This window comes from Misgurnus anguillicaudatus, chromosome 4 (genome assembly GCF_027580225.2).
Source record: "Misgurnus anguillicaudatus chromosome 4, ASM2758022v2, whole genome shotgun sequence".
In the NCBI taxonomy this organism is placed as follows: domain Eukaryota; kingdom Metazoa; phylum Chordata; class Actinopteri; order Cypriniformes; family Cobitidae; genus Misgurnus; species Misgurnus anguillicaudatus.
The window spans coordinates 15,348,424-15,492,602 of NC_073340.2; the positions used below are offsets into that span (position 1 = coordinate 15,348,424).

Here is a 144,179-nt window from a genome sequence, read left to right on the forward strand (position 1 = left end):
CCATTGCATATGCGTCTCGTTCTCTGACCACAGCAGAACAAAATTACTCCCAAATCGAAAAGGAGTTGCTGGCCATCTGTTTTGCAACTGAAAAGTTTAACCAGTACGTGTATGGCAGACCGGTGACAGTACAGTCCGACCACCGCCCGCTTGAGATGATCACAAAAAAACCACTGCACAAAGCTTCTCCAAGGCTCCAGCAAATGTTGTTACGTCTGTTAAAATTCAACATAGATGTGAAGTACCACCCGGGAAAACATATGTACATTGCGGATACTTTAAGCCGAGCGTATCAGACCTGCAATACTCCATCTGACAACAAGGAGGACGCACAACAGCTACGGGTACACAGCGTCACTGAAGTACTTCCAATGAGTAGTCAAAGACTTGAGAAGATTCAACAAGCAACAGCCACTGACCCGACTCGACAGGCTGTAAGATTAGTGAATCAGAGTGGCTGGCCATCTCACAAGGCAAGCGTAACTTCCCTAGCACATCAGTTTTGGCAGGTGAGAGATGAAGTATATAGTGAGCATGGACTTGTCTTTGTAGGAGACAAAGTAGTAATACCAGAATCTTTGCGACAGGAAATCATTTCTGCCTTACATGACACTCATATAGGCATTGAGAAGTGTAAAAACAGAGCCAGAGCTATTATGTATTGGCCAGGGATGTCTAGGGACATTCAAGATGCAATTGCGCGTTGCAGTGTATGTGCAAAATTTCAAAGAAACAACACCCAGGAGCCTATGTTGCCACATGAAGTGCCAGACCGTCCATGGGCTAAGCTGGGCTCTGACATATTTACCTTTAATGGAATTGATCACCTACTTGTTGTTGATTATTTCTCTAAGTTCCCTGAAGTGGTGAGTCTGAAAACCAAAACAGCACAAGAAATCATCAACAAGCTGAAGTCTCTTTTTGCCAGGCATGGAGTGCCGGACACGCTGGTGAGTGACAATATGCCGTATGCCAGTCATGTTTTTCGTCAGTTTGCTGCAGATTGGAATTTCAACCTGGTGACGTCGAGTCCCACATACCCGCAGTCCAATGGACAAAGCGAGAGGTTTGTTCAAACAATAAAACAACTGATGAGAAAAGCAGCTGAGGATGGCAAGGACATTTACAAATGCCTGCTTGATTTCCGAGACAGCCCTATCAGCGGACTCCAAGTTACGCCAGCACAATTGCTTATGGGTCGCCGTCTCAAGTCTATCTTGCCTGTAACCTCACGTAAACTGATGCCCCAACCTCCAGTGCAGGGTAGAGATGAGTTGGTGGCTCGACAACAGCAAACAGCACGCTACTATAACCGGGGGAAAAGAGAACTGCCTTCCCTCCAACCTGGTGAAAGCTGCCGCATTAGACAAGGCCGCGTATGGAACCGAGCAGTTGTGGTACAACCTCATACCACCCCTCGATCATACACAGTCATGACAGAAAATGGAACCACTTACCGCCGTAACAGATTTCATCTGTCTCTGGATCCTGACAAATCAGCATTACAAGTGACACCGGACATTGCTGACCCAGACTGTACACCTACAGAACAGAAAGAGACAATAAAGTCCCCTACAAATAGTGGGTTCCCCAAGGCATCATCACAGCCGCCAGTATCAGTCTGTGAGCGCCCAGCTAGGGCAAGATGTGTGCCAAAGAGATTTGATGACTATGTTATGTACAAGTGAAGTTTAAATGTTGTACATATGTTAGTAGTTATATGTTCGAATCTTAATACTGTGATTAATACTAAAATAGTGACTTAAGACCAGTAAGCTACCTCTATACCTAACTGTTGTCTAAAAGGTATTATATATTCACATAAGATCTGAGATTAGTATTATGTGAAGTGATAATTTGATTTATTATGTTTGTTGAACAAGTTTCATGGATATTATGCACTACACGTTTACTTTAAGTGTAATAAGAACGCAATAGTGGAAAACATATGCAAGTTAGTAATGTTAACAAATAATACTTGCTTGGGTAATATATTGAAAAGTTATTAGTTGTGTTATATCTTTAAGAAGGGAGATGTCACATGCTGTTCTAAATAATACTGTTGCTATGCATACTCGACCTGTAGTGGTGAACCGGAAATAAAAGATTGAGTTCCTCCCCAGTGGCGTGTTGGTTGTGTATATGACACTTTTAAAGTTTAAACTTTATATATCTCACTTACTTGGCTGCACGCAATTTTATGCGTAATGCAATATGTTCTGTGGCGTCTATGAAGGTAATATAATATCACATTAATCTTATGGAGCAATTCTGGTGCGTAGTTTGCAGTCATTTTCATGCAGTGTAACGTTATCTTAACACAAGAGCAACGAATGACGTGACAGACAACTGGTTGTCCAGTGCGATTCCGTTCACACGGCACAGTTTCTCTGTAAATACGGTTGTGAAACCCGTAAAGTTACGGGTGTGAAGTCGGTTATAGAATGCGGTTGTCAAACCCATAAATAACCGAACTGCGTGTGAACGGAACCGTCTTAAGGACTCAAATACGGGTTTGACAACCGTATTATGGTACCGTGTGAACGCAGCCTATGTGTCTTACCAATTATCTTATTTCCCTCATTCACAATCTTGGACAGCTCAGGTTACCATACCATGATGTCATATTAAAAAACAAATTACTTTCCACAAAATTTGTATAAACCATTTCAAGTATAATCTTGCTCACATGTAAGTAATTCAACTTCCTAATTAAATAGAACCTTTGCTGAGCTTTTTTACAAATGCTGTCAGTATTCTCTAAAAAAAATAAGTTGAGCATCAATATTGGCCTCCAAAATTACAAACAAATTCTATTGGATTCCAATTAAGCACTACAGGTTTCAACTCCAGAGTGTTCCACCAGATCCTGCCTTCAGAAGATCCATGTGCCAAATCATCGGCATATTTAAAGAGACTAAACATCTCATTCTTTATTTTAAACTCATTAATATACAAGGGGAAATATATGGGGGATGAAATTGCTCCCTGTGGGGCTCATGTGTTTAAAATAATAGTTCCAGACAAACTCGTGGGCGTTTTGAAAGAAAATCTTTTATCCACCAAATGAGTCCTACATTTAACACCTAATCAATCAGTCGCTGAATAAGGATATGAATCTTCATTGTGTTCAAACGTAGTCGATGTAAAGTCTAAAAACTAAATTCTAGCATAGTTTAAGGTAAGTTGTACATGCTCAGCAACTGAATTATATACAGTACCTCTTGCTTTTTTGTATGCAAATTGCAACAGATTTAAAACATCACTCACAGAATTCACTTAATGCTGCATAATTACCATTTCCATGCATTTCCCCAATATGCGTAGATGTGAGTGCTTTAGGTATAAAATCATTTAATTTATTTGCTCCTGTTATTTTACGTATGGGGACAACTGTAGATATACTTTCCAAAAGTTTGGTACAGTTTATGTATTTAAAAAGCTGGAACAACTGTAAAAACCCCAGTTAATTGATAAACACAATCGTTTAGTACACGTCCACGACAGTTTTGGGCAAAAATAATCAAAATGAATAAGAAATTTTCTTTATACAGAGGAAAAGCTGTATTTTTAAAGTGTACATGTAAAAATGTAAATTACTGCCCACAGAAGAAAGTATGTGCAACCTGAAAACATTTAAGATAGCAAAAAGCATGTTGTAAAATAACAGTTGTTTCAATGTGGAACAGCCAGTGCCGATCCTTCCTGTATACGCAAATTACGCAAGTTGCATGCAGCTCCCACACCACTTGGGGCACCATTGATCTCAAAATAATTTAAATAACATTATGCCAAATCAAAATTATTATTATGTTCAATATAAACAAGACGCTATAATTATAATACTTTGCAGATTTATGCTGTTTTTAAAAATACTTATAGATTTTTTTACTGATATGTACTCGGACAACATGCAGTGACATGACGCAAGAGAGTGATGTGCTAAGGATGCCCACCATGGCTTCTGAATGGAGCTATCCAACTGGAGCAGAAAAAAAGGCAAGAATGGGAAGCAATGTGTTTGTAATATTAAAATCTTGTTATTATTGCCAAACAAAGCAGTGTAATATTTTCAAAATAATACTCCAATACAGATTTCAAAATTCTAATTTTCAAATAGTTTAATTTGAGTCATTTTCAGTAATAAAGTAGCAGAGAGCAGGGGCAAAAATACTTCTTTTTTTTTCAGAAAAACTTAATTGTAAAAGACAATGTTTTAGACATTCCAGGTGGAATTTTGAACAAATGTAAAACGACTTCAGTATAATTTTACTTTGAATATAAGTAAAGAATTGTTACTTGACAGCAGGACGAAAGTAACACACAGGTAGGACAAAAGTACAGAATAAGATAGATTTTTGTGTTGCACTTGTTTTTAGTAAATATACATTACTATGACCTTGTAAATATGTAACTGCAAACATATTTTGTCATTTATCTTTGCAAAAAATAATGAAATTACATTTTCATTTTCAGAGGAATAACTAAGATGAGCAAGCAGACATAAAGGAGTAAAAAAAAACTCTTTACCGAGATCAGCCAAATGGGTTAAAATTGTATGTAGAAGTATGAAATAAACCAGCTGAATATTGAGTTGCTGAGATCTTTCCATCCAAGCACACATCCATTATTCACATTAACATTATTGATTTGTTTTACTAGATATTTTTCAAACATGCTCGTACACAAGATGGGCTACCACAGACTTGACTGAACCCATGTTGAACACACAAACATCAGCGATCAGACTAATCGATGGCTGGTAATTGGGCTGTATGGAGCTTTGGACACACACAAACACATCTAGTGGTCTGCTGATTCCCAGCAGTGTGAAATGAAACAAGTGAGGGGTCAGAGGGAAACAGTTGACCTTTAGAGATCAGGGGTCAGTGCTTCTGTGAGGTACCAGCTCTCTCTCTCATCCACCCTCTTCGTGGAAATGCTTTGTAGTTTGCTGTTGGTACAACTCCCAAGACGACCAGATGTTTAGTGCAGAAATGAATGACAGAAGAGAGGAAGAGCTTTTTTTACACCTGAAATGAATAATCCAGAGAGATTCTTAACTCTGGGAAAATATAATCTGTTAATTTTTGTCTCATGCTTTTCATAAGGAAATCCTCTGTTTGCATATTTATGACATGTATGTCTGTTTTACCCATAAAGCACATCTATTTTAAATAAAAGTTTATTTTAATTAGCCTACTACAGTAGTCCACTAAATTTAAAGACCCCATATGCAAAATTCACTTTAACAAGGTGTTTGGACATAAATGTTTGTTGGCGGTGTGTGAAAACATCCTACAATCCCCCAACTCCTTTTTTATTCCCATTAAACCAGAGCAGTCTCGTTAGACATGACATGTTTTGATATCCTTGTTAATGTGATGTCACACTAACAATGCCCCATCCACATCCGATGACTGACTGGTTAAGCTTTTCTGAATGTGCTTGTTAGCACGCTGTAACACTAATGCGGCTAAAGATACTACTGTACAAGAGTTCATTCACAGGAATCAGATCTATTTTTATCAGAAAACAGTAGCTCATTTGCATTTAACCTTGTAAAGCCCTCGATTGTTATAATACAACATCAGTTCTAATAAAATATATCTGTACATATTTTTTTCTGTTTAAAACCACATTCACACAACTAAAAAGTCCTATAAACCTACAATGTTTTTGAATGGTAGACTTTGTAAATAGGTTTGTTTTCCTGGCCGTGAATTTACAAAACCTGCAAACCTGCCTTGAAGAACATAATCTTTTTTACTGGACTAAATAAATCAACAATCATGTAAGTAAAATGCCTAAAATATTTTTTTCTTTGATTAGTTATGTGTCTAGATCATGCAGATTTACCTGTGCACCTTGCACATTACATGAATTAGCTATACTTCTAAACTGTTAAAAATTGACTTTTTTATCTTTTTTGTAGTAACAAAAATTATATTGATTTTAAATGTGTTTGATACTGTATCTGTATCTTGTTGTTTATAAATTTACTTAGCTGGTCCTGTTTTCTTGTCTGGGCTTTGTTTGCTCAAATATCTGTTTGCTGCATGAGGGCCAGGTGATAATGTTCTGGAATGTAGGGTGGGGGTATAGGTGGTATTAGCGTTATAAATAGAGGACAATAAGCTTGCCAGACAGTATTGTGTGAATTCTGTGGATTGGACGAATACTTTACATATATACGTGTAATTGAAATTGACTTGCATTAAGATTAATAAGCATGGAAATAATCTGTGTGTTTTTAATTTCAGAATGCTACCAGACAGGACTCTACAATGCATATGATGTCATTTATATCATCCAAATTTGGGGAAAGTGACTTTGAGATGGGACTCTGATATGACTGATGAGGAGGAATGTGTCGATGCCTCTGAACTGAAAAAGATAAATAAAAAAATCTATGTCTGCCCATATGATGATTATGTGCGGACATGATGCCAACAAAACCAAGCCATTCAAGAATACGGACCTTGCCACATGACGGGCATTACTGTCTGAAAAAGGATTTTATCAGTCTCAATACTGATATATCACTAATGATGCAATATCCTTAGTGTGATCCATAATATTAATAGTGTAATATTACAACATTTCCATAAAAACTTACAAAAAAATGTCAAAAAATTAAAAACCTATTTATTTCTGCATTAGAGGACTCCTACAACAACATATAAAAGGTTTATCAAAGCTTTTCTATATTTGGGTCTTACAGGGTTAAAGGAATACACATGACAACAAAACTTTTTTTGCTCCCACCTAAATAGGGGCATTTTGAACAAATGATCTGTGGGATATTTTGAGCTGAAACTTCCCAGACACATTCTAGGCACATCTGAGACTTTTGTATTTGACATGTGAGAAATTATGTATTTATAAGTATCTGCGAGGTAGTATAATGTATTTCTCCCACAAAAGTAAAAGGTTGCTGGAGGTCATTAATGTGTGAGAATATTAGCACCATTTTCAATTTCACTACTATCTCTGTATGTGAATCTGCCATAGCAATAAGATGGATGTGCAGTGGTTTTGTGTCGATTGCCTTACTTTTAATATTGTAATATAGTGGTCGTGATTTATGAAGACTATTATTAAAACATTTGCTATCCTGGTTAAACATTTTTCTCCGTATAAAATGTTTAATAAAGCCCTGGGGTAATTTATGATTGGTCAAACAGATGGTCGTTACACTAACATTGGATCATTTTACACCCAGTATACCTTTTTCACTGTGGTGTAGGGAAGAAAGTTTTATTACCCAAGGTTAAAAGCGCTCCTAATCCTCTTTTGAAGACACAAATGTTGCACTGGTTAATACAGGGTTTAAAAGAAAAACAGGGTTATGAATCCTTAAAAAGAAATGTGCCCCATGAAAGAAAATATGTTAAAATATAAAACACAAAAGACATACAGAACGGCAGCGAGAGAGTAAAAATATTTTTAATATATGGTCACAAAAATGCCACTGAGGGAAGCAAAAATACCTTCAGATAGTTAAAGTGAGGGTGGTTAATATTCCGATTTTAATATTTATTTAAAATTTCTTATAAATAAATATGATGTAAATTTGTTAATAGTTTATCATGAACAAACCATGACTATGACCTTTTTACTGGGTTACTATTAGTTAAAGGAAAACACCACCATTTTTCCAATATTTTTCTATGTTCCTACCTCTTTTTTCAATGCGTGCACTTAATCTTTATACAGTGCGTCATGAATGTAGCATTTAGCCTAGCCCCATTCATTCCTTAGGATCCAAACAGGGATGAATTTAGAAGCCACCAAACACTTCCATGTTTTCCCTATTTAAAGACCGTTGCATGAGTAGTTTCACGAGTAAGTATGGTGGCACAAAATAAAACTTTTGTTTGGAGCAATGAATGGGGCTAGGCTAAATGCTAACACATTCAAGAAACCCTGTACAGATTAAAAGATTAAAAGTGCACGCATTGAAAAAAGATAGGCAGTGTTGTGCCTGAACGAGTTCATTGAACGAAAGTTCATGAACTCATTCATATTTTGGGCGAACGTGAACTGAAAGAACTGTATTACTGCCTGATGAACGTTACTGTAAACTCGTTCATTCTGGTGTTTGTATACGGCACGCTCTCTTAGTTTAATGTCGTTCAATAGGGTGTCAGATTTCTTCTTCAAGGGTGTCAGAGTCTTCAAGGCGAAAACCCGCCACAACGCGCCACTCACATAGTTTAACATTAAATAACATCACATTTGTCCCAAATTGTTAACGATTAACATTGGCTGCTAACGCATATTTTGGATCTTGAAATAGACTCTGGCTGCGTCCGAAACTGCATACTGTATAGTAGGTACTGAATAAGATGAAGTACCTACTCACTTGCCGTTAAAACAGTAGGCACTGTATAGTATGAATCCTGGTGGTATGAATGAGATTCGGACGTACTACATCCGCTATGTTGCTACATCACGTGACATACGTCGTCATCACGTCATGTCATTTCAGCGCGAAAACGAAACAGCCGCATGCCTCTTCTTCGTTGGATAACTCCTCTCCCGGGGCATCGTGGGATAGTGAAGTGTCCATCATATGCACAGAGCAAGAAGTAGTAGGTCATCCGGGTACTTTTCGCATACTGTTTTTCGAATACTATGTATTCGGACATACTAGTCGCCTCCTTACTGCTTTTCGCGTACTATATAGTATGAAGTAGGCGGTTTCGGACGCAGCATCACACTGTAAAAAGTGTTTCTGTGCCTTAGTCGATTTAACAAAGATAAGACGAGTAAACTGTATTAAAAAATTTTAATTCTTGTTTTTTTTAATCAAAATTTGAGTTAAAATAACATAAAAAGATTAATAATTTGAGTAATTCTAAATGAACACTTTATTGAGTAAATTCAGCTTCATTTTATCATGTATAATCCACTTAAATTTGTAAGAAGGAAATTAACTTAATAAATTTGTGTTGAAACTACATGAATGATTTTACTAAACATAGCTAACTAAGCAGTAGACTCGTAGTTCCCAGCATGCTTTGCATGGGACTCCATTTGGACAGTGAAATTTAAACTGTGTTTTATGTGTTTTTAACTAAAAGAAAGACTTTGTAGTGTTTAATGTTTATTTATCTTCGAGATTTAGAAGAGTTTTTGTTTCATCTTTGATATTGTACTTACCATTGTTCAGAAGACTGGTGCTTGTGCATAGACTGCATACTGAAGTATGTTGCGCTTTACAGCTGCCCGAAAACTAAACTGGGTGGGCGCGTTGATTGAATAAATAATTTGTGGCCTCATCTCACAGAAAAATAATGTTTATGGAAACAACAACAAACCATAAAAAAGTTACCTGTACCAAGAAAAGTGAATTAAACTGAGTAATACTAGATCTATTATCTCAACTTAATTTTGTTGCGTTTGTATTAAGTAATATTACAGTGTTTATTATACTTTAAAAAGACTACAAGTTGACTCGTCTTAAAACCTCATATGCAGCCACTTGCCTCAATTTTTATAAGTTAGATTTAGGTATTACTTTTTACAGTGCAGACTAAGCTCACGCTCTTTAACGCGCAGCGCTTCTCGCCTGGTGTGCGACCCCCTTGAAGCACCCGGCTAGCCTTTCAAGGTATGTGCAAGCAAATACAAAATTTTAAAGACAGTCAATGCTAATGTAAACCCTGGTTGGATAAGGATTTAAAATTGGATATGAAGATAAAAATCTACGCATTTAACTTCAGTGTTAAAACTGATAAAATAATTGCTGTCTGTGGTTCTATATGGGCTACAATGGCAATAATTTAAAAAAATTATATGGGAAAAAAGAACTATAAATTAGTTCATTTTTGGAACTGTGAACTAGTTCAAAATTTTGAAATATGAACTATGAACTGAACTTTGAACTAGTTGTAGAAAGTGAACTTTCCCAACACTGAAGATAGGTATGAATAGTAAAGTTGAGGTAAAGAAAATAGTAAAATATTGAAAACGGTTATGTTTTCCTTTAAGTAATGCCAATTTAAAATCAATTTTCAATCAACTTATTACATTATGCATAGGACAAAAACAGAGATCTGTGCACAATAGTGTATTTCTGGCATAAACATCTAGCTCATCTCAGGGTATACGCTCAGATTTAATGAATTGTGACAAGTGTCTCTTGCAGCAACGTGGCCAGCTCGGGGTTTTGGCTCGTGGATCCTGCGAAATGTGGCTTCATTGGCACCACGTGAAAAGAAGCTGCTAACGTCGATTCATCCTGTGTCACTAATCCCCTCAATAAAAATTTGCTTTCATTTGGGCCTGGTTTCGCTCTGACAGGCGTGAATCCACCCCAATTTACCATCTACATGGGGTTCCACCAAATGGACCCTCCCCACGTCGGTTTGATCTCGGGCCTGCGCCCTCGCCTCAATGAGGCGCTTCATTAGGTTTAATATGTGAAGTGTGCCAAGACCTGGCCAGCCGCAACACGGCCAGCGCATGAATATATAACCCCCCCTCCGGGAGCTAAGTGAATCTTCTTTTGTTGCTCTTGAATATTGCAGTATGTGAAGTGTGTTGTGTGTGTGTGTTCTCCGCATAATTGGATTAGACTGAATGCTGCGGATGTCAATTAAACCTTTATGAACTGCACATTATTGCCTGAGAATATTTCATATACGGATTATATGAATAGACTGAATTACAGTTTATTGGTTGCTTGAACATCATATATAATACGGATTGTAAATATTCATATTGCTAGTGTAACACTACTGTGATTTTCTTTCTAATGCCATGCCTGATAACATATTTTCACTGTTATTCAAAAATGTAAAACTGTCATAAGTGTGTCCAAATTTTAGATAACAGTTGCAAAAAACACAAATAGTTGTTTACACCAGAGTGTCAGGATGCCCAGTGACTGATCATTCACACATGTCTAATCCACTTTTGATGAACTGAGTTAATAGACTCCCTGTGGTCACTATCAAAGACACTCACTTCTATTCAATTGTCAGCGCACACGACCCTCACACACCCCTTATTACACTTGGGTATAAATATAACCCTTCAGTCCTCTGAAGTTTAAGTCTATTCACCAAAAAGTAGTTAACCATGCAACATGCGGACGCCTCCCGCACTCGGTTCATCTGGAGAGAGACCCTGAAAGATCAGCACGCACAGGATGGGGTGAGCTGTGACCCGTGCGCCTTCATCCAGCTCAGGCTCTCGGGACTCGCATACCCCGATGAGGACCAGAGCGCTATCACCCGAGCCCGAAGACGTCGCAGACTGGCCGCTAACGCCCGTGAGAGGAGGAGGATGCTGGGGTTGAACGTGGCCTTCGATCGCCTGAGGAGCGTCATCCCTAATGTGGAGAGCGACAGGAAGTTGTCCAAGTCCGAGACGCTTCAGATGGCACAGATCTACATCAGTACTCTGAGCGAGCTGCTGGAGGAGAGAGACTGCGACCCGGATTTTAGTTACCCAATGAGGGGTGCGGATGATCAGGGTATCAACTCAAAAGAGACTTCGGCTGGAGACAAGACCAAACCAGAGCAGATAAATGCATGTTCCTGTAAGATCAAATCTTTTAGTGGGAGTTTCAGGGGTCCTGAGTGCTGTGACCCCATATCAACAGAAGACGCAGACATGAACTTACTGGAAAGGAGCAATGGAGGGAGATAATTCAGATGAGACACTGGGGTTATGTATTTGTATTAAACTGGATGGTTTTTTTGAAAACAGCTAAAATATTTTGTTACATAATAAATATTATTTTGGAATCAATTAGATTTTGAGTATGATGCTACAAATAAATATTTTCAGAGAACAGTTTGCCTCTGTCTCATAAATTTGCATTTCGTAATTTAAATAAGATTACTCTGGTGTTATTGTCTGCAAAGGTGAAAAGCTTTAGAAAAACAAAAAACATAATTAAAATCATTTATATGTGTGACCCTGAACTACTCATAAATGCAATATTTTTTAAATTGAGATCTGAATAAATAAGCTTTTTAAATTGATGTATGGTTTGTTAGGATAGGACAATATTTGGCCAATTTACAAAATATTGAGAAAATTGCTTTTAAATACATTTATTTATATATTTATATATATATATATGTATATATATATATTTTTACGGTAGGAAATTTACAAAATATCTTCACGGAACATGATCTTAACTTATTACAGACTGATCTCACGGAAAGTCGTGTTATAGTTACGCAAAATTTGATCAATTTATTTGTGAAATTCAGATTTTTGTCGTGCCTTGGGCATGAATGTCTTTATCATGACACACGAATTTCTATAAATAGTTTTTCGTGTCCATGGCACGACATTCTTTTTTGTCATTTTATGTATTGTGTTCTCATTATTTTTTTCCTATTTTCTTACTATTGTTGCTTGGAGTTGGGTTTAGAATCACTTTGTTACATTTTTAGACATCCTAACCCAAATCTAACCCCAACCGACAATGATTTAAAAATAGGGGGAAAAGAAAAAGAAAGTCAAGCCACAGACACGATAACTATAGAAATTTGTGCGAGTGTCACGAAAAATATATTCATGCTCAAGCCACTTAAAAAAGCAGAACTTCGTGCCATGGACATGAATAAATTGATAAAATTTTGCGTGCCTACGTCACGACTTTCCGCGAGATCATGTTGACTTATTATCTGAATGATTTTAGCATAAAAGAATAATTGATCATTTTGACCAATACAATGCATTTTTTGCTTTTGCTACAAATATACCCGTGCTACTTAAGGGGGTGTGCACACCAAAGCTTTTAAAAGCGTCTGAAAATGCCCAGCGGACACCAGTTGCCAGTTTTTTTTCTGCCGACTACCTTTCTTTTTTTAAGGTGAGAGCTTTGGTTGCTGTGATAGGGGGCGTGCACACCAAAACTTTTAAACGGGGCTGAAAACGCCAGGACGCCGCCAAACGCCAGCTGTTTTTCAGCTGAGCGCTTTGGTAGCTTTGATACTTCAGCTGTGAGCCGGTTGGTTGCTGTGGTAATGTCCCGCCCCTCCTCCAATGTGATTGGACGGCCGTGTGAGGACTGACATTGATGAGCGGAGCTTTTCACCCAAAGTTGAATATTTGTCAACTCTCTGCACGGAAAAAACAACGAGCACGGAAATACCGCAGAGCGTCAGTTTTCAGCCCGGAAGAAAACCGCTACACTGCAAAAATTACTTAGTATTTTTGTCTTGTTTTCAATAGAAATATCTAAAAATTCTTAAATTAAGGTGTTTTTTCTTGATGAGCAAAACGGCCTAAGTAAATAAGTCTAGTTTTAAGACAAATAATATACAATTTAAGTGAAATTGTCCTTAAAACAAGCAAAATTATCTGCCAATGGGGTGAGAAAAATAATTGTGAAATAAGATTTATTTTTTCTTAAACACTTAATTCAAGTAAAATTTACTCACCCCATTGGCAGATATTTTTGCTTGTTTTAAGCATAAATTCACTTAAATTGTATATTTTTTGTCTAAAAACTAGTATTATTTTCTTAGGTCATTTTGCTCATCAAGAAAATACATCTTGATTTAAGAATTTTTAGATATTTCTACTGAAAACAAGAAAAAAATACTAAGTAAGAAAGTCATTTTTTGCAGTGTAGCTGCTGGCTTATTTAAAAAATGCAGAGCTTCCATTGGAAACAATTGAAAACATGCGCCGACCACGGGCGTAAAATCTTTGGTGTGCACGCCCCATACTTCTGCTTTGTTTGTCGTTGTACTATGTGCCGGTGGGTTGTTGTGATATTTGTCCCGCCCCTCCTCCACTGTGATTGGATGGCCGTGTGAGATCTGACATTGACAAGCGGAGCTTTTCACCCAAAGTTGAATATTTTTCAACTCACGCCGCTTAACGCGGAAAAAACACCAGCTGTCATCTTTTTTGAGAAACGCAGCGCTTTCATTGGAAACAATTGAAAACATGCCGCCGTTAAAGCTTCGGTGTGCACGCCCCCTAAGACAGAGCAGTCAGTAATACATGTAAACACAATATTAATGATGCTTGCTTTGTTAAACTCCAGTCAGCTGTGAATTACACAAAATGACAACAAAAAAGAAGTACTGAAAGTAGCAATTTTTATTAGACTTAAAATTATATACATGTAACCAAAGACATTATGTTTGAAATTGGTACAAATTTCATGTTCCTGCAGTTGGCTTTTCAATAACTCTTACCTCGAAAACACAACTGAGAAAAATGCGGTATAAAATAAAAAGACTGGATTCAGAAAAAGTAGTCGATCTAGTTCTCCGACAGCCAATATTTACACGAGTATATACAGTTCATGTGGCTTCATTCATGTCCAGCTGTGTGAATTCAATCACAGTGCTGTCTGGAGCTCTCACACACACGGCATGACCGGGCCCGGATCGGCTCGTGACCCGACAGAGCCTTTAAAACACTGCCACTGCAGTGAAAACAAAATCAAATCCCTTGACACACAACAGAAAATGTTTTATAATGAACGTGACGGTCATGCACTCAGCCTGAATTACCATAACGAGGTTTGTGCATTGAATAAAACTTGTGTTCATTTCAGTCTGTGCTTTTTGAACAACTGACAACGGCAGCGAGATGCCTGAACGTCTGGCACCGAATGATACTCTGTCGAGCTTATCTCAAGGGCGATTAACGTCGGACGTAAACAAACAGTAGAACACTCGGGAAGACACTGACGAACTTGAAAAGACAAAAACGGTTTTGGTTGAAACTTGTAACATACTGGCCTCGTCACAAAGCTTAAGACATCAAGTGCTAAAATAAATCAGGTACTATAGGACTTCTACTTTGTTTATGACACTTCAGAATCTAGAGAAGTGTGTACAGAGCAACAGTTCTGCATCTAAACCCAAAGTGGTGTTTAGGAAGTAACCCTCATTCTTTAAACCACTCACGAGTTTCATATTCATATATAGTTTATATATATACTGATATGACGCCCTAAAGCATTGTTCACAATAACAGAAGCTCAATAGCAGCACACATTCGGGCGAGTTGGGTTACCATTTATCCACAACCTCAATCCTAAAACGAGATTTCTTTCATTTTAATTAACTTTTAATTCAAATACATGGTCCAGATGTCAGTACTGACTAGAAATACTCATTTCTCTCATGCAGAATAATTTTAAGATTGCGCACTTCTACCATCTGCTTACTGCATGATGTTAATGTAAAGCAGTAAGCCTTTTTATTTTTTATTTTATTTTTTTGAGTAACGTAAGGTTTGGGATTCAGGGTACTTAACTTTATCTGCACAATTACAGTTGGCATTACGGAATCAGCACCATGCGTTTAATCCATTGAGACAAAGATAAAACGTTTGGGCGTTTTGCCTTTTTCCTGCTCTAACGAAACGAAAAAAGACACGATTAATTCATTCACCGACCTTTGACACGGCGCTATCAGTTCAGATAGAGTTTCTGCAACACAAAGCGAGTATATACTGCAGTGAAAAGAATGGATTTAAGTCGTCTTCCCGGCATTTCAAAGAGGGCAAGAAACTTGAATGCTATTCGCCCTCCGATAGAGTTAGGGTCAGCGCTGAGCATTTGAAATTTACAGACTCAAAAGTGGAGTAAAAAACAGCGGGACATCCAACTCTCACCACCACTTTTATGAAGTTCTGCAACTTAGAAAGTGAAATTACAAGGCAACAATATGGACTTTACAAGAAAGGGACAGATTAACGGTTTATCGCTCAATGTTGTGATGAGGAACGTCTGAAGAAATGGATGAATAAACGGCTCTTTTAATAGAGTTCGGTGTATGGTGTGCTTGAAACTTTCTTCTGTAGTCTTTCTGAACGAGTGATGATGAGTTTGTTCTCCAGGTGTATCAGGCAGGTCAGGTGTGTGTGCTGAGGTCTGTGTGGAGCTCCACTAACACATTAACAGTGCTCCAGATAATCAATGACTCTGGAGATCGACTTCTGCCCCGTGGTGCCAACATCACACTAAAGGGGACAAAAACACACAATTCATCAGTATATACACACAACTTGGTTTTGTTTTTTATAAGATGATCATGCAGAATATTGCAGAGCATTTTGGGTGCACATTAATGTTTATTATTAAAGACAAAAATGTCAAATGCTAGCAATACAAGTCTTTTCTAGAGTCACTTCAGTATACTAATTGTGTAAATGCGCGCTTTAAATAAACAAAATATCTGATGCTTATCTAAAAGCCTCTGGGCATCTTAAAACATTTGTAACTTACACAATCTTTCTGTTTTCTTGTAATGTGTTTGATGTTTATTTCAGACTGTATGCGACGGGAAGCAGCTTTTATCATTCTATCGCCATCTATAGTTGAAATGAAAGTCACTTGGGTACTTATGCCGGTTGTCTTTCAAACTGACATCTTACCCAACAGCTCAAATTACAAATCTGTATAATAAGTTTACCGTTTTGAATGCGGGTAAGTTAAGGAGACACTTTTAAACACAGATTTTTTGCAACTAATTTTTGCTCATTTAAAATAAATATATATAAATGCAGTATTGTGCAAAAGTCTTAGGCCACCATGCTACCGTTAGATTTGGTGTTTTTGCAATAGTATAGTTATTATATATAATTATTTATTGGTTTCTTTATTACAGGGTTCTCACACCTTAGTTAACTTCAAATTCAAGGACCTTAAGGACTTTCCAGGTCCAATACCCTCAAATTCAAGGTGACATCGTATTAGCTTTTAAGATACATTGTTACAGTTCCCTTTCGAGGGAACTCGCACTGCGTCACTGCAGTGACACTTTGGGGTCGCCTCAAGGGGTAAGTGCGTCTGAATGTGAATATCAAATTCAACCAATGTGAGGCTTAACAACAAAGACAGAGTGACGCGGGAGCCAGGAAGTATATCGCGATCTGAAATATTGCCAAAGACGGCTTTACAGGGAAGTATGGCAAGGGAGACGCAGTGTCTCGTTCCCTTCTCAGTGAAAAACAGTTACAGTTTTTATGATATTATCATACACTACATCGGGAATAATATTGATTTTTTCCAGAAAACTTCTTGCATAAAACAGATTCAAGCACTTTCAATGACCTGTATCTATGTATGTATATTTTTAAAAACTTCCCAGGGCCTTGAATTTTCCCCCCAGATTCACAAACTTTCAAGGATTTCAAGGACCTGTGGGAACCCTGTTATTAGAATACAACCAGAAAATACAGGAAATGTGTATGTAGTATTAAAAACAGTACAAAAGTATAAGCTGAAGTGTCAAGTATTTAGGGAAAACTCCCCTTTTACTTGAGCAATAGCAGGCAGCTGCAGGATCTCTTAAACATAAATAAAATTAAATTCTAATTTCTAATTCTAATCGAATGACTTCAAGCCTTCAGTCTTCTCAAAAAAGCTCAAGATGTGTTTCGTGCCAAGAGAGGTCACACTAAATACTGACTGATGCCTGAAGAAGACATTTAGTTCTGTAAATTGTTTTGTTTTTAATTTTGTGTACATACATAAACAACAAAGCTGGTGATGGTGGCCTTTTGCACAGTAATGTATATACATTTACAAAATAGAGAAATACATGCCATTGTTTCAATTTGTAAATATATATATATATTAATATTTACCTTCTAAAACCAAAACATTATCCATAATATATTATTTTAGCTGTTACTGAAACTGGTATTTGGAAGCAGGCATTAGCCCCTTTCACACATTCGGTCTTAAGTGGCAAATTAATGGTAAATTCCAGTTAACAGTTCATGTGTGAACAAAACCTTTCTGGTAAATTAGTGCTGACATTTTATCAGTAAGTGAGAATGTAAGATAGCACATTACTGTGTAAAAGAGGCTATTGATTGCTGAAGATTTGATCATGTGATATTATTTGAACCTATACCTTGGATACGCTATCCATTAAATGAAGAATTTGACAGTCAGCTGTTCCTTTTTGGTGTTTTGTTTTAGCATTTACACATTTAACCTACTTTGTAAGTGTTATTTATTCACGGTTATGTGGTTTTATTAATTTTTTGTTAAATTATAATTTTTTTAATTGTTCTTTTTTTCCCAGTAGACTTTCGCATTTAGTTTTGTATGTTTTCATTATATTTTTGCTTGTCACTTTGGTACTTGATAAAATTTACTTTGATTTCTTGTTACATTATGTCACGTGATCTTCAAGTGATCACCTGGAGGTACAAAGGTGTGGGTTGATGAGCATACTTTAAGGAAGAGCTTATGTGCTCGAAACCTTTTGCAAGTCTAAGATTACATTTTTTTATACTTTTGGAGCTTTGGTGTGCCAACCTTGTAGGGCTGTAACAATTAATTGCGTGTCCCATTAAAGATGCCTCTGAAATTGATTCAGAATCGATTTTGAATCGATTCTGTGTTTCATGCACAGCTTGTGCGTGTACTACGGCATTTGGTCAGTAGGAAGTCCTTATCAATCTAAAATCATTACGAGTCGTTTATAACTTGCATTTAAAAAAGCAACGCACGTTAAACAAAATCATTCAAAATATTATTTTTATTCAAGAAAATACCTGAAACAATTTGAAGAACAGGTATATAAATATTCCAATACACATTTCCTGGAATTGCGTTTGTAATGCTACTACTTCTGTGGCACAAATGGAGTTTCTGCACAAGACCGCCCCCTGGCATTAGGATGTGTCAGAATTTCACCGTAAATCATTAAAATGCATTCATTGAGAAAAAGCACATTTGCACAATTAATCGTTACAGCCCTACGACCTTGGTTTATATTCTTTCGATATGACTTTTTTGATCGCACACCCATTTTAAATTAATGTGTGCACTCTTATTTGCTTTTGATAATGTAATATTTCAGCCATTGGCCATCCTGTCCTCCAGATACTGGTTTCAGACACTGAAAACCAAAATTGATTTCTTGTGCACTTACTGTGAGGTTCATGAAATTCAAGAACTTCTTAAGCATCTCTGTCATGACCGAAAAATCCCCTTTTGGCAGGTTTTCCCTCACAGTAGTCACATTCATCTGAAAGAAAAACATTATTAGAGGCTTATTCCTCCCTTAAGATGTTAAATACGCAAGCAGACTGTCTTGAAAAGCAACATCAGTGCATCTCTGACCATCACATTTCACTGCTCACAAAGTCTCACGATGCTCAATATTCAAAAACAAAGATTTTTCAATTCCCCTCATTCCAATCGGTCTGATGTCGATAAAATGAATCAAAGCCACCAAAAGGACAACGTCCATCATGCGTCCTTGAAATTCAATTCAATTTGTTAGAAGTCAAATTGTTTTGTTCACTTTAAATGTCAGCAGATTATATTTTTTCCTGTTGTCCTTGTTTTCTGTTTTATAAATCAAAGACATCCTTCATGTTTTATGAAAAGCGAGTGAGTGTATAAATGTCCATCTCTCTGTCTGTTTGTATCCAAGCCACGTTTATTAGTCAGACAGATAATCACCGTGTACGTCCGTCAAACAGCAACAAAGCTTTGTGAAAGTCCATTACTGATTATTCTACTGCACACCTAATAACAATTTACAACTGCAATTTAGACAAACAATGACAAAGGAAGGTCTACAATAAAATCTCAAACACACTGCACTGGTAATCGCTCTGCTCTTATCCTGGATTTTGTCTGGACCTGGATCAGCAAGCACCATAATGTGGACTAAACGTGGGAAAATGGTCAGGGTTATTTGTATGTAAATGTTACTTACAGGGCTTCCCTGGCACAGACAACCCAAAAGCAGTGCAGTGTATGATGCCACAATACTGTCCTCCATGTGTTTGCCAGCATGCTGGAGAGCTGCAGACACACAGGAAAACACTTAAAACTTCACAACAGACTTGTGGTTAATGCCTCCATAAAGTAAAACTGCATTGAATTTTAAAGTATGTTTTATCAATACTTATGCAAGTGTTGTACATTTTTATTGCAAATTTTACATTTTACACCACTTATTCGGTGTCTGTATGTTTTCTGGTACAGTCAGTAAACATCAGACATCTTTGTGAAAGTGTACGTGTGTGCACCTTTGTTAAGATCAAGCTCTTCTTCCTCCTCTCCTTCTTTCTTTTTATCATCTGTGGTGTTGTTTTCTGAAGCCACCCACTGGATCTCCTCATTGGTCTCCTTCCACTCTCCGCTCTGGTCCAGCTGGGGCTTGGGTGCGTCGTTGATGAAATCATCAGTCTCCGCCTCTGCCAACATGGCTGCATGCTCTCGCTGGAGGAAAAGCTATTTGCACACAAAAAAGACAGCAGAATACCCAACTGTATTATTATTATACTTACAGATTATATAAAGCTAATCGATTCTAATGTTACATGGCATGACTTCTCATTTATAAGCAAGCAATCACTTAAACGTGTATATATCCATTACTGATTGCCTTCAGCATATTCTTGTAGCATCCAAGTTGACATCGCTACTTATTTTTGCAGTTTATTCTTAATAACAATATGGTGGGCTGGAGAGTGTTTGCCAACCTTTTTATAGCATAGATGCGTTCATCGAACGCATTCAGGGTTATGCGCCTGAACCGAAGTGAACATCCAGTCTGTATTGATTTATCGGTCTAGCTAGTGGCTAAACTAATCTCTGAAACAAATACCTTGTCGAAAATAAATTGTTTTGGTTTGCTAAAGATGAGGGGAAATGACGAGCATGAATCATAGCTGTGTGAAGAGGTTTGGCAGCCAAAAAAAGGAATTAAAGGACCTGTAGCTAACACTGTATTCATTAATTTAACACACTAATGTTAGCTCAGTGTATTAGTTGATACACGTTAGATAGGAAATAAATTACTTTTGTTCATATTTCCCTTGTTATCAGAAAACATTACTGTAAAAGGACTCTGTTATTATTGATTCTATGTGGAAGTTTACCGGATGTTGCATTTGGTCCACAAAAGCCATTTGATTATGTTGTTGCTGCTGATACAGTCTATATTATTAGCTTGAACTAATAAAAAACGTTAAAATGTACTGTTTTGTAGACCTTTGTGCGATTTAGGTGTTACTTTATGGCAACAGGTGTGCTATGAGGGCACACCATGGCAGAGTTACTAAACTACTAAAACTTTACTGAGTGTCAGCTTGCTAAATGGTGACTATTAAATACTCCACTTTCATAAAAGAAATCCTGATCATTTACTTTCCCCTTGTCATCCAAGATGTTTATGTCTTTTCGTTTTTGAGGAAAACATTTCAGGATTTTTCTCCATATAATGGACTTTATTGGACCTCAACAGTTTACAGTTTCAATGCAGCTTCAAAGGACTCTAAATGATCCCAACCGAGGCATAATGGTCTTATCTAGCGAAACAATGGCCATTTTAGCCAAAAAAATAAATAAATGTACTTTTAAACCACAACTTATCTTCTTGCACTAGCCATGTGACGCGCCAGCATCACCTTACGTATTACGTATTCACTTCAAAAGGTCATGTGTTACATATGTGAAACATACACTTGCGGACCATTTAAAACAATAAACTGACGCAAAAACATTAATTAGTATTATTTCTCATTTCTCAATTACACTTCAATTATCTTTTTTATAAAGCTGCTTTGTGTCATTTACTGTAGTTTTTATCACGCTGATGTAAATTCAAGTGTTTTTAAAATAAGTTTGTTTTTAGTTTATTATTTAATGCTATAAAAACGGTGGTGTCACGTCATGATTGACAGCTGTGATATGCACATTCTGCGAGAGCCTTGCTTTCGCGGCTTTACTTCCTGCGCACTACTGCGCAAGACTGGTCCCGATATCGCTACTGTGCAGACTCAAGACCCAAGATGTCAGCGCCGTATCGGAACACTGACGGCTTCACTTTTCACCAATGAAAGAGAGTGAACGGGCGTCGTCCATCTTTTTTTTACAGTCTATGACGTGGACACACATTTTTTGTTGTTTGCATCATAATACTTCATTTTGTGTAACTGGAACCTGTTGTACACAAACGTGGACACTGTTTCATGTTCAAAGAAAAATATTTGGTTATTATATTTATTGGTTCTTCCTAACCCCAAATAGCTGGAAGAAATCTAAAATGCAAGCCAAACCAAAGCTCGAGTCTTAGGAGGTTAAAGCAGTTGTGTCTGACAAGAGTGGTTTTTGTTCTGATAAGTTTGATACCTTCACCAGAGCAGCAATGGCACTGAGAGAGCCTTCAGTCTGCAGTTCATCTTTGTCGGACACGCACATAGATTCCCAGACTTCACTTCCCATCTGTAACTCCACCAGACAGTGTCTGTTCCTCGCGCTGTACTCCACCAGATTAATGAGCAAGCCAAGACCCTACACACAAACACAACACAATACACTTTATTTAGACAAAAAAAAAACACAGTACTAATAACAGATGCAACTTATTTTTTTAAATTAAGAATTTATTAGCATCTCCTAACAGAGCACTTTAAAAAATTCAGCCTGTTTTCACTGAACACTTTAAATATAAATATTTGATCATTTTATTTCATTTTCAATATAGCAACGTAGTATTAACAGCTATATTTGCAGTTTAAAAACACTAAAACTGCCCCACAGGAACATCTGGAAATGAAGGTGCAAATACATTTCTCAATTAATGAGAGTTTAAGGCTGCAACAACTAATGAAATAACTGATAATAATTGATGATGAAATGGTTTTCAATCAATGACATTATCGACTGGTTTGGACTATGATGTCACTTGCCTGCTGCTCCACTAAACAGCTCGCTGTACAACAACATTTTATGTGCAATGTTGTACTACAAACCAAACGCAACACTCAGATGCGTACGTTACAGAATAAATGTGCCATGGGATGATGACATCTATGAATGCTTCTATTTAGAATATCACATTATACTGTTGCGCAGCTATTTTGAAGAGAGATCGGCTGTGCAAAGCATTACGAAACAGTTTGCCGTGATCTCAGTTCACTCTACATTAACACATAGCAAGGCTTCTCCGTAAATGCGGTAAGTGCGGTTGTCACTCCCCAAACTGTGTGTTAACATGACCTGAGGGGTTTACTTACACCACATTATGTTTCAAGGCAAGCAAACCAGCAATTTTACTTGTTGCTTAGTGACGGTTGTGGAGATGTAAGCCAGAAATGCAAAGATGCTGTGCAATTCTACTTTATCTAACATTGATTCATGAGTTGAGTAAGTGCTCTCAATCTGCCAAGATTGCATAAACTTTGGAAGCAAATGAATTGAATATAGATTGTAAATCATACCCCAACAAACTGACTAGTGATCTGACATATAATCGATCATTTGCAACCCTAGAAAGTTTAAGAGTTACAAAAAGAGTCGGATGTCCCATCACCACAAAAACATCTCTCTATATATGAAGAGTTTGGTTCCAAAACGCGATAAACTGCATTTTTTTTTTTTAATTAGTAACAGTCAAAATCAGCATTGTATCAGGTCAGTATTAAAAAGTAAATTCTTAAATGTTATTCTGTCATCTTTTCTCCCTTTTTTCCCAAAATGCGATGAACGGCAGTCTTCTCTGCCGAATGCTATAAATCTGCTCAACAAATCACAGCGCACCATTCCACGCATTGTATACAACAATGGCAGCGCATTGAATACACGCGGAATCCTAGTTCTCCTCATCTACTTTGTACTTCGTGATCAACAAACAAACAAAATAATACTTTGATGGCATTAATAAACCTGTGGTGGTTTTCTGTGACAGGAAAGAAACATAAGCCATCAAAATGTAATAATTTACGTGAGAGGCACTCGGAAGATAAAAAATTTTTGGATGTTGCTTGTTCTTCCGACAGCATTAAGCTTCTGTCATGCTAACACATTGACCCCAGGGGATCTTATGAAAAACTTTCCATTATTTAACAATTTACAATTATTTTATTCAACGAAAATCAAGCAGGACCACAACATTTTACAGCTGATCGCTGTCAAAAAAGTTCAGCAACGTCATCCCAAGGATAACAGCAGCAATGACAGTGTTATTAATATGACAAATTTTGATTAATGCCATTAACTTCTTCCACCCTGAAGCTATTTTGGGGATTTTCGCCTGGATTTGGCCTACCTAATTTCAAAAGCTTCCCATACCCACATGCAGAGGTTTACATACAAATGTTTGGTATCATTTTACAGAAAACCCTTTGAAATTACATAAAACACTGATGAAAGTGCTAAACATGGTTGTATGTGTTGTCAGTCCTCTAATAAACACAAAAATAAATAGGCGCTTTTTGATGTTTTTTTTCTAAAGTTTTTATTTAAAAGTGTATAACTCTGGCCCTGAGTGCCTCAGCTCCCTGCAGACAGTTTTGTTTGATTCCAGCAATTGCCAGCTTACAGAGGAAAAAAGATTTTTTTCTCTATCATAATGTATGCAAAAGTTATTTTACTCCAACTGATGGGAGGAATAATACCCTTTTTGTATACAATTTCTGCCTAAAAACATTTGAAGTGCTCCCATAACCACATACAGTGGAATAAATGCAATTTCTTTATATCATTTTGCAGAAAACCCTTTGAAGTTACACAAAAAGCTGCTGTTTGTGACAAATAGTGTTATTTATGTTGTTTTCCATATGATGAAACACCAAATTTTCTTTTTTTATGTTGTAAATACTGCCTTTGATAGTGTATAACTCTGGTTCTGTGTGCTCTAGCAGACTGCAAACAGTTCTGGTGGTTACCAGCAGCAGACAGTAAACACCCAAAAAAAGAATGATCTCTTTAGCATGTCGCATTCAAAAGTTATTTTCATTTTACTGAAGTGTCCGAAAATACATTTTTCATATAAATATTAATTTTTTGTTTTGGACATACAATAAATAACAAGGGATTATTCATGCACACAACCTAAGAAAATGCTGTGAATGGACTCATTTTTTAGAGTAGGACCTAAGAGAAAAGATGGTGTATCATTTGTGGCTATCTGTGCTATCTGAGGCAGTCCACACTCAAGTTTCCCATATGTTTACAAAAGACGATTTTTTACATCATTATTTATTCAACTATTGTTGGATATGTGTTAATAATAGAACAAAAATAACGCTGTAGCCTTATTCCTGAGAATGAGAGCTTTCATTTGATATAAGACTTGCCCATGTTTGTCATACTTGAAAAATATGAAATATGTGAATATTAAATCATATACAAAATTATGGGGGGGGGGGGGTGATAGTGTAAATTAAGTGTAAATAACTTTCTTACAGTAAAAGATTTCTCAAAGTGATGCATATCTGGAGAAAGTAGAGAGTCTAAGCTTTCAAACAGTATCTCATATGTGTTACTGGGGTCCATGATGGACCATTAAAGATTAAAAGAATATTTTATTTGAGTCAAAATACGAAATTTTGTCCCCGGGACTGGGTCCTTAGGGTTTAAGAGGTTAATGTTTTTTTTTTTTATGAGTGTATTTGTTAGGCACGAGGTGAAGCGGAGTGCCTAAAACCCCTTAGCTGTTATAAAATGGACTGTAACACCACTGCTTCTCGGGGCTTATTGCTTTTATAAAACGGTTACGTCATATGCATAGCAGGATTTCATAAAATAAAAAACAAATAAGTTGTAATTATATTAGTACAAATTAGGGATGGGACGATTACCAGTTTCGCGATTAACCATGATAAAATGTCCTGACGGTTAGTATTATCGTTTAAAATGTAATTATCATTACAACCGCGTTTGATTACCGTGATTTTGAAAACTCGCTGTAAATCCTGTCCACCCAGAATCAGCTTGACGCAGGCGCGCGCATGCAACATTGGTTTTTGCACGAGAAGGCGTTGCAAAAGGCAGTAACAGGTGCACTGTGTTTTAATGCGTTGCTTATGTGTGCATTTGATGTTCTTATTTAAAGTACTGTTCATTAAAACGGGTTCATACATCTCAGGGCTCCATGTTAATGTTCATTTAATGCAGGGGTGTCCAATACGACCAGTCGATCGCAAATGCAATGCCGGTAGATCGCACATAAGTTATTAACTGTGCATGCTGCTCCACGCCTCCACGAGCTTCGGAAAACAAAGCGCCTGCCCGCTGCAGCGGAGTCGTCTAACTTCCGAAATTTGGATGCACATTCTTGCCTTCATGCAGGAGTTGATCCACACACACACGGTGTATGTGCGTGCAATCAATCGACCGACCGAACAAACGAACGAGAGAGAAATGCTTCTGATAATTTTGTCATTTTCTAGTTTATTTCATCAAAACCGCATCTCCACTATTCCGCTATAAGGAGTACTCGGCATGTACTCAAGGATTTTTTTTTACTTCGTAAAAAGAATGGAGTATTGGTGACAGCCCTAAATTCAATGTAGAGATATTCCTCCTAACACACATTTAAAGTGTTTTTAAAAATTAAACAGTGTTTTGTTAAAAAAAAAATTAATAGCAGGTATACTTGTCGGGCTTTATCATTTTAAAAGTAGATTGCCACACAAAAAAGGCTGGATACCCCTGATTTAATGTTTATGTTTAAAAAAAGAGCATATAGCTGCTAATTGTATTTGTTGTTTGCTGATTTTCAAAAATAAAACTTGTTAAAATGTTTTCAGTGTGTGTATCAGCTCTTTTTGAACATTTTCATCTCAATTCAAGAAAACCATGATAATATTGATAACCTTGATAACTTTGGTCACTATAATCATGATATAAAATTTTCTAACCGTCCCATCCCTAGTACAAATATTACTCTTCCGCTAAACAAAGTAGTTCCTCAGAATCAAGTGCGGCTACAACAGAGAACAGTTCTCAAGCAACACAGACGCAGCAAAGACACAATGAAAATATGATTAAAGACTGTGGTGTTTATTTATATAAATTAACATTCATCTAATTTATACATTTATATTGTGCAACTGTTGAAGTGATGATTAAATATGCTTGAAAGCATGCTTAACTCTTTCCCTGTCAGAGTTTTTTTTTTTTTTTTTTTTTTTTAGTTGTCACCCAGTTTTAGTTTAATGCTTTACAGAAAAATTTTCTTCTTTAAATAAACATAAAATATCAAATGAAAGAACAGACTGCCCGCTTTCAAACAACAAAAAAGCCTGTTTCATCCTACCTTCATTTGTTCTCTTATCACCTCTTAATTTTCAACTAAAAGCGGAGATAATTCCATTTTTGTGAATAACTTTAAGAGATCAGATTCAGAGTCTGATCAAAACTTACAAGGTGTTTTTAGTGTTGAGTGAATGCGTCAGTGTTTAAGTTGGGTAACATCGCCACCCAGTGGATAATAGCGGAAATATAAATTTGAGGTAGAAACTCCTCAGGGTTTTCTCTTAATTGATGAGATGACTCAACAATATTTTTTGCCATTTATCTAGATATTGCCATTAATTGTGCAATTGTGGACAAAATAAAAATATGATTAAAGACTGTGGAGTTTATTTTCATAAATCAGTATGCAGCAACAGTGGCGAAGTGATACTTATGTAATGCGATCTGAACCATGGGGTTACCAGGGTATTTTATCATGGCTTAGAACGCGTTTCAAACAATCAGAATGAAGAACCAGAATGGGTAGTTTTATAAAACATGTTTTTACAAAAAAAATTATTGCGTTTTGGAAGCAAACTCTTCGTAAATATATAAAAAGGTATCTTTTCCTGTAACATTTCAACTTAAAAGCCCTTGTGAATTTCTATTCTCTTGATCTTTAGCGAAAACCCATGAGCTTGATCTATTGATTACCTACTAACTCAGTAGAGTGTTATCAGTAGACGTGTGTACTCACCAGGACTCTGATGTCAAACCTCTGCTCCTGTGGCAGATACTGCGGGACCCTGAGCACACAGTTGAGCGCTGTGGTGATGAAATCCTCCTGCTCGCCCGTCTTTGTGCTTCCCCATTCTACAGACAGATGGAAAAAACGCATTCAGTCGACGCATATACGAGTTCAGCGCTAGTAAATCAGGGATTTTCTTTCCCTGCAGAGCTCACATCAAGCTTACGGCTTAGCATATCAACATTACGCTGAAGGGTTTTGGCAGGCATGTTTATAAGCAACACCGCTAACAGAAATCCGTCTTAAAGCGTAAAAACAAAACCCATTGATGAAAGACTAGTCTCTTCTTAACCTTTATATTTTACATGTTCAACAGCTCCCGCCCAACCACCTGACTGTTAATCTAGCACGTTCTAAATTGTTTATTCACATTCAAGCAGATGGTTCGCACTGACCGTTGTCATGTGTAAGATTAAGCAGGACTCCGATGATGGCTCGCATGCAGTCCTCCACAGCTTTTCCTACATTACTGTTACTGCAGTAGGGCAGCGGTGTCCCGGATGAGCACAGATCTCGGTTTATCTCTCGACTGTACCTCTGGATCATTTCTTCACAGTGGCTCAAAGCCCTGAAACATGAACAAGGACAGTCAATCCAATGTCACGTCTTTTGAAAGAGTATCATTAAGCACTTTTTTGACAGAATATAACTACAAATACCTTGCAAACAAAATCATAAATAGCACAGCTAAACCCTACATCTGGTAATATAAGTGCTGTTACCAGGCTGTTTATAACAACACTTAAAACGGAAAAGTAAAAACAACAGCCCTAGTGGGAAGTGCGCACATCCTAATGGATCACATTTACACCACAGCCACGGTCAGCAGACACAGCCTGCATTAGCTTTCTGTGGAAGAAACAATCTCTCTATTAGACCTCAAGAAAGCACACACAAGAGAGAAAAGTACTACAGTATGACCAGCAAAACGCCTCTAATGCGCTTAGCATAATAAGAAGACATTAGTGAGTGTAATGGGAAAGGGTTCATGCGTTCATATTAGTCAAGTCATTATTAATGCAGGCCTGTCGCACTCCTTAATTGTATTAAAGCAAGCTGAACGTGCTCATACTGTTGTGTGTGTATCTGTGAGTACCCTTCTTCGTCTCGAGCGCCCACGTTCAGCTCACGGTGCATGACCCTGTCTATAGAGCGGGTCACAGCTTAAAATTACTTTAACGGTGGAAGAGAGGTCAGACTGGCTGAAATACATCAGAATGAGCTGCATGTACCATAACGCATAACTATTGATGCTCGACTCCCTCTGCAGTTTTATATTGAAACAATGTTAAAGGAACAGTGCACAAAAAAAAACTAAAGGAGTGATGATTGTCTGCGTAAAATTTCTATTTTGTTATAACATTTAAGTAATAATTGATGACAAGTCATTGAATTATTCAATAAAAATGCAAACCTGCAGCACGACGTGTAGCATAGGGGTGTGTATCACCAACAATTTCCCGATTTGATACGTATCCCGATACAAGGTTGCAATGCATATCGCAATACAATACATGACAAATTTGAAGTATAGTCTAACTGCGGGTGTACACCAGATGAGAGTTCAACGATTTGCGCGAGTAGATTACATACAAAGTCAATGCAAAGACCCGATCAGACGCGTCCTCACGTGGGGCGATGCGAATGACCCGGTATAGGCGAGGCGTTTGCCATGAAAAAAAAACGCGCTATTCGCCTCAAACGCGTCTTCGCTAAAGTTAAAAATTTTCAACTTGACCGAAAAATTCACATGACACGAATTTAAATCCCGCGAGTAATCTAAAGCGAGCAACGCAATGCGATTGCACGCTTCGCGTTTGATGTAAACCCACAGTTAGACCTCATGTTGTTTCAAACCGGTTTTACAAAGTTACTTTAACTACTCGCTACTTTAACATCATGATACATGTTTTGCAGCAGTTTAGGTTTTAAGCTATCTGTGCTTTTATACTGAACTCATCGAGAGAGGAAGATAAAGAGAGTATGAAAAATAATGCATATACGTAAAAACATTTCTCAACCAATCAAAATAAAGCATTCAACAGCCCTGTGAAATCTGCTTATTAAGTCTGACCAGGTCTAACCGATCTCAAATGCCATGAAGAAATAACAGAAAAAAATCATGCTAATATACACTTGTATCATAATGCAAAACTACCAAAAACTTCGGATCCTAATTTTTATCTCCATAACAAAATTCGAGATGACCAGACATGGACTCAAGGACGTTTTTTTTTTACAAATTATTAATATATTGCTGTCTGTGATTCTGTGAGTCTGGAGACAAATATAGTGCTTATATGCAGTTGTTTAACTCTTTCCTCGCCATTGACGAGTTATCTCGTCAATTAACTCTTTCGCCACCAGCATTTTTTATGATTTTCACAAAAGTGAAAAAAAGTGTTGTGTATGTTCTGAATCTGATCTCTAACACAAAAATGCAATTATTTCAGCTTTTCCGCTAACAAAAAAATTCTTTTTTAAAGACAAAATCCATATTTAAGAGTTTATAGCAGAGCAAAAAATTTAGATAGGATGAAAAGTTTTTTTGTCCCCGTTCTCTGTTTGAAAGTAGGGCTGCCTAATGATTAGTCGCGACTAATCGTTTGCAAAATAAAAGTTTTTGTTTACATAATACAGTGGGGCTCGAAAGTTTGGGCACCCTTGGTAAATATGAGCAGACAAAGCTATAAAAATTATCTAAATTACGAAATAAATAATTTTCTCTGATACTCACTGGGCACAAATATGGGCACCCCTTTACATGAGCTGTTGTCCTTTCAAATGAAGGTAGCAAAGAGGATTAAATAAAGGGGTGCCCATATTTATGCCCAGTGAGTATTAGAGAAAATTATTTATTTTGTAATGTAATTTCCCCCTCATTTTAATAGTTTTACTTACACGAAACATTATATTTTTGTTATTTTTTTAATAAAGCTTAAAAGAAGAAACATTATAGATTATTTTTTATAGCTTTCTTTGCTCATATCTACCAATTTGGTAAATTGTGCCCAAACTCTCAAGCCCCACTGTATATGTGGGTGTACTGTGTATAATAATTATGTATATATAAATGCACACGCATACATGTATAATTTTAATAAAACAATATATTTATAAAATAAATATTTATATATAAATATAAAAATGTATATACACATATTCTTAAATATATATACACGCGCATGTATATATTTATATACACAATACACCCACACATATTATGCAAACAAAAACCTCCATTCCGCAAAGGATTATTCGTGACCCTATTTGAAAGCAGATGGTCTGATCCTTCATTTGATATATTTGTATGTTTATATAGTTTTAGAAGAAAATTATCCTGCAAGGCATTTTGTGAAACTTTGGTGGAAATTACAAAATATGCTGGTGGGCAACTTAAAAAAAAATGGCTGGTTTGGAAATAGGTTAAATAATAGATAATAATGCTCTAATGAAAGGAGTTGAGGCTAATATCTTACATCATGACTTAACAAGCGGATAAGCTTTAATAATCTTCAGTAAACAAGTATTTCTCTCAGTAGATCTTATTTCTTGAATTTATGTGATGTGCAGACTTTTGTATTATATATCAAAAGAACCCTAGCTGGGCTACAAATATGGATCAGGTCCCTTCTTCAGTATAAGTCTATAGAGATTTTTACCCAAAAAAATTCTCATAGCATGTCATTAAAAATGAACAGCAATGTTCAAAACGACTGCTGTATCATAAAAAATCTAATCTCAGTACGTGTCGAGATGTATCAGCAGCTGTTTCTGGCACAGCAGCTCTGTGCTTGTGGTCCGGTTGATAAGTCTTCCTGTTGTTTTGGAGGTGGTTAAAGAGTCTGGAGTCTGTCGACTGTAATGAAGAAAGCTAGCAGAGCGCGCACAATTGACCTGGACCCTGCTAGACCACAGTGGATCGAGGCTTACTGCCAAATTTTTTCGAGCGTGTTAGAAAACCACTCCAGGTCTACAGCAACATTACTACAAACGGCGAGTCTACAGTGAAACTGCTGAGCAACTGAGTGGGCTTACTTGGCTGAAGACACTATGAGTTGAGAATCCTTGTAGGCAATTAGGTACCCTTGGTTTTCTGGATTGTGAACAGTTACCTGTATTAAAATATATTGAAAAGGTTAAACAGCAGAAATTTTATTTTGCATGCATGCCAAATTTATACATATAAATGTCAAATAAATTTGTGTAAGCATCAGAGGTAAACGTACACTTTCTAATACACGCAGACATCTCTCAGCCCCCCACAACGACGCCACCAGATTCTCCTTATCGTCTTCTCGGCTAAGGTTCTCCACACACTCTTTCACTGTGGAAAACACAGACACACCCGTTACTCTTAAAGGTATTTAAAACACATGCATCTGAAACCCGAGCAAAAGTGATGGCTATTTCCTAATATACTTCTACACTAATCATCTGGCATTTCATAGCAACAGCAAGGGGCCAATCACACAAAACGTGTTTTAAACACCTATAAATTTGCCTTTTTAGGTCACTTTAAACAAGGAGCAGTGCGGTGCGATTTTTTATGTTGCTAGGCAAACACCAAAGCAGCTGTCCTGTCAATCAAAAATTGAAGCGTGGCTGTTAACTATCATATTGGCAGAAACTTTAAAAAGATGGCACTTGTTCTGACCTTGATCGAAGGTGAAAGGTGCACAAACATGCAGAAAACAGTGAGTGAGTGCAGTCTCCGGTTGTTCCAAACAACTGTAAACTTCTGTCACCACAACAAAAGCCCGCCTCTCCCCTCATTCGATTGGACAATGGAAAACGTGCATGACATCGACGCTTTTCCACTAATAACCAGTTCAGATAACGCTCACTGCCCAAAGATAATCGTTCAAAATAGGCGCCTGACACTGCCATAAACGCGTTCTGTGTGATCAGCCCCTAAGGCTGCTCTAATTCCATAGACTCTCTCAACATTTGTACCTTTATCTACAATGTGATCCAGGCCTCCAAGAAGCCTGAGTTCTTCTTTAAACCAATCCCCCGCCCTCTTTGAGGTCAACGATAACAATGTCTCCATGGCTAAATGTCCCGCCTGCAAAAAAGAAAAAAGAAAACGTTACAATGAAACATGTTGCTTAAAGGTGCAGTGTGTAGATTTTAGCAGCATCTAGTGGTAAGGTTGCGAATTGCACCGCTCCCTTTCGAAGCACACAGATGCTACGGTAGCCGTCACAGGATAAACATGTCATCATCTGAGACAACATAGTAATAAATGTGCTCTGTAGAGCAGTTTGTCCGTTTAGGGCAGTAATTCTTAAAGTGTGGTCCGCGGACTGTGGATTCTGTTAGGTGGTCCTCAGAAAAAAATTGGAAGATAAAGTGGTCCTTTGGCTGAAAAAGTTTGAGAAACACTGGTTTAGGGCTACTGTAGAAAATTGATGCTGCAAAATGGCAGCTTCCATGTAAGGGGACCCGCAGTGTATGTGAATAAGATCTTTATACGCCACTGATAATATAGTTATGTAGATTATATTGCATTGCTATCAAAAGATCCTTCTCAAATTTTCCACACTGCACCTTTAATGAATTAAAATCCAGCAAATAACCCTGTTCCATTGGACTGTCATGATTTTTTTGTCTGAAATAATTGTGACAAGTGATGTTATTGCCAATTTAAGAGCATTTTGGTCACTGATTATATGACTGAAAATAAAAAAGCATCATAATGCAAGTACACACGTTCAAAAACGAAAACTTTTATACATAAACAGATTAGACAGACACATTTTAAATAAATAATAAATTCTTAACAAACAGTAATTATAAAACAGTTGCTTCCTAAATATGTAATGTGGGTTTCCAGGAAAAAGCAGTAAGATTTTAATCAATCACAATTTCGAAATGCAAAGAGAAGCTACGGTGGCTGTCACAGGACAAACATGTTATCGTCTGAGACAACGTAGGGAAGTTTAGAACAGTTTGGGGCACAGTTTATATATGAATTATTACTTTTATTTTCATTTGAATCTTTATTAATTATTTATTAATTGTAAATCTTATACATTTGTTAATGCACTATAAACTAACATGAATAACTACTGACATAAACAAGAATTAATAAATGCTGAAAAACTATATTGTTCATTATTTGATAATGCATTTACTAATGTGAACAAATCCAACCTTATTGTAAAGTTTTACAGAAATTGGTATTTCGTATTATTGAGTACACATAAACAAATAATCCAGGGTCTGTTCTGTTCACACAACAGCTTACAGTCACAGTTCTGTCGCAGTCTCCCCTCACCCCTCATTTTCAAAAACTTATCGGATCTAGACTAATCACAAGAAGGACATATTTTTGATCCAAAACAGCGAATTTTGCCGAAAGGTGACAAGTTTGCACCCCTGGTACCCGTGGTGCATGTGGATAAAAACGGCTTATTCATAAAAACAATAAAAGTTCATTATGTGAGGTCTTTACACCACTGATAAAATAGTTATGTATATTATATTGCATTTCTGTCTCTTAAAGTTATACAATGCACCTTTAAAGTCAACTTTCACTGCCATTCAACCATCTTTGTTCATGTAGAAAAACAAAACATTTCTCTCTCTCTCTCTCTGCAATTTTTCATAAAAATATAGACTACAAGACAATATTCATGATGGATTCAATGTTCTCTATGTCCATATCTCCATACACCATACCTAAGCTTTAGCAACAAATTCACTGCAATCAACAATAAATTTCAAGAAAAAGGCAAAACCTTAAATCACCTACTACGATTTATTTGTTTAATGTTGTCAGTTCTTGTGTTAAAGGTCTGGAATTTTATAAATGATTTACACATCTCGAACATTAAAGTGCAGGTTTGACAATAATGAAGTTCTTTTGGCCCGGTGCCTTGGTCAAGTCAGCTGATGAAACTGCCACTTGTGTCAATCAGTACTGAATTGTACTGTACTGCCACAAAAGGTTTGTTGTTAGTTCAAAAATAATGCATCTTGTTTTAATAAGCACGTCACAGAAAAATAACCCATGAAGCTTTGGGACGCTGGGGTCCTTTTTACGCTGGGGTTAGTAACCCCACCTAAGTATCGCCACATTTTTATGTTTGAGTCTAGCAGGCCGTTGTTTGTTGCGTAGTGATGGGTAGTATTGTCAAGATACTGGGATTTCAAACCTCTATACTACACCTTTAAATTAATGGTATTCTGTACAATTTTGCAGATTTATTTTCCACAACTTGTGTCTGATGCTATAACAAAATGAATCACACTATTAATCAAAATACAAATATTTTGGTTTTCTTCAGGCCTTTAAAACTTAAAGAAAGATTGAAAGTTACAGTAATACTTTACAATAAAAGCCCATTTGTTAATATGATTAACAATGAAATACACTTCTAAAGCATTTATTAGTGTATTAGTAAATGTTGGAATTAACATTACATTTACGAATTAAAATGAAACGTTTTATCTTAATATTATCAAACATGAAAAGTTGTGTTTTATTATTTTGCAGCAAAAAAGATGAACAAATACTTTTGCATTGCTATTTTGTATGTATTGGTTTTTGTTCTTTAACAGATTGTAGTGCAAATGTAAAAATGAATATAACTGAAGTGACAAGAGGGTTAATAAATGACCATTTTAAAAATTGTGTGAACTTAAAGCACAACTGTATCTAGGTTAATCTACTTTTGGCCAGTCAAAGTATTTTCTTGTCAGCTAAAACATGCTCTGATAACTTTGAGGGGATTGTATTAACTTTAATTACAAGCAAAAAAGGGACATCTTTGATCATTAAAATCAGTTCTTTCTTCCAAGTACTGTTAAACCAGAGGGAACGAGATAAGTGAGAAGAGCCGGAGCTTTGTTGGCACTGCGTTCACGTGCCGCGTGTGTGTGTGTGCACGTCCACTTATCATTTGAGAGAAAAAAGAGAGAGCGAGTGGGACACGAGTATTGGAATCGGTTTAGATTTTCAGTATGAATAATTTTGACAACACTAGAGACGGGTTTGTTCAAGTAAGCCAGAGGCTTTTTGTGTTTAGATGATTTAAGTATTGGCGCTAAAACTGTGCAAATTTGGTTAACATGACCTTTACAAAGAAATTAACGATTGAACATAATTTATAAAAAGTAACCCGCCAAAGTGGCTAGTGATTTGACAATGTTACCCACCACAGCTGATTTTTACCCGCATTTGGTGCATGTTAATTTCAGACCATGTCTGCATCGATTGTCTGACATAGCTTAATGCACGCCTCTCCAAAAATATAACAGCGCATCAGTTCTTCACGAACCAAAATTCGCTGTGATTGGTCTGCTAGAACTACTCATATCTGGTAAAAAAAAAATCTGTGTCGTATTTCCTCATACCCACTTATGCTTGCAACGGTAAAACAAAGATGGACCAAGTTAAGGGGCAATATTTAACAACTCAAGCTGCAACAAAGGTGCTGTTTTTTACTTCAATCACTACGGTTGCTTCTAGGGATGTTAACAATTAATCGATCTTCGATTAATTGTCGATAAGAATTAAATCAATAAAACGTAACGATTGTTGAAAAAGCAAGCACGTGTGTGCGGCGCCTGCGCAAAGCACATACACAGCTGGTGAAAAAAATTAAACAAGCGTGCAGAAGTTAAACTAGCCATGATCACAAACTATGCTCGATGACAAACACACACCTGGGCTTTTTAACCTCATTTGAGACGAGGCTGGCTGCTAACGCAACAAAATGGCATCCGCAGTGAATCTAAGAGGGTCCGATGCCGAAAATGCAAATACCGTTAGGATACTCAAAGCAAAGACCCTCTTCAGGGAAGCCTGCAAGATTAGCATAGCAACGCTGCTAACGCTGCTTTACACAGGGAAGGAGCCCAGAAGCCATTTTTAATGAACAGATTAAAATGTAATCTTTAATTCTGGGAAGAATCTAAAATGTAAACTGAAACTGACTGTCGTTACAATCTGAACGCCCGCAGCATATATCACTGATCATCATTATTGACTGGCTGAAGCGCTACACGCTATATGTGTTTTCTAATAGAAGGTTGAAATCTCCGTAATATAAGGATCTTTGCTGAAAGTAAAGGTGACAACAGGAAAAGTGCCCTTCGTGTGCTTCTTGGATATAATTGCAACAAGCGGTGTATCAATGACTCGGAAAGGGAGGTGAACAACTAGAAAAATAACACTTGATGATAATTAAACTTTTATTTTGTCATGGACGCACAGACTTTCATCCGACTGTGCGGAGTGCCCGTTATGAGGCGGAGTTATACTGTGTCTATTAGTCATTATATTTCATTAAGAGATTAAATTGATGATTTTTATCAAAACACCAACTACATTGACTCAATTTACAATCCCACTAGCATGTTATTTAGACAAAATAAAATATTTTAATTCGCGTGAGGAAGCTGGCATTTTTACGCACATTTTTATGTCATTGGCTTTATGCCACTGCTGTAAAGGCTTATTGCACTATTACGGTTAACGATTATTCGATTGATTGATCGTTAATTTAAACAATCGTCGACTATGCATCGCATTGCCTACAAGCGATCTGCAGGTGTAATTATACGCAGAAGTATATATGAAAACTGACCTGTAACCTACCGACGCAAAAGTACAAATCACGCTTAAATATTTTAAACCCTGTGGCATAATTTTCTAGCAAACATGTTTAAGGTTTTACAGCTGTCATTGTTATGTTATAGAGCTGTAGAACTTTCATCTTTTAGTGGCAATTAAAAAATTTAGAGGTAATAAACTGCATAGTTAAATTACCCCAAACAGACGTGCTGTCTACAAATACTATTCTTCATTCAAATATTAGATTATTACTAAGAAAACAGTATTTTTTTCTAACACACAAAATTTCCAAATAATAATATTTATAAAGTTTCCTGATGGTGTCATGAAAAATTTTGCTTGGGTGAATACAAATCTACTAGACCAACCGGGTCAGCAGAAACAAACTTTACTAACTTAAGACATGTAAGTGTATCCACTAGAGGCAGCAGAGACAGAATATAAATTTTAAAACAATCTCTTCCCCACATAGTCCATCACAAAGGCAGAATTTGGGACGACTTTCCTTTTTATGCTGGGGTTAGTTTAAAAAAAATGCATGGCAAAACCAAGACAGAAAAAGTTTTAGGAGTAAACAAACCAGTGCACCATACTGGAGAAAGATAAAAGCAGAATAAGAAAGTGTGAAAGGAACACAAGTTTACCGTGATGTTCTCAAGGTCAAGATGCTTATTGTGTACAGTTTCACAAAGTTTCCGAATCTTCTCTTTTACTTTGTTCATTTCCTTTGCCGTCAGCTGTTCGGCTCTGGTTTTGTCCTGGTCTAATTCCAGTAACCTGATCATAAGGTCCAGACTGGCCCGATCCAGATCCATATTTAAGCGATCTCTGCTGAGAATGTACATCAGCGAAGCCGTACACAGAGCAAGATTCTGAGGACAAACCAGAACAAATCATGAAACCTAAAGAGTGGTTTAGAGTTAATATTTCAGTAATGAGCTAATAAAACAATCCGTGGCTTAAAGTAAAAATGTCTTAACTTTCAAAGAAAACTAAACTTACCGGGTGTTGAGAGCAATCACTGAGGGTTTTAAAGACCTGAGCCACTTTCCCATGAGCCCTCAGGTGCATCCTGAAACTGGGCATGGCGCAACGTGTGGCCAAGCTAATAATACTACACAAAGAGATATTCATATAAGATACTGCATGCAATGCAAATATAATCAAGTATGAGCTCACAGGGTAAATATTGGTGAATACAAAAAATATGTTTTGTATACCTAAGGCAGCGTGTGTTAAGGGGCTGTCCGCTCTTCAGACCTGTGGCGAGATATTCAAAGTCATCTGTGAACTCCTGATTCTCACCAAACTCAACCACGTCATTGAAGTGCTTCACATGCTGGACAACGGTGTACAACTGAGCAAAAAGAAACACATTTCTGTGAGAATATGCAATAAAATATGGTGTATTAACAACAAAAAGCATTACTGCGTTATGTTCCCTATTGAAACATTATCTGCATATTCACAGAAGTATATCCACAACATTCCAATTCTGCAAGTGCTGTGGCTTGGATTTTTATGGTTTAATCTGTCATTATTTTATTGGTACATTTTAGTGTTTCTGATGATTTTTTACTTTATTTTTACATTTAGATCGATGTTTGTGGTAATAAAGCTCTCAAAACTGCAAGAAATTGTGGTGATTTTTTTGCCATCATCCAGCAGTAACAAAGAGCAGAAATCCAAGCTTGGCTCAGTCGGCAGTGCGAGATGAAGGCCGAAATGTGCGTGGGTTACACAATGCCATTTTACTATTCTAGGATTTATCTGGCATCACTGCCTTTTGGACACATACTGATCATTGTGTATTACTATATTAAAACAGCTTTCATGCCAAGGTTTTTAGCATGCTGCCATTTTGAGTCATTGAAATTCAAGATTCATTCAAAAACAGCTGCACTACTTTGTCTGCATATTAAGATTAAGCCTTACGCCTTTATCATTGGTTCCATGCCATTGACTTTCAAATTTAATTGGCTCCTGCTCGAGTCTTTGCTAGAAAGTTGCCAAATATTCAAATGTGTAGCGCATAGCAAATATTTAGTCTCAGCAGAAAGCCAGTAGCTTAGATGACTGAAATGGTACGTGCTTTTACATCAAAACATTCAGCTGCTTAAAAGCGACTTAACAGTTTGAAACTCTGATACTACACCCTTCAAACTTAGTGAAGGTGAAGTACTTTATATATTAAATATTTTCTCCCACTATAGTTTATTGTGCAGAGCAAACTATATGTAGGCCATTTGTATATTGACTTCCAATGGTGTGTGTTTGGGATGTACTTTTCAGTTTGTTTGATCAATGACAGATGAAAGGAGTGTTTAAAAAGTCATTTGCATTTACTGATGCATAAACGAAATGCATTTTTGAGTGAAATCCATGCTAGTCTCTGCATTGTGTGACATCAAAAGGGGATGGCTGCTCTCACCTCTTTATGTTCTTTCCTACACTTTAGCGCAGTGACCATGTCCTGGTAGGGCTCTGTGGGGATGGTGACAGATTTGATGACTTTAGGAGGAGGTGCAGGAGCTTTGAACAGACCATCGTCCTTGTGCGGGATTGCCTCCTTGCTGCCTCCTGACGAAGCGGCCTGTGCAAAAAAAAAAATCAACAACTCTGAATTAAAGCAAAGCTGCATGTTTAAATGCTCAGTATCCCTGTGATTTACACACCTGCCAACAACCAACCCACTTCTTCTTATGTAACAATAACTAAAGATAGAGCTAAAGAACATTATAGAGCCCTCCTGGAGCGGACAAGCTGTTAAAATGCCGAATTAATGACCAAACGGCAATGCTGCTAAATAAAACCAGCAAACCCACTTCAAAGATGACCAACCATCACATACTTAAATTAATAATGACCCGTTTCGAAAACTCCAAATCTATAATTTTGATCATAGGAATCAGAGAAATTGAGGTAATGAGCTAACGAGAACGATCACAAACAGTTTAAAGGGGACATTTCATGAAAATCTGATTTTTTTTCATGTTTAAATGCTATAATTGGGTCCTCAGTGCTTCCATCAACCCAGCAAACGTGAAAAAGAACAACCCAGCAACTCAGTTCCGGCAAACCATTCTCTGCAAGCATGTGAAAAAACAGGTCATGGATTTGGCTCCCCTTGTGATGTCAGAAGGGGATAATACTAGGGCTGCACGATTTGGGTAATTTTTCCCATTGCGGTTATTGATGCTAATATTGTGATGTGCGATTATACTAAATGGTATCATGAGTCAACTTGATGGGTTTTAAGGAAAATCCACACACAGTTATAATGCTAAAATGTGTGTTTTTGTAAAACTAGAAATGTTTTCGTATTGCCACGTGATGTAGCAACTGCTCAGTGTCAGTAATCCTAAATCCAAAATACCGCCATACAACAGACGTAGAGTTTTTTTTTTAGCTACCAGATCACTGTCAACCTCCTCTGCATCCATCTTCGCTCTGGTATAAGTGACGACGCACACCACACACGTGCATGCCACACGTGCACTGCCTTTTTTGTTCGTTTTTCTTTCTTTTTTTAAACAGCAAGGAAAATCATCAAACTGTTATCAGAAAGTTTGTGTGAACAAGTCCACACATTTATTTAATATAATTGCAACATTTTGCTGTCATATAATCGCACAAGCTGACATCGCGATTGCGATGCGACTAATTGTGCAGCACTAGATAATACCGCCCCTTAAAGGCTCTCTAAGCGAATCTGCGAGACGTTAGTTATTGTTGACGTTTGAAAGTGTTTTCAAACAGACGGAGCGTAGCTAACTCCTCCCCCTCCCTTCCGGGCTTTCATGAACGCGCCCCACCCCCCAATCCTTTTTGTCGTTTATTGGCTGGAATACTTTGTTTTGTTATGTGATGCTAGGTTTGGCCACTTGTTGATATTGCCGTTTGTGAAGCCTGGGCTGTCTACAGAGATCGCGTTTTTTTACAGTTTGATCAGCGGACAGGCAGCAAGCAGATAGTGAGGAGATGTTTCCGGTATGTAACAAAAAATGTTTTATGGTCTAAAACGCTTCAATTCGCTTAGAGCGCCTTTAATCTGCACTATCCAACCACGGCACTGCCCTTTAGTGCAGAGATCAGCTCATTTGCATTTTAAAAGACACACCCAAAAACAACAAATTTTTGCTCACACCTACACCTGAGGTGTAGTGTATCTGTTTACATGTATAATGCTGCCTTTAAATTGCACTTGACAAATAATGGTCATTAAACTGAAAGTCATTCATTTCCTATGAAAAGTCTCACAATGGCTGCGTACAGTTGCGATCACCTGCATATGTGACATTTTCAGATTCAATACGAACTTTAAATGTGCAAAAAAAATTACTTCAGCGACTGTGCTGCATGCAACGGGACAAACATGTCTGACATACTTTTTAGCATATTCCAATCCAAAAAACGTGTGAGGTTAAATTATAAATCAATTTTGTTACAAGTAACACTTGAATCCTATAAAAATTATTGCTTGGTGACAAGTAATAAATTACTAGTTTAATATTTTTGTGTTAATATTAGGGCTGCACGATAAATTGCATGCGATATCACGTGCATCTCGTCAGTAATGCCGGTTCATTGATTAGTAGTAAATCGCCATATGCTGCTTTAAGATGGAGCGGCATTTACTACACAGAGCCGTATTTCCCTGACAAGTTGGGCCATATTACATACATATCGCAGGAGATACATACGTGATAATTAATGCGAAATTACCCCGAATGTCAGTGAACTACGGCTCTGTGTAGTAAATGCCGCTCCATCTGAAAACAGCTGATGACGATTTACTACTAATCAAGGAACCGGCATTACTGACAGGATGCGCGTGCACAATCACATGCGATTTATCGTGCAGCCCTAAGTTAGTATTAACATTCCACTTTTTTTTAAAATAAGCTCATTTTTCAGCTCCTCTAGAGTTGAATATTAGTTTTTTACTGTTTTGGAATCCATTTAGCCGATGTTCAGGTCTGGCGGGACCACTTTTAGCATAGCTTAGCATAATCCATTGAATCAGATTGGACCGTTAGCATTGCCCCCCCACCCCAAAAAAATGCAATGATATTATGCAGCACCTGAAATAGTTCCCTTAGTAACTTTCAAATGGCAGGGGACTATTTTTGGGCACTGCGTAATTTCATTGCACCTGCTGCAACCATTGTACAGCAGCAAAATCCTTGATTATTACGCCGTTCCTAGCCATATCAGCCTAGAAAAATTCAACTCTTAATTTTTCGTCAGTCTAAGTACACAATGTAACTACAGAAAAGTCAAGTTTTAAATAGGAAAAATATTTAAACTCTTTGGTCATTTTTGAGCACGATGCTAATGGTCTAATCAGATTCAATGGATTATGCTAAGCTATGCAAAATTGGTACCGCCAGACCCGGAGATCGGCTGAATGGATTCCAAAACCATAAAAATCAAATGTTTAACTCCGGGGGAGCCGGAAAATGAGCCTATTTTCAAAAAAGTGAAGTGTCTCTTTAAAGTTGCCATGAAATGGAAGGCTAATTGCAGCGATCTTCTCCCGGACCCCGCCCACCTGCCATACCATATAACCGGAAGAGAAGAGAGATTACAAAAAATTAACAGTTTTTCATTTTATTTCTATAACGCCTTTAAATATAAAAATGTCATGTTCAAAAGTCATGTGCCATGGAAAGGCGGCTTAACATTACACTAGGCTTAACCAGGGGCAGCAGACGTGGTCCTATTATTTGAGTGAGACTGATTTTTTAGATTGATAAATGTTAAGAGAGAGAAAGTGAGGGTAGGAAGAGAAGCACATAATGGTGCAGTGTTTGCACAAGCGATTTCATTTAACATGAAACCAAAATCGACCTATTTTCTTAATATACGCTCCTGATCTTATTGTGCATGAACAGGGAACATCATTCTACAGATAAAAACTGTTTGCCTTCATAAGCTTTCATTAAAATGTAATAACCTGAACTCCATCCGAAATGACTTTCCTCTGAAATGACTTTCAGCTATAACCAATAGCTATGACCGGGATGGAATCTGTAATCATTTTGTGTATTTTCTACAAACATAATTTAGGCTACAATCTGTGAAACAGATAGATTTTAAAATGTATTGACCGGAATTAAAAGTACAGCAATATTTTTTTACAGCTGAATGCATCGTAAACTTACCCAAAGTGTTTTATAAACACATGGACCAGGGAATGTGTACAACTTTATTAAACAAAATCCAATAGGACCAATAGCTATTAACGCTGCTGTGTACACGCAGCAGATGCCGTGCACCCGATACAACAGTAGGTGGTGGTATGCACCTATGAAGTTGGTTCGCAACCTGCCATAAAATCAAAAGCAGCAGCGCTCTCATTGCCGTTGGACATAATGGTGTACTAGAGGTAAAAAAAAAAAAATATATATATATATATATATATATATATATATATATATATACAGTTTCTCGTACAAACCGATCGTATCGTGTCTTAGGACATCAGTGTGTGGTCACGAGCCCCAGGGTTTAATTTGGATTTGTCTGTGCATGTTTTGTTACTCTTGCAGATTTTGTTACCATTGACATGCATTATATGACTGGCAGACTGAAACGATTGGAGTTAAAAATCAACATTTGTGTTCTCCTGAAGAAAAAGTCACCTATATCTTGGATGCCCTGGGGGTAAAAATTTGATTTTAAGGCGAACTATCGCTTTAACTATTACAGCCTAATGGCTCATTGGTCCCCTGAAAGACATAACTTAGAAGGAAACGAGAGCAAAAATGTGTGAGTCCAAGAGGTAGGAGTTTTCACATATGGGTGAGTATAAACATTGCCGTTCAGTATATGAGTTGGAGTGACCCGTGTTTGTTCTTATGAGTGTAGATGTTGTACTCACTGGAGGGGCCTGAGATCGTGATGGAGGTGGGGGGAGCAGGTCTTCAGCCTCTGGCTGGTTCCAGTGTCTTGCATTATACACAGCTTTAGTAGGTGACTGCAGAAAGCATAAAAACACATTGTTAGACTGAGTCACAGTTTGGTTTGTTTGTTTGGTTTTCAACCACAGAGAGTCTGCTGGTAAATGAGGTGGGACTATTATTTGCATTACATTTATTGCGTAAGGTCAATTAACAGAAGTGCCAGTTCCTTTTGTGTGTGTACAGATACACATACACAATCTCACAAAAGTGAGTACACCCTTCACATTTCAGAAACCATTTTATTACATATCCTCAAGGGACAATACTGTAGAAATACAATTTTGAAATATACCTTTACATTAGGAGGCCTTTAAAAATAATCCTTTAAAAAAAGTTTCAAGCATTTACAAGTAGGGCTGCTCGATTATTGCTAAAATGTAAATCACGTTTTTTTTCTCTCTACATGAGAAATTATATTGCGATTTTTCTAACACGATTCTCATTTTTTCAACAAAAACATTTATTGCACTCAAGTAAAAATGTGCTACACAGGACTTTTAGTTATAATAAAAGAGTCTAAAAAGTCTATTTTCCTTATTATTTCCTTATTGACTTAAAGTGTTAGCTGTTAAACATAAACAATAAAAAATTACATCAAAAAATATAATAATAATTAAAATAAATTGCACCTGTGCTTTTTGTACACTCAAACTGGCCAACGTTAAAACTTAAAAAACACAAAACCTTTAAAACACCAAACGATCAACATTTTGAGGCTTCAGGAAGGAACACAAGCATGTTACAATGCCCCCTCCCATGCTAAAGAGAAGAAAGAGAAACGATCTAGTCTGATTGAATATGAATGAATATGTTTTGAGTTTACACTGTGTGAGCATAGACATTATATACGTAGACGCCTCATAGACTGATGCTGCCTATTGAAGCTGACATATCAACATGACCCCCATCTTGGATGGGTCCCCAAATGCATTTATTTCTACTGAGGAAGGTGTATCCCAAACTACAATAATCATAACTCCCTAAATTTTTACCGGATTTTCACACGGTTTGGTTACGCGTGACGTAAGTAACGTTAATTACGATGACATAATATTATAAAATGGCAAAATAAAACCAAAATTATTTTTCATTCTTACTTGTGATAGGTAATCCCATGCGATCTGGTATCAATAATGCACCGGATTTTGCTACTGTAATCTGCACAAAATACTGGCATAGCTGCTCGCTCTCCATTGACTCTGGTGCTAGCATAGAGTCATAGATATATACACTAAATGTCGCCTTGGGATTCAAAGTATGCGTCAAAACTGCCGCCATCTTGGAACAGGGGTCTTGTCATAGGAAGTAGCTAGGTAATGCTACCATCTCCACCTGTACTTTGAATTCATGGGCTTTTGTGCTGCGTATGGATGTTAGGCCTCCTAGCACTATGCATTATATTTAGAAAAAGGAGATTTTCTTCATATCAAAACTTTACATGAAATGAAAAAAAAAAGTAGAAATTGCATTTATGATGATTTATGGTGATTTTATGGACCTTTGCCTAACAATGATGCTGATGCAGGGCTCCCCTGTTTCAAGATGGCGGCTCCATTTGACGCATTCGTTCCAATGAATGCCCTAGCCAAGGTGACATCTAGTGTACATATCTATGGCATAGAGGGAGGAGACCCAACCAATATGGTGGCGACGCTGGATTACATTCCAAAATGCCATGAGGCGTCTATGTATATAATGTCTACGTGTGTGAGTGTGAGCAACTTTGACTGATACAGCATCTTGAATAGTTGTAATGTAAATACGTAAACATTTGAATGTAGCATGTGAATATAGGAAATACTGTATATGCAAGTGAATCGCTGTCATTTATAAAGAAGATTGCATTTATGTATGATTAAAGATTGTGATTCTTTTTTTGATTAATCGTGCAGCCCTATTTACAAGCATAATCATTCATGTGTGGTCCAGGACATTACACTGCAAAATTTAATGACTGGAGTTAAGGACTTTAACCCAAAGCATCAGCAATAGTGAGTTAAATTTACAGACTACAAAACAAACAACACAATCCATGTTTTGCAATCAGTTACTTAAACATTGGTAAAAAGCTGCCAATAGCACTTGTGATGGGACTCGCGTTAAAGCAAACAGGAGATGGCCCAGAGCCAAGTAATACAATGTGAAGAAACACATTTGGGGGTTGGAATTGATCAAACCAACCCGAGAATAAATCCCTATTATACAAAAACACCAATCGTGAAGATAATTGTCTGTAAATACTATTTAATACCCAACCTTCTGCTACACTTTATGTACAAAGATGCCTTTATTCCCCTCACACTGTAATCAAGTCTGTAATTAAAAGTCATTATGAAGTGCTACATCTCTCGGCTTGTTTGTGTTGGCGGTGTGTGAATCGAAGCGTAGGTCATTTGTCTCAGCAGGAGCGCGTTCAAAGCAGACTGCGGGAACGCTTCGTATATGAACGACTCGCAGAGAATGCCAGATTGAGTCAAACAGCAGGGACTGACGGTGCGCAAACGGCCAAGGGAGGAGGGGCTGATAAAAGTGAACTTGGCAGCCGTATGAGACGCTAAAACAGCACGTTGGACAAGACTGAGGTTGGCTTATTAATAATAATGAAAAGAGAAAAAGGCTGGCTATGAAAGCTCCTCTGCAGGAGACTGGTTTTAATCTTCTGTAATTAAGAAGTGTTCTTCAAGCTAGCGGGGAGTAAAAGTCGGGCTCCACCCCGTACAGAGCTCATCATGCTGGGTTAGAAGCGTCCAGAGGGTCTGTCCCCTAAAGACTTTCTCTAGAGTTGGAAAACAGCTCTGAAGTTTGGATATGGCACTGCCAAATAAGACTTCAGACCTATCTAGTCCTGTTGGCCTTTCTGTCTGTAATCGGCACATTGAGTCACCCTGAGCAACATAGTGTGTCTCTGAAAAAAGCTAAGCCCTGCTCATTCACGATTGTGTTCCTTCTGGTTATTTGTGGGGGCTAAACACTAGCAGCATGTTGACACATGACATTCTGAGTTTACAACATTAAAAAAAGACTTTGTAACTAACGAAGTTGGATGTTTAGAAGCTAGTTCAAAACGACAGCCTACTTTCTTCTTAACTGGGTTTGTACACTTTAGCGACGATCAGTAGGACTCAGAAATAAAGAAAGAAAGTTGATGTAACTCTTATCCTTTGAGGCCAATGCATCCGTTCCAATGATTTCACATTCATGTCAAATTTATATGTTTTGTATTTCTTTTCAAACTTAATTGGGTAATATCAAAAGTTCTGCTTTAATAAAATGTGATGTAATCTAGCTGGCTAACATACTGCAGATGACGTTAGCTAAATGCTGCAATTTTAATATTTCTAGGGTTTTAAAGGTCCCATTTTTTAAACTTTAGTTGTCGTGTAAGGTTGCTGTTAGAGCATAAGTAATGCCTGCAAAATTATAAAACTTCAAGTTCAATGCCAAGCTATATATATATATATATATATATATATATATATATATATATATATATATATATATATATATATATATATATATATATATATATATATATATATATATATATATATATATATATATATATATATATATATATATATATATATATATATATACACACATATATATACACACATATATATTTTTTTTTACAGAATTCGTTTTTTAAAGCCTAAAGTGAACGGCCGGTTTGTACTACAGCCCTTTACTTCCCGGTTGAATGACGTCAATATAAGAGTTTTAGACTAAACTCCGCCCACAGGAATACATCATTCGCCAGCTAAGCTCAAACGGCTCTGCAAAGCTAAGCTGCTGTCGAATCACAACACACTAAACAAGCTACACAATCAGAACTCTTTACGTATTTCTGAAGGAGGGACTTCATAGAACAAGGGAGACATTAACCCATTTTTAGGACAGTGAAAACAGCGCTATAGAGATAAGTAAATTGTGTAAAAATTTTAACACACAAAATATGAACATGTTATATTAGGCACCATAAACACAATCAAGGCTTCAATCTTCGAACGTGACCTTTAAGGATGGGGTAAAGTTCATTTTTTACAGTCATACACACAACATTGAAAAGTATACTTCATCTGACTCATGCACATTTCGACAAGTTGCAAAATCTCACATATCTGTTGCAAAGATATTTCCACCTTATTTTGTAAATTTACGCACCCAGGGCTCAGTTGTCATCTTGTGGATAAACAAATTACCGCAAATAAAAATAAAATAAAATGTGCATGTGCGATGTGCTCATCAGGGCTCCAGACTGCCACCAAATTTGCAACAAAATTTGAGAGTGTGCCACTGAATTTTACATCGTCGCACATGACCTTTTTTTGTGATGTGATACTGAATTTGAAAACAGCACGTTGTACTTTCTGCATCTATCATTAAAGTATTTATTAGTAATACATTGGAAATTAGTAGAAATGTGAATATTTGGTTAGCATGTTGATTTATGGTGTGTGCCCCTAAATTTTCTGGTTGCGCCCCTAAAATTTTTTGTTGGGGGCCACTGTGCTCCTAGTGAAAAAAGTTAGTCTGGAGCCCTGCTTGCGTGGGTACAAAAATCTGGCAATGCGCATACAGTGCTCGTGTACTATTTTGATTATAGAATTTGGGTCACGTGCACTGTACGCTAGTAATTATGAACCCTAAACACTGCCAACAACAGTGTAAAAAATGTCAAAAAATCCTGAAAAAAGCCTTTGTCTAATGACTATGTTGTGTTTAAACAAGTGAAAAGTCCCTGTGTTTGACAGATGGTATTTTACAGGAGACTCAGATGAATGAAGTAACAAAAACTACTGGGTATGTTCAGATACGCTCAGCCCACGCTGGAATAATGAGACAGTTTTGACTTCAGCTTCTGTTTACAAGCCGTCACACTCATTTGGCACAGCTGTGAACAAATGACGATGCTGAAAGATTATAAAAACCCTCCAGCACCTGTGCACTAACAGCCATGCGCTCTAATTAAATTAGCTTTAAATATCATAAACATCGAGTTTTTAAGAGCTCAGAAAACAGAAACAAAAAGGCTCTCCAGATTAAAACGGTAGCTGCAGTCTGGAATAATTTATCCGCAATCAGTTCACTGTTGTAGGCTGCATCACTGTGACACGAAACCAAAAATGCATGGCAAAAAGCCACTGGGCCATCGCAATTAATAAAACTGCGTGGGAAGAATAATCATTGATGCATCACCTTTCCAAAAGAAATAACAAACTTCACGAACAGTTGAATTGTAAAATAAGTAGTAGACTGTAGTAAGCATGGAAACCACATGTAAATTGACATGAACAAAAACAGGGCTTTGAGATACAGGGATGTGGTTCTTTAAATGACACCATGAAACTAAAAATGCACTTTACTGAAGACACATGAAAACTGTGCCAAGCAATAACTAAAAAGGCTGTAACACAGCCATTATTTGGTCAGATAAAAGATACAAAAAACAGAGTAAAACGGGCTTTGTGTCTTGCTTACACACACACACAGGCGTTTTGCATCATTGATGTTTTCTTGTTACGAGGACATCATAAACCAGGCCACAGCACGACAACAAATTAATCTGACTGACACATCTTAATGATGCGAATTTAAGCAGCAATGGCCTTCTCGTACTTGCATAAACTTTAAAATAAAAATAAAAACAATATAATAGGCCACCCTTGGTCACAAAGGCGGGTTTAAATAATTTTATGTTTAAAATTGTGAATCAATCATGACTCCAGAGTGGTTTGTACATATAGAGCAGGCGCTTTATAATGGCTGAGCTGACAGCAGGGGTGAGAGAGATAACAACATTACTGACATTACAGATAAAAGCCAAGCAGATGACAGCAGCCTAATGCTCCTTCCACTATACTCCTGCTAGTATAAATAAACCAAAGGACAACAAATCAAATGTCATTTCTTTGGATGATGGGCCCATTTACTGGTGAAATGAGCAATGCAATTCCTCCGCTCTAAATGAAATGATGCTTGGTGTACACAATCTTCCCGAAACACAATAATAAACATTTCAAAAACAAAATCAGTTGACTAATGGGAAAGAAGAGCAGAATGGAGCACAGGTGTTCGCGCCTCACCTTCTTGGGCCCACTGAAGATCTTCCGACTGCTGTCCTTGACTTTCTCCTGAGGTTTCACCTGAGCTTTCCAGGTTGTCTCGGTCATGGAGGTGGGGTAGACTTCAGGTATCTCCATAGGATCTAAACCGTGTAAAACAGCATTCATTCATCCATTAGCTGTGTGTCTGGGTCTCAATAAGGGCTTCTTAAAAGAGGATCTTTACACTGTGCAGACAGTTCAAACTATGAAACTTTTTTCACACACAGATTACTAAAAATGTCCCCAGAATTTGTTTAATTTTGGCTTATTCACACTGCTAATGGTTTATCTGTGCATGCGTTCACACTAGGATTGTGCCGATAGTATCGTGTATCGGCGATCGTCAGACATATCGCCAATAGCAGGCTTTCATGACTATAGTTGATGATGGTTATTATTTTTATCATTATACTTTCACATAAACGCATTGTGTGCTTTTCCTCGCATGACAGGGTTTTTTTTGGGCATCACTTTGACCGAGAGAGCTTGTAACGCGCGGATTCCTTCTCGCACGCACGGACTAAATTGGGGGTTTCTTAGACTCTTTCTCGGACCTGAATGCGCGCGGCATGGACTCCTTCTAGCACCAGAACTTATAATGCATATGATTCAGACTCTTCCTCGTATACGAGTTTGTAATATGCGTGGCTCTGACATTTCCTTGCACTAGAGAGGTTGGCACGCAGGAAATTTTGATGACGCGTTCGGATTAATGCCATCAGTTTTAAGAAGGTTGCGGTCATGACAGTGTAGCCCTTGCTTCTTTTTGTCCACCAATCAAGTGATGTGTGTCATGGTTGGAAAGTAAAGATTAAGGGGCAGTATTATTATAATAAGATCCCTTTTGACATCACAAAAACAGGGAAAAAGTCAGTTTTTCATTAAATGTCCCCTTTAAATTCTTTATTTTAGGCCATTTAATGATCATTAATCATGGGGGGGGGCAATTTGTCCCCACCAGGGATTAAACAATAATTTATCTGAGGCTGGGATATACACTCACCTAAAGGATTATTAGGAACACCATACTAATACTGTGTTTGACCCCCTTTTGCCTTCAGAACTGCCTTAAAGAAACACTAAAGAGTTTTTTGCTCTTTGCTCGCCCTAGAGGTTAGAAGCGTAATTGTCCATTACCACTGTCGTAAATACTGCAGCATAGCTGGCTCTTATTGGAGTGTAGGTCTGCCGTAAAGCAAGTTTTTGTATTTTTCACTTGAACTACAGGACCGCGACCCGACGTTTGAAAACTTCTTTAGTTCCGTTTTGGCCGATAGATGGCTGCAAAACGAATGTGAAAGTGCTGTTCACCCTCTTTTAAGTGGATGAACGACTGAACCTTTTTTGGAAATGTTATTTTAAGGTAAAAAAAACTCTTTGGTGTTGCTTTAATTCTACATGGCATTGCTTCAACAAGGTGCTGGAAGCATTCTTTAGAAATGTTGGCCCATATTGATAGGATAGCATCTTGCAGTTGATGGAGATTTGTGGGATGCACATCCAGGGCACGAAGCTCCCGTTCCACCACATCCCAAAGATGCTCTATTGGGTTGAGATCTGTGACTGTGGTGACATTTTAGTACAGTGAACTCATTGTCATGTTCAAGAAACCAATTTGAAATGATTTGAGCTTTGTGACATGGTGCATTATCCTGCTGGAAGTAGCCATCAGAGGATGTGTACATGGTGGTCATAAAGGGATAAACATGATCAGAAACAATGCTGAGGTAGGCTGTGGCATTTAAATGACGCCCAATTGGCACTAAAGGACCTAAAGTGTGCCAAGAAAACATCCAGTGGTAACAAGACATGATGGATCCACGTTCCTACTCTGTTTATGCCAAATTCTGACTCTACCATCTGAATGTCTCAACAGAAATTGAGACTCATCAGACCAGGCAACATTTTTACTGTCTTCAACTGTCCAATTTTAGTGAGCTTGTGCAAATTGTAGCCTCTTTTTCCTATTTGTAGTGGAGATGAGTGGTACCCGGTGGGGTCTTCTGCTGTTGTAGCCCATCCGCCTCAAGGTTGTGCGTGTTGTGACTCCACAAATGCTTTGCTGCATACCTCAGTTGTAACGAGTGGTTATTACAGTCAAAGTTGCTCTTCTATCAGCTTGAATCGATCGACCCTCTGACCTCTAACATCAACAAGGCATTTTCGCCCACAGGACTGCCGCATACTGGATGTTTTTTCCCTTTTCACACCATTCTTTGTAAACCCTAGAAATGGTGGTATGTGAAAATCCCAGTAACTGAGCAGATTGTGAAATACTCAGACCGGCCTGTCTGGCAACAACCACTATGTCACGCTCAAAATTGCTTAAATCACTTTTCTTTCCCATTCTGACATTCAGTTTGGAGTTAAGGAGATTGTCTTGACCAGGACCACACCCCTAAATGCATTGAAGCAACTGCCATGTGATTGGTTGATTAGATAATTGCATTAATGAGAAATTGAACAGGTGTTCCTAATAATCCTTTAGGTGAGGTAATAACCAGAGGGTGGATAATCACCCCATCCCTCCAGAAAAATCGCACCATGATGTTGGCGATCAATCTCTTATTTCAGCACGGAAAGTGACGAGCTCTCTGATCTCGATGGCATTTAAAACACCATGTGTCAAAGAGCTGAACCATAACTTTTTGTTGCGATGACATGTGGGTCCTCACAACAACATGCACCTTACGGCATAGTTTCTGACTTTTGTTCGCACAGAAAGCGTTCCGTAAATGATACAGCAACATCACTATTTCCCCTTTATGGGACTGATCCCAGAAACAATTTACATGATGCGTTTGCGTTCATGAAGACGTCACACTAGCATTTAAATGGGAATTAATTTTGCTGAACGATAATGTTTTGATCAATGTAAAATGCAATCAAAATAGCCACCAGCATAGAGGAATGCATGCCTTATATATCCAGCATGTTGGTGGTGTGAAAGCACTTTAAAATGTCAGAGAAAGATGCTTTTTTGCTATATTTTCTTACAATACAATTAAATAAATTGCTTGTGGATTTGCATTCACAAACTTGTGTCGATTATATTTCTGGCATTAAATCAAAATGTTTGCTACCAACGCATGCAATAACAGCAACCATAGCCAAAAGCATAAGTGTGTGTGTGGGTGTATTATATATACTGACCGTCTTTGAGTCTGTGACTCTGACCTGACCCATGACTGCTCTGAGCATTTTGTGTCTCTCTGGGATGAAGACTGTCTACATTCAACTCCATTGAAATCATCGGCCCTGATGTGCTCATCTCATCCTTTCTCTTGGCTGTCTTCCTTTCAAAAGATCCTTCCTCTTCTTCGCTGTCGCTCGGACTCAGGTCATCAAAGCCAAAGTATTTAATCCTGTACTTGGAGCAGCCTGAAGAGTCATCATCACCCTCAGCCAGAGTGTCTTTATCATCAAACCCGAAAAGCTCCAGTTTGCTGCTCTTCACTTTGCTTTGCGTGGGTCCGGGTCGACTAGAAATCAAAACAGTCCAAAGGTCAGAACTGCTCACATGTGCACATCAAATCACATGGGTGAAGTAGAAAGCGAGAAGCGATGAATTATAAACTGAACTAAGTAAATATTTATAGCAGTATAAATAGTAATGTTAAATGCCTTCTAAGAAATACTTTTGACTAATGTCTGGAGCTGTGGTGCAAATGTGGGTGTTCGAGTTTGGCGGTCTCATCTCCCCAAACTACTTGTTTCATTCATTATCTACCTTCTTATCAAAAAATAATTTAAAGCTTAAAAAATAGATTATGTTCAAACAGGTAAAGTTTCCCCTTAAAAATCTTTGTTGTGTTCTTAGAAAAGATTGTACTTTTATGCTATTTTGTTGTCATATATAATCATTGACGTAAAATGGTCTTAAAGGGACACTCCACTTTTTTTGAAAATTTGCTAATTTTCCAGCTCCCCTAGAGTTAAATATTTTATTCTTACCGTTTTGGAATCCATTCAGTTGATCTCCAGGTCTGGCGCTAGCACTTTTAGCATAGCTCAGCACAATTCATTAAATCTGATTAGATCATTAGCATCACGCAAAAAATATCCAAAGAGTTTCAATATTTTTCCTACTTAAAACTTGACTCTTCTGTAGTTACATTGTGTACTAAGACCGACAGAAAATTAAAAGTTGTGATTTTCTAAACAGATATGGTTAGGAACTACACTCTCATTCTGACGTAATAATCAAGGACTTTGCCAAATAGTCCCCTGCCATTGAAAGTAACCAGAGGTGTAAAGTACTCAAGTAAATGTACTTCGTTACTGTACTTAAGTATTTTTTTGGTTACTTTGTACTTGTACTGAGTATCAAAAATATAAGCAACTTTTACTCTCTACTCAATTACATTTTTGATTGGGTATTTGTACTCTTTACTCCACTACATTTGAAATGACACCTAACGTTACTCGCTACATTGTTTATTCGTCAAATAAAAACGAAACGAAAGTGTCAGAGAGTGATGATGGATAGAATCTGTGGTCGCGAGGTTAGACGGACACACACAACTGAGGGACTTCATTGGCGCTACGCAGGGCAATCGTATGAAATGAAATCAAAGTACTGCGAGAGCGAATCAAATGCATATGGGAAGTCTGGTCTCGCGGTATTTTGATGTCAAACACTGAATGGCTTGCGTTGAGCCACCGTAGCGGGACATCTGCGTGCTGCGTATGTCATAAACTGTAGAGAAAAGTTAGCGTCTTATCTGAGAGACGAGATAAAAAGCAAACATATGGATGCATATCACATTTGCTTCTGTCAAGGGACCCTTTGTTAAACATGTGATGCTACAATCAAACAAAAGTGAAGTGCGATTGGGTCATCCCGCAACTCAAAGGCAAGCACAAATGTTTTATATACTCTGATGCTACTTTATTAGCTAACCTAAGCTGGTAAGTTACATAACTTGATATAACTTACTATATAAGCCAAAATAAACCAGCGATGTCCTGTACTGATTGCTCAAGTAACTTAAGTACATTATAAGATTGATAACAAGTGTACAATTTCACTGTCCTCAAATTTAACCAAGTATGCTGTAATGTATTTACTGTAAAGAGGGATGCATGACTAAATGTGCACTTAATGTGAGATAGTGGTGTTACGCACTACATGCGTTTTCAATTAATCATTCGAATGAACAACTTCCTGTTTTTAATATGCATTATCATATTTCTGTTAGTGTAATTTTAGTTTACTGGAATTTTTTAAATATTAAAATTATATCTTTTTATATCTTTAGGCCTATAAGAATATTTGGTAACACTTTACAATAAGGTTCATTAGTTAACAGTAGTTAATGTATTAACTAACTTGAACAAACCATGAGCAATACATTTGTTACATTATTTATTCATCTTTGTTAATGTTAGTTAATAAAAATGTAAGATTTAATTGTTTGTTCATGTTAGATCAGAGTGCATTAACTAATGTTAACAAGATTTTAATGAAGTATAAGTAATTGTTGAAATTAAAATTAACAAAGATTAATAAATGCTAAGTGCAGTTCATTTTTAGTTAATGTTAACTAATGTAGCTAACTAATGTTAACTAATGAACCTTATTGTAAAGTGTTACCATATATTTATATCACAAAGTTAGGCTATATATTTTTCAGCATGGCACATTCAAATACACAATGACACTAGACTAAAATTAAATGGGTTTAAATAAAATGTAATGTTGAATAAAATTAGACTAAAACTAAATCAATTCAGATGACAAAAATATGACTTAAACTAAATTAAATTTTAATCAAAAGACTATGACAATGTTTAATCTGTGTTTGTTCTGCCAGGTCAAAATTTTGAGGTGTTTGATTTCTTTTTTATATTAGGAAATAAAACCTCATAAATAAACTTTCTTAGTTTTCACTGACCTACAATGTCTCTTTGTGTTGATGACTAGTGCATCTTTGAGCCAACATTCAGTACGAGTAAAAATACTTGAGTACTTTTAAATTGGGTTACTTTAATACTTTTACTCAAGTCGTATTTAAATTGGTGACTTGTAACTTGTAGTGGAGTAATTTTTACAGTAAGGAATTTGTACTTTTACTCAAGTAGGGCTTTCAGCTACTCTTTACACCTCTGAAAGTAACCAAGGGGACTATTTTCGGGCAGTGCGTAATATCACTACGCCTGCTGCAGCCATGTTACATCAGCAAAGTCACTGATTATTACGCCAATTTGAGAGTATAGTATATCTGCCTAGAAAATCGCAGCTTTTAAATTTCTGTCCGTCTTAGTAAACAATGTAACTACAGAAGAGTACAGAAGAAGTTTTAAATAGGAAAAATATCAAAATTCTTTGGATATTTTTTAGCGTGATGCTAATGGTCTAATCAGATTCAATTGATTGTGCTAAGCTATGCTAAAAGTGCTAGTGCCAGACCTGGAGATCAACTGAATGGATTTCAAAATGGTAAGAATCAAATGTTTAACTCTAGGGAAGCTGAAAATTAGGATATTTTCAAAAAACAATCGCCATTGTTTCTGGGGCAATTAACCGACTTAGAAGCTATTGTGACAGGTCTATTTGCAATACTGAGATAGTACTGAAATACCGTAATACAAACATTCTTTACCCTTATGAATTTATTCATGATTTAACCGTAGTATTAGGTTCATTTTTAGGTTGTTCGTTTCTTTACGCAATTTCAGCATCCAGGGCTATATTCATGGCAAGAACTGGTTAATCCATACAGAAGTTGGGGAAGGACAATTTGGCATCTCCAATAAACCTAACCTGAATGTTTTTCGACTGTGGGAGGAAACCCACGCTTACACAGGGAGAACATGCATCCTCCACACAGGAAGACCTGCCGACTCAGCTGAAGCAGATTTATTGTTGAATCTACCATTATCTGTAAACACAGTTTGACCATGGTATTTGTAGTTCAACTATGGTAATACAAATGGTAATCAATCAGCCAAAACACATAGTTAGTTTTACTATAGTAAATCCGAGCCTACTTGCAAATATTCCTTTTGTAATGCTACTACAGTAATGCTTGTACACCAAACCTTTACCTCAAAGGTTTGCTTTCAGTCTCTGCTTTCTTTCGCAGTCTTCCAGCATCTCCTGGGTCAGCTGCTTGAGAACTGGCCGACGTGTATTCCTCCATGCCTCGGTCCATTGAGCCCTGAAAGGTGACGTTAAACATGGAAACACAAGATGGGTGCAGCACCGTGTAGTCTCTTGTTCGACCTCTGCTTGCTGTTTTCAAGGCACCCTCAGGCCCGCTGTTCTGTGACACTTCGCCGGGGCTGTGACCAGAGGCGCTTCCACTTCCATCTGCTCCACCTGGCTGCTTGCCCTTATTGGGTCTGCAGTACGTCCTGCAGTTGGACGTCCTGAGCTGAGACTGAGAGTGGTCCTCGCTTTCCGACGGTTCGACGGGAACATAAAAATCTCCCCGACCAAGGTCGCCTAAGCGAGTCTCTGTGGATGTTTTGCTCTGAATGCTGCTGCTGCTACTGTATCTACCGGACTCCCACATAGTAGAAGGAGGGTCTTTAGGGCCGGTAAAGAGCGATGTGGAGCGTGCCCCGAGACCGACCACAACATTCCAGGAATCGTAGGAATCCTTGTCCTCAGATTTGTCTGACTTTAACGTGGTGGTCTGGGCAAGAGGTCTTGTGTAGCTTTCAGAAGGGTTTTTGTACCATGAATAGCTGTGGTGCTCCGTGTTGTCCATGGGCCAACTCGAGGTTTGTCCTACAGAAAAAGACAACAGCAGTATAAATTAGGGATGCACCGAAATGAAAATTGACAATTTTTTTTCATTTTTCTAATTATTTTGCCAATTTTCTAGCCATTGCACAAGTTAAAAAATAATTTCACAATAAATATAGTTCGAAGTGCTGCAAACTAAGTTCTGCAGTTTTCATTTAGTTAACCTCATGTTGTTTGAAATCCATACTTTTTTGCAGTTATAGTTTGTGTAAAGTGATAATAAATGAGTATGTCACTTATTAAAGCCAAATTTCAATTATAAAAACCGCCAAGTAATAAAACAAGTTATCAAAATCTGGAAAAAATAGATACAGATGTGTCTACATTTGTCGCATCATGTCAGAATTGTGTAAATATGTAATTTTGCACTAATAGGACTTAGATAAATGTTATATAACAGTGTTGTTCAGTTATCGCTGAATAAAGTATTTTCTAGGCCACTGAAATGCTGACTAGCCAACACCACAGACAACATCAATTTTCCCTGATCCCATGACTAGTCAAACAAACCACAGAAGACAAGCTAAACATCTTGTTTGCGAAGTTACGATTTTCAAAACAACAATCACATCTTCGCAGTCATAACATCATCTGCACTGTAGTTTGCCAAACAATAGTCGTTTTCTATTATTGTAAGCATCCACATCATTACACCAATGCCCACAATTAAGTCTACTTACAGTTAGGAGAAAAGACAAAACATAACTAGACAAAATGTATCAAGTAACAGGGCTCGAAATTGCGACCATTTTGGTCGCATATGCGACCGAAATTTAATCTGTGCGACCTTAACATATATTTGGGAGCATTTGTGCGACTGCCCATTTTGTTGTGACGCGAGTTGATTGTGATCCTGCGTGCTGGCGATGTCCCAGGTTCAGTGTTCTCTCCAACGATACATAACCAATCAAATTTCACCATTAAGTTCTTGCGTTTAATGAAGACCGCAGATTGGCTAATATGAGCGTCAGTCATTCCTTGTTGCCGTGAAGCGCGGAAATGTGAAAAGACGAACGCGTCGCGAGCATGACGAGAGCGAGACGATTACAGCCAAGGTTATTACTGTTTCTTTGACGACGATCCGGATTCAAATGTAACTCCACCACCGGAAAATACGAGTTGACTAGGGGTGGCACGGTTCACAAAACCCTCGGTTCGGTTCGTATCACGGTTCTATGGTCACGGTTCTCGGTTCAGTACGGTTCTTGTTGTTATTTTTTCTTTTAATTTTGAACACTCCAGAAATGTATTATCTTATTAATGTATTAACTATCCATAATTTAGGATACAGTATTAAAAAAGTTATATCATGTAATCATGCACAAACTGAATTTGACTTTAAGCACATTATTGGGACCATCTCTGAGAAAAGCCAGGCGAGATTTTGATACAGCAAGAGGGAATTGATGATTTCAACATGCTTTTCATTTATTTGGCAAAAAAGAGAATGTGTATTGCCATCTACATGAACTTATGTGCCTTTTTAGCACAAATGCCAACTTCAGTGTAGCTCTAAGATTTATTACTGAGAGGCTGCTTTTTTACTGGAGAGAGTATATGTGGACGAGAGAGAAACATAACGTTTACACCTGTTATATTTAAATCCGTCTCTTTTGTCCACTTTTGACTACTTCTGTACTGATTACTTTAAGGGGCAGTTTAAGAAATAAGATCACGCAACTTTCACACGCTAGCAAAATGAAACTACGCAGAAAACAGCCGCTTTTGTTTTATCAATGAAAGGCTAAAAATAGCGCTGAATACGAAAAGACGTAAAACAGTGTTCATTACCTCAGATTAGATAAATGGTCGGAGAAAAGGCTGTCGCATGTGGCTGTATATATGGTTTTATTTCCTCTGTCATCATAGGTAACATGAAATAAAAAATGTTTCCACACACCAAACTTATACGACGCTGGGGCATCCTCCAACTCCGGGCAGACTTCCTTTTCTCTCCCTCTTGCCATTTCTACACGTAACATGACCGGCAGCACTCACTCTCCACGGCAGTCACCTCTTCGTTCGCGCTATTCGCGAAAGGGAAACAAGCTATCTGGGGTCACATACAGGGCATGAGGCTACATTGCGCATGCCATGAACCGTTGAACCGTACGGCACACACACGCTCCGAACCGAGACAAGCGAACCGAACGGTTCGGATTTTTTTCATGAACCGTGCCACCCCTAGAGTTGACGTTAAACCTTTCAGAGAGAGTGGCTTAAAGATTTCGAGTGTCTATGAAAATGTAACTGTTTACTGTAAATCCTGTAAAACAGCGTTAATGGCGGAATCAAAACATTTTAAGCGCCAGACTTAAAATGGCGAAAAAGTGCCAAAGTGCCAAAAACACAAGACGTGTCGTGACAAATGTGTTTATTATTGATGGAGACACCGACCTGTCTGTCAGTGTGTTTAATGGTGTATGTGCGCATGCGCTGGTGAATGGACATTCGACAAACATCCTTGTGGTCCATGTTGCTGTGGAATACGACAATGCTGATGGTATGTTTTTGTTGTATTTTTTAAAACATTGCCTATTTAGTAGTAAAAGCGTCCTGGTAATGCAGTTATCAATACCAATATATATTAGCCTTCTATATTAGGGTCACTTTTGTAATGTCACAATTAATCAGTGTTTTACGTGTTTGCTAGATTTTCTATGTAATCTTAATCATGTTACCTGTAATTGTTAAATTATTATTGCTGCTATACTATTTCAACAGCATTTGGGTATTAATTTAGGAATTTATGCAGCAAAAAATAAAATAAAATAAAATAGAAGACCAACTTTTAAATGCTGGCCATAGGACGTGTAAAGCCCGGTGGTGGTGTTTTATTTTTAATAAAATAAATCTATTAACATTTACATTGTAGTTGTGGTACTTTTTAATTTTTGGATGGATGCGCCTACATTTTTGCTGGTGCTCCTAACTCTTTAAAGTTGGGAGCACCAGTGCTACCAAATAAAAAAGTTAATTTTGAGCCCTGAGTAATGGCAGCTCTGAAAAAGGCCTGTTCATACAAAACCTTTTGTGGCACATGGCAAAGGAGATCAGCAAAGACACTGTAAAGTTTAAAAATCATGTGTTACACAACAGTACTTACACAATGAGTTATATCACCACTTTGGTCATTCAGAACATTGCCCTATTCATTAGATTCTGAAAAGCTGAGAATGACAAAATAGGCTTATGTCTGTCACAGCAGCCACATATCACATCACAATTTTTACTCAAGCCTATCCAATTGTCTGTTTAATAAGCATCAATGTATCTGTAACAATTTAAATAAGTCGAGCTGCCACTGCGGAGTGTGCAAAGTTACAAAATTTATTAAACAACACTTCGCAAAGACAATGTTTTTGTTTTTTGTTTGCTGTTAAACAGCCATCTGTAGTTATCCGTTTCTTTTTTCACAGAGCACGGCATATAATAAATGTTCTGAAATCTCTGATATCTACACAGAAGGTACCTGGCTTTATTAAGGGCAAACATTATTCAGAGATGGTTTTAAATGTCCATTTACAACCCTAGGATTTGCCCCAGAATGAAATGGTCTGTTATTACCTTATTTGAAAGGGTCATGAAAATAATGTTGAGCTCTGCTCTGATTGGCAGAGGAGCTCCTTCAGTAGCTCTGTGTTAATGTAAACATCAGAAAGAGTAAAGATAACGCCCAGACAACGAAAAGGAAAAAAACATAATTTTCATGAGGAATAGGAGTGTGAGTTTTTTTTTTTTTCAAATGTACTAGGCATGTGTGGATTGGCCATCTGGCAATTCTGGCAAATGCCAGAGGGGCATTGTGGGCCGGTGAGATTTTTTTATATATACCCAATCAGAGTCACAAAACAAACATTAGCACTGAGGATGAGACAGCAGAAACTATCGTCGTTAATCAATATGCTATAAACATCTGTTGCTTCTATTTGCTTGACTGACAGTCACTGCAGCAATAGCGTTACATGGCAAATAATCTAAATTTCATTTTTAAATTAAAATGGCAAAATTCACCTGAAGTTAAGTAGTTTGCATTTCTGGGTTTGCTAATTATATGTATTTTTTATATAAGGACGCATTTTCTGTAAAATAGCTTTGAAACAATATGCATTCATGTGTAAAGCACTATAGAAACACTCAAACACAGTGAACATAAACTTCCGCCTTCTGTCATTTAATTGTTTGGAAGGCTTTTGAGCTCTGTATGTGATTGGCTGGAATTCGCATTTGTCTTAAGAAACACCGACTTCTTAAAACTTAAAATTCTTGCTCGATCGTGTAACTCGATTGGCTGGGAGTCTTTCACCGCGGCTTCTGTGAACAGAAACTTTAACTTTGATTTGTCAACATTTTGACACTGATGTGCACTGTTAGATTGCTGCACTAAGCCAGTGGTTCCCAAACTTTTTCAGCGTGCAGCCCCCCCCCCCCCCCCCCTTGTGTATGTTGCATTCCTTCACGGCCCACCAAAGACAATTTGTGACAAAAAACTGTTCTAAAACTCAACATTTTAATTTAAAGAAACATTAAATTATACAAAAAAGTAGTGCTTTTGGTTAGTAGCCTTATTTTTTTAGGTTTAAATACACAGAATTCATAATAAATTAATGTATTTCATAAAATGTCATAAAACTGGGGCCCCCCTGGCACCATCTCGCGGCCCCCCTTGAAAACCACTGCACTAAGCAACTGTGTGTTTCAAAGGAGGCAGCAATGACAGCAGCAAGTTACAAGTGGGTCCAAATAAAAATTAATCGTTATTTTGCGCTAGCATATAGCATTAGCTAGCATATAACGCTATCTGAGCAGCTACAACTTTGTTTTTAACAGTGTAACAACTTATTATTTTAATATGAAGGCATACATCGTGACTGAAACGTCACAGTCTGTTATGTTGAGAATGAAGGAGGAAACAATAGTGTTCGAGGCTCAGGATACGGCATTACCATGTACAAAATATTATTCACCCATGCCTAGCTAAATACAGTTTTACAATCTACAGCAACTTTAAATTAATCTGCAATCTTAATTGCCAAAACAATCAGAAATGCATACAAATTAAAGGCGGAGTCCATGATGTTTGAAAGCCAATGTTGATATTTGAAATCACCTAAACAAACACGCCCCTACCCCAATAGAATCTGGACCTTCTGTTGATAGACCCGCCCCACACATACGCAACCTGGCATTTGATTTGATTTGATTGGCTGTAAGTGTGTTTTGGTAGTCGGCCCGTCTAATTTTCCAAAGCGTTTTTCAAACATCGTGGACTCCGCCTTTAATTTTCATGTATATTTTACATTAAAGTCTATAGAAGAAGAGAAAAAGCATTTAATGCACAGCAGCCTTGGGGGCCGATCACACCAAACGCGTTAATGGCAGTTGCATTTGCCTTTTTTGAATGATTTTCTATGGGCATGGGCGTTGTTTATGCACATCGAGCGGCTTGCGTTTTTGACACCTTGCGTTTTTTGAAGGAGCGCTGAGAGCAGATAAGCACCCAATGTCATCTGTGTCTTTCCATTGGACAATCGAATGAGGGGAGAGGCGGACCTTCTGTTGTGGTGATGGAAGTTTACAGTTGTTTGGAACGACCGGACTGCTCTCTCCTTTGTGTTTGTGCACCTCTCACCCTCAATCAAGGTCAGAGCAAGCGTCCTCTTTTTAAAGTTTCTACTAATATGACAGTTAACAGCAAAGCAGCGCTCACGCTTCAATATTTTTATTGACAGGACAGCTGCCTCGGTGGCTGCCTAGCAATATAAAAGCTGCGCCACACTGCTCTTTTTAAAGTGTCCAAAAAAGTGCAGTGTGCTTGCGTTTCCAAGCATTTAAAACGCATTTGGTGTGATTGGCCCCTTAACCCTGCATTGGCACTTAAAAAAACATTTGAATAGCATTTTTTCTATTTAAATAATTATTATTCCAGATGCACATCTCCCTACTTCAAGTTCAAGCTACACATTTATTAGTGTCAAATCAAAGCAGGCTTGCATAAGTGAGTAAACGGTCAAGTGAGTTTTAGACTGTTGCCAAGTCTGTAGCCTTTCTGCGGAAAGGTAAATATAAACTGTACGGTCTAAATCTATCAGAAATAGCAGATAGCTTAACCTAAACTGCTGCAAAGGGCGAGTCATTAAGTTAAAGTAGCGTTGCACAAAAAAGACTGCAGGTCGTTTCTTAAGCAATCCATAATAAACCTATTGCGCGCATTTAAAATCAATGAAGCGCATGCTGCTTTATTAGCCGCTTTCTTATAATACAGTAATGCATTTTGGAGAAAAAAAAGAAGACAAAGAGATGCAGTTGAAAAGTGTCTCTTGAAGAGAAATATTGCTACTTTAAACTACAGCTGTGACATTAATAATCTAATTTCTATAGAGAAATAGTATTTACTCTGAATACGTTTATACATACATTCATATATAAAGAAACATGATTTGAAAGAAAAATATACTGCCTAGTAAGGCACTATCTATAAATTCTGAGCAAACTAGCATTCAAAATTGTCCAGTATCGTGGCCTTGTTTCGGGAAATTGTTGAATGCAGGTCACATTTCGAGTATGGGCTATCATACTTGACAACCACATCACTTTCATTTCACTTTTACTAAATGAGATAAGAAAGGGAGACCTGAAGTCCAGACGCTACGCTTCACAAGCGTCTAAATGTTCTCCTCGTATTAACATCGTCAATGACAGGGAGTCAGTGTTTTAAAAGTTTCCTCTAAGTTCACCTCATTGATTACTTAGCCAGCCAAATGATTCACAAAACCCTGGAGGAGTACCGAGCTGAAAAAGCAATTATGGAGAGGAAATGTAAAATAGGGTTTGGGCCAATTAAAGATTTTAATTTCTTGGTCTGCAGAGAGCTTGGGGCTGTTGTAGTAAGAGTCAAACCCAGCATCCATTATGCTGGTATTAAGCAGGGTCTTACACTGATATAAAGCAAGTAATGCTGGTGTCGTGAGCATTAACAGCAGAATAATACTGCGCCAATAATGAGTGATGCTCTCAGTTAAGTTTTCTCACAAAAGCAAACAGACCGAAGGTAGTGCTTAGACCAAAGGCTATGCAATTACTCTGAAATCCAACAACCCCACAGAAATTAGCCAAGTACAATTATCCCATTTTCTGTCACGATGGGTATAAGGGGCATCAGGCAGCAAGGAAGGAAACAAAACTAAGCTTAACAACTTTTGAAAAAGCAATAGATTGATTATACAGTGGTTGTTTAGGCTATTTCATTGCAAATTTTAAAATTACAGCATTACCTTGCAAAGTTTCGCCAAATAAATGAAATATGACCTTTTGCAAGCGTACATACAGTTTGCAAAAATTTAGGTATGTGGAAAAACAACATTTGACTTAGGGAAGCCCTGTATAAATGTGCTGGTTTGGGGTCACGTCGTCAACTAGAATTATGAATTTACAGAATGAATAACAGCTTGACGGAAGCCAATCACTAAAGACAGGGCCCGAGAAATGTATCTTAAAATCAGAGGATCACTTGGCTACCGTCTCTTAAAGTTGAACTACCTTTAGATTGCCAGATCATCTTAGAAACAAAGTGGTCATGGTGCAAAACACAGAGTCAAGACAATAATTGTCTTGAAAGTAAAGAAGGGCGATTTATAGTCGTGCGTAAGTTTAGGCTATCCATAGCCTGTGCATAGCTCTGCGTAGCCTGACGTGCACCTCGCAAAATTTTTTACAGCGCGCCAGTTCTACGCGGACCGAAAGCGCTGTGATTGGTCCACCAGAACCCCTCCTGTCAGGTAAAAAAACTGTGTCATAGGTATTTCCGTTTGCGATGGTGAAAACAAAGATGAGCCAAGTTGAGGAGGGGTTTAACTCAAACTGCAACAAAAGTCGCTGTTTATTTACTGCCATCATTGCTGGTCTTCTCAAATCATACACAAGTCGCTGTTTCTTCTTCATTTGTGGGTTAACTTGCTAAGCTTCTTCTTCTCTGACAGTCACGCTGCTACTGTGGTTACACACGTGGATACTGCCAACCAGCAGTCTGCGCGTGGGTTTGCACGTCGACGCGGAGGACGACGCAAAAGTATAAATGAAAATGGACCTACGCACAACTATAACGAGCCCTTAATGAAATTTAGGGTTGTGAATGTGATGAAAGCAGAATTTGGGTGCACCAAGGAAATGTAAATATGCAACTTCTATGCAACAGTTATTGCGATTCCTGTAGGGCAGGGATCCCCAAATCTTACCCTGGAGGGCCGGAGCACTGCAGAGTTTAGGTCCAACCCTGATCGAACTTACCCACCTGTGATTTTCTAGTGATCATGAAGACTTGGATTAGCTTGCTCATGTGTGTTTGATCAGGGTTGGAGCTAAACTCTGCAGTGCTCCAGCCTTCCAGGGTAAGATTTGTGGAACCCTGCTGTAGGGGCTGTTTGTACCTGGTATTAAGATGCATTTTCGTCAATCAGATCATTCGTCAATCACAAGTCGAGAGAGCACATTCACCGCTTCTGTCCGGATTACTTTCAGAGGGGGTGCAGGGCTCAACGCAAATCATTTTTTATACTGGCCCGTTGGGGCCAGTGGTTCAGTTTTTCAGTTTCCCTTCCAAAATTTTCACTGGCCCCCATAAAACTGTGTCACAAAAAATGTTACATATTTAAAAATAATAATTCAAAAATCAAATATAATTGTATACATATACAACAGACATGTTTCAACAAAAAAAGGCTCCCAACTTTTCTGCTTTACTTGTAAACTGACAGCAAACCTACTGTGAAAAATATTGCATAATTTCTTTTGTCGTATTTTACCTAAGTAAATGTCTGCTTCCAAGATGTTAAATAATATACATTGATGTGACTGAAGCACTGGCCCGATCGGGCAAGTGACAATACTTTTTACTGGCCCCGAACGTCTCTCACCCTTGCCCCGGGCCACTGGGCAGTCCTTTATGTTGAGCCCTGGGGTGGTCTGTGGAGACTGTGGGTGAGTCCCTCTGCTTTCGTTTAAACGTGAGCGTTAGAAATTAAGGGTTTAAATTGACGCAAACTAATATACGTCAGGGTCTGCTGCTTGTGTTGTTAGTAAACATGCAGCACAATGTTTTGTACATGTATATGAGAGCTTTCGCTGATATTTCAAAGCAATCAATGAAATAAGCTTGTGCAACTTTCACATGCTCACAAAATGAAACAAAGATGAAAGAGGCGGAGAGCAGTCTAAAGATCACGATGAACACTATTGGTACGCACTAGAAGTCATGTTCAATGGAAAAACATTGTGCTCGGTACCTCAGATTAGATCAATAGGTGGAGAGTAGGCATTCTCTTGTGGCTGCTCGATCACATTCGACCACATACGCCTCTACACCACAAAAGCAATCCGGTAGAAAGTGATTTCAAATACTTCTGAATGTGGTCGAAAGTGGACGAGCTCAAAACGCTTTATACCCTGTTTACACCGGTCTTTAAAGGGACACTTCACCGATTTGCATTAAGCTTTGCATCGTCATGTTTTTGAATGGTCGTGCATCATTCCGACAGTTTCCCCTGAGACGGGAGAAATACAGATTTCAGTGTTGCACTTCCTTCTTTCTATGATGTAAAAATCGTAATTTTGCGTCATTGAAAGAAGGAACTGCTGTATCTTTGTCGAGGGTGTAAGACTACAAACACTCATTTTTCCAAGGTTGGGGCTATGGGTGGGGTCCACTCACGCTAAAGACCTATTACAGAGCAGTGGGTGGGACTTACAAAAATACACGAACATACCCGAAAAGAAACGATCAGCCGCCATCTTTATGCTAAGCTAAGCTAACAGACGATGTGGAGCGAGCCAGGCTTCATGTTACAAAAATAGTGGAAAGTAATCAATATGATATGGAAGAGGGTGATTTCGCGAGCGTGATGCTCTAATCCGCTGTTCATGGCACCTTTATGAGCCACAATACAGCAAAGAGCTGAGGCAGATGGAGGAACAAAAGCCCGAGAAGTAGGCTGGAGCCTGGGCTTCGGCTGCGTAGAGGAGCCCAGAGAAGACGCCGCAAAACCCTCGGCCTCTGCTGCGTAGAGAAGCCCGGACTGGCTAGAGGTTGGACAGACTAGTAGTGGCTGTACTCTCGCTGTGTGCTTTCTGTATAACATTTACGCATCAAATCAGGATATGGACGTTTGTGTGGTGAATAGTACCGGGCAAGAGAGGTACTTGGCACGTGTTTGGGCGTTGTGATTTCACAGAAATGTGGAGTATACAACTTGAGTATACAGCAGGATGTGACGTTTTCTTCTTTGGGAATATACATGTTTGGCACTCTCAAAAATAAATTAGAAACTGAATGAAGCTTGCTCCTACCCAAGCTTCGTACCGTATATGGACAGCGGCTTCCTGGATACATATTTTAAAATCCTAAACTGGCATTTATGAACACATATCTGAGCGGTGTTCCGATTAATGGGAGTGGCTTGCTATGCTGTGCCTTGTTGGAGTTGGAGTTTTCCATACAAATGTGCCCTAAAATCTAGTTCTGTCTTTTCTTGGTCAAATATGCAAAGAATTTTAAATTTATGTTACATTTCGACTACAAATATGACTCATTTTCACTAAAGATGAATGTTTCTACCAATTAAGTGGCCCTTTAACGTCATTCATTGTGATCCAATCGACCAAAAAGCATCTTAATACCAGATGTAAAAAGACTCATACAAGCACAGCAGACTGTATAGAGACTGCATACAAAAAAATTCTAGATAAAAACAGTCTCAACTAATTTACTACTGTGAAACACCTATAGTAAAACAATGTAGGCAATTTAGATTTTCATTTCAAATTAAATATTAAACTTATTTAATTGTATATCAATAATTTACCAGCAACTCTGCTCTCTAGATCCGACAACCACTATTCTAAAATCTCTATTACTGAGAGGTGGACACAACAAATCTCAACATTCACATCCACCTGTAAAATAGGCCAAACATCTATCAGAAACACCTTATGTACTCAAGTGGTCTTTACTGGTTCTCTTTCACAACCGGCTTAAAGGGATAGTTTACCCAAAAATTGTGTCATCGTTTACTTCCCCCTCTAAAACTGTATGAAGTTCTGTTAAACACAACAGAAGACATTTTAAAAATGATGGTAAGCACATAGTTGACGGTACACACACTGACTCACATAGTATTATTTGTTTTTTCCTTGTATGGAAGTCAATGGCTACAGTCAAACTGTGTGGTTACCATCATTTATCAAAATATCTTCCTTTGTGTTCAACAGAAACATACAAAACTCATACAGGTTTAGATTTACATGAGAGTAAGTAAATAAAGACAACATTTTCATTTTTGAGCAAAAATCCCTTTTAAAAAGCTTCTTACTCTGAGAAAAGTCATAAATCTAAAGACAACAAAAAACAGTTGACAAAAAAAATCTCAAAACCAGAATTTCCAAAGGATTTGGGGGGATTTTTTATGATATATGTTTTTTTATTTTAATTCCTTAAAGAAAATAAAATGCAAGTCTATTTTAGCAACACTGAGAAGCAGTCTTGCTCAGTAAATCAAAAGGTGGCTGTTCAAACACACAGACAAGCAAAAACAAACCCGCAAGTAACCCACAACTAGGCCAGGTGGGTGACGTTAAGTGCATGCATTTTTCAAGTAAAGTAAAACAGGCCATCTAACCATAAAAGCACAAAACAGCAACTGATTACGGGGACACATGTGCCATACTTTAGAAAAGCAAATTTCTGAATATAAAACTGTAAAAAAACACTATTGAGTTGAAATGTGAGATGAAGAGTCATCCAGGAACATAACATACCTGCAGCAGACGTGTTAAAGAATTTTCCAGGGTCTTCTGGCACTTTGTGAGCACTTCTGTCACTACTGAGAGTGAAAGGGGTCCTACTGGGGGCGACGGCCTCCACACTGGCAGGCTGGTTCACCCTGCTGTTAGGCTCCAGAGTTAGACTGGCCGGAGATCCTCCAGCGGATGTCATCTTGGACTTAGACTGGGCTACACTACGAGATGTGACCGGTCTAGACTCGTCATCACTATCAAATCCAAAGGGATCTTCTGAACCATCACCCTCAGTGATCTTGGACCTTTTGTGTTGATCAGGCACATCCGTCTTTAAGCCAGGCCTCTTTGCTCCAACCTTGGCTTTGTAAGTCGTTTCACCCCATTTGGTGCTAATCGTGGCCCTTTTATTGGACAACACTTCGTCAAACTTAGAGGTCCCATCTCCTCCTCTTCGGCTATAGGTTTTTCCGAATCTAGATGTCATTGTAGCATCTGTCTCATATTCCCTGTGGACGATCCAAAACAGTTTCATAAAAACTCAATTACAAGTCTCAATTGTAGAACTTAACTTGTAAACTTAATCTTATTCACATACACACAAACTATTTGCATTGTTGTGCTAAAAAAGGGGGGGAACAGATTTCAATCTAGTTTAAAAGCACAAATAATTTAATAAGGTTATTTTGAGTCTCACCAAGGAAAACAAACCAAAAGCTACACGCTGACATGTGTGTGTGTGTGTGTGTGTGTGTGGGGGGTGATCAATAACAGTAAAGCAGTGGACGTTTAATTATGTGCTCAACAAAGCAAAACACAAGAACAAACACATTTATAACAACACTGACAGAAAGAACCACAAAGAACGAGGTTTTTGTTGTACTCTGGTATTTCTTGAAAGTGCCTGGTAAAGGTTATGGTACATCACACAGTATGGTAATCATTAAGTACCATTACAACTTTCTGTAATTCGGCTACTAAATGAATAATCCCAAAAATAAAAGCATTTTGGCAAAGCCTCTTTTGAAATGACAAAATACAACAGCTATTCTATCTCATCTCCCTTAAGAAACAATAACAAACGTAAAAGAAAAGGCTGAAGGGGCTGAGTGTTAGCTACTAACGTGCTAACTTAATGTTAGTCAGTGGAATAGATTTTATCAAGACACTTTTCTTTTCCTGACGTGCTTGTAACTTTCTTTTCCTTGTCAGGCGAAAGAGATTACTAGCCTAACTTCTTAACATCTATTAAATCTGAGCGACCGAAATAAAACCAGATCTATCGCGGTTGACAAAAACAACATAAAAATGCTAATGGGGCTAGCATGAGGATTAGCATGAACATGCTAACTGGCTAATCACACCATGTTATGAAATACTTGCAAATACATTTGCGTAGAAATTGCAAGATATAGACTAAAATGTACATTTACATTTGGATATAAGTGTATAGATTGACTTGTATAAGTTACGGTGTTGAGCTGATTATTTAAACCCCCACAGAATGACAGAAGAAGGTATAATACTCGCCTGATTAGTGAACAGAGTGAATCCGGGCCTCTGAGCTCTGCAAACAGTAAATAAACAAACGCTCAGTACCGCCGAACGCTGTCTCACACACACACTGTCACCACAGTCGTGAGTGTATTTGAGGTAAGTGTCGCGACTTTGCATAAAATGAATAATCGAAGGCTTTAATTTAGCTTTTATCGTGTATTTCTGCCTCGATTATTTCAGCTCTGAAACACTAACGGCCTCCATTCGGTTCCCCCTCCCTCGAGTGTGGCGTCACGACACTCGCGTTGCGACACAGACGTAGAGAAATCGTCCAATCACACATCGCGGTGGGCGTACGTTGGAGTATTTTCAAACGTGTGATTGGTTGGTTGGTTTAGAAAGCGAGTTGAACTTGAACGCGATGAGCTTGAATCGCATATGTTTGAATTGTGGGAATTGTAGGCAAAATTAAAGTTTTATTTTAAGATGTTATATTCTGATAGAAACATCGTTAACTTTAAAACAAACATGTTTAAATTCCTTTATGTATCATTTTTATTTTCCGGATGGTTTTGATTTTGATCATCAATGTGTTAATGGGTGTAATTTAATACTTAACAGGTCAAGTGACCCTCATGTTTCCTAGCAACAAGGTCTGTAAACAGTAGATATGGGCCCTAAATACTACTGAGACTAATCGTTTCTTATCCATCTTTACGGAATTTGTTTAGTGACTTTCTGTCTTTTAGTTAACATCAGAAACAACGCTATAAATATTCAATAGTCCTTCTTTTAATATTCCTTGAGTGTTTAGGAACATTATTTAGCATGTCAATCCGGAACCCTAAAAGCAGTATTCGGGATTAAAAGGATAACTGGAGTCTTATCTGGCAGCATGCCATCCAGGTCTCATACAAGGTGGGTTAATGTTCCATGTACTGTAGTTTACTTACAGTACTATGCTATTAATATAAATTTAATTATTGTTATATTTATTTTGATTATATTTTCCTAGCAGTTTTAAAAGGAAATACAATATGTCACACTACAGTAATCTATCATGCAATATATTTTATAACAAGCATTAATATGAATCAGAAATGAAATGGCGCAAGCTCATGATAATTTTAAGATAATGTATGACAAAAATAAAATGATAAAAATATTACTTGATCAATAAAACCCATATCCCAGCCAGCAAGCAATTCTGGCTAAAACAAGGCTACATATGAGCTGTCTGTGAAAGTCTAATAGACATCTACCATAGCCCAAGAACTGACGATACATATGCATTTAAAACAAATTACAGCAAACATTTGAACACCTGTTGACTTTGCTTACATGTTGGAATATCATACATTTCCAAGTTATTTTGGGAAAAATGGCATGTAACCAAATTCAAGGTTATTTAGGGTAGAAGTGGGTTACTCATAGCCGGACCAAATTGGGTCTATAGTTAGCCGCCATTTCAATGTCTAGGTTTTTGCTTGCTGGGATTTTTTGTTAACTTTAATCAGTTAATTGGTTTAAATAGGTTATATGTTTAGTATCTTTATTCATTTTAGGTTTATGCATTACACATCCAACATGTCACAGCAAGACTATAAAAGAGCTGTAAGTTAAAACCTTTACAAAATTTGCTTTATGATTTGGATTATGTATTCATGTCCCTTAAAATGTGCAGCACATGCTTATTGCTTATTTTCTATCATTGTAACAGATGCCAGCTCGTTCCCTACGCACACAGACCGGGCACACTAACCGCTGGCAGCTGACAGGTGCTGTGGGCTGTGACCTGTTGGGCCAGGCACAGGTGCAGCGGGCAGAAGAGTTTGCTATTCAGTTATCAGATAGGAAAATCAAATCAGGTGAGAGGTGTTATCACAATACACATACAGACTAATCACATGTCTCTAAAGTCTATAGAGTTTTTGATTATGGAACCTGGATTCCAATGTGTTGCAAATCATGGATGAAATAAATAAAATAAAATAATAATTCCATGTAATAAAAGTCACAACAGAGTAAAAAATAACACCTTGAAAAATATCATTTAGACACATAAAATTTCATTATCATTTAGTCCTTAATAAGAACATTTAAAGGGGCACTAAGCAAATCTGTGCGACTTCGCTTTTTGTTGATGTTCGAACTGTTTTCAAACAAATGGAGCGTAGCTAACTCCTCCCCCTCCCTTCCGTGCTTTCATGAACGCGCCCAACCCCCACGCCCAAATCCTTCCTGTCGTTTATTGGCTGGAACACTTTGTTATGTTTTGTGGTGCTAGGTTTTGCCACTGTGTTTTTATTTCCATTTGTGGAGCCTGGGCTGTCTACAGAGATTTCTTTTTTAAAGTTTTATAAGCGGTCAGGTAGCAAGCAGATAGTGAGGAGATGTTTGCTGTTTGTAAGAAAAAATGTTTTATGGTCTCTACAACACGTGAATTCGCTTAGAGCACCTTTAACAATATACAGTAGCCTACTGTGCAAAAGTCTTAGGCCACCATCACCAGCTTTGTTGTTTTAGCAAAGTTTTAATGTCCATCCATATTTATTTTTCACGCTTTTTCAGATACAAACAGAAAATACAGGAAATATGTACGCAAAATTAAAAACAAAACAATTTTCACAACTAAATGTCTTCTTCAGGCATCAGCCAGTATTTAGTGTGACCTCAACTGAGGTGGTTGTACTGTACATAGTGGATACCCTTCCCCCAGAAGTAAGCCATATTGGGTCGTACTATGCAATAAACAAAAATTATTATAAGAATAAAGGTTCATGAAAGGTACATCCACAGAAATGGTTTTTTAGGAACATTCTTTAGGAAACCAAAAACAGTTCTTCTATGGCACATCACTGAGAAAAAAGAAGCACTCTTCCCTCACAGCAAGAATCTCTCTAGTTTGATAGCTGACAGGGGGTCGTTCTGTGCAGAGGTTATATATTTTTCATACAGTATGTTACTGTGGGGTTCTTTAAGGTACTTATACTTATTTAATGTATTCCTCTATGTGTGTTAGCCCTGTGATGGATGGGCACCTGTCCGGGATGTTTCTCAGCCTTTGGCCCTATAATCTGTGTATTTGAACATCCTAAAACATACACTTATCGTCTTAAAAGTTATATTAATAAATTAAACTAATCTTAACTCACTTTTAAATAATTAAACTAAGCACACAGAACAAGGCATGGAATTTATCCACTAATGACACATTTCATATTGTCTAAAACGTGCGTTCATATTTGAATGCCTTGACCCATAAGCCACAGGGTGTATGCAGTATTTTTGCCAGAATCCTGGGTTGACCAAGTGATACAAATACCACTCTATGTCAATGCCGCCAAACCTGGTGTCACAAACCTGGCAAGATTTTAGAAATGGTACCTAGAGGGGTCTGGCACCAGAGGGGTTTAAGAGCTCTTGGCAGTCATGCACATGAACTCTCTTTACCCGGCAGAAAATAAAAAAGACTATGGCTTTTGATTCCAGTGCCAGATCTCTGTGGGTCATTTTGCATAAGAGTAATCAGAATATCGTGATGAAATGGTGATGCACGTGATGAGAGGCATCTGCTTATAATGAACGCTTGATGGAAATTATGGCTACACAGAAGCTGGAATCATCTTAAATGCTTCTCATAAAGATACTGTATGATTTTAGGAGGTTAAGTGCAATGAACTTAAAATTATCAGTACAGAAGTCACAAGGAATACCCATAAACCTTTGTGCCTAAAAATGTTTTTAATTATTTACGCTTGTTTAAAGAGTAACAACTGATGGGACATATAGACAATTGTTAATAAAATTTCTTTGAGTTTTACATTCTGTAGTATTATTGATACTGTTTCGTTGTAAATTAGTTATTTGTGAAGTCACCGTTCAGGTAATCAGCTTTTACTTTGGTATACATGGAGCCTGTTCAACACATATTTCTTTCCACTAATGAAGATGTGAGAACGATGTTGTGTGTTTTTCTGGAGAACTAAGTTAATTCATTGATTGACACACCATCAGTCCTGAATATATTTAATTTCATCTTGTTATTCAATGTTAATAACAATTTAAGTTCAGTCTTTATGAACATCAAGTGAGCTTAATTGTTTAAGTGCACTGTACAAAATTCAAGTTTGGTGACCTTTTAAGTTCAGTCTATATGACCACTAAGTTCAGTGAACTTAAATATAAAAGTTTTTGGGGGACTCATTACTCAATTGATTTGAGGGAATGAGTTTACTCAATCAAATGAGTTCAGTTATTAGGGTTTTCAGTGATTTCAATTAGTGCATTTTTATTTTAAAAACACCTACATTTTAAATTCTGCTTTATTATTTTTAACCCATTGCTGGGTAAATAATGGACAGAACACTTGTTGGCTGAGTTAACAACAACTGTCACAGTCCTGGTCTTTTATTTTGAAGTCGTGTATTCTGTCATCCATGTTTGTAGTCTTTTGTAGTTCTGTTTCTCGTTGGTCCTTGTCTGATTGTTCCCCAGGTGTTTATCTTATCTTGTTTTGTTTATAAATAAAAGCCCTCCTCTTAGCAACTTACAACTACCCAACATGTTTTCTGTCTATTTCCAACTGTCTTGTATGAGACATCCTGTGTCCCTTTTTTTTTTACTGCTATGCTGATGTAACCAGTAACTTATACAACAGGCTTTTTTGACTTCATGTGGCGCCTTCATTGTTTGGTGAAAACTGCCAAAACACAGTTATGTCTAAACACCTTGTAAAAGTGAATTTTGCATAATGTCCCTACTGAAAAATCCAGCTAAGACTAGCATAAGCTGGTGAGCAGGTTTTAGCTGGTCCCCAGCTTGGTTTTAGCTGGTTTTGCTGGTGTAGGAAGCTGGTCTACACTCTAAAAAATTTGCTGTAATTTTGCAGCTGGTTGCCAGTAACTTACTGTAGAAGATAAAGTAAAAAAATGTTTCATGTTCATTTAACTTTGAACAACATGTTGCCAGTAAATAACATAAATGTAAAATCTACAGTAAGTTACTGGCAGCTAGTTGCCAGTAATACCCATTAATACTGTAATTTCTACAGATATTTTTTTACAGTGTAGGTGTGTTTTGGTCACATTTTAAGCTGGTCTAGCTGGACTTAGCTGGTCATGCTGGAATACCAGCTGGCCCACCAGCATGACCAGCTTTGTCAGGCTGGGAGGACCAGCATAAACCACCTTAAACCAGCTAAAACCAGCTACCAGCTTATGCTGGTTTTAGCTGGATTTTTCAGTAGGGGTGTGTCCTTTAAAGACACTTAAATAGTTTGTAGTGCCATGAACATCGATAGCAGACTGTCTCTGATATAATAAATGAACATTTCAGAAGGTAACTGTGAACTCAGTGAACAACATGCTTTTACATAATATTTCCCAAAGTGTTGGCTTTAGGTCTTAGTTGTGTACTTTTTACTTTTTAATCATCCTAAATCAAGTCTTTGTAGCATTAATGCATTAGCAACCATCTGTCACAAAAGAAAGACATATGTTTGCTCAAAGCTTAAAATATCTGGACGGCTGTTTTTGAACACACACATCCACACAGATTTTCTCTCACCGTGTGTCTCTGTTGCAGCTGACCCCATGGCACTCCGCTGGCACGAGGATACCACTGGCTGCCCACAATCTCCTTTGCCACGACTGGTTCGCCCGCTGTCAGCCAGCCAACGCACCAGTCTCTGGTATGCCGCCAGGGGCAAGTGGACGTCCATGACAACTGTTTAGCATGAAAGTGAAAGGCTGGCAGGGAGAGAGGGAGACGGGTTATCTCACTCTGGGGATAGATCTATGGGATACCTGCCAGGCCACATGCTGTCATTAAGGAGAGGGCGGATAATACATTAGAGAATGACAACGTTCCATTTGGTGGGCCTTTGAACACAAAGACTACAAGGAGAACCACAGGACATTTATCACTGAGGCATTGTGAAATTAAAATGAGGGGACAAAATGTGTATGAATGTTTGTTTGTATGCATCCACAATCGAAAAGATGCAGCAATAATGTCTCTCTTTACCTTTACATATAGCAAAGAAGTCACATGGCCCTCAAAGCTTGGTATTCCAGAGAAAGAGTTTTACAGTCTCTCTCGCAGAGTGGTCTGCAAAGCTAAACCAGGTATTACTGAAACATTGATCACGCCATCTCTTTGTTAACTCAATGAGCCAAGCATTACTCTCATATATAGGATTATTGATTTTAACTGCTTTCTAATCTTATGGTGAGTATTAAACTTTTGTGTAAAACTCATCTTTTATGTTTGTGCTATAGACATTCAATTGTGCAGTTTGTTGATGACAGATGCTATTATGTAAGATATCAGCTTTTAGCTTGCTGCAAGATAAAACCCAATGGATTTATATAAAGACTGGAATATCTTAGAGACTTTGGGAGTGTGCCAGTAAGTACTGTACACACCTCCCCTTCCCACAATAACCTAAGAACTTCCTAGCATCCCCCCATCTAGTGTCATCCGTTTTACTCTCTATCATTTCTTAAGTGCCAGTTGTATAACAATGAAATAACCACTGCCATGCTTTCGAAAAAAAAATATAATAAAATAACTAAATAACATCTGTCTGCTCTGTGGTTGTTCATAGATGCAGTGTTAGAGTGCCTGGGGAGCAGATGGGAGTTACATTGCCCTTTCCTAAACAAATCAGACACATTATTCAAGCTGTATACCAACATCAAGAGGCATAGAGATGTTCAACTACAGGAGAGAGCAGGTATAGTGGCCATCCATATGCTGTATAGATAATATTTTACTAAACATATTTTTAACTATTGAAGGTATCCAGAGTTTTAGAGGTGATAAAGCTGTGTACCCTTAAATAATAATAATACATTTTATTTCTAATGCGCTTTTCTTAAATGCAAAGTGCTACAAGTCAGCACAAAAAACCTCCATAGAAGTTAAGACAAATCCCAGATACTAAAAATACAATACATATGTAGTGATTTCTACACGGGCACCAGTGGTGACAGGACACTAGAAGTGAGTTTCTGCCTAACTTGTAAAACCTGACTAGAGAGATATATATTCGCTACTAAAATGGCCCAAAAAAAAGAAACAACTTGTTTTAGCTTATTTTAATGCTTGTTTTGTCCAATTGTTAATCATTTTAAGTCATCTTGAGGCCCCCTTGGAAATCTTGCGAGGCCTCCATGTGGACCACGACCCCCTGGTTTGGAACCACTGATTTAAGATAACAAACTGTGTACGATCAGTAAGATAAGATTTAAACCACTCTAGCACTGTGCCAGAAATACCAAGCCAAGTCTCCAGTCTCTCAATCAATATAGAGCAACACACCGTATTAAAGGCTGCACTCAAATCTAACAAGACCAAGATATTAAACGCATCTGTGTCAGCAGAGACAAGAAGATCATTCATAACTCTGACCAAGGCAGTCTCTGTACTATGCCCTGACAGAAATCTGAATTGAAAAGGTTTTAATGGCTAGTTCAGGGACAAGTGAGAATGAAGTTCTGACACAAAAACCGTTGCCAAAAAAGAGAGATTAGATACGGACCAATAGTTTTAAAGGTTGGACGCATCACACCCAGGCTTGGTGTGATGGCAGCAACCTTGATGGTTTGGGGCACAAATCCAGTAGTAAGAGGACTTATAGATGACAAAAACTCTTTGAGAACATAAGTTGGAATATTAAAAGACAGCTTATGTGAGAAATACTCATATGTGATTTGTTGTGATTGTAGCGAGTGGTCAGGGCAGCAGATCTGGAAGTTCTCTGTGCAGGTACGACAGGGGTCTGGTTTGCAGTAGAGGAAATCTCTGTGGCCCATTGACTCTCCGGCTGGCTGTCAAAGATACCTCCATCACTAAAGAGGGTAAGCGCTAAAATATATATTTATCATATTGTCACTGGAAATTGTGTCATCCTGTCTTTCCTGTCACCTATCGACTTGCTGTCACATCTGTTTCTAGTATGTGATATTGATTTATAATAGAGCAGAGCATGACAGTTATGAAGCAAATTATTATGTAAGAAAAATTGCTCTCATCCAGCTCTGTCATTTGTCCTGCGGACGCTCTATGACCCCGAGGGACAGCCGGAGGAATGGGGAGAGGGTGTGATCTCTGCCGCAGCCTTACTGGGGATGTCCGATCTCTTCCACAAGTAAGTGTAAACATGTTGTTTGTTTTTTGCTTTATGAATATTAATAAATGATCTCACTGTATTTCCAAAACATGCAAACCTGCTGCAGTTATTGACTGTTTACACTAATTATGGTCATGTAAAGTCCACACCCTGGTCTCTAGGGTGGTTTGCGTTTACAGTCCCAGGCTCATTCATAACCGGAAAGACTGGGTGGAACTTGATGTAACCTTTGGCAGTGCAGCCAGTCACTGAAAAATATTTTTCACATAAGATAAACCATGTTCCACCCAACTGAGTTGCAACTACAACATGCATTGTATCATAGTTCTGCCTTGGTCATGGAAAAAGTTTCAAATTGTAATTCATTTCTAATGTTTTATGTAAAGCAAATTCTCTACATACAGGAACACTGACTTATTTAAATTTACATTTATAAATATATATAGTGATCTATTTGACCCTGTCTGTGAAACCGTGGCTAAATTTTCATAATTGAATGATGAAATTATGACATCAAAGTTTGATTTCACATTGATTTCAATATTTGACATGATCTTATTCTGTCAATATTAAAGATATCAAGGTTATATTTTCACAGACTGTTATTTACATTATGATTTTATGTAGAAAATCGTAAATATTCACAGTTATTACAGGCAGGGTCACACATATATCAAGTATTTAACCTATCTGAGTCTAAAGTAAACAGTATGTGATTAACATATGAATATGATTGACAGGTGTCTTAAAGAGATGACGATGAATATATCATCCTCGACCGTGTGTAGCTTTCATGAGGTGTCCTGTAAGGTAAATGGGAGGGGGGGTACTGAAAATGTAAAATATTTTGTAATGACATATCCTTTTAATGATCAGCAGGGGGAAACCTCAGCTCTTCACTTGGTGTGTGTAACATGTCTGTGATTTTTCAGTTTAAAGAAACAGGCCTGCAGAGATTGTGTGAGCATTGGCTGGAGCTGTTCTTAGTGACCGATCTCTCCTGTCACATTAATCTCAAAGACTTGCCCTTTGACCTCATGCTCAAGACCTTGCATAGTCCAAGGTATCATACTTTTTTATAACTGTCAAGTGTGTCTCATACATTTAAACATGATGATTATAGCACATCATAATCATACAGTAGTAGCATCATAATCTTGTTTGATTACCATGTTATGAACTTGGAGTCATCTTAAAGGTTTTTCACCCCCCCCCCCCCCCCCAAAAAATTATTCTGTCATTATTTCTCGCCCTCATTTTTGTCCTACCTGTATGAGTTTCTGGTAACACTTTACAATAAGGTTCATTAGTTAACATTAGTTAGCTACATTAGTTAACATGAACTAATAATGAACTGCACTTATACAGCATTTATTAATCTTTGTTAATGTTAATTTTAACAATTACTAATACTTTATTAAAATCTTGTTAACATTAGTTAATGCACTCTGAACTAACATGAACAAACAATTAAAGCTTAAATTTTTATTAACTAACATTAACAAAGATTAATAAATAATGTAACAAATGTATTGCTCGTGGTTTGTTCAAGTTAGTTAATACATTAACTAATGTTAACTAATGAACCTTATTGTAAAGTGTTACCGAGTTTCTTTGTTCTATTGAATACAAAGGAAGATATTTTTACCATAAAGTTTTAGAGCACTTGACTTGATTTAAGTAGTAATACAATTTCCTATTATGGAAGTCATTGATGCTCTATTGTACCAAGGAGGATTAGGGCCAAGCTAAAATAAAAAATAAAACCATCTCGAGATTATTGTCATTAAAATGTGAGAATAAAGTCATTATATAATGAGAAAAAAGTCAGAATAAATATAATTTTGAAAATAAAGTCGTTATTTAACGAGAATAAAGTCGTAAAATTTTGAGAATGAAGTCAATATATTCAGTTTAGGCTTATTCTTTACGTTGTTTACTGCATTCAGACAGTGATATAAATACACTAAATTCACTACACACTATAATATATTATTAATAAACATGTACGGTCAAGCAGAAAAGCCCAGAATGTGCTCGTTTTCATTGAAGGAAACAAACGTGCCCTTTAGTGGTTTGTGTTCTTATTCTGGGATCTTCTGCTTGTACACAGAATGTTTTTATTAATAAAATGTTTGCTGAATATAGTGTTTTAATATTACTGTGTAGATGCATTAAGCCACATTCAATGTTGTCTTTTAGGGTTTTATAAGGGTCTGCACTTAACATAAAGCTTGCTTTCATGAGAACACGCCTAAAGTGAAACGTAGCCTACTCGTTGCATTTATCTCAATTGTCAGTTCACAAAGCCGCAGACTCTTTCATTCCTCCCTCGGCCATACGATTAATATCCCCCATCACGTGCCCTTTCATTTAGGTGCACCTTCATGTGCTTTACTCTACCCAATTAACAAAACCCTTTATTCATCACTATATTTTGTTTATTGCATGCTTGTTTTATTAAGGTGTGCACTGAATTTTGTTCATTCACATAATCTCCCCCCATAATGCCTTTTATATGAGGGAGATTCCTTAAAATGCTTTTCTGAGTGCATCTCCCTCATATATATGTATATATATATATATATATATATATATATATATATATATATATTTTATAAGACGTATGTAATTTGGTATCTGCTTTGCAGATCTGCTTGTTCATATCACTCCAAACACATTAATGTAAAAATATGACATTATTATCAAAATATTACAACTTTTATTCAGACTTTTTTCTCGTTAAATAATGACTTTATTCTTGCATTTTAATGACTTTAATCTCAAAATGGTATTATTTTTTTATTTTAGCTTGGCCCTAATCCTCCTTGGTACCATTGCTTGATTACAAACTTTCCTGAAAATATCTTTCTTTTGTGTTTAGCAGGACAAAGAAATGTATAGAGGTTTGAAACTTTGGGGTGAGCAAATGATGACAGAATTTATATATTTGAGGGAACTATGCAATTAGAGGTCTTCACTGGTCCACTTAGATCCGAGGTCCGACCCGAGCATGTTCGAATCTAAATGTTTCACGTGTCGGGTATAACTGTCATTTATGGTGAAATGTGTTGGATACAAATGCAGGTTTATTAAAGGAAGTCCACATACAAGCAAACGTACACAGCAAAGATAATCCAAATCAGTAGTCCATATCATTGCTTACGTGAGTCCTTTTCCAACCCCTCCTTGTTTACCAAAAGCACTTGCGACATTGTGTGGCTGGCGGTAGGTTTATATTTGTTGAGCCAGACCAATTGTCAATCAATTTTGAATGCACATTTTAGGGGTTACCTTGGTGTTGTCATCAGATAACAAATGAAAATGGAGTTTCTTCCTTTCTGACTGATGCGTGCGAGGCTGCAGACTGCACACACGATGGTGCCGTTTACATTCAGGTCCAGTCGGGTTAAAAAAGATTGCCACTGTGTCGGGTCGGACTCGGGTCTAATTTTCTTGGGTTTGTCTCGGGTCGAGTCTTTCTTTTAAAAAAAAGATTTATGCACGTCTGGGCATTTTGGGTCGGGTATGTCTTTGGACATGTTAACCATATCAAAATGAGTTATTACGTTAAAATGCATTCTGCATATGATCGATGTCGTGCATCGACTAAGTTCCCTAAGCACTTTGTTGTACTTGAAATTACCTTCTGCAGCCATAATGACTATTAAAACACATGAAAATGAACAGATGGGTAAATCAACAGGAAACAAGGCAACTTTGTCTTTTTTTGTGTGCAGATTGTTTACACTTAGTGAGTATGATCTCTCGAGGACAGTACTGCATTGGCTGTACCTGCAGTTAAACCCACTCAGACAAACCTTACCTGCACACAGCACCGTCATCAACTTCTTCTCCAGGTAGATATTAACTACATATACACAGTTATAGTGTAAGCATTCAAAATCAACATTTAACCACAGACCCTATGTAGCACAGAGCAGATGGCACATTAGTATATTTTCAAACATAGTGGATTTCAGTACGTGTTGAGGACATTACAGTAATTAAGTTACATGTGCCAAGTCTATTAGAAATAACCTTGATGCTGCTTTGCTGATTTTGTGCACATACTGAATGTAGCGTTATTTACGTCTCTCCGTAATGTGTTCCTCTTGTTCAGGGAAACAGGTGTTTTCTTGGAACAGCCTCATGGACAAAAATACATCACAATCTTTCAAGCTCTTCGACTCCATGGCATAACTGAATGTATGTGATGTTTTCTTCAAGCAATATCTTAAGGCAAACACTACTAACTAATCTAGGAATACTAGAAATACTCCACTTTCATAAAAAAATCCCAATAATTTACTCACCCCCATGTCATCTAAGATGTTTATGTCTTTCTTTATTTAGTCGGAAGAAATAAAATTTTCTTACATTCCAGGATTTTTTCCATATAGTGGACTACAGTGGAACAGTTTACTGTTTAATGCAGTTTAAAATTACAGTTTTAGCAAAACAATCGTCATTTTCGCAAAAAAAGTATTTTTAAACCACAACTTCTTGTCTTGCACTAGTCTTGTGATGTGTGATCATACGTATTACTGGAATGATCCTGAAATGTTTTCCTAAAAGAAACTTTTTTCTCAACTGAAAAAGACAGACATATATTGGATGAAATGGGGGTGACGGTACATTCACAGGGGGGCGTAAGCATTGACGCTTCCTATTCACTTTTTTAATGGGTGACGTCATGCGTTGCTGAACTGAATTGTGGATCCGTCGGCGCCGCGTCACTGCCGTTGCTCACGGCAGAAGTTGAACATTTCTCAACTTTTTAAGCGGCAACGTGTGCGTCACCCAATCAGATTGCCATTGCAAATAACCTAGGCAGAGCCAGCCAATTACATTTATGGAAGACCGGAGCATGTGTTACGGCCACTGTGATTGGCTGTTGGCCACGCTTCAGACAAGCCTTCTGTCAAGCGTTAACGCATTCGCCTCGAATGTACCGCATTTTTGTGTGAATGTACCGTGAGTAAATTATCAGATTTTTTATGAAAGTGGAATATTCATTTAAGCCACCTAATTAATATTCATGAGTCGGTGTTATAAGGTTTATGACATTTTAGATCTTTTTAGATCTCCCTTACATTACTATTAAAACCATTCATCTTAGATTTTCTTAAAATCTCCTCTCTAGTTTGCATGAACCTTTTTGCTTAACTAAAGGCAGATTGTTTTGCAAAATGTTTTTTTTTCCTTTTCACTGTCCTGACATTATAGACTTTCAAAAAATTTGTAAAAAAAATGCTCTATGGGGCTGATCACACCAAAAGCATTTATGGCAGTTGCAGGCGCCTTTTTTGAATGATATTCTATGGGTAGTGAGTGTATGCGCGATGTTTATGCGCGCCACGGACAAAATTCGGGGTGTAAAATCCCAGCAAACAAAGCCAAGGTACACTGATAATTGGTTTACAGGTTTTGAAACACCTGCTATTGTGTAACTTCTCCTGTGACTCAAATAAAAAAAAACATGATTTTTGAATAATATGTTCTTCTGGCATTACAAAAAAATCCTCTGCCTTGTACTGTCTCTGCCAAGCCTCCTCTTATCAGCTACAATTGCAGCCATTTCAAGCACAAAGACATGCTTTTATCTGTGTTAAATATGGGCAAACACCAGTCATATCGTGCAAATCTTAGTAAATTGCATTGCATGAATCTTTTAAATATTCTCCTCCCATAAATTTTGCGTCTGAAAAGGAAACTCCTAGACATGCATATGCAATAAGGTCAGTCGCAAAAATAACTAGATTTTCAGTGCTAATTACACACTGCGCATATTTAGTAAATCCCGACAGTTATTATTTAAAGAGCACCTATTTCATTGCTAGAAAAACAATGCTATTTTGTGTATTTGGTATAATACAATGTGTTTGCGTGGTTTATGTAGCTTCAGAAACACATGGATTTGAAAAGCTCTGTGTCCCTGATTGTCCAGCTAATCTGCACGTTGGGATTAGCCTGAATACCTCTGACGTCAGCAGGAAATGTGACGCCCCTTATCATGTTTGAAAGATTTGGTTGAGTTAACTTACAGGCTGTGAGTCCGAAACGGAAGGAATTATGATAATGTCGGTCTTGTCTAAATCACCAATACCAGGAAGTAAACTGTTGCCTACAATCCGTGTGTTTGTTGTAGTACAAGAGAAGAGATTTACATTGGAGATAACTTGCGTCGGTACTTTGGGGTTTATACCTTTTGCATTGCATATCCTAAACGTGTACTTATACACACTTACACACCAAAGGAAATGTATGAAATCATGAATCGGATATTAGGTGCTTTTTAACGACAAAATGATGGTGAAGCTGTTAGTAAATCTGGCCCAAAGTGTCCCAAGTAGGACCTTTTTAACGGGTACTGCTCCAGTGACAGCTATGTGTATGTGTACTACCTGTAACCTCACCTTATAGCCGAGCTCATAACATTGTCACACTGTGTGTGATTATAACCCACATCTGTGTTGTATTATGGTCCACCTTCACCCAAAAGACAAAGTATCAGCTATTTAGAACAAACATTATGTGTATGTGTATACAACAATAATGTCTAATGATCCATGCTCACTGTCTTTCCTCGTCTTTTGAACCGAAACATATTTATTTTCCACAAGGTATTTGTTCCAGAGGTCATTTTATTGATAGCCAGAATGATACACAAGCGTAAACCTGAAGTTATCTTATGCGGCAACGTGTGTGCGTCTGATGGAACAGTCTATATAAAATAGTTCAACAATCGGAAGAAAACAAGCAGCGTTTACCATCCACTCTTGTTTGTGCATTTGAACAGAGTGTGTATAAAGGAAAGTAAATGTGTATATTAACGTGTTCTGTAGCTGTCCGAGCTGTTGTGCTGATCGTGTGTGTTCATGTCACAGGGCATCATCTACAGGAGCTGCACAACATCAGAGTGTTTCCTGAAGCCTGTTTACTGCATATTATGTCCAATCATTACCACACTGTAAGCATCTCCATAAACACATTTTAGATGTACCTTAGAGACATTCATACTTCATAAGCTGCTTGTGATTAGACTAAATATAAAAAAAAGTGTAATTTGTCCCAGGTTTAATATCAGTTAAAGGAACAGTATGTAGGATTGTGGCCAAAACTGGTATTGCAATCACAAAACTTGTGGCTAAAACTGGTACTGCAATCACACAGCTAGTGGCCAATACACTACATGACAACATAAACATTAGTTGAGGGCTGCAACTCCACTTTTTAAATGACAATATTATGGCCAGACCACTGTTGTGAGTGATATAAGTATTTGAACTGAAAATTATTTCTTAATGTCTAGTGACATATCGGGGCCATTTTATGATTAATTGATATAAATTTATTACATACTGTTCCTTTAAGGAAAATAATGAAAATAATCATTTAAATGTGTACATATTATTATTATTATTTAATTTTTTTGGTAAAGGAATTTGTTCATTATTATAGCTTAATATTACTTTTATTATAGCATAATATATGTGTTATTAACTCTAAAATGCTCTTGTAATTTAGGCAAATTAACTTGCAAGTGGAATTTAACTCAAAGTGAAAAATCTGTGTGATGTTTCTGTAGCTTTACAGCGGGGGTGACATGGCCATAACTGACTTCTCCAAACAAGCAGTCCGGTTTGGAATGTTGGTTGATAAGGTGTGGTATACTTTGTGACACTTTTACACTGATCTTAAAGCTGTTTGTAATGGCTCAGTTCTTCAATAGGTTAAACTCCATGGTGCTTTTCTGTCCCCTTAAAGGGTACCCCCTCCCCATATTTGTATGGCTTAAAAGAGTTACACTAAGATTGGGTATATAGACCTTTTGCGTGTTTGCAAACAGAGATGACTTTTTTTGTGGGCGGAGCCCAACTGGTGGCATAAAGTGACAGCTCTGCAGTAGTGGTGTGAAGTGTTTTAGCATTTAACTGTGATTGTTATGGGTCCGGTGTTCTGTCGAAGTCTGTTTCCTTAAGTGTAATGTTTCTTATAACGTTTTCACTACGTTACGTTTATTTTTAAAATAAATTAAAAGTTTAAATGGCTTGGCTACTGATATATGTGCATGTATGTAATGTATATGTATTGTTCTTTATTGGTAAATCAATTATTTTTACAGTATGAAATTGAATCACTAAAGTACATATAAAAGCAATACTATCATGTATTCTATATAATAACATTTATTAAATATTTCATAATTTTCCTGTTTTCTATTATTTCTTCCTTATATTTATAGCATACATGTTTGTTCTAAAACTATTATAAAACTTTTATGTTTACATACAATTTTTTTGTATAGGACTGTTTATATATTAATAACACTATTAATAATAGCGCTGAGTGCCGACAGTTGAAAAATATTCAACTTTGGGTGAAAAGCTCTGCTCGTCAATGTCAGGTCTCACATGGCCGTCCAATCACAGTGGAGGAGGGGCGGGACATTACCACAGCAACCAACCGGCTCACAGCTGAAGTATCACAGCTACCAAAGAAAGCTGGCTTCAGCATCCTCCTTTAGCCGCGTTTAAAAGTTTTGGTGTGCACAACTAACTCTAGCTAAGTATCGGCACTATGGCTGTTTCTCAATTCCAAGAACGCAAAGAACGGACTTCACTTGCGTTTTTGTGGAGATCGTTTTTGCTAGGGGACGAACTCAAAAGGTCGCGAGAACACAGAAAGCACTTGTGAGAATTGAGATGTGTGTGAACTTCCTGTTGATCACCTGATTTCCCCAGATTCAACATCGCAACATTCATAAAGTGACAAACATACCATTATCTGCATAATATATACATTATTTTATTTTTTTATTATGTCATTTTATGATGGCAAATACGTAAATATTTCAGATACCTTGTCAGGAAGGCGTGCGTTGTGCGTAACACTTCCTTCCTCCACCATTGTTTTGCCGGAATGACTTCTGGGCCGTTAAGCATTCGATGCATCCTCGATATCAAGAACACATCCAGGTATTTTCATGCGTCCTCTGTACTTGTGTTCTTGAGAATTGAAATTGAACTTCGACAGCTAATAATGACGTAGAGCGAGAACACAATGACACAAACAGCCATTATGTTTGAGTCTCAAAGCTATAGCGTGTCATTGTTTGTTGTGTTGTGTAGTGACGGGTGTGTTCATTTAAGCCAGAGATGCACAGATGCATTTAGAGCACGCAGTGTGATCGCAAATCACGCCGGAGTGCGGTTCAAACGTTAATTGCGCGACCATTTACCTTCATCTGCCTTTGGAAAAACCTTCTGATGCACGCAGCAGGGTTACGTGAATGTGTGAGGAGCACACATGACAGGATAACTAACCAATATGATCGGCATGAGAGAGGGCTGTGTGTCATCGCTCACCAAACAACTCAGATAAAAAAAACACACTAATTCTGATGTAAACACGTTGTTTATGTTGGTTATTTTGGTAATGTTATTCACTTTGTACTGCCGAGTTTTCTCACTGGTGAATGAGACATGAGATGTGGACGTCTGATCTGTGCGTGTTCATGTGTTTTGAAAAAGGGGTGACTTTGGATGGCGATTTGAAAAGGAGGGTGGGATCGTGATTTCATTGCTAGTCGGCTATCGTTAGCATTTTTCAAAATGTGATACCCTACCTTTTAACATTACGATGGGCTTCAGTGTTAAGAGAACGCTTCACTTCCTGTTTTCTTCAAAACAATCGCATCCTAATGACAAAAAAGCGCTCGGGCTCAGAACGCTCAAGTACAGTGTGTATGCGTGCTTCTGGGGGAGTAGGGAGGGGGGACAATTGAGGATTATCACGCTGATACGTAGTACTTCCGCTTTCAGCGATCTTTGTGCATCGTAATGCCAGTTCTGCTGGTCCAGACTGAACAGAAAAGTTGTTGAGAAAGGTACATAAAAGAACGATGGTATTGTAGAAATGTAGTAAAGTAAAAATACAGATAATTTGTTGAAAAATGTAAGTCAAAAATATGCACTATAGATTCTGCTTAAGTAAAGTACAAATACCTGGAAAATGTACTAAAATACAGTAACAAAGTATTTGTACATCGCTAACTTACATTGCACCACTGCCTAACAGGATGTTAGCTACCTAACTGCGTCGGAAGTGGACATCCACAAAGTTGACAAGTCCCGCCCACGAAACCCGGAAGCGTGATAATCCCCTGTTGTGTTGGGGCACGGTTTGGTTAGGTTTGCCCTAATGTGAGTGCGCCCTAGTCTAAACCCTGTCTGGGAAATTGCCCCTAAGTGTTAAAAGCAAGCATTGGTGCCCCCTAGTGTTTTTTCTGCTACAACAGCTAATAGACTAACAGAAATATTTTTTTGTTAAAGGTATAGCGGAGGATTTTCTCGAATTTTAGAAAAGAACCACCTTTTCCACTTTTTTAAAAAATGCAATTGCGCAACACTCCTGATTGACAACTAGGAGGACCAATAGTCTTGATGATCCACCCGGAAAAAGAAAATCCTCCGCAATACATTTAATATCAAGATCAAAACAGCTCTTGGTGAGAAATTTTTAGGCTGAAACATATATTTATTTTGTTTGTTTTTATAAAAGAAAATTATAATATTCTTTCATAGCAAAAAAACATAAACTACTAAAATAATTTTTTTTAAGTGAAATCATTTCATAACAATAATCTAAAGCTAAGGATCTTCTTTCAAATGAGATTAACCTATAGGTCTGTATTTCAAAGAATTCATGATTTATAACCATTTTAGTTCTAACAGTGCATTTTCTTTAATAACTGTGCTATCTATTTGAATGTTTTTAAAGCGATGTCTGTGTGTTTATGTGTTTTCCACTGTTACCCTTTAGGAAGAAGAGTGCTGTACTCAAACCATCAGCCTCTACGGCTTTTATTTTCTACTCAAAGCTGTTAACATGAGCAAATCAGATACATACAGCTTCTCCATTGAGGTTAGAGCCTTTAAAGCTTCATTTATTTCCCAATGTCTCCACCAGATACCCGTTGGGTTAGAATAAATGTAAAGGGCTAGTTCACTCATATCTATAACTGTTTCAATTCAAACTCGTGATGTTATTTCCTCTTGGGAGCACAAAAGGTGAATCTTTAAGAATATCCAGGAACATTGTCAGAACAAAATCATCCATGGCTGTCACTGGGGCAGTACCTTTAAAACTAATGTGTACCATTAACAAACAGAGACTAGAAGTTAAATTCCATACAGACCCTTAACCGCACCAAGCGCGTGCTCTGATAAAACCGTTTTATTGCAAAAGTAAAAAACTGACCTGGACAGTGAAAATCTATTGTTGGTCCAATTGAAAAAATATTTTATATTTATGTGTGAGCATTTGAGGTTGATGAAATGTTGACATAATTTTGTGTGAACTGTTCCTTTAAAACATCAGTATGGTAAATTGCACTTTACTTTCTGTCCTTCTATTCTTCTCTTCAAACTCTCTCTTTCTCTCTCTGTTTGTAGAGATTGAGACACTGGGACACCGCTGTGTCACAGTCTTCTATAGCAACTCGTCCATTCTGTATGAGGTCTGATAGATCAGTGTGTTACCAAATCACAGTGCAAACCTACATTCACAGTGAGTTTCAGGAGCACAGCAGTGGAGCTGTCAATCAAGAGTTTGGCTTATTTAAACATCGCTGCAGGAGCAAGGTAATAACATACACATCGATTTCAATGATGAGACAGTCACACTTTATGACAGAATGACTCTTGGTACAAAAGCTACTTTTTAAGTTCTAATTTGTTTGATCCTTTCTTGAACAGCCATTTTACATTGAAGGACTTTCTCCACCTATTCTGGTGACCTTTGCTCTGGCATTTCCATGAAGCCTCAACAGTTAAATAAAACTGACATGAATCCATTATAAGGGTGTGGTGTATTGACTATTGTTAAAATGCTTTTATTGTTATTATGATGAACTAAATATGGGGGACGGTTGACGGCTAGTGTTTTAATAATGCAATTAGGGTCACTGAATTATAGACGGGTAATGCACATGCTTGATACAGTATGTTTGATTAAATGCAGTATGTATGACACAAATGCTTAGGATGCATTATACAGTTGAGTAAACTGCACGATTTGCTGCTGTATAGGTACTGTATATTCTAAATATGCTCAAAATGCTTTTAAAATCATTAACAATATTTCAGTCAGGTGGCCCTGAACTTTTTAAGCAGGGGTATATATTTATGTATAACTTTCCTAAAATTTAGACTTAGAAACAATAAATATTTTCAGTGGACCTGAGTCAAATTTTAAAATAAAGATAAATTTTAGTAAAGATAAATTAGCCAATGAGTTGATGTTTTTCAGTTTCAAGAAAGACACAGTATTAGAATATTGCCTGTTGCTGAGGGTTGTTCCAGAATAAGGAAATAGGCAATGCAGAATTGATAAGTATGACTACTGTATGTTTGGAGTGAAATATTAGAGTAATAGAAACTGCCTACTTTTTATACTATGTGAAAGTACACTCAATATGTAAATTTTATGCTTTAACACATTATGTGTAATTTTAACACATAATGGGCTCTATCATGCACCCGGGGCAATGCGCGACGCAAATGTCTTTTGCTAGTTTCCACGCCTGCGCATTATCAGTTTCACATTTAGCGCCACGTTGTTTAAAAAGCAAATGCATTTGCGCCCATAGGTGTTCTGGTCTGAAAATGATGTGTGTTCGGGCGCATTGTTGGCGCATTGCTATTTTGTTGAGGCAACTAAAATAGACTACGCCATTGACTAACTAAAACCTGGTCTAAAGTCAATGTCGCAATATTGTTTTTGTTATCTAAAGAGTGCGTTAGTATTATGCACCTATAAACGGGACGACAACGCGAGTTTGCTTATCATACACATGGATGCGCAGCAGCACAAAAAGGCTTTTAAATATGAAAAATTAAAGGATTAAAATATGAGCAGTGTTGTGGAAAGTTACTTTTAAAAGTAATGCATTACAATATTAAGTTACTCCCCAAAAAAGTAACTAATTGCGTTATTTAGTTACTTTTCATGGAAAGTAATACTTACGTTACTATTAAGTTACTTTTGCGTTACTTTTTCTTACTTACCTGAGGCTTGACCTCTTTCAGGCCTTGCAGGTGTTTTTTATGAAGTTCTGCATTCAGAAATTGCATATTTCCATCATAAAATGTCAAGCTCTGGCCTGCCATCTTATGAGTCTATTGCATGTTATGCCAAAAACACACCCATTACTCATTAGGAGAATAGGAACAACCCTTTTAGGCTAAACTATTTTTCCCGTCGTTAAATTAGCAAAAGTGGAATCAGACATGCCCGTTTAGACCGTGCGCTGTGTGCTTTAGCCAATGTGCTTAGATCGCTAAAATAGGGCCCAATGTGTCATTTTGTGTTGATTTTGTGTTAAAATAAAACACAAGTTGTGTTAAAAGTAACACAAAATATGTTGTTTCAATAATAATACAGATGTGTGGATTCTGGGAACGCATTTAGTGTGTTGTCCCTAAACTAACAGTGGAGTGTTGTTTTTAACACATCTGTTCTAAGAGTGTATACATAATATGCAATGCAAAAAAAAATTCCAACAGTAAAATTCAATTTAAATGTATTTGTGTAGCACTTTTCACAGTGCATATTTACAGAATTTGATTTACAGAAAATACATTCATGCTGTTTCTGCATTGTGTAACTCTAATAAAGAATTTTCTTCACAGAATGGAGTAGTAGTGGTGTGTTTATTGCTGAACTTACTGTAAACAGCTCTTTCTCTTTCTGAATAGAGACAATAACAGGAATTATTAGACACATTTCACATCAGAAACATCTTGTCTGGTCACACCTGTAAAACGCTGATCACAAAGTGAATTTATGAACAAGTGTCTACTATCACAGCTGTCATTGTGGGCGAATCATCAGATAAAAACAGCTTCATTCTTTGTACCTTTTAGTTTTTTCACAATGTCTCCACCAGATGGCACTTTGAGTTAGAATAAATTCAAAGGGCTAGTTCACCCAAAACATCACTCACCATCACATCCTTGCAGTCCAAACTCATGATGTCTTTCTCCTCTTTGAAGCACAAAAGCTGAATCTTTTAAGAATATCCAGATACACTGTCAGAAAAAGCTGTCACTGGGCAATACCTTTTGAAAGGGTCATTTAGGTATACATAATAGATTTGGTACAAGTAGGTACTTCTAAGAAAGGGTACCACCCCAGTGACAGCTAGGGGCAGGTTTGTGACCATTGTTTCTGACAGTGTAGATGTTTGCCATATAGCTAAAGCGAAAGACTGGGCTTGACAGTAAATAATGTGGTCTTCAAAAATCTTTAAAAAATTTTATCTTTATGTTTAAGAATATAAGGGTGAAGAAATGATGAAATAATTTTCTGTGAACTATTCCTATTAGACATTAGCCGTATGGTAAATATGATCAATATGGTAAATTGCACTTTACTTTCTGTATTTCTATTCTTCCAACATTTCTCATGTTGAGACAGTCACACTTCATGGCAGAAAGCTAAATTTTAAAGGAGCAGTGTGTGCATTTTTGCGGTATCTAGTGGTAAGGTTGAGAATTGTAGCCAACGGCTCAGCCCACTGCTCACCCCTCGAATTTGAAACACATAGAGAACCTACGGTAGCCGCCAGTGGAAAAATATGTCATTGACGGAGACAACTTAAAAAAGTTTGTCTGTTAAGGGCTTCTGTAGAAACATGGCGACATAAAATGGCGACTTCCATGTAAGGGGACCCTCGGTATGTAGATAAAACGTCTCATTCTAAGGTAATAAATATATAACGCTTCGTTATAAAAAGGTCTTTATACACCCCTGACAATGTAGTTTTGTATTATTTTGTATTTCTGTCAAGAGATCCTTTTAAAAATATTACACACTGCACCTTTAAGTTATAATTTGCTCAATCCTTTCTTCGCCATTTCATGTTAAAGGCCTTTCTCCACCTATTTTAGTGACATTTGCTCTGGCATTTACACAAAGTAAAAGTTAAGAAATAAAACTGACATTAAAGGAATAGTCTCCTCATTTTCAATATTAAAATATGTTATTACCTTAACTAAGAATTGTTGATACATCCCTCTATCATCTGTGTGCGTGCACGTAAGCGCTGGAGCGCGCTGCAACGCTTCGATAGCATTTAGCTTAGCCCCATTCATTCAATGCTACCATTTAGAGATAAAGTTAGAAGTGACCAAACACATCAACGTTTTTCCTATTTAAGACGAGTAGTTATACGAGCAAGTTTGGTGGTACAAAATAAAACGTAGCGCTTTTCTAAGCGGATTTAAAAGAGGAGCTACATTTTTATGGCGTAATAGCACTTTTGGGAGTACTTCGACATTTGGAGGGCTCAAAAAATCCAGGTCTGAAAACTCCCTTAAATTTGACTGAAGTCCACTAAACATTTTTATTGTTTCTAGGTCTACATTTTAAGAAAAGTAATAGCACAACATTAATATAAGGTACACTGTAAAAAATATCCGTAGAAATTACAATGTTATTGCAGCTGGGTTGCCGGTAATTTACCGTAGATTTAAATTTATGTTATTTACAGGCAAGAGTTTGTTCAAAGTTAAATAAATGTTAAATATTAACAAGTCTTTATCTTTACAGACTAAAACTATACAATAACAGCCTCATGCAAAGCATTCTGGGAACCAGAAATCATCATCAACCTTTTTCTGTTTTTTGCTTCAGTTTTTCTTTCCCAGAATGTTTAGCTTGATGCTGTTTTTTAGTTTTACTCTGTAAAGACAAAGACTTGTAAATGTTTAATGTTAATTTAACTTTGAACAAAATGTTGCCAGTAAAAACATAAATTTAAATCTACGGTAAATTACCGGCAACCCAGCTTTTTTTACAGTGAAAAAACTAAAAAACAGCATCAAGCTAAACATTCTGGGAAACAAAAACTGAAGCAAAAAACAGAAAAAGGTTGATGATGATTTCTGGTTCCCAGAATGCTTTGCATGAGGCTGTTATTTTATAGTTTTAGTCTGTAAAGATAAAGACTTGTTAATATTTACAATTTATTTAACTTTGAACAAACTCTTGCCAGTAAATAACATAAATGTAAATCTACGGTAAATTACTGGCAACCCAGCTGCAATAACATTGTCATTTCTACTGAGTTTTTTTTTACAGTGTATGTTTGCATTAAGTGATCTCAGACCCCCCTAAAATGACCCAAAAGCAAACCGTACTCAGACCACATCCAGAGGTGTTCTGAGTATGGTTTGCTTTTGGATTATTTTGTGGTTCGATTTCTTTTTGACATGTCAAAGCAATGAGGTCCCGGTCCGCTATGCTGCATAGAAAGCTGTGGTCTGAGTTCTTATGAAGTTGTGATGAGAACAAGAAAGGGTCTGAGATCACTTCAGTTCTGAAGAGGACCAAAAAAAAGATGGGTCCTCTTTTGAGTCCACTATTGTGAACACCAAAAGGACTGAGGTCACATTCTGCTAGTCCTTTTCTGGTTCACTTTAAGTGAACTGGGTTTGGTTCTTTTATAATGAACTATACACTGTAAAAAAAGTCCGTAAAAATTTCAATGTTATTGCAGCTGGGTTGCCGGTAATTTACCGTAGATTTACATTTATGTTATTTACTGGCAAGAGTTTGTTCAAAGTTAAATAAATTTTAAAATATTATCAAGTCTTTATCTTTACAGAACAAAACCATACAACAACAGCCTCATGCAAAGCATTCTGGGAACCAGAAATCATCATCAACCTTTTTCTGTTTTTTGCTTCAGATTTTGTTTCCCAGAATGTTTTGCTTGATGCCGTTCTTTTAGTTTTACTCTGTAAAGACAAAGACTTGTAAATGTTTAATGTTCATTTAACTTTGAACAAACTCTTGCCAGTTAATAACATAAATGTAAATCTACGGTAAATTACCGGCAACCCAGCTGCAGTTTCTACGGAATTTTTTTACAGTGTATGATGGTGTACAGAATACCAGTAAATGGCATTAAAAGCATAGCTGTGTCATTGAAATCGCCTTTCAAACTTTCAAAATTGGTCCACATACCTCAATTTAGGTTGATATAAAATAAATCATAAAATATTTTTAAAAATATGCTTAAAAATGAAGATTTGGTTCAAAAATTCGATTTACATTTTCAAAAAATCTTGTTTTTGATTGTGCATTCCAATTAATATCAATCAAACTGCAATTGGTTTGTTTTGATTTAAGCCTTTACTAAAAAATAATAATAATACAGCTAAGTAGCACAATAAAGCACAATAAAAACATAATAATAAACATGTTTGACAAAAATTTTAAGTTATCTCGTTTTGGAACCAAACTCTTCAAATATAACTAAAGGGAACAGTTTCTTGTTTACCATTTTGTTTATATAAATAATTCCTTGCATGTGTAAATCTGACTCAATAACTGTGGGCTTTCGTCATTTGGCTCATGCAACCTCAAAATAGTTTCCCCGCTCTTGAAATATGCCGCATTGCTATTGTTTTCAGGAGCTCCAAATTGAGGGAAGAGGAAGCGTGTTTTGCGTGGTGATCTCTGTGTTTTCACATGGGCAAACTGCCATTGAGGAAGTAAAGCAATCCCATCACAATACATGCTGGAAAATGGTCGGCCGAGCAGTGCGGATATACAGGAGCCGGCCACAGACTACTGCATGACTTCTTGACCCGCACATGCTCTAAATAAAGTTACCCCTGACGCTTTCACTCACCAACTACTTCCCTGACCTAAATTTCAATCTTGAAGTAAATATGAGAACTAGCAGGACTTATAGGACAAATTTGTAGGACAAATAATTTTATTTATTTAATTTGGATAAAAGGTTCACAATGGAGAAAAAATATTAATAGCTTGCACTTGCTGTCAACAGTGCAGGGCCATATTCATTTTGGCAACCGAGTACTGGGTATGGGGAAAAGGCTCATCTTTAAATATGTTGCACTGGGCTTTAGATTTTAACTAAATTACCCTTTGATAAATAAAAGGCGGGGTGCATGATATTTGAAAAACGCTTTGGGAAAAGGGAGTTGGGCTGGGCACCAAAACACACTTGTAGCCAGTCAGCAGTAAGGGTCTATTAACCGACATCGTTGCCTGGGTTGCGTATGTGTGGGGCGGGTCTATCAAAAAAAGGTCCAGATTCTATTGGGGTAGGGGCGTGTTTGTTAGGTGATTTCAAATATCAACATTGGCTTTCGGAGATCATGCACCTCGCCTTTAAATTCTGGTTGTTTCTCCATTCTGTGAAACGCATTTGGACAACCTTCATAGGCAGCGTAATGGAATTCCGTTTCGAATATAAACAGAAAGCGCTTTTGTGATACTAATCGCATATTTGAAAACTACAATACTCATTTCTCACTAGAAATACAATCAAAAGGTGTAAAAAGTGAAAACAAAACTTTATTTACACTAAATTTGTTTTTCAGCCGCTTTCTTGGCCGCCATTTTATTTTTCGAAATTCAGCCAGGCTCGACCAATCACATTCTCTGCGCATGCCAACGAATAGAATTGTGGGACCAGAAGATGAAGGTATCTCAGGAGACAGAAGCTAAACCAAACATTGGATTCGGACGTGCCTTGATGACTTCTTGCCTTGGAATGCTGCCTCCGCAGGTAGCATTTTAGAGCTTTCGGTCACACCGATAGTGATAAAAAATTCATGTGATGTAATGCAATGTAAAAAGCATCTGCCAAGTGTATAATTGTCAAATATAACAGTTATGCCAGTTATTTGTTTGCGTATACAGTATAGCATTTGTTTTTATGTTAACTTTTCACAATAAATATGTCATATCATCCCTATGTGAGTGCAGGTCACTATAACCTCTAATAACCTATACTCAGATCTTACAAGAACAATGAAGCACCGACTTATTCTCTTGTATTCAGGGGGATTTCCCATAGTTTGCAATACAATACGGCTTCCTTCTTCAGTTCAAAGTCATCTAGGAGCAGTTGAAATGTGAAGATATAGGCACCCTTCCTAACAGGTAAAGTTACAATACCACGTAACATCAATACTTTCACAAAAAAGTTTGTTTATATTATTTTGGAGGTTGTTCAGTTAACATTAGTTGTGTTTCTGGCTCACAGCATTGTGAGACGAGGAAATATCATGGGTTTGTTTCACATAATCTACTGATTCAAATGTACCTTGAATGCACAGTAAGACACTTTGGATAAAAGTCTGCCAAATGCATAAATGTAATGTAATGTTACAATAGCATGGTGTTAATGTACTGTAAATCTTAGTCTTATAAAATAATTACCATATAAAATAAATTCCTGTACTAAAACATTATACGCTACAGTTTAATAAATAAGTGGTGTATTCGTCTTAGCACTCAGTAAAAATATTTTATGTACAACAATTTTCATTATCCTGTGCAATAAATCGTTTGCAATGGAACAAATCTTTGTACAGCAAAATAGACTTTCATGAATATTAATCAATTGACGTAACGCTCACAGCTGATTGGTCGAAAGACAAACGTTGGCATGTGGGCGTTATTCAACTGACGAATTATCAAATCTGAGGAATGGTTGCCTAGCCAACGCTAGAACGACCTAATTAATAATCATGAGCTTGGCCTTATCCATAGTAGGCTTGGTAATTCCGCTCTCCGCGCCCGTCAGCTGCGAGGAAGACAGTCACACAGTCAGACCGTCGGAAGTTTGAGGGAGATGGGCTGAAAGGCCAACACTGACGGACAACACACTGCTAAACACCAGTTTCACAGTTGCTTATGAGTTTGTAAGTTTCTTCTACTTTTATGTTACGCGCAGTATTTATGAATATTAGGGGCGGCGTGTGCTTTGTTTGTTGAAGTAACATAGTTACACATTTACCTGAGATTTTTATTACCTCACGTTATGAAAAAAACGTCGCTCCTGTTTCAAACAGTTCTTTACTTGAAACCTGGAAATATAATAAAACCACTTTGAAGGATAGATTAATCATGTCTGATGTGGGATTGATGCGTTATGCCTGTGTCATGTCTGAACGCTCGTGTAAAAGCTTATAAACTTGACTGCATTTCTGTCCATCCATAATAATCAATAATAGAGAAGACTAAAACGCGTCCGACTGCCGAGTTAAAATTGTTCAGTGCTTAACGTTACACACAATTCAGTGTGAAGCCATAATGCCGAATAAAAGCCAGGTGCTTCCTCTGACCCATCTCAAACTGTACAGTTTTGCATGGTTGCAATAGCCTATAACAGTTTTTTTTGCCATGTCTGATACGTAAATGCCACTTTAGAAGCCAATCTATCCTGCCTTGTGAAAATTTGACATTGGACTGTGGTCTACAATTATAGTATCAGATATCACAGTACTTTGTTATACTCCATACTTTTTTTAATTTTTATAGTATTTACATGGTCATGTAAGTTACTGATGGTACCATGGTATGGTATTAACTAGGGCTGGGTATTGGCAAGGGTCTCCCGATACGATACGTATCACGATACATGGGTCATGATATGATGCGTATCACGATACAATAAAATGCGTTGCGTGTTGCAATACATTGCAATACTTTTTCTTTTTTTATCAAAAATGTAAAAAAATTGAGCTGAACACCTGAAGCTCTTTGAAAGCTGCAGGTGTTTTTAAATTTTCTGCCATTTTCTCACTCCCTCTATCTTCTGAGACATTGGCCGAATGGCCGTAAATGGCAGACATCTGGACAGTGACAACTACAGCAGCGGCAGAGGAGGTCGTTTGACGCACACAGGGGGATTTGATGGTTTGTAAAATATCGATAGTAGAGATCGAAATATCGATACACTATCGATACAGCTAACTATCACGATAGTTAGCTGTATCGATATTTTTGCACAGCCCTAGTATTAACATAAAAATCATGGTAGTACCATAGTACGTTTTGGTACTGCCTGTGTAGGCATGTCAAGCTCACAAGGATACTAATGATATGCATCTTATTTGAGTCTATTAGCTTATTATTGATGTGACAGCTGTCAACCACTGTTTTGAATTGTAGTTTTGGTTTTTATTTCATTTAGGTGTTTTTTGATTGATGTATAGTAGTTATTATATTATTATTACCTTACGATCTCTTTTCTTTTGCTGTACCAGAAATTTACCACAACATTATGTTACATAGTTGTCACAAATCTGCTATTACTAAACAACACAGTGAAGTTTCATGAAAACATGACTCGTATTGGAAACCTTAACATCAGAGTACTGGCTTTGATTTTAAAGTTTTTGGTTTAGGATTGTTAGCATGGAAATTATTCAGTTGAAAACTATGAAATAATTATTATAATTAAGTGGTTTTATTGCGTTTGAAGTTTTGCTCAAGGTATTTTGTCTCAAGATATGTGTGACTTGTCAAGCAAGTATCTCAAGTGTATCAAAGCACAGTTCCTGTAAATTGGCTCTTTTAAAATAAAAATCTTTTGGTGATGGTTAAAAAAATTTACAGCCTTATTTATGGTGTGTTGTGGAGTTAGTGAATAAATTATGATATTGTAATGTCTGACCAGACATTTTTGTACAATAATCAGGTTCAAAAACAGTACACATAATAAGCGTAATACATTATAGTATAGTACCGCAAATGGGATAATAGTAAAGCTGTCAAGTGATATTTAAAAAAATTCAAATTAATTACATGATGTGCTGATAAATTAATCAAATCAACATTGGCATGTAAATGTAGAAATCACCCTTAAATTTAATCAAATAAACAGTGCTTCAGGTTGGTCTGTGGTTTAAGGGACAGAAATTAAGTAATCAAATGTAAAATTATACTGCTTACACTGTAAAACATTATGGGGTGGTTTCTCGGACAGGGATTAGACTATTCCTAGACTCAAATAAATGTAAGAGCTGTCCAAACTGAAAACAACTTGTACTGGCATATCTTAAAATACACCAGTGCCCTTTGTTTTGCGTCAAAATACACTCAATTAATGTTTTTAGTAAGGCATGTTTGTTAAAACTAGTTATATTTTCTAATTAATCTAAGGCCTTGTCCTGACTTAAGTAGGGTTGTAACAATTAATCTGGGAAATGCGCGTTTTCTCAGTGAATGAATTTGAATGAATTACGGGGAAATGCAGCCACATCCAAAAGCCAGAGGGCGCTCTCGCTTAGAAACACCATTTGTGCCACAGAAGAAGTAGCATTACTAACACTATTCCAGGAAATATCTAGAGGCATATTTAAATCGCTGTTCTTCAGATCGTTTCAGGTATTTTCATGATAATAAAGAATATTTTAAATGATTGTGTTTGATGAGTGTTGCTTTTTTAAATGCATGTTATACACGAGTCAAAATTGTAGTGATTTTAGATTCCTACTGATCACGGAGCTGTAGTACATGCTGTGCATGAAACACTGAATCGGAGTCTTACGATTCAGAATCTATTTTAGACGCGTCTTTTTAATGGGAGCGCGATGCATCGATGCACATCCCTAGACTTAAGCTTATCCCTGTCCGGGAAACCACTCTTATGTGATTTGAAGTTATATCAACATATGTTTTTGTTATTTTAAAGACCCACACTGCTGCTACAGAATTATTTCTTCCTTCGTTAAAAAAATCTGGTGAGAGCGAAGGCAAGACTCTCACTTTATTGCCTATAACCTTGAACACTGTCTCTCTCTCTAAATATTAAAATCAAACCAGAAGTGCTGATAAATGCCCAAGGACATGGTTCACGGACATGTAGAAAAGGAGACAGATATCTTAATGTAACTTTAACATACCATTAGCAAATTTTGTTGGTGCGTACGGCCACAAAACAAGTTTGTAAGGATTGTAAGTTAACACTGATATTTAAAGGGGTGGTTTAATGGTATTTCAAGCATTCTGACTTATTAACACAGTTATAGAGTTGTTTCCTCATGCTAAACGTAGGCAAAGTGTCAAAAAAGCAGTTGGGCGTGTTACGGAGTATTTCTGTGCCGAATGCACTTCGCCAGGGTTCTTACAAGTTTCTGAAAGTTATTTTTTTCGATTACGGGTCCAGCTGACGTTTCGAAGGTTTCTATACGTATCACTTCTTTATATGGGCACTTCCCCCCCAGAAAACCCCGCCCACCCGGCAATCAGCGGGAGACGCTAGAACTTGCAAACATCACATCACACGACACAGCCTTGTTTAAATCAAAACTCAACAATGGCACGAAAGAAGAAGTGTGTTTTTGGATGTAAAGAGAAGACAGCCAACATTATGGAAACAATATAGTTTATTATCCAGGGTAGCAGCGAAGTTTTGCGTGTGTGTTTGATGCGCTGGATTTTCACAACCGGGTTATTAGTTGCATGCGGTAAGTAAGACTTCTGTCTTATGTTGGAAATAGGCACGTGCATATTATATAAATGACTCAAACATGTAGTGAATCATAAGTTAAACAGTGTTGTTCCATGACTCGTACTCGCTCCTCCCGCGGTAGTAACTCCTCCATCTTCATTTTTTCGTACGTTATCGGAAAGATTCGGTAAAGCTAATCTTTCTTTTATAAATCTGATTAAAATAAAGACTCTTAGGAGATATAAAAGATGTAATAATACTACTCTATAGGTACTCCAGATTAACATCAGAAATGCTGAAACAGCGTGTGCTATGTGAGCTTTAAATTTTTTCTTTTGCTTTCTAAATGATGGCATGAAACTGGTGTAATGTTTGTATTGAAACACTGAACTTTGTAATTGGAAATGAAAATACAAGTGTCTTTGTCCAGAATAACACTTGTGTTTGTACTATTTCCTAATGAAACATTGGTTATTTAAAGAATTAATTATCAGTGTATAGTGTGAAATCTATGAGGTCTGTTTCGGATTGACAAGAATCTACTGTATCAGCTCAAAGACTTGCTGTTAAGTATAGCAAGTGTGTTATCTGTACATATTTGTACACACTGCACCTGTGATGTGTAAGCCTACCTTTCATTCTCTGTTCCTCTTTTATACCCTGTGGCTTTCAGATGTTCAACTTTCTCACGTACTGTATATTATGATAGAACGGCTATCACTCATTCAAAAGGTTGGTCTGCACAGGGCAACATGACATCAAACACGCCAAATGTAATTACAGATCTCCAAATGGTGCTATAACTACAAAAAACACCCTTCCCATCCCTACTTATCACACACACAGCCAGGTACAAGCTCATCCCGAAGCAGCAATCAGTTTCACAACTGATTTGGACATCTATGTCAGTGAGCCTGACTGAGTCTGAGAGCACTTTATTTAGAGAACTGTTCAAATGAAAGAAGATCCTGTAATTTAATGCAGCTTGTGAAGTGCAATGTTTAATAAAGAAAATTGGTTTTTAGTTTGTAGCTTATATGCTGTTGCTGTCAATTATTATCTCATAGAGAATGAGACGTGGTCTGGGATCCATATGCTCATTTTCTCGTATTTGAGGCGTGTCAGTTTACGAATGCCCAGAGCCATTTATTGGGCGCTACGAATGTCTATCAAATGTGTCTGTACGTAGCTCATAGCCAATCGTTTCAATTATAAAAGATGATGTATGCAGAGCGACATAAATTCAAGCATCAACAACTTTTATCGGTACATGTGCACACAGCTGAAAGCTATGCAATTAGACCGGTAGCTGTATATTGATATTGAAAAGCAACACAACTTAGTGGCACTGTGACAACCACAGTACAGGCATAATGACTCTGGCTGCGTCCGAAAACTCAAGTCAGTGACTCGTTGCCTCGCTGCCTCATGAGGAAATGACTTCGGAGGCTTGAAGGCAGCTCAGAGAAAGACTTTCGGACACACTTCAAAGGCAGCGTGTTTGAAATATAAACAGAGAGCACCTTTGTGATAACTAATCACATATTTGAAAACTAAAATTCTAATTTCCACTAGAAATGCAATTAAAATGTGTAAAAAGTGAAAATCTACCTTTATTTACACTAAATTTGTGCTCCAGTCGCTTCCTTGGCCGCCATTTTATGTTTTCGAACTCGACCATGCTCGACCAATACGCATAGGTATCTCAGGAGACAGGAAGAAAACCTAACACTGAATTCGGACATTCCTTGATGCCTTCCTGCCTTGGAAAGCTGCCTCAGAACGCAGCAATTTAGAGTTTTCGAACGCAGCCAATATGATATTAATAAATACCACTTACCATTTATAAGTTAATTATACTTCGTCGACGACGATGCCTAGCAGGTTGGTCCTATATAACTCTGTGGCTATCATGTCTTGCCATATGCAAAAAGGATGTTTGGATATGAAATTGTTAAATGCCAAAAGTAGCTTTTTTAATAAAATTGCATTCAGAACTACTTGGAACACTATCTAAGGCTGCATCGAAAAGAAACTTCACGTCTGCTGCCGTGTTGGATAAACAAAACTGCTTTAGTGAGTCGCATAGACGTCGCCATCATCTTGTGGCCCCCTCCCCGTTCTCTGATTGGTTCCCTATTTCAGGGGCAAAATTGGTCCATAGTTTCCATGTTAGACTTGCAGCGTGAATAAATGTCCGCGCAAGGCAGCATGGGGAAACCCAGGCTAGTCACTTACCGTATTTTCCGGACTATAAGTCGCACCAGTCAAAAAATGCGTCGTGAAGAGGAAAAACATATATAAGTCGCACTGGACTATAAGTCGCATTTATTTAGAAAATGATTATTCTTTTTAGGGGCATTTTGTTTGTTAAGTCTTTTTCCATCGTCTTTAAGTTAATGTTTCAATTAATTAATTTTTAATTTTTTTTCAGGGGTAGGCTACAGGAGCAACATATAGCGCCCTCTCGTAGCTGTAGATGGTAATGTTTTCTTTTTGTGCATGTTAGTTTTCTTTTGGTGCATGTAAATACATTTTGACATATAAGTCGCACCAGACTATAAGTCGCAGGACCAGCCAAACTATGTAAAAAGTGCGACTTATAGTCCGGAAAATACGGTATAGTTCTTAGAAAGAAAATCTGAATCTGCAAAAATCTGTATCGGCAGATCACACCTACAAAAGTTTTTTTTGTCCACCAATCCAGTGACTTGTCATAAATGAGTAAACTATTCCCCCACCCCCTGATACTATCGTGTATCAGCGGTTTCACAGGCTGATGATAGGTTGATCTATTCTGGGGCAAATCGCGCAACACTATGGCACACACCAAACCGATCTCATGCAATCAGGATTTGTGTTTTGTTTTGGACCAGTGAGATTTTACTGGGGGTGAGGCTTCTTAGTATAGCACAAAATAACTAATAGAAACAAATAGAAACTAAATCACAAAATGTCATAGTCGGTTTGGACAAAAATGAGATTTACAGTGGAAGATTTTTTTTTGTAACATTATTGCGTCATTAATGACTTAATACACATGTCGTTAGGCTGTGCAGGCTGTGATGTATGTATCGATAGTTCTAGTATACTGTACAATACACAATCCCCTTATTGTATGACCTTTGACCTGATTGGCCAATCTGTTAAAGCCAGCATGCTGTTTTGCACTAGAGATACTCTGTTTAGGAAGATATCAACCTTGGATATTCTACCATTGGAAAAACTGTAACAATCAACTTCAATCACGTGCATCACCACAGCCAGTCACAGTGATCAGTGACATCAGTAGCAGGCGGTCAGAGTGTTGTGTCAGTCAGCGTCTGCCATAAGGAGCTGGGCCTCCGCTGCCCTCCACCTGTGAAACCACATGCATTTAGCCACTTTCCGCATGTCTCCTATTAAAAATGAACTAGAGACTCGCGACTGCTGCTTCCCGTCTGAAAGGCCCATTACAGTTTCCTGAATCCTGACACAATTTAAGATTACATTTTAAACGGCTTTACTGGATATACATAGCAGTGATATTAGTTACTAAAATGTAATCCTAACTAAAATTGTTAATGTGGAAGCCATTTAAGTAATAGGCTACATCTTTTAGATTTAATAAAAATATTTACTCATTATAAAGCTTTATTTCATTGTAATCAGACATAAATTATATCATTATCAACAGTCATATTTTAAGTCTTATTTTAATTGGAAAAACTTGAAAGCCAGTGAAAGAAAACATTGATATTTTACATTTCTTTAGACAATAATAATGTTAGACAATGTCTAGCATTAAATGGTAATATTGGTGGCAATGCCATAAGTCCTACCTGTTGTGGCATTTCATACTCTGCCTTTTCCTATAAAATCATTTTAATCACAGTAAAACCTAAATACAGTTTCCAACAAAATTACTGTTTAATATAAAACGTGTTGAAGATTAACGAACAGGCTGGCGATTAATTAAATAATATGCTATTTCTTCAAAAAAGTGGTTTATTCAGCTTACTGAACTAAAGCCTCTTCTCCATTAACATTAAAATAAAACAGCATTACATGTTTTTATGCTAACCTTGAAGGATTCCCTAAAGTGGCTTTGGTTGCACTGTACCTGTACATCAGCACGTACAGTATGCAAAGGTCAAAGGTTACACATTGGATAGACAGAACTGTAAGTAGGTTCCATTCGACCGTAAGTGGACTGCGAAGTGGACTTCACAGGGTATTCCGCCATCTTAAGTGAGATTCTAATCCGAAGGGAGCGAACATGTTCAGTTCGAAGGGCACTGGGCATGGCATAGGGAATCAGGGAACATCGATACATCAGGGAACATCGGTACATCACTTCACAGGAAGTGGAGAGCGATAATCACCCAACTGTCATTGCGTGCATCACGTGATCACCAGTCAGAACGGTCAGACCGCTATGCAATTATATGACAATCGTTTAAAAACACATAGTTAACCAAATAAAAGTTTACTTTCATATTTGCATGACAGTTACAGCAGGTCTTCAATTCTGTTACTAGTCAAGTAATAGCAGCAATAGTCAATTAAGTGTATAATAAACATACGTTTTTCATTACGTAGTACTCAATGTTTTTTTGTTATTGTATAGTGTACATATTTTAAATGTGATAGTAAATAAAAATTAAAATATGAATGTAGTCCTATATATATTTGTTATATCAATCTGTGCGACCCCGTCGTTGACTTTCTTTGATGACGTTTGCAGGCCGTTCCAAATGAGCGGTTATTGTCAGTGAAGTCCTCTTCAACTGATATACCGTGCTCAGGGAGTAGGGAGCAGTGAACACTCTGTAGGGACCCTGTCGAATGGAACGCACCTTGTTACTCCATCACTGAAGGATGAAGTGGTGACATGGGAATAGAGGAAGAGAGAGCTCTTATGGCCCTGCCTGGAGATCATTGGACATCTTAGTTAGATGATGTTGGTAATAGTTAATTCACTTCCAGTTCACATGGGATTGAGAAAGTGCTCAGCGTATGATGTGGTCCAGTAATAGATGTCGGATACAAAGATTGGGTTCATGTGCTTACTAAATCACAGCTAGAGTTTAAGAGAGACTTTTCTAAAACGCCATTATAGACGATATAAGTTTTCAATTTAAAACACAGTGTTAAAACCAAAAACTTAATAATGTAAACCTAGCAAAATAAGAATAAATAAAAAAAATTGCCAGATGATTGCATGCAAAAATGCCATATTTCCTCTAAACACCATCAACTTCTTATTTTTCTACCCTTCAAATATTTTCATCTTTATAATCATCTTTCTCTCTCTGTTGCAGGGTAATGCACAGCTTTAGAAATGCCGTACGTAGATCGTCAGAATCGAAATTGTGGCTTTCTAGACATCGAGGAAGTAGAGAACAGCGGCAAGTTTCTACGCCGCTACTTTATCCTGGACACACAGGAGGGCAGCCTGGTCTGGTACATGGATAACCCCCAGGTATAAAAAAAAGTTTCATGAAAAATACAGTCATAAATACAAATATTTGCTTCTAACTGAACTGAAATATCTATAAACTTCAGATTCTGAATCTGACATATTAACTGAAGTCACAGATAAGAAAATGCCACTCGACAGTGATGGCATAACACAGGGTTCCTCAATTAGTTTTCGGCCCAAATTTTGCCAATACGAAGCCTATAGGACCACTGACCTCAATGTTTGCTCTGCTATTCTTGTTGTTGTATTTTGATGCTGTTTTTTAACAAACAAAAAGTCTGGATTTTCATGCAAGCCAGTTGTTCCTGCCACACTTGATATGGTTAAATTTAATAGTGGTTCAATGGGTCACAAAAATCACAGTTTGGATCATACAATGTTTTTTCAGTTACAGATTGGATCATTTTTCTGATCAGAAAAATAGGGGCTATTGTCGCTTTAAGAGCGAGTTCTGCACGGAGTCACATACTGTAGCTTTTTCGCAATTCTCTTCATTGCACATGCAATCTATATCACTTTTAAGTTTGTTGCGAGAGATGTTATTTTTACGTGATTAAAGTAATGACTGACATGACGACTTGGAGAAAATTTTGCACAACAGATCCTCAATGACAAATCAGTAGGTTACTGCTTGTTTCGTGTACAGTTTGCCGCTTTGCGCAATCGCGAATGGAAAGTGAAAGTAAACACGAACGTGGTTCAATCTTGAATGCCTGAATTAGATACAACATAATTACAACCCAACCAAATCTATGAGAGAATGCAAAGCATTTAAATATATTTTTCCTCTCTATAAGTCAAGATAGCCCGATGGGCAGGGCGGAGATGTATTAAGGTTCAATAGCCCGTTGACGGCGGGCTTGTGATTTTGCGAGCCCAGTTTATAGTTAAACTATGGTTACCGCAAACTATACATTGTTTTGCAACAGAAACCATAGTTTAATCATGATTTTTGTAGTGAAACATGGTTTTATAAATGGTAATCAATACACCAAAAAAATGGTTATTTTACTTTTTGCTATAATAAAACCATTTCAGTAAGCTATAGGAGGATGTTAGTAGGTAAGAGCTAGCCACAGCAGAATTACCGCTTAACCTTTATGTGTTCATAATCATGTGCCCAACTTTTTGGCAGCGGATATTTTGTCGCAGTTATGTATGTTTGTTTCTACACCACTGTTTACAATATGGTTAGACATATGGTACACCATAGTTCTGCTGTAGGACCATATGGTATCTGTGGTTTTGGGGAGTAACTATAGAGGACTATTTTTATTTATCATGACTATCATCTTGATAAGCAAAGTATTTGCATAATTCTAAAATAGTTTTTTTGCACATCTTGTCATTACAGTTTTGGAAAGCGGTTGTCACGCATACGTTTGTGAACTGTTAATGACCATTTACCTATGAAACTTAGCTTACTTAAGTGGAGTTTCATGTGCTTATGGCTGGAAGAATATAAGTGCTGTGGGCTCTGGTGGGCTTTGTAATCTCATAAAGAGTTGAAGAGGATCGATCCGTCTCTGCTTTCAGACCACTGTAACCATTCAGAGAGATGGAGAATACACTTGCTGTGTGTGTGTGTAAATGTATTCGCATCTGTATGGGCCACATTTCACAGCACATCTTTTTATTGGCATCCTTGTCTGAGATTATAGGTTTCTGACTGTGTCAGTTCACTTGTAACTGAAAATGATGTTATTTTCTCAACCTCTTGTTATTCATGACCACTAGGACTTTTATTTATTTCATTTAAAGAGCAAATATGGTATGCTCTACCTTTGGTGTGTAAGTGTGTATTAGTACATATTAATGATATGCAAAAAGGTACAAACCCCAAGGTAAATGATGACTCGAGTTATCGTTTCCAACGTAAACCTCTTTTCTTGGACCACAATAAACACACGGATTGTAGGCAACAGTTTACTTCCTGGGCCTGTTGACGTAGACAAGACCGACATTATCATAATTCCTCCCGCTTTGACTCAAAGCTTGTAAATGAACTCCTGTCAGCAAGCAATCTTTCCTGTTAGCGAAGGAGCGTCATATTTCTGGCTGATGCCCAAAGTATTCAGGCCAGTCACAATGTACAGATAAGCTGGCCAATCAGGGCCACAGCGCTTTTCAGATATATGAGTTTTGTACGAAATCATTGTATTTGAGGAAGGCAGGATATCTGGAGCTACAAAAACGTACGGTATTGAAAAATTATTTGTTTTTTATCATAAACCATGCGAACACATTGTATTATACCAAATACACAAAATAACGTTGTTTTTAGCAATGAAATTGCTGAATCTAGGTGCAAGAATCTAGTATGCTTTTCTTCCATAAAAATTTTGTGGAAATTATCAAATGGGTTGTCAGCTTGAGCTTTATGCATTTATATTTTGTTTTTTCTTATGGGTTGACACGACCGACTAAACAAAATAACAATCAAACAAACAAGCAAATACTTTTATTTTAAAATGCAGTGAGGCATTTTGTAAAACAGTCAGTAGTCTTTATTTTACATCACAGTCCCATAAAACCATGTTTTGCTATTTGCATTTCTAGTTAAGACTAAATGGTATTGTGGGAGGAACTGTACATTTCAAAGTTCCTCTCAAAATAAGCTTCTGCCCACTTTAGGGTTACAGATACTGAAGTTCTTCTGCAAAAGCTGTCCATTTCTATTGTAAAGAACACTTTAATGGAGATAAATTAAAGAGCAACTATTATGTTTAATTAGTTAAAGAACTGTTTAATTGTTGAATATGTGAAATAAATATTGTAAAAATTCCAAAAATGTGACTTATAGGTAAAATAATTGGGAAAATAAAAAAGAATGTTCGGTTGTTCAGTATTCGGCTGAGTGTTTTGTTTTAGTGATGGGTACGAAACCGCCTATGCAGAGTCTTTCGATCTGAAATTCTGAGTCCTTCCCCTCCCACTGTGGTCAGAGACCGAGTCAAGACCAGGTCTTTGAAATCCAGGACGAGTCCGAGAAAGCAGAAATCGGTCTCGAGTACTAAATCACTATCGTTTTATTCGTCTTTGGCCTAAAATTTTGCTTTCGTTGCATCCCTACAACCTAATTTGGGCTGAAAATGAATGGGTATGCTACAAGTCTTTGTTCTCTGTTATGGGCCTTTCAGATGAGAAACGGCAGTCGCAAGTGTCTAGTTCATTTTTATATTGGAGACATGTGAAAGGGCAATATGCGGGCGGCTTCACAGGCAGTTTGCATGTGGTGCTTAGGCAACCGCTTGCGTGGCACGGCTCTTCAAGGCTGGTACCCCTCAAGATAAAAGTAATTTAATTTTAGACTTTAACCAATCATTAAACAGATTATTAACAACCAATCATAGAACAGTTTACTGAGCTTGTAGTTGAGTGTTGAAAATATTGAGGAGGAGAAAATAATTTGGAATGTTATTTAAGGGTGCACTCACGTTATATCAAACTTGACTGAACTGTGCCCGAGCACTATTGCCCCCCTGCCCAGTGCCCACTCCCCCACAAGCTTCCACTAACAATGTACTTTCATTGATCCGCGCCTGAGCACGCTTTCATTCTTAGAATGCGATTGTTTTGAAGAAATCAAGTAGTAAAGTGCTCTCTCAACACTGAAGCCCATCGTAATGTTAAGTTTGTGGCTTCTATTTTGTGTCGTAAGGGATGCAATAACACACACCCCATCATATTGCATTATCGATCCATCGCTTATGGTACTCAGACATTCACATACTTTAATCGTGCTGTGCACATCAGAAGGTTTTTACAAAAGCAGATGAAGTTAAATGACTGTCACACTCGCTTCTGAATCACACTCTGAAGTTCGATTAGCGCTCACACTGTGCTTTTTAAAGTGCACTCAGGCACAGTATGGAGCGATCAAACTAGTCAAACGAACCAGGCTTTTGGGGTCAATTGACCTATGGCTAAGCCACGCCCCCCCAAACGCAATGAGCCAATCACAGTGCGCATGGGTAATCCAATACACTCGGATATTCTCTGCTTCCACGTCCATTGAAATGCATTGCAGCAGTTAGTTTATTAGTTTTTATATGTTTTTATTGTTATTTTAAGTTTAAAATGGTCAAACGGTGGGCATGGGGTACATGAAACTCCGACACTAGGTATCCCAAGAGTAGAGATCGACCGATACTCATTTTTTTAAACCGATGCCAATAACAAATATTTGGATGCTTATGTGCCTGATAACCGATATGCTGAACCGATTTTTATTTACTGTTATACTTTTGTTTTTGACATAATAATAATTACTACAACACTACTGAACTGAACAAACCCTTATAATAATAATCATCATCACAATCACTCCCTCTTTGCATACAAAGTAATAAATAGAGGGGTCTGAAAGAGTGAAGAATAATATTAATTTAATGAATAATGTAGAAACTATATTCCCAATACATGGACCATTCCAAACACCCCTATAATTTCGTCAGAAATGGACTGATCCAAAGGTCGCGCTGCGGTTGGCAGCGGGAGAGAGAGAAAAGTATAGCGGAGTTGACTTGGCTGCTTGTTATACATAGTTTCTAGAGTAAAACGGGTGGATTAAGTGCCTTTTTTGGGATATAATATGGTTGTTTTGACCAGCAACATGTAGCCTTTAGCAGTCCAACAAGTAGTTAGCAAAGAGGTTTTACAAATAATGTCACTGACTGGAATACTACATTCAGACAAACAAAACGGCTTATATATCACTGAATTTCTTAACTGGTAATGTTATTTGATGTCAGAATAATTAATATTTTGTTGTTATAGCTTATGAAATGGCTGTTGACAGCGCTGTTATCTATGCATTTACTCACGCATTAACTGTATCAAACTGTGACCGCTTGCGGAGGTAATAAATAATTAATTCATATCCACAGACATTTATATAGATATTTTAGCAAAATAATGTTTATCTGGTAAATTTTAATATAACTTGGGGTAAATCTTGTTAAAAGCTTCAGCCTTCAACCCCGGTAAGTGAACAGCACGTGATTTTGTGAGTTCGTCTCAATTCTTGGACAAACTGCATACATTGCTTTTAATATATCAACTTATTTAACATAACATACATTAATGCACAAATAAGATGTCTTATAAATGCCTCAGATGCAAAGTAAGTATACTCAAAGTCCTTTTAATGAAGTCGCATCACTCCGCCATCATATCTGCTGTGCACGCTGCTGCTGCTGTGAGCTCCTCTCCTCAGATGCGTCCAGCGCTCAATTCTCAATTCTCTCGTTTATCGGTCAATCCGATATCACAAACCCGATATCCGATCATCGGAAAATGCTCAAATATCGGGGAAAATATCGGAAAACAGATATATCGGTCGATCTCTACCCGAGAGGCTGGACAACGTTGTGTATTTTTACCCTTTCCCAAGCCACATTTTAAACAACATAAGTGTCTGTTCTGGATTAAGTTATGTGGTAGAGCACAACACCAACTAAACAGTGGATAAATTAAACATGGATGTCTACATCTGTTCTAAGCTAAGTCAACAACGTATTTAAACATTATCTTTAACATCCCTAACATTAGAACACGTTAACGTTAGCTTCTAGCTGCGTTGTACATCATGTCACTTAGCTTCAATAATGTGTCTGTAACTAACCGAGATAACAAATGTTATTTGTAATAGCAATGTTGTGCTGAATGATTCATGTAAATACTGTAGCACCAAACTAACGGAGAGGTAGGCTACTCTTGGTAAAGATGGTAAAAAGGCTTGTCCTGGAAACGTATGCAACTTGGACATGTACATATTTTATTTGATCATGATGGCAACGAGATGCGGTTTATCGCGTTTACACTGTCACCTGTACATTTTTGCCTGGAGGTGAAGCTTTTCATCAACCTTCTCAACAATAAAATTATTAATATAACCCTCCAATGCATAGTTAAGGCCCTTTTGGTGACTTCGGGATGATATATAGTCTTTCTGTCTCCAAAAATCATCAATTGCCTCCTGTGAAATGTCTCCTATTGTGACACCTGCCATAGTGCCTATCACCGAATGTTGATTGTTTGTCCAACTGAGTGGAGGGGGCGTGGCTTAGCCATAGGTCAATTGTGCTTGGGCGCGGTTTGGATAGTGTGAGTACGCTCTAATTCCTAGAGCTATAGACGGTTTCAGCAGTTATAACAATATCAAGCGGTTTTTCGTGGAACAAACATAACTTCTGGTTAACTCCGCAAAGAATCCATAACAATAGAGTCCTTTTAGAGTAGTTTATTTCTGATGACAAGCAAAATAAACAACAAACCTTAGTTCAAATCATAGCTAAGGCGTATCAAAAACTACACTGAGCTAATTGTGTAAAATTTGTACTATATAATGTATACAATCTTAACTAAAGATTTTAGATGTTTACTACCATTTTAAAGCTTTGAACAGCCAGGATATTTTCTAAAATAACTTTGATTCATTGAACTTTGAAGTTAACCATGTACATCAAGGATGGCTTGAGGGCAGGGTTGGGTGTAACTAGTTACTAGGTAATTAGTTACTGTAATTTAATTACTTTTCCTTGAAAAAGTAAAGTAAGGGATTACTCTTATTTTTCTTGTAATCTAAAGTGGATTTAACATGGTTTTAGTTTACAATTCTTATGAACTGGTTGATTATTAGCATTAATATTAATGAGATGTTGGCTGTTTATTAATACATAATAGCACATATTAATGCCTGATTTTGCAAAACCTTATTCTACATCCTTAACCCTCCCCATTTCTACCAATACTTAAAATTAACAACCTTTTTAGTATTAATAAGCAGTAGTTGGAGTATATTGAGGCAAAAGTAGTTAAAAGTTAGTTAATAGAGAGAATTGGACCCTAAAGTGGATCCAGAATAATTGATGTACTTTTTTATATTATTTTTTCGAGCCATTTCAAGCCTTTTCTTGTATCATGTACTAATAGGATTTAGAAAGTAATTAGTAAGTAATTAAATACTTTTTGGAGAGAGTAATTTTTAAAGTAATCTATAATTACATGATTGAAGATGTAATTAGTAACTAGTAATTAATGGCTTTTTTTGAGTAACTTACCCAACACTGCTTGAGGGTGAGTAAATCATGGGGTAATATTAATTTTCGCTTGAGAATCCCTTGAAACTATGACAAGATGACCCAAACACAGAATTTTTGTCATGTTTTATGTAGTTTTCAGTTAATACAAAAAGTGTCAATTTGCTGACTGCACCCATGGTAATGTCCACTCCACCACCATTCCACCGCTTTCAGCGTACCATGTAAAACAACCTAGACTGACACTATAAACGCAGAGATATATTTAGAAATGTTTTAGATCTTGCTACATAATTTTTTCTTAATTTTGCGATGAATAAGAGAGAGAACTGTGTCATTCTTTACTGATGTATAACAATTGAGCAGAAATCTCTGCTGATATGTGCACAAGCTGTCAGGGGGTGTCTGTTTGTTTCTTTCTGTGTTTTTATTCAGTGAACTTTCTTTTCCTGTCCTGCCAAATGCAGGTTCTGTTCTATTCACTTTATAATAACAGTCAGTACCCCAGCCAACATCTTTTATTGATGCTTCAGCTAAATTATTTACCTCATGGCATATGTGGAAGTTTGCTAAAACTTTCATAGACCTCCCTGCAATTTCTTAACTTTGGATAATGTTGTACGCTTACTTTAAATTTTGTCCTTGTCTGCCCTCAAATACAGCTCACAACACACACACACACACATGCGCGCGCGGGCGCACACACACTTTTTATGTTGCAGCTACTTCTTATGTTAAGTCAATTTGTATAGTTTTTTATTCAGAGTTTTATGACATTACTTGCTCTGAGCTCCGATCTATTCTTCTCTCTGCAGAATCTTCCAGAAGGAACATCCGATGTTGGCTCCCTCAAATTAAAGTATATATCCAAGGTTTGTCATTGTTTTAATTTATGTAAATTGTTTAATTTGATTAATTTATCAGTTGGTATGGACATTTATCTGTCTGGTCCTACAGTGGTAAATTAATTAATTCAAATGAATTCATTCATCATAATCATCATTAGGGCTGTCAAAACATTAATTAAGATTTAACGCATACAAAATAAAAGTTTGTGTTTACATAACGTGTGTGTGAACTGTGTGTAAATATTATGTATTTATAAATACACACACATTCATGTATATATTTAAGAAATATTTGCCTTTAAATACTGTATGCATTTATATTATTTATATTATATATAAATTTAAATATTTTATATATAAATATAACCAATTTTTCTTAAATATATATACATGAATGGGTGTGTTTTTATATATAAATAATAATTATACACAGTACCCACACATATGTTATGTAAAAATAAATTTTTATTTTGGATGCAATTAATCGCGATTAATCTTTTGACAGCCCTAATCATCATAAATATACTTTTAAATAAAATTAAAATGTGTTTGATAAAATTTTGTACCACCTGACACAAAACATGTACCAGTAATTACAGGAAAGTAGTATTTTTTCAGGATTTGAGAGAAATCTACAAACTTTTCATTTAGCCATAAAGACCACCTGGGGTTTACTAGATTATGCAATATCATGTTTACTGTTTGTGTTTATACTTGTTAACGTCTTAATAGTAATTGCAGTTGTACTTAACATTTGAAATCATCCAAATTGTTTATCCTAACACCCCAACAAATAGGCAAGGTTTTGAACATAAAATAATGAATAATGAAAATACTTTTATTTTTTTAAATAATTTAAACATAGTTTTTAACTTTTGTATTGTATTAAACTACTAATTTGTTGACAGGTGCACTGCCTGCCATTTTACAAGTTTGAGATACCAAAACGAAAATGTGTATTTGTTATTAAAAAATACTTAAAATGTATTTAAAGTTTAATAGAATAAAGTGACACATTCCATAAATGTATAAAGTTATTTTTAATGTACATGTCCCCAATGTTATTGTTTATCTGCTCTTTTTTTGTCATTTAAAGGTTAGTGATGCCACCAAACTGCGACCAAAGGCAGAGTTCTGCTTCGGTAAGCACATATATATGTGTATATATATCCGGTACTAATTCTAAAACGTCCAGTGCTGGAAAGATAAAAACGGTAAAGCAGTTCCTTTGATGATATTGTGGGAATATTGAATTGCTAGAAAAGCTAGGCAATCAGATTTGAGAACCAGAAAGAACTGTTGTATAAATATGTATGTATGTATGTACAGCGGGGAAAATAAGTATTTGACACATCAGCATTTTTCTAAGTAAGGGGCAGTGTTGGGAACGTTACTTTAAAAAAGTAATTAGTTATAGTTACTCATTACTTCTCACAAATAGTAGCTGAAAGTATAAAAGTAATTAATTACCAGGAAAAGTAATTACTGCGTTACTTAAAAAATTCTAATATTTCAAATAAGTTGAATGCCCCTTACAAAGTTAAATGACTAAAATGGATACTAAAGAGAAATCACTAATTTTGTGGCAGCATGTGACGCTGTGAGGTGCTTTATTAGATCAGAATTACTTGCCACAATCGTGGACTTTTTCTTCATGGTCATAAGTTGCACATTACACAAACATTCTTGCCTTTCACCTCACCAATGGAAAAGTAGTGCTTTATACTTTGTGTTTGCGACCGCTACCTTTGAGCTTGTTGTACTTGCCATCGCCCAGTCACCGGTGTTTTCGGAGTGATTGATGCATGATGACCGGGCTGCATGTCAGTGCTTTGAGATGGGGCACAGCAACAGCACCGCTGCTCGTAGAGAAAAGAAAACGATGCGTATTTGCATGTCAGTCTACAAAATTCTCCAACCACGCCAGAAAAGATTGCTAGATGTGTCCTATAAAGTCGCTAAAGTGATAGAAAGTTGCTAAATCTAGCGACAAAGTGACAAAGTTGCTCAGACTTTTTTACACTGCTCGCTCGGACTCGGACTGTGCGAGTGTGCGTGTCTGTTGAACTCTGCCTCTGGTTGGCTAACGATGGAAATTAAGCCAATCATCATCAGCTATGTGGTTCTCCCACCCCCTCTAACACACACACAGACCAATCATCATCAGTTATGTTTCTCACAACAAACACACACATACACACACCAGAGAAAAACAGTGTTTGGCTGAGAGAGCGAGCATACGTGGGTGAAAATCACTACAGTTAGATCAAGTTTAGTAACGCACAGCATTTTAATGTCAGTAACGATAATGGCGTTATAACGGGGGAAACAGTAATTTATTTGATTACTCATTACTGAAAAAAATAACGCAGTTACTAAACGCCAATTACTTATAACGCCGTTATTCCCATCACTGGTAAGGGGATTTCTAAGTGGGCTATTGATACAAAATTTTCACCAGATGTAGCAATCATGCCAAAGAAAAGACTTTATGATGGGTAAAAGCAAAGAACTCTCTCAAGAAAGAGTATTTGGAGAAGCCTGTGGATTATTGGGAGACTATAGTATGGTCAGATGAAAGCAAAATTGAACTTTTTGGTAGTCATTCTACACACCATGTTTGGAGAAGAAATGGCACTCCCACCACCCCAAGAACACCATATCAACAGTTAAGTTTGGGGGTGGAAGCATCATGGTTTGGGGCTGCTTTTCAGCAAGGGGTACTGGCAGACTTCATATTTTTGAAGGCAGCATGAATGGAGAAATGTACTGGGGAATTTTGGATAAAAATCTGCTCCCTTCTACCAGAAAGCTGAAAATGAAAAGAGGTGGATATTTCAGCAAGACAATGATCCCAAACACAAGGCCAAGGAAACAATGAAGTGGTTTCAAAGAAAGAAAATCAAGTTGCCCATAGAAAATCTATGGAGAGAACTAAAGATCAAAGTTCATAAAAGAGGCCCAAGTAACCTTCAAGATTTAAAGATCATTTGTGTGGAAGAATGGACCAGAATCACTCCTGAGCAATGCAGATGACTGGTCTATCCATGCAAGAGGTGTCTAGAAGCTGTAATCACCAACAAAGGCTTTTCTACAAAGTATTAAATAAAGTGTGTTCAATACTTATTCCCTGTGTCATTTCACTTTATTTATTATGATTCAACTTGTATACTTAAATGTTCTGAATTCTTTGTATGAATTCAATATTTGGCTTCATCTGGTGGAAATTTTGTGTCAATAGCCCACTTAGAAATCCCCTTACTGATAAAAATTATGATGTGTCAATTACTTATTTTCCCCGCTGTATGTACAGGTATGCATGTATGGTGTGAAAGTGTTGGCTTCTTCTTGATTTTTTTTGCATGTTTGTCACACTTTAATGTTTCAGATCATCAAACAAATTTAAATATTAATGAAAGATAACACATGTAAACACAACATGCAGTTTTTAAATGAAGATTTTTATTATGAATGGAAAACAAAATCCAAACCCACATGGCCAGAAACATATTGATGATCCCCAAGACTTTTTCATCATCACAGTAACTGCTTCATCGTTTGTATCATTCTGCCACTGGTCGTTTTAGAATTAGTACCGGAGGCTTGTTTAACTGAGCTGGTGTGTGTTTTCCATTGGTTCTGTTTATTTAGATCAGTGGTTTTCAATCCTGTTCCTGGGGGCCCTCCGCTCAGCAAATTTTACCACTCTTCTTACCTAACACACTTAGCTCAGTTAATGGAGCTCTCATCTAATGAGCTGATGATCAGGGTTGGGTGTGTTTAGATAAGGGAGACATACAAAATAATAATTTGTTACATTTATATAGCACTTTTCTGCAGCACTCAAAGCGCTTTACATATGAAAGGGGGAATAGTCACATCCATAACGTTGTTTCTTCCTCATAAATGTGGTTTGAAAAATGTTGCTTTATTAACCACGAACACACAGTACCTGGTTTTTCATAAAAAAATGCTGTCTAATTGAATTTGTTCTGCAATACTGTAGGTAAAGGGCAAGGATGCACCGAATGAAAAATTCTTGGCCGAAACCGAATGTAATGAAACACTTAGCCGAAGGCCCGAAAACCTTTTCATTTTTCTATTTATTTTACCAATTTTTTCAGTTACGTTACGTTTAACGTTTAAAGTTACGTTTTCAGAATGTGCTTTTTACTATATTTGTTACTTAATATTTAACAATTACATTTTTTTAACAGTTCAGCAGTCATTACATATAGGTCCTTTATAGACCTCGGGCATATTACAGAAAAATCTTAACTTTAAAATCTTATCTTAACTGTTTGTTGACCATGGTAATTTGCTTCTGTAATATGGATTTGCCAAAAATCCTAATTTATCATATCTTAAGTTAAGACCTAAGATAGAAATCGCATTGTTTATTCCACTGTGTTTAATGTAAGAATGCGAGTAATGTTTATTTGAACTAGTCAATGTTATTAAATTGTTTAGGTGAACTACGGTGTTTACTGTAATTTGCTAAGCAGATTGCCAAAAGCTCTGACTTCTGCTTTGTTACTTTATCTAATGCTTCAGACTCCAGAATGCTTTATAATTATGTCTGTTTCTTCTCTATCTATATAGTCATCAATGCTGGAATGAGGAAGTATTTTCTTCAAGCAAATGATAAGCAGGATCTAGTGGATTGGGTGAGCGTGCTGAACAATGCCACCAAAATCACAGTAAGTTTGAGTCTGAATCAAAAACCTTTAAAAATCTACTATTATAACAGGTTATGTGAATTTATATAGATATCAGGACTGCAGATACGCATAAACAGTCACATCTAATACAGATATCATGCATGACACATTTACAATATTTTGTTTAGCATTTTCTGGTTAAGAATGTTTTTATGTGGTGAACACTGTGTTAATAGAGTTCTGTATTAATACCGGTGAAGGTCACACAATAGGTATGTTTACATACACCCATTTTACGAAAATCCTTTTTATATGTTGCTTAAACATAAATATTCATTTACATAAACTATAGTCATACACAAATGTTTCCTGAACAAAACTTCTGCGCAAGTTTCTGCACAAGTTTCCTTCCTTCTCAAGGTCAAGATTGTTAGGAGCGAGTTGTTGTTAAAAGGTTTTCAGGCATAAAATCGAAACAAAACATTTGAATGACACAAGGTTATATTTGCTTTAATAAAACAAATGAGCCCTGCAGTATCTATGATGCATTCCTGTAGTCACTTCTGTCCCAAATATGTACTGTCACATATCTCTAAAGATTAAAGCTGCCAACAAAAACATACTATCACATATTTGTCATTTTTAAAACAAGCGGTAAACCTTCTGCTGATAGATAGAGAGGTTTTGGTTTCACTCTCACATACAGTTTTTGAAATGGTACTTTTTAGTACATTGGGCCTCATTTATCAATCCATCAAAGAAAAATCATCAATATCAGCTTGTGGCGAATGAATACTATTGTAATTTGAATATTTTGTCCCTATAAATGAAGCCTCATCCTTAGAGTTTACGACGTGAAGAAACATAAACCAGCCACGCAGAGGAACTTCTCCATTGATTCTGAACTTTGACCCTTAAAGTTCAAACGAAATAGCTTGAAAAACTAAATAAACGGAAGGCGGAAAAAAGCAGTTTGGAGCCAGATCAATATATACAAATTGATCTTACACCAAAAACACCTGTAAACCAGGGTTCTAAATTAACTTTTTTGACCACCAGCCAAAGTGGCTGGTAACTTTCTAAAGTTACCAGCCAATCAGCATTTCCACTAGCCAAATTTTTTCTGGTGAAAATAAGAGAAATTATGAGTGCCACTGAATGCAACAATGATTTGTTTTTTCTTTCGAGTGCATGCGACAATCCTGACAAAACATGACAACATTTTTGTGATGAAACATAAGCTTTCTTCATTTCTCTGTCGATAGACATAAAGCTCTACTGGGGCACAGGCCCCCCATTTTTGCTGAGTTTTTTTAAATGCCTGCTGTGTGCAAGAAATGTGCAACACTTCTATACAATGTCCTTTACTTAACCCACTATTCTACAGTGCAACAGGTACTGCGAAAGATAAATATGTATTTAAAAATATTTAAGTATTATCTTCATCATACCTAACATTATTAGCATGTTTGGAGGCATACATGGCAAAAAATGTTTGGTAATAATGACAGCAGAGAAATATTTTCTACATTATACAATGATAGCAATGATTAATAACTTATTTTTACAATATTTTAAGAAACCAGTCATTTTATGACTGCTATACTAAATAATCTCAGTCACAGTTACTGCTAACTGTTTATGTAGTGTCCTAGAGTTAAATATTAGTAAACTAAATATTAATTTCATATCTAAAAATACAGAACAGTATAACACATACACCTGTGGATTTTCTCAGCAACAATGCAATCCTATAGACTTGACAAAAGGTTTTCCTGAGATTTTTCCTCTAATGTTTGAGACCTGACAGGGTGAGGATGTAGTTTGTCTTACCTCCCTTAAACTCATCATCTCTCCTTTCTGCTTCCCTTTCCCTGCTTTGCACAAAACATTTCTGATGTCCATCTACAGAAGCCAATAATGATGGAGTCAAAAAAAGATTATCATTATTATTTAGAAACTTACTTCTCGTCATGTTTTCATAATTACTCATTCGCGTGGCGTCCCCTTTTGGATGGAGTTGCGCGCGCGGAGGAACGCAAAGACGCGCGTTGACATGGATACATGCGTGCACACGTTAGTGCGACTGCTTTGTCGCTTTACAAGCGTAAATTGGGTAACTATATTGCATATAGATCTGTTTTGCCGCTATTATCTTTGTAAAAGAATACACTAGTAAAATTTAAACTTGAGATTTACACTGGATCACATGCCCCAGTAAAGGGGTGTGGCGACACCGCTGTCTAGTCTATCCTCCCTGCTCTGCCCGTTCGTTCTCCTTCTTCCTTTTGTTTTCTGGTGGACGCTCAGTTCGTTTCCATGGTTTCTCGCGCTGGCATCGCACTAAACTGCGCGCAACCAATTGGCGTATAAACATCATCACGTAGCATTACGGCATGTCCATGGGAAATGTAGGAAGTACTGCCAGAGGGATAAATGACCGAGAACGGAGCTTTATGTATCTTGCATGCAATGCCTCATGCATCACCAGCCAAACTGGCTAGTTTTATTAACACCCGCCAAAATTAATTTTAACCCGCATTTGGCGGGTTGGCGGGTGTTAATTTAGAACCCTGCTGTAAACCTTTCAAAATATTCAATAATTAATATAATAATTCTGTAAGTATTTAATGTAAGAAAAGTGATTTAATGCCCAAATTAACAATACTGTACTGTAGTATGCTTATATATTTACTTTATACCACGGGTCTGTTGAATGCTGTATTCTGACTGAGAAATGTTCCGTGGGTATGCATTAATTTCTGATAACCGCACACCTAACTTATCAAATGTCTTAAATATAGGCACCAGAGCAATGTTTGTGGTAACTGTGGTATAAGATGAATAATTGACTCCAGTCCTTTGAATTATTTGAAAATAATGCACACCCGCGGTGTAAGGGCACTCGTGTTGCATTGCACCTTGGGTGTGCATTATTTTCTTATAATTCAATGGCCCGTCGTCAATTATTCCTTACATAGTAAACGGTAGTAACATTTTTAGATAATAGTGTTTTTGGACATATATACTTATTAAATATACTGAATTGGGTAGTAAGTATGTATATATATATATATATCACAGTTAATATAAGCTGGTGGAAAATTAAGCAGAAATCTCATTTTCCATTTGTTAAAATAAAAAGAAAACACTATTTCTAAAATGTTCTAATTATTATTTTTCAAATAGGATATTAAACATGTAAAACATACACCTTCACACCACCTCGAGGTGAAGCCTGACATTTGATCGAAGCCTCCACTCCTGTGCATATTCATAAATACCAAGTCTTGCACTTGTTTTAAAAATGAGGCAGGTTGTGTGTTTATTCATTTCACAGACATCCCAAAAAGTCACCCAAGTTTTACGATAAATGTTTTTGTCATTGAGGGATAATATATATGAATCACCAGTGATCAGATAAACCGTTCCCCATTGTTTCGGCTGCAAAGTGATAGTGTGTCATTTATGTTCTGGTACATGGTGGTATGCACTCAAAATAGTGCCATCTCTGTTTGCATATTATATTGAAACTTAACCAACTTGTTTCGATTTTTTTATGCAAGAAATTATTAAAAATGCATGTTAACATTTCCTTCTAGATTCTTACATCTGCTTAAGGTGTTTTTCAAATCAGACTGAGGAAATACTCAATTGTTTACATGCTTAATTTTCTCCTATTGATTGGATTAGTTGAGGTCTACACCACCCCTATAAATCCAATTGAAATTTCATTTGGCTCAAACTCAGTTGGATCAGTAAATGTGTTGACATTAATTCCTGTCAGTCTAGCTGAGCCATGGACCTGATTACTTGGCTCATGTGAACATTTCTGCTGAGGCCCTTTGATATATATAAGGCTGAGGCCTTGGAATTGTAAGGTTCTATCTGCATACTAAGTAGTTTTGAGATTTGCATTCGTATGGCAAAAATGATATGGGGACCAAGTCTCTTTTAACCATAAAAATGACAGAGCCCCTAAATGTATAATATCAAAATCCTCTTAAATTTGTTAAAGGTAGGGTATCACATTTTGAAAAATGCTAATGGTAGCCGACAAGCTATGAAATCACGATCCCACCCTCTATTCAAATCGCCATCCAAAGTCACGCCTTTTTCAAAACACATGAACACGCACAGATCAGACGGTCACATCTCATGTCTCAATCACCAGTGAGAAAACTTTGCAGTATAAAGTGAATAACATTACCAAAATAACCAACATAAACAACCGTTTTACATCAGAATTAGCTAAAGCACACTTTTGGTTGTGTAGACATACCGTGTGTCTCAATTCGTTCCCTAGCTCCCGAGGTCGTGAATCAGTATATCGTGTACACAGGTTCGGGCACTGGTAAGGACCCTAGCTCACTTCACATTGGGACATGTTCACTTATTTTTCTGTCACGGCTGCTTAAGCGCGTTGTAATCACTCACAGCTGTTACTCATCAACAACCGGCAAAATCAACATCTTTCTGACTTAATTTTAAAAACAGTACATTGTGAAAAATGCTGTCATTATTCTCTTACATATCTGTGCATTTTAAGATATCTGTGCAATGTAATAAATATATTTACAATTTTAAATAAATATTATTCTTTTAAATATTGAGTAGATTGTGGTCCCTTACTGTGTAGCAATGTGTGTTTATATTTACAACTAAAACAAACGTTTGTCTTTATAAAAGTTCTGTAACATTTCATAAAAGGTGTTTGAGTTGGATCACGTGATGTTCGGTTGGCGAGCTTCAGAAAAGGTCACGTGATTTCCGGTTAGGGAACATAGGGATCATCGATGCTCACTGCTTTTTGCGTTGCATTGTGGGAATTTTTAGGGAACGAACGTTCCAGTGCACTGAACGGATTTTGCGATTGAGACAGCCCTTAAAATGGCCGACTCCCTGATCAGTGCCCTGCCCCTGACTACTGAACAAGGGAGCTGATTGAGACACACGGATAGTAACTATATCGTTACGCTAATCCGTAAACGAACACAAATTTCATAAGCAACACAATGTTTCATCAAAGTAGAATATCTGAATCCATCTCAATACAAACATATCGCGTACCTACCTTACCAAAATAAACAGCGCAACGACCCTTTCAGACCCTTTGCCTCCTGCAGCTGTTTGCATTTCATGGTAAAGCAGTAAAGTTACCGATGTTAATTTGGGTTTTTGCTCTTTGCTGATCCAGGCCGTTTTTGTTGTTGTTGTTATAAAAGTTGTCTGTCATTTTGTGGCTCCTGTGCAGGTTGTCAATTCAGCATAAAAGTTTGCCGTTCTCCCTCAGTTTACAGACGGGAGCGCACGTGAACGTGCCGATGATGTATGGTGTCTGCGTGAACAGGCTGCGCGATGGCATTCAAATTACGCTTACGGATGAGGGACAAAAAAGGCAACGCCCGTCGGACCGAGATCTATGATTGGTTGAACATTTTTTGGTCCTACGCCTTTCACAGATGACATATATTTCTACAAAAACATTTAAACAACTTAACACAGTGATTGCTATCAGGATGTGAGGAGACTTTTAACCAGCATAACTAAAAATGATACAAAACATTAATTGAATCAATCATTTTCAAGGGATGCAAATAGTTTACAGTTTAATTTGATTGTCAAAGATAAAATTAGTTTTAGTATTTGACCTTTTTAAGGCTTAATATTGTACAATTTAAGAGATTTTAAGATTTAAAACATCAAAAACAAACAATGTTTCAGCAAAGTTGAAATACAAGTACACATGATGGATCGATGTTAAAGCATAACCTCCCTAGTACGACAATGACGTGATTGGAATAAAGCAAATTGACTAAAAAAAACTGAAAATATCCATTACTGCTTGCCTCTTAATGTAAGCTATTAGCGCTGCTGGCTAGTGTGATGTTTAACTATGAAAATACTCATCACCAAAACCTAAAAGAAAACAACAAAATGAAATTGCCTGGAATTAGGGCTGCTGTCTTTTGACATGATCACCAATAAAATAGTTGCTTATGAGTTTTTTTTAATAAACGCAGCAATGCGTGTCATTGTTTGGTCTTCACTGATTTCGTGTTTCTGCTTCTGTCTCGCTGTTGCCGATCGTGGTAGCCGGTTGCATAAACATAGCAGTAAGTTAAGAGTTGTGACCGTGTATTGATCAGTTGAGTGTATTTGCTGCAAGGCAAACTAGCAGGCAGAGTATCACTGCATCTGTCCAGTAGAGCACAGATAGTCTGCAAATAGGCCTTTTTCACACCATAATTTCTGTAAATTGCATGAATTTACCTGTAAATACAAAAATGTGCTGTTTACACATGTAGTGACACACCATCTTTTTACCAGTTAGATAGCATTCAGACATCAGCACCAAAATACCAGTAAACACAGTGAGAATGTGGAATTTACCTCTAAACTGCTGCACAGCAAGCTCAGTGTTGTATTTGCAAACAATGGTGGTTCATGACGTTATATCCACGGCCCGTATTTTGTTGTTTTCCCTTCTGTGGCAAACGCTGACAGTCGCACAGTTGCTCATGACCAAACAACATTGTACTACTGTAGGTGAGGTACTGTACCTGCAGGTACCAATACTGGTACTGTACCGATTAACATGCAAAAGTTTACAAATGAGCTTTTTGTTAGTTTACACAGAAGCTCATTTTCAAAAGTGTGCGTTTCTAAGGCCCACAGCCCCATACACGCCATTGTTGTATAGATGAACGGCCAAATCACATAAAAACTTTTCTGTCAGTCTATGTAAGTTCAAAGTAATACTTTTGAAAATGATAATTCCGCATTCGTATTTTATTCTTTTTTTTGTTCTTTCTCCAGGTGCCAAAGTCAGGTGAGCAGATGCCTCATACAGCAGACGTGGTTCCGGACACACTGGGTGCCACGAAACAAATGTCCTACAAAACAGAGATTGTTGCAGGAGTGCCTATCATCACCGCCACACAGGTCACACAGGAGACGTTATTCAGTTATTACACTCAAATACAGAATTAAACAGAACAGAATGTAAAGCAATATGTATAACAATGACATATTACATTAACAGGCTAGCACATGAATTGATATTAGCTAGCTACTCTTAAAAAAAGTGTAGCGATACCATACTGTACTTCTGTACAGGTTTTAGATGCAAGGTACTATTCCAGTTATATTTCATTGTAAACTATATTTATGTTAGCTACTACAAACCATACCATTATCATTATATATACGCACAACCGGCACAATGTCATAGAATGTCTCTGAATAGGTTCACGCCCACTTTTGGGGGAGAGCGGACTGGACCTTCCGTTGACTTCCATTCAAAATAGCGGAACAAAGCAACGCTCATACACAGCCGGCAGGTGTAAATAACTCATGAAATCATTTAGTTTAAACATGTTGAGTAATTATCTGTCCACCCTGCCTGCCGTGGAGCGCGAAGGATGCATTGACACATTCAATTTGGTCGATGTGGAAGCATGTCCCTTTCATTCTCCCGGCGTCAAATTTGTGTAACAACGCTCCCTATTGGCCAGAGGTGTCTTACCCGGACATTTACTCGTACCTCATCGAGTCAACAGAGAAGCAAGTGAATGATTTTATTTCGTATTTGAAAGTTACTTCGTATTTATATATTATGTCTTTATATTTAGAGTAATGAGTGCACTTTTCCGTCCAGCCATACAACTAACCTTAGTGATTTTCCAGCAATCACTGGATAGCGTTGTTACACAAATTTGACGCTGTGAGAATGAAAGGGACATGTTTTTATATTGACCAAATTTAATGTGTTAATGTATCTTTCGCGCTCTATGGCAGGCAGGGTGGACAGATAATTACTCAACATGTTTAATCTGAGTGATTTCATAAGTTATTTACGCCTGTCAGCTGTGTACGAACGTTGCTTTGTTCCGCTGTTTTGGGTGGAAGTCAGTGGAGGGTTTGGTCTGTTTTCCCCCAAAAAGGGGTGGTGACGAAATTTACAGTCAATTTCCCGGATGTGCTGGTAGTCCGTATGGCAACAAATTCCTACAATGGAATACTATTATTTTGTTTGTGTATTTTTATTACTGATAAAAGCTAAATTAGTAGCAAGTTAAAAGTGATGGGAAGTAAACACATTTCTCAGAGGTGCCAGCTGATGTGAATTGCTGGCGATGTTTGATGTTTTCAGGAGAAAGGTGAAGCTCTGAACGGAGCTGACAAAAGCGGGGCGAGGAAAACTCCAGGTGTGCTGCCATTTTACCTGAGTCGCTGTAACCAGGACGCAATGGTGATCAAAGCTGGATATTGTGTTAAACAGGGGGCTGTGGTGAGTCAGGAAAATATGAATGACATCTTAAAAAACTGTATAGGTAGGCAGCACATCTGGTTTTGGAAAAGAGCACTGTTGAGCCACCTGATTGTATCATGTGATTGATTTGTAACACTCAACATAGATGGCAACTCACATAAACTGAACAAGACAATTACAATAAAGCTTGACAATAAAATGTTGTCTAACAATGCATTTCTACGAAACAACATAAACAGCATACGTAGTTCACACACATTATGTATATTAGTCCAGTTGGTCAATTTGGGTAATTATCACACTCAGTGTTGGATTTATATATGCACGTACCTTTATGTCTTTCAGATGAAAACCTGGAAGAGGAGATACTTCATACTGGATAACAATAACCTTAGCTACTTTAAATCAGAAACGGTCAGTCACTCTCTCTCTCTCTCTATCTCTCTCTCTCTCTCTCTCTCTCTCTCTCTCTCTCTCTCTCTCTCTCTCTCTCTCTCTCTCTCTCTCTGACCTGATTAGCTGTATGTTTATTCACTGTGATTTGTCACCTGTGCGCCAATGAGCTCACATCTGTTTTTGTTCCTGGGATGTGTCCAACCACATGTGTGCCACGTCGCCTCTCATGTTAGAGGGAAAGTTTGTGGTCAGTGATAGTTTGTGAGATTAGGTTCACTGAGCTTTAGTGTGGAAAAAAGAAGCCAGATTTTAGAAATAATCTTTATAAATAATTTTTTTTTATGCATGTCATAAAATTAGAAGATTTGGATTAGGAGATTTGTATTATCTTAATTTAAAAACAGTACATGTCTAGCATGTCATCAGTAGATAAGTAAACGTGTGTGTATGTCTACATGTGTCCAGGTAGTTGTTTAAACTTGTTCATAGTGTTGTAAATTCCTCTGGCTGTGTCTCGGCAGACGGACTACATCTAAACATGTCTGCATCAGTAGGGATTGCTGCAAGACTATACAGAAGTCACAGCTTCCTCTAACATTTAACTACATTCAAATCTAATTAAATATAAAGCTGGATGCTTTTCTATATTTTAGTGACTAAAAATGTGAAATATTACACATTGTTTTCATCCACATGTCATACCTAAACACTTGGCATAAATTAGTTTTTTTACTTGATGATTGGATGAGCTCTCAAATGGGTCAGACTAATGCTGGGTACACACCAAAAGATAATCGGGCTGATTTTGGGCCGATTTCACCCCTTCCGACAATCCTAGCAATGTCCCGATTATCTTGATGCTTGTACAGATAATTTTATCAGATTTTCCCTTGGTGTGAGATGTGTTAATGCTGGATTCACACCAACCGCGGTAGAGGCATCAAGCGCGAGTGATTTCAATGTGAAGTCAATGTAAAGACGCGTTGACACGCATTAAGCGTTTAGCATTTAGCGATTTCGCCTCATTCGCGCATCTAGTTCACGCGAATTAAGCGTTGCCGTGGGTAACGTTCAAGTTGAAGAATTTGAACTTTGGCGGAAAAACACACCGTGTTAACCAAACAGGAGTTTGCTCTAGTAGTGACGTGATTGCAGTGAGCGGAGTCGCAGAAGCCCCTACCATGACACAAATGTTCGCGTGATTGTCTCGATGACTAGAATTTCACGTGCGGCTTTCACGCACAAATGAAGCGAATAAACTCAAAATGTTCAAGCGACAAACTAGACGCGGTAGACGCGAATTTGACGCCTCAAACGCAGCTGGTGTGAACCCACAGTAAGGGTGTCCAAACCTGATCTGAAGAACGTCGGAGCCACCCCAAACGCGATATGTTTAATATTTACGATCAGAAATCTTAATGTGGGTTGGGATTGAGATTATCACGTGAAACGAAACAATGTCCAATCAGAAAGCAAGATGATGAAAGACAGAAGCAGTCATGGCGCAGCACAAAGTGAAGTTGATGCAAAGTGAACTTGTACAGACCATATTCCCGCTGTCTCCATGACTTCACCCAAACCCTTTTCTTTTTTCCCTTGAATTTTTTTGTGAAAATCATTCCAAACACTATCATTGAAATTTCTTCCTGCATATCATCTGCCATGCTTATTCTGAAGTCTCACAAGATTTTGCGAGATTTCCTGTGGTCACAGTCGAGACTCTGTTTGAAAATCTCTTTGTGTGTGGTGTGCTGTCTTTGACACGGTGTGGTGATCATGGCACACCTCACACTATTCATGAATATCAGCTGACGTCACTCACATCTCAAACTTGTCTTCCACCATTTTGAGTACCTGAAGTGGATGCAGAAGAACTAGAAGCTATGCCTTCAATATGTTGTGAGCGTCAAAATCGCTATTTTTACAACACTAAGAAGGCTCAACACGACATGATACTTTGCTCGAAGTATCACCTGTGTCTCTGCACGTGAGCTCGAGCGTTGGGAGCACTGTTTGTGTACACAGAAATAACTAAAAAGAAGGTTTTGAAAAACTGACTTTGGTTGTTTTGATGTCCGCTCACCGCCATCTTGCCAGTCAAGAGGTATCGATCTCCAAATGCGACGTAAGGAGGGAGGAGAGTAAAGATGGATAGCTCCTAAAGCATAGTTCCATATAAATGCACGGATAATTTGTTGTTTTGTTGCAAGTAAAAAACAATATTGACCTTCTAGTAGGGCTGTCACAATGATTAAATAATCATCTCATTGTAATTGTTTGACATCATCGCGATGATTTCAGATCACCACAATGATTGCACATCTCTCTAAAAAACTTATGGGGGAGCTGCAGCGCCTGTATAAACAAGACTGTATCAGATTACTTTTAAAAATGTGTTATAACATTTAACATATAACATTTATAAACCTTGTAAAATATTTATTTTAAATAATACAACAATCAGTGAAAAAAATTATTTCATAAACAAAAAAATGTATAAGAATTAAATGTAAAAGCAATAAACAGGCATTTAATCGTCATAAACGTAACAATTTATTAAACAATTAACTGTCAGCCAAATTTCACAATCGTGAAAGCCCTACCTTCTAGTTGAATAAAGAGCCTCATATAAGATTCATTCATTCGCATTCGGAGATCGATTCTTTATGTCTGGCAAAGATGGCGAGAAAATCTGTGTACACAAACAATGTTCTCAATGCTCGCGTTCATGTGTAGAGATTCAGGTGATATTTTGAGGGAAGTTTCATGTTGTGTCACGCCTTTTTAGTGTTGTAAAAATAGTAGTAGATCGGTAGCAGGGGACAGCAGCTGGAAGAACGCATCGGGGATCGAGTAGGGATCACACCCTAACAATGATATTTTTTTGACAGTCAAGGTGTGCGAAATGTTGTCCTTTGTAGCCATTTACTGTATCCGTACGAATCATAGACAGTAAAAATCTCACATTTTGAAAATCTTATAAGATGTAAAATATTTTGGTGTGCACCCAGCATAAGCAAAAGCTATGGAAACTGTAATGACAAAAATATGCATACTGTATGACACAAATTTAAACCATAGTGCTTAAAGAAAGAGTGATATCTGTCATTGAACATTTAATTTGGCACTGCTTTACTTTTTATATTTGTAAATATTGAAAATACTGATAAAAATGTAAATTTGAGTTGACGGGCTGTTTTCAAGAGCAACACTGGACCAAGTTGGTAGATAAAATATAAAAAGTAAAATATACATAAAGTACATACTTTACTATTTATAGGTGATAATTGGGCTTTCTCAATGTTGAAAAGCAGTTGGTCTGTAACGTCTTTGCTTTGTCCCTTTGCTGTCTAGTCCTGGTTCTAAAGGGCCACAGTACAGGTTTTTGCTCTAATCCTAATCAAACACCCCATGAACCAAAATTTAAGCATGTACAGTGTCACTAAACTCACTGGCACTCACATGTGGCTTACATTTGTGCTGTAGTGTTTTAAAATCATTGTAAACAGAAATTGTTTTGGCTGAGGGGGCAGAACAATAGACTGCTGTCCCACTTCCTGTTCAAACTTTATGACAAATGAACGTTGTTTCCCACGGATTTACTGTATAGTAGTCTATTTGTTCTTTTCATAAGGTTAAAAATACTAAAGACTAAAATGGTTCTTTTGTACATCGTCATAATCTAATGCATTAATTGTAAAATGTACACATGATTTTTTTATGTAACATGCACATGAAGCTGTTGATGCGGTGTGCGTGCGTGCATGTGTGTACAGTATAGAGGGCAGGCATGTTGCAGCAAGAAGGTTGGAGTGAGGTCTGGTGAAAGGCTAAATCATACAGTAGATGTCAATAAAGGTTATTTCAGGCCTGATAATCACAGGCTAACTGCAACATCCTGCTTAGGCCTGTACTTCCCTCTCCACACGCACTTATCATCGATGTAGTGTTTGCTCATTGCTTCTACAATGTATTTTATCAAATGAAGACAGTATGAAGAATATGTTAAATAATTTTTTGTACAATTTTGACTGTGTAGGAACGAGAGGCACTACGACTTATCTCGCTGAATGATGTCAAAAAGGTGCAGGAGTGTAAGCAAAGGTCAGTCATACTTAATGTTGTCATTTGTTTCATTAATCTACACATTGTTGTCTAATTTGGATCTGCATAAGAAAGTGTGCTATTCAAGAAATGAAAATACTGTACCCAGAAAGCACACACATCAACAGACTGAAGAGTATTACAGTTATATTAAACATACGCGCATGTGATTAATATGTTCTCACAGTCTTGGAAAAACTACTTTAAAACATGCTTATAATTTATAGTTATTAAAGCTCAAATAACATGTAACGCTGTTACTGCTTATCTCATTTTAATCTTGAGTAAATATAGAGTAATATTACATCATTTATATATCCAAAGGGTCTTTAGTTTGATCAGATTTATAAAGACAGATCAGCTGTATTGCTACTTTCTGAAAAAATCCAAGCTCCTGGGGGCGTACCGCGGGGGGAGCGAGTCACGAGCAAGCAACACACACAAAACATTATCTTTGATTGACTACATGTTGTTGTCGTTTACATTATATGCACTTGCGTGCTGATTGCCAACAAAACAGACAATTAATGCAGTTTTACTTACCACCTGCAACTTATGACCCGCCTGGGACTGCTTTATTTCAACAAAAACTTGGTATTCTTAGTATTTTTAAGGGGAAAACCAGGTGTGCATAAATATTTTTTTTAAAGAAAGACCCGACCCAAGACAAACCCGAGAAAATTATACCCGAGTCCGACCCGAACTGGTGTCAATTTTTTTTAACCCGACTGGACCCGTATGTAAACGGCACTGACGTGTGCGCATTCTGCAGACCCACACGCAGCAGTCAGACAGAAAGAAACTTTGGTGGTCTCGCAACCAATTTGGCAAGCTGCTCCATTTGTTTCACTTTGTTATCTGACAACGACACCAAGGTAACCGCTAAAATGTACATTTAAAATTGACTGACATGTCTGTCTTAACGAAAATTAACCTACCGCCAGCCACACAATGTCACAAGTGCTCTTGGCAAACAGATGAGAGGTTTAAAAAGGACATTGACGCACACATGCAAGAGAGTTCGGGTCTTCTCGGGTCCGTTTGGCAAAAACACATACATTTTAATTTACCCGAGACCTGATGTTGCTATTATTATTCCCGACCCGTGTTCGAGGCACACGTGAAACTCTTAGACCCGACCCGGATCGAGTCTCGGGTCAGGCCTTGGGTTTTCGGATCTAAGTGGGCGCGTGAAGACCGACCTCATACACCTTGAATAGTGTAGCTGCTGGCTCTTTGTTCGCCCCCTGGTGGTTGGATGCAGTACAAGTCATAAACCCCGCCCTCTCCATGCAAACAAATGAGACTCTGCTATAAATAAAAAAATATTTACTTCCAATATAATTTTCTGAAAGATGGTTTTGGTCCTTTAAGGTAGTTGTTATCACACTGGTATATGTTCAGTTGTTCATTGGTTTGGTTCAATTGGGCGGAAGTTTGATACCGCGGCTCCGCCTCTGGCTCCACGGACGATTCCTTCTGCGCATGCCTTGGCTCCAAACTGACTTTTTTACGTAACATGGCAGTGCCCATGGTAGGACATATTTTGCTTTAATTCATTACAATGGAAGGAAGCGACGTTGCGTCGTCCATCTTTTTTTACAGTCTGTGGAGTAAACTCTGTGCAAAACCTTTAGCTTTTGTGTATTGGAGGTCCTAACATGCCACTGTCAACCAATCATGTGAACGATGTTTCTCTGAAGCACACTTAAGCATCTTATTTCTGTAAAAAAATAAAACCACCTAATTAAAATGACATCTTTCATCTGTGGATGTAAATGTGCTGTAAGGGTGGATTAAACAGAGAGTTTTACAGTTTTATTTTACTGTAAATTAATCTCCAAGCATAATTCTGATTTATGACAAAAGTCATCAATGTTTTCTTGCAAACAGTAGAGCATATGACACATACTTATTGTGTTTTTGATATGAATTAATTTTCAGGGATGTGATGATGAGAGACAATCTTTTTGAACTGGTTACTACCTCAAGAACTTTTTATATTCAGGTAAGGATCTTTCAAATGCACTGTTTACTGGAGGATGATTTACGTAATTGTGGTGTGCTTTGATATATAGAAGGGGTTTTGTTCCAGTGGTTTGTGACCACGAAAGAAAATGTAGCTGCAGTTTCTCACAATCATTTGCACATTGTGCAACTGTGCCTACAGAATCTCTATTCACATAAACCACAGGGTTCACACGCTTACATGGGTGTAAAAACACCCCTCCTTTTTTCTTTTGTCTAGACTTCAGTAGAAATAACAGTCTAAAAATAAAGCATGCATTAAAACAAGAGCGTACATAAATGATTGGATGAATAAATATTAAATAATCAAATGTTTTTGTATTTCCTGTTCAGTCGGACAGCCCAGAAGACATGCATGGCTGGATCAAGGCTATCTCTGGGGCCATAGTGGCCCAACGTGGCCCTGGACGTTCGGCAGCCTCTGTAAGAATTCATTTTCTTTCTTTGCACTACGAGCAATATTGTGCAGTATTGTCTAGCCAACCATACTGTTCATATCCAGTCATTCTTTTGTAATCCAAACGTAAGGCATAGTTGAATAAAATGTGAATCTTTACATCATCTACTCTATCATCATTTTAAAGCTAAATGTTTCCTATTCTTTTGTTGAACACACAAGATATGTTTGTACTGCTTTTGTGGCACTTTGTCCTTTTTAGAGCTTGATAATCCCACTACTGGTTCACTTTAATTGCTTGCTGTTTGTTAAGAACTTATGCTAGGAGGAAAGACATAATGTCGGTTGTGTGGGAGGATTTTATATTAAAACGAGGACATATGAAGTGTAATTTTAAGACCTGCAAAGGTGATGTAATGCTAAGAAGCGGGTAGGGCAAAGAAATAAGAAAAAAAACAGAAATATGTTTTTATAAGCTGACGAGCCGTAAAACGTAAAAAGGAGAAAAAAGTGGATTGTGACTATGTTTCCCTCTAGTGGGTGCAGTTCTACTAATAGTAGTACTATAAATAGTTGCCTGTTTCCACTTTTGTGTCTTTAAACGCGCATTTTTTGGGGTCGACAGCTTATAAAAACTTATTTCTGGGTTCTTTGGCTTCTTTGGCTGTACATCCTGTCACACAACAGCTTTTAGGCATTATTTTGTTTTTTGTTATAAGCCAGAAATGACAAGGAGGCAGCCTCTCGCAATACAAAGTTAATAGAGACTGTTGGTTCCCCCCCCCCCCCCCCGGTGGGCATGGTTTACAGGTTATGACGCACTGCGCTCTGTCTCTTTCGAATATATAATTATATGCAAATTAGTCGCCGCCTCCACTCTTTCGCACCACCTCAGACCGTAGATATATATGTACATAGATGCTACATTCATTCTACAATCTGGTTTGACGATGTGTAAGTGAGATGCATGTTTTGTGTAGTGCTGATGTTAACAGGTTAGAGAATTCACAGTGCACATGTGAGCATCACAGGAGCAGAGCTGAAGCAGCTATTGCTGCAGTCGTTTCAGCGGCGAGTCTATGCAGCATCCATACATAAATCTATGGCTCGAACTACTGATCCACTCGTTCAACTGTGATGATGTGATTGGTTACATGTTTGCGTTAGTTATTGGGTTACTCATGAAGAAACAAAATCGAAACCGTAAAACACGGTGGATTAAGGTAAATTGATGACATTTGAGATAACACTTGCCTTTCTACTTTACCCTCTTTCTGTATCTGTCTGTCTGTCTGTCTCTCTTTATATTCTGCCGTGTCTGTGCCTAATAAATGTGCGCTGTGTTGCAGATGCGTCAGGCCAGACGTCTCTCGAACCCTTGTATACAGAGGTATACATCCTGCAATGGTGAATGCGGCACGTATGTGTTGAGATGGATATCCCTGATCTTTTTTTCAACCCAGCCCCTGCTTTAGAGTTTAAAGAGATTTAATGCTTAACTAGATCTTAGCACAGTAGCGCTAACTCACCTACCCCACAAAACTATCCAAACTGAAACCACCACTAATTTCATTGACGCTCATCTCCATCCCTACAGTTGCCTTTAATATGCATTCACTTTTTCTTAACATCTCATTATTATCCATCCTGCTGTCAGTGACCAAAATCTTAAAGCAGATGTTTTTTATTGCTGAATATGGATTAAATTTGGTGATTCAGTCATTGTGGCTGCCAGTAGAGCAAGTACACTAATATGTCCATCCATAGTGATTCATGCTGACTATATTTTAAATAACCTCTTTAAACAATTAGTCAGCAATCTTTTTGTTCATTCAGCAGTTTTTCTAAACATTTGAACAGAGCGAATCAGTACAATAAATACATCTGAAAGTGATTCATTCACAGACAAGATAATCAAATCGGTCAGATAAGGACATTTAACATTTAAGGAGCACAGATGCAAAAGCCAATAAACCCCACTGCCGTCAAAAATTAGATCATGATAATAACCATATGCTCTTGGTATGTATTACTAGTTTGTCAAATACTTTAATTTCAGGTCTGCTTAATCCTGGCAGAAAAACTGCTTTGTTGGTAGAATCCACTAAATCCATGTAAATTTTTAGACAAAGTGCACAGATGAATTGGATGAACGTGCACGCGCATATGTTCCCACGTCATCATTGTGTACAAACAGTAAAAGGGTCTATAGAACCCGAATGTGGCAGTCACAATGGATCACAGTGCCCCCTAATGTGTGTTTCAGTTTCTTTATTTTTACATTCTGACTTGGATCTTTTGCAGTGTTTGTAGTTGGATCCTTAGTGATTTTGCAACTGTCTTGTCCAGAGTTAGATTTTTTAAAGTGGAGGTTTTGGCAAAAATGTGCTTGCATGTACTTAGTGGGTTTTGCAACAAAAGACAGGCATATTTGTTAAATACCAATGAAATGACATTTGTGAAATTACTGAAGCTTGATAAAATAATGCTCATTTACAAGAAAACATGTAAGACACACTTGGAGGGTTTTGCATCTGAACTCTTCATTTTCACTAATGCATTTGGCTGATGCTTTTTTCAAAACAACTTAAAGGGGACATATCTTAAAATCGGACTTTTTTATGTTTAAGTGCTATAATTGGGTTCCCAGTGCTTCTATTAACCTAGAAAATGTGAAAAAGATCAACCCAGTAACTTAGTTTTAAATAAACCATTCTCTGGAAGCTTGCCAAAAAAATAGGTCATTGAAATTTGGCTCCACTTGTGTTGTCAGGAGGAGATAATACACCCCTTAATCTCCACTATCCAACCACAGCACTACCATTTAGTGCAGAGATCAGCTCATTTGCATTTAAAAGGACACACTCAAAACGGCACATTTTTGCTCACACCTATAAAATGGCTATAATAAATTATCCATATGATATTTTGAACGAAAACTTTGCATACTTACTCTGGGGACACAAAAGATTTTTTTTGACATCTTAAAAAGGTCTTTTGAAATGCCCCCTTTAAAATGCATTCAATCTGTACATCAGTACTGTATTTGTATTCTTTGGGAAACAACTCCTATGCATTGTTGATGGTGAGGAAATTTGTATGGCACTATTGTTACCATTAATGGTATTGCAAAATGATGCCCTTTGTCTGGCATTGGCCCAAACTTAAAGGTGCAGTGTGTAGATTTTAGCGGCATCTGGCAGTGAGATTTTGAATTGCAACCAATGGCTCAGTTCATCGTTCACCGAAATGCATAGAGAAGCTAAAGTAGTCGCCACAGGACAGACATGTTGTTGTCACAGTAGTGACAAAACACACTCTGTAGAGTAGTTTGTCAATTTAGGGCTACTGTAGAAAAATGGCTGCACAAAATGGCGACTTCCATGTAAGGGGACCCGCAGTGTGTGTAGATAAAAATGGCTCATTCTAAGGTAATAAAGACAATGCAGTTTATTATGTAAGGTCTTTATACACAACTGATAATATAGTTATGTATATTATATTGCATTTCTGTCAAGAGATCCTTCTATAAGTTACACACTGCACCTTTAAAGGGTTGGTTGAGCAAACTGTTGCTTTGCCTGTACGATCAGGATGTCTAAAAAACTACTGCTATTTTCAGTAGCAATAGTTAGGTCAGTCTTTGCATAAGCTGACATGTAAAAAGTAGTTTAGTATTAATTATACCACGGGTCTGTTGAATGCTGTATTCTGATTGGTTTAGAAATGTTCAGTGGGTATGCGTTAATTTCTGATAACCGCACACCTAACTTGTCAAATGTCTTAAAAATAGGCACCAGAGCAATGTTTGTGTAACCGTGGTATAAGAGGAATAATTGACTCCGGTCCTTTGAATTATTTGAAAATAATGCACACCTTCGCATTGTGCCACATTTCTTATAATTCAATGGCCCGTCGTCAATTATTCCTTACGTATTATTAGTACAGAGTTAAATTTCACATCACATTTAATGACCGTGTGAAATAAAAATTGGACATTGGTGACTGTAGTTTTTTGCATTTCACCTTTAAACTTCAATGTCGATGTAAAAATCTGATTTCCCTCCACCTTCCGGTCAGATGCATTTCGCTTAAACAGCTTAAAAATGTTTCCCAATCGTAAGTTTGCAAGTCATGATTATTTGGCTTCAACGGTCAGGCAGGCATTTCATATATCACACATTCTGTTTTGCTTCCTCTCACTGTTTCTCCTTTACACATTTCACTTTCTGACCTTTAAATACTTGGCTTATAAATTGCAGTCTTCCATTGCAGGACGTTTCTTTTTCCATTTTTCAATTTTGGACTTTCGAGTCCTGCTATCCTACGCACCTATCGCACACCGGTGTGCGACGTTCATGTGATTGCTCCTTACCATTTTGAAAGATGGAGCTTCCAAAGTAATAGTGAAAGCCAGGAGATACTTTGGTATTTACAGGGTTCCCACGGGTCCTTGAAATCCTTGAAAGTTTGTGAATCTGGGGGAAAAATTCAAGGCCCTGGGAGGTTTTTGAAAATCTACATACATATGGCGCTTTTCCATTGCATAGTACCCCACGGTTTGGTTTAGTTTGGGTCGGGTCAGCTTACTTTTGGGAGCTTTTCCATTGGGTGCAGTACGTAGTACCCGTTACTTTTTTTCGTACCACCTCGGTTGGGGTTCCAAGCGACCCGAGCTGATACCAAACGTGACGCGAAAACACTGTAGATCACTGATTGGTCTGAGAGAAGCGTCATCGCTATAATGTAAAAGATTAGCTTTAGCTTACTGCTAGCTTGCGCTCGAGCAAACATGTTGTTATCTGTGTTCTGCTATAAGTTTCCAAACACCCTTTTAGCGATAAAAAACCTCCACAGGTTGAGAATCCAGGACACCTTAACAGTTTTTTCCAGACTTGCACAGAAGTTATTATATATGCTTAAATGCAACTTCAATGAGTCTCAGCGGAGCGCCGTCGACTGACACCACGGGTGTTTCAACAGAGGTAGTGATAAACGCAATGTGCAAACATCTATTTGTGGTGGCCAATTTTAATTTTGAGGGTGGACTGAGAAATAAATAAATGTATGGGAATTAACAACAACGCTTTCACTTGTATGATGTCACAGCAGTAGCCAGCATAAATATAACGACACGCCTATAATCCCTCCCACTGTGAAGTGTTACTAAAGTCGATGGAAAAGCTAACCAAGCCAAAGTGAGGTGGGCTGACCCGACCTGGACTAAGCTGTGGGGTACTATGCAATGGAAAAGCGCCAATAGATACAGGTCATTGAAAGTGCTTAAATCTATTTTATGCAAGTTTTCTGGAAAAAAATCCATATTATTCCCTGTGTAGTCTAGGACAGTGGTTTTCAAACTGGGGGCCGTGAGATGGTGCCAGGGGGGCCCCAGTTTTATGTCATTTTATGAAATACATTAATTTATCATGAATTCTGTGTAATTAAACCTAAAAAAAATAAGGCTACTAACCAAAAGCTGTACTTTTTTGTATAATATAATGTTTTTTTAATTAAAATGTTGAGTTTAGAACAGTTTTTATCACAAATTTTCTTTGGGGGCCCGCAAAGGAATGCAGCGCACACAAGGGGGGCCACACGCTCAAAAAATTTGGGAACCACTGGTGTAGGATTATATAATAAATTCTAGCCTTTTATGCACACGTGCTAAACTGTTCGCTTTAAATACTTATATCTTCTGTATGCGAATGTTGATTCATACCAAAATGCTTTTTTGCATAGTTGTGTTTGACACATGAAAATGTCTCGGGTTACGTATGTAACTTCTGTTCCCTGAGAAGGGAACGAGACGCTGCGTCTCCCATGCCATACCTCCTGTGTCCCTGTAATGCCGTCTTTGTTAATATTTCAGATAGCGATATATGTCCTGGCTCCCGCGTCACCCTGTTTTTATCGTTAAGCCTCACCATTGGTTGAATTTGATATACACATTCAGATGCACTTACACCTGGAGGCATTCCAAAGTGTCACCGCAGTGACGCAGCGCGAGTTCACTCGAAAGGGAACTGTAACAATGTATCTTAAAAGGTTATGCGATATAACCTTGCTCTCACTTGAAATGTGTCCCCACATTTAGTCCATGAATTTGGGGTATTGGACCTGAAAAGTCCTTGAAAGGTCCTTGAATTTGAAGTTAACTAAGGTGTGGGAACCCTGTATTTACTACCTAATCAATAAGAGCCTGAATTGAACATTTTGGGCTGTACTGTTCTGAAACAGTGCTGTAAATAAAACCTAACCACTGGTTTGTTAATGTTTTTTCTATTGGAAGGCCAAACAAAGTAGTTTGCATTTTGCAACAAAACACACAACGCATTCTCGACATGGCGGCGGCAACAATACTATAGCGCGAATAGAAGTTACACCCTCTATCTTTGCGTATACATTATGGCGGCCACCTCAGCTTCACCCACGTCCCGCCTCTTTGTCTTAATTTTCGGTTATCCACGAGTGATTCGCGGTGACGCACGCCCAAGATGGCAACGGCAGGCACCACCTACTACTTTCTTTAAAAAAACTTTTTTACAGCCTATGGTTTGAAACATTTTAGGAAGGTGTGGATGCAGCTTCACGTTTAAAAAGATCTCTTTGGGTTTTAAAACTTACATTTTTGCAACTTTACAGATCTTCAATATGCACAGACATCTTTTAACGCTCTAAAAACAAAGAAAAACATGAAATTGGATCTTTTTCTTGTATTTTACCCATGTCTTACTCTCTATGCATGCTTGTATCCATGTTTGGCTAATGTCCATCTCTCGCTTTACCTTTCAGAGATTAAAATGTGACACCTGAGACGATAACAATCCCAAAACAAGTTCTTCCTCTGTTCTACCAGCTGTGCCGCTGTATCCTGCACTGAGCTACAAACTTCCCACTTGCTGTAGCTTCTACTGCCTTTTTTGTCTCGTGATGTCATCTCCCCATGGCTGCTACTAAATTTCCTGCTTCACCTGCTCCTCTTTCATAAGTTGTTTCCCCACTACCAAAGCAGTTTTCTGTATGCTAACTGCATGCACTCTACTTCTGCGCCACAGATCTGGCCAAACATTATGATGTTTCTGTAACCTCTCTCTCATTGCACCGTTTCCACAGGAGCATTTCGAATCCCCCGCCATCGTCATCGAACCAAGTTTCCCAGACCCTTGCGCACCCGTCCCCACCGAACTCCATTACCCAGAATGCCGCTCTGCCTCGGGCCCTCAGCATGGCGTGGGAGGGGCCAGACCTCAGCAACCTGCTAAAGGGGACACGATCGCGTTTGTCGCTCCAGGAGTCGTCCCAAATGTTCTTCAAGTAGATGTAGATTCTTCATCCCCATGGCAACCGCGAAGCAGCGCTAAAGAGCCTTCAAACTGCTCCTTGGATGAAGATTTGCAGATTACAGAGATTTAAGAATTTACTTGCAAAGAAATAAGAGTGTGCTTTTCAAACGACAAAAACTTTCACAACAAAATCAATACAGGAGAAGAGTTTAGAGTTCTCTCATCACTTACAAACATCTGACCAAACTGCACATTATTATAGATTCCTAAACCATTAAGAAGCCAAATGTTGGGTTTACAGAAGACTGTGATTAAGACTTATATTTTTGTCCCAGACTTAAAGCAATACTAAAGAGTTTTTGCTCTTTGCTCCCCCTACAGGTTGGAAGCGGAATTGTCCATTACCACTGTCGTAAATAATTTAGCCTACTGCAGCAAAGCTGGCTCTGATTGGATTGTAGGTCTGCCGTAAAGCAAGTTTTTGTAGTTTTCACGTGAACTACAGGAATGCGACCCGACGGTTGGAAACTTCTTTAGTGTTGGCCGATAGAGGGCTGCAAAGCGAATGTGAAAGTTCCGTTCACTCTATTTTTTTGGAAACGTTATTTTAAGATAAAAAAAACTCTTTAGTGTTGCTTTAACTGTGTTACCATTTACAAACTTTTTTTTTTACAAAGCTACTTGCTGTTTGCTGGGGATATGAACATTTTGGCTGATCTGATTGCTGATTATTATTTTTCATTTGGTCCATACTTTACAGCACATCTATACTGTTAAACATTAAAGGGTACCTATTA

At 37.4% G+C, this 144,179-nt stretch overlaps 4 protein-coding genes across 10 annotated transcripts; 3 read left to right on the plus strand and 1 right to left on the minus strand.

Moving 5' to 3' along the window:
* The first annotated feature begins 10,800 nt into the window (after positions 1–10,800).
* Positions 10,801–11,838, plus strand: atoh1c (atonal bHLH transcription factor 1c). Its single transcript, XM_055175636.2, has one exon. It carries the CDS (start codon positions 11,092–11,094, stop codon positions 11,662–11,664), a length of 573 nt encoding a protein of 190 aa, XP_055031611.2. The 5' UTR covers positions 10,801–11,091; the 3' UTR covers positions 11,665–11,838.
* A 3,774-nt stretch (positions 11,839–15,612) lies between these two features.
* On the minus strand, positions 15,613–71,756 carry waplb (WAPL cohesin release factor b). Its single transcript, XM_055175620.2, has 20 exons — positions 71,487–71,756; positions 69,978–70,465; positions 57,464–58,151; positions 53,567–53,895; positions 50,393–50,514; positions 44,225–44,320; positions 39,770–39,931; positions 38,559–38,695; positions 38,341–38,452; positions 37,983–38,210; positions 32,709–32,820; positions 31,982–32,079; positions 31,791–31,867; positions 28,148–28,320; positions 27,702–27,817; positions 22,115–22,276; positions 20,008–20,212; positions 19,692–19,780; positions 18,897–18,992; positions 15,613–15,966 (listed from the first exon to the last, which is right to left on the minus strand). The coding sequence occupies exons 2-20, from the start codon at positions 70,441–70,443 to the stop codon at positions 15,901–15,903; spliced, it is 3,534 nt and encodes a 1,177-aa protein (XP_055031595.2). The 5' UTR covers positions 70,444–70,465; positions 71,487–71,756; the 3' UTR covers positions 15,613–15,900.
* A 134-nt stretch (positions 71,757–71,890) lies between these two features.
* Positions 71,891–91,456, plus strand: btbd16 (BTB (POZ) domain containing 16). Of its 3 annotated transcripts, none has more exons than XM_055175623.2 (18): positions 71,891–71,911; positions 72,261–72,371; positions 73,019–73,067; positions 73,174–73,321; positions 77,040–77,145; positions 77,493–77,581; positions 78,064–78,192; positions 79,187–79,318; positions 79,497–79,608; positions 80,331–80,400; positions 80,523–80,653; positions 83,331–83,450; positions 83,714–83,799; positions 86,481–86,563; positions 87,182–87,256; positions 90,418–90,519; positions 91,050–91,238; positions 91,353–91,456. In XM_055175623.2, exons 2-18 carry the CDS (start codon positions 72,349–72,351, stop codon positions 91,413–91,415), a joined length of 1,707 nt encoding a protein of 568 aa, XP_055031598.2. In that variant the 5' UTR covers positions 71,891–71,911; positions 72,261–72,348; the 3' UTR covers positions 91,416–91,456. The 3 variants fall into 3 exon arrangements, with proteins under 3 accessions (XP_055031598.2, XP_055031597.2, XP_055031600.2); XM_055175622.2 differs by lacking the exon at positions 71,891–71,911 and adding an exon at positions 71,921–72,106 and having other exon boundaries at positions 72,268–72,371; XM_055175625.2 differs by lacking the exons at positions 71,891–71,911; positions 73,019–73,067 and having other exon boundaries at positions 72,113–72,371.
* A 7,729-nt stretch (positions 91,457–99,185) lies between these two features.
* plekha1b (pleckstrin homology domain containing, family A (phosphoinositide binding specific) member 1b) lies at positions 99,186–143,786 on the plus strand. 5 transcript variants are annotated; one of them, XM_055175628.2, is made up of 13 exons: positions 99,186–99,344; positions 108,184–108,344; positions 116,203–116,259; positions 117,332–117,377; positions 120,838–120,935; positions 127,716–127,841; positions 129,052–129,189; positions 129,517–129,585; positions 133,607–133,671; positions 135,616–135,679; positions 136,033–136,122; positions 137,446–137,516; positions 143,213–143,786. In XM_055175628.2, the coding sequence occupies exons 2-13, from the start codon at positions 108,204–108,206 to the stop codon at positions 143,415–143,417; spliced, it is 1,170 nt and encodes a 389-aa protein (XP_055031603.2). In that variant the 5' UTR covers positions 99,186–99,344; positions 108,184–108,203; the 3' UTR covers positions 143,418–143,786. The 5 variants fall into 5 exon arrangements, with proteins under 5 accessions (XP_055031603.2, XP_055031604.2, XP_055031605.2 ...); XM_055175629.2 differs by having other exon boundaries at positions 137,446–137,486; XM_055175630.2 differs by having other exon boundaries at positions 142,892–143,355.
* The last annotated feature ends 393 nt before the right edge of the window (positions 143,787–144,179 follow it).

Excerpts from the sequence above, each read along its gene's own strand:
- atoh1c (XM_055175636.2), top strand. The coding sequence starts at position 11,092 with ATGCAACATGCGGACGCCTCCCGCACTCGGTTCATCTGGAGAGAGACC.
- btbd16 (XM_055175622.2), top strand. Across the intron at positions 72,372-73,018 it reads CCATCCAGGTCTCATACAAG|GTTTATGCATTACACATCCA; the intron begins GTGGGTTAATGT and ends TATTCATTTTAG. Across the intron at positions 73,322-77,039 it reads AGATAGGAAAATCAAATCAG|CTGACCCCATGGCACTCCGC; the intron begins GTGAGAGGTGTT and ends TCTCTGTTGCAG.
- plekha1b (XM_055175627.2), top strand. The coding sequence starts at position 108,204 with ATGCCGTACGTAGATCGTCAGAATCGAAATTGTGGCTTTCTAGACATC. Across the intron at positions 120,936-127,715 it reads ACAATGCCACCAAAATCACA|GTGCCAAAGTCAGGTGAGCA; the intron begins GTAAGTTTGAGT and ends TTCTTTCTCCAG. Across the intron at positions 133,672-135,615 it reads GTGCAGGAGTGTAAGCAAAG|GGATGTGATGATGAGAGACA; the intron begins GTCAGTCATACT and ends ATTAATTTTCAG.
- waplb (XM_055175620.2), bottom strand. The coding sequence starts at position 70,443 with ATGACATCTAGATTCGGAAAAACCTATAGCCGAAGAGGAGGAGATGGG. Across the intron at positions 53,896-57,463 it reads ACTGAAAGCAAACCTTTGAG|TCGACCCGGACCCACGCAAA; the intron begins GTAAAGGTTTGG and ends TTTGATTTCTAG. Across the intron at positions 44,321-50,392 it reads TCTTCAGTGGGCCCAAGAAG|TCACCTACTAAAGCTGTGTA; the intron begins GTGAGGCGCGAA and ends TGCTTTCTGCAG.